At 40.8% G+C, this 144,179-nt stretch overlaps 1 long non-coding RNA gene across 1 annotated transcript; it reads right to left on the minus strand.

Annotated features, from left to right (window-relative positions):
• Positions 1 to 5,416: 5,416 nt before the first annotated feature.
• LOC117808388 lies at positions 5,417 to 68,806 on the minus strand. Its single transcript, XR_004630285.1, has 4 exons — positions 68,572 to 68,806; positions 38,753 to 38,889; positions 5,874 to 5,953; positions 5,417 to 5,496 (listed from the first exon to the last, which is right to left on the minus strand). It is a non-coding gene; the product is annotated as an uncharacterized LOC117808388 (long non-coding RNA).
• Between the last annotated feature and the right edge of the window lie 75,373 nt (positions 68,807 to 144,179).

The raw sequence follows: 144,179 nt of genomic DNA on the forward strand, positions 1-144,179 counted from the left end.
TTAAAAATTTGGAGGAATTTTAACATTTTGTGTTTAAATTTGGGGATTGATCAACACTACTCCTAAATACACATAATTAGTTTTCTGCTAAAAATGTAATAAAAAAAACAATAAATGGTGTGGGTCTTGGTTACTCTTTAAGACCCCCCTCAAAAAAAACAAAAAACAAATATAACAATTTTGCAGGTTTTTTAACATTTTGTTCAAATCTTAAATCAACAATGCTCATAAATACACAAATACATTTCTGCTAAAAATGTAATAAAAAATTAAATAAATGCTATGGGGCTGGGTTACTTTTTAAGAACCCCCTTAAAAAAAAAAAAAAAAAAAAAACACAAATAAAACAATTTTGGAGGAATTTTAAATTTGTGTTCAAATCTTGGGAATTGATCAACACTAGTCGTAAATACCCACATACACATTTTTCTACTAAAATATAATAAAAATTAAATAAATTATTTGAGGTTAGGCTACTCTTTAAGACCCCCCCCCCCCCCCCCCCCCCCCCACACACACACACACACAAAAAATGTATTTATACATTTAAAAAAATAAAATAATAATAATAAATAAATAATATAAAATAAATATATAAAATTAATTAATTAGTTTTAAATTAAATCTACCTTTGTGAGGAACACAGGAGGGAATTCCCCTTATTATAATAATAATAATAATAATAATAATAATAATAATAATAATAATAATAATAAATATGAAATTAAATATATAAAATTTTAAATTAAAAAATAATTAATAAATTCTAAATGAAATCTACCTTTGTGAGGAAAATAGGAGGGAATTTTCCTTATCAAAATATTAATAATAATTCAGCATCATGGTTAAGCCTTGCTTTCATATCACTTAAGGGAAGTAATAAATCCTCCAATTTTTACCCAACTCCTACAATGCATGTATGACTACTAGCATGCCAAAGATGCTTATCAATTTCACATCCAAAGACCACCTCGGACAGCCAGTGCCACTGTGGGGGTCTGAAACGTCAATCCAAATGTGCAGCCTCAGTGCATGCTGAGTCATGTGCTCTTCACTGAGGGAAGAACACAGTAAAAACGTCACGCTGACGTCAAATATCTCTTCAACTTCAGGCTAAAAGAGGCTGCACAGCAATTGCAAGCCCTTGCTTCTCTGCCGACGTCCCACAAACTCCTCAAGGGCAACCTCTGTCGAAACACCTGCGCTGAAGATTACACTCCTGGAATCCCACTCGGGGTGAACGCAACACGAGTAAAAAACAGCAGCTTCCAGCGAAGCCTTCACTTATTATGATGTAAACTTTCATTTAGCTGACATGGAAGCAGGAAACAGGTGCATCATTCGGGGCATTAGGGACTTGGCTGGCGTTCCTACCTAAATTGTGACATCTCCCTATCTGAATCAATGCGGCTGCCAAATGAGGTGCTTTCATACAAACTCATGAATCGTCCTACCTGTTCACCCAAATGAGGCTCTGGAGCCAAGTACGATTTTCCACCTACAGGCATTGAAGGCTCATAAAGAAGGGAAGAAGCTGATGTATTTCCAGCCTTGAGACGGTACACATGAGCATCTTGTGTGCAGTTTGCAGACATGGAGTGGCAGGATTTCTGAGTTTGGGTGAAGCTGACTCTCGTGTTTGCTGCGATGTAAAGCTGTAAGACTGTAAACTGCGTGGCTTTGTTGGTGTTGACTTTGTGCTCTGAGTCAAAGTGTGCTTTTTGAAAGAAGCAAAAAAAAAGGACAAGAACAGTACTTAGACATGCTGCTATAGGCTTAGACTGTTGCTCCGGTTTATTCTCATGGCACGTACGACAGTTTCAGACTTCATATTTCATGATTTGAATAAACTCCAACAGCTTAAAGTCTCTATTTTAGTCTTTGTTGAAGGATGTTGGGAAAGCTATTGCTATTCCAATGGGATTAGCATCACTAGGGGTCCTATGGTCCTTTTTGTTGCTTAGGTTACAACAGCATTGAGGGTGCAAATTCAGCTGGGTCATTTCACTACACAGTATGGAGACCGGTAAATGGTCAGAATTTAAGAAAGAACTAAATACATAAATAAAGCACTGCACTTCTTAAAATTCTATATGAAAATGCAAAGTGATGCACGCCGCGTTATGCAGGAAAAATCGCCTTAATCTAAAACATTCTGTTAGCACTACAAAAGCATTGAACCCATTTGAGATTTTTTTTAAAAAAAAAGCTAGAATTGAGAATTTAAAGTAAATTTAAAAAAAGTGGTAAAAGTGGCAGAATGTTCTTTCCCTTTGTCTAGTACATCCCAAAGTTTTTACTGCTCGTTCTTTGTAATAGTTTACTGCTAGATGATGTCATCTTCTGGAGCCTACGGTTGACTTTGCAAAGTGAAAAAATTACAAAGACATTAACTGCAATTTTCCAATAAAAGTGACTACTATTTCAAATTCGTCCTCCGGGGGTCACCGAAAATCATCAGTGCTGACTGAGCAACTAGGGCTGTATGTGGCCCCTGAACTGAACTGAGTCTGACACCCCTGACTTAGAGTATCATGCTGCCTGTAGAGACAAGGTGGATGTGGTGTAGCTCAGTCAGACATATTGGTAAATTCAATACCCTACATAATTGGCGGCTTTGCATGGTATGGTATGCATGGTTTGCATTATTGATTTTTAAAATGTCTTTAGTTATTTTGAACAATTTTTAAACACATTTTTAATTCATTTGTCTTATGTCTTTTTATTTATTTTATTTATTTATTTATTCATTTATTAAATTAAGTATGTATGTATGTATTTATTTATTTATTTGTTTATTTATTTATTTATTCATTTATTTATTTATTTATGTATTTATGTATTTTTTTATTTTTTTATTTATTCATTTATTTATTTATGTATGTATTTATTTATTTATTTCTGCATTTATTCATTTATTTATTTATTTATTTATTTATTTTTGTATGTATTTATTTATTTATTTATGTATTTATTCATTTATTTATTTATTTATTTATTTATTTATGTATTTATTTATTCATTTATTATTTATTTATTTATTTATTTATTCATTTATTTATTTATTCATTTACTCATTTATTTATTATTTGTTTTATTCATTTAAATTTTATTCACTTTTGTTTACACTTGTTTTATTATTATTTGATATGTCTTGATAAATAATGAAAATAATAAAATAGTCATAATGTATTTTTTATCATCAATATTATTTATTGTCTTATCCTGTGAATATGTTTAAAAAATTAAGAATAAAAAAACAATACAATAAAATTACCATAGCAACCCAGGTCATAGTATCCCCATGCGAGTACTGATTGGACAGTATTTGAGCTTTAAGGGTTTATGCTAATTCAATGCTACATCCTGTGTTATATCAACATATGGTGAAAGGGTTTCCTAACTAACTACCACTTTGTACTGCAACATTAGCACTGTTGCTTTGCTTTTAATCTCTTATTAATACGGCACACACATTGGAAAGATGAACAAGACTGATGGTTGGACACTCTGGGAGCGTCCTCCAGAGGGAGTGTATCGTTGGTTCTACAGATGTTTGGAGAACCTGCCACATGGTGGTATAACCATTCCATGTACAAATCAAATAAACGAGTGTGGTAATGGATGGATAAATGGTTCATTTCCATAACAGAATTACTTTATATCGCGTTTTGTTCCACATATTGCTATTTTGGCTAGCCGGTAGTCATTAGACCTTTTATAAATTGTGTCTCCTGGAATCATATGCAAGCCGTCTCTCCAGAGCCCTGAGTTCAAATAAAGGACTCCCACTAGAAGTGCCAAGTTGCTTCTCATCTGGTTGTGATAGTACATCAGAAACAGCTCGCCACTGTCCTCTGATATCCTATTGAGGGAGGCAGCCAGGAAGCAAATGACATTACAGCACATGTTCATGTGTCAGAGGCCGTGTGAGAAGAGTATTTAGCTCTGAGTGCGTGAGCAGGTACATCGCTTTAAACCCCTTTTTCCCTTTTTGGAAGGGAGACCTGGAGTGACACGAATTCGTAAGTGCCTTCGCTTATGAACACTCACTCGGATGCTGGATGCAGGCAGGATAAATGAGATTGTCGGTGGTTATCTGAGGTTAATCTCCCTCATTTTAAAGAGGTCTTTGAAGTGTGACTTGAAAACAAAACATGCCTGATAGAAGAACAAGGCTGTGTCCTTGTAATTTTACTCTGAGATAAGCACATTGCCTCCGTGGGACTCTCTCGCACAGTCATATATTAAAATAACGAAAAAAAAGCTGCCAGCGGATTGAATTCTCCGCTATTTCTTCCAAATCCACTTGACAATACTGCCAAACTTAAATCATTATCACCGCAAAACTATTCAGCCCTGCAGGATTCTAACCTTATCCTGACCTGGTGAAAAGACTGTATTAAAACCTCACTTTGAAAATTTGGTATGTCAGCATCAAGAGTCGCTCCAGACCGAATCCAGGGGCAGAAAGGTCCAAACGTTCTGCATTCAGCCGTCAGGGTAACCAGCTCCAGTCGGAGACTTCAAGGGGAGAGATAAGGCCAGCAGATAAGAGGACTAGAGGCAATGTAAGGTGAAAGTGAGTGGGTTGCTTTTTCATAGAGACTCAGCAAAAAGTAAAAGGAGTGATAGAGTTACTGAGAGAGAGACACGGAGAGAGGGGCTATTCATCTGATAAACTTGCACAGACGTTGCTGAAATATTAAGAGACTAGAATTACCGCCTTGTGGTTGTATGCCTCCACACACCATTTGAGTTGCATCTAATATCCAGCGGCGTGGAGATGAAGGAAATATCTGAAAGGATGCATGTGTTAGCTTATGTTAAAAGAAGAGGTATAATACTGGAGGAGGAGGACAACTAAGCTACTGTAAGTCAGAGGAGGCAGGGAGAGCATGAGCAAAGATTCTACTGGGTACAGAACAGAGCGAGCATCAGTGAGAATACATATGACACTAGTAAAATCAGACACAGCATAAAAGGAGGAGCTAAAATGGGGTTTGGTTGCAAAGCAGTTTCAAAGGAAGGCAGGGAGAGCATCAGCAAAGATTACAAGGGTGCAGAAGAGAGTAGGCATCAGTGACAAAACATATGATACTGGCACTTGGTCACGTCATAAAAGAAGATGCAGGGATGGATTTGGGTTGCAAAGTGGGTTAGCAGGGGAAGTAGCAAGAGAAGGCAGGGAGAGCAGCAGCAACAAACGCCTCCAGTGATATAGAACAGGGCAGGCATCAGTGACAATACATATGCCACTGGCAAAATCAGACATACCATAAAGAAGATGCAGGGATGGAGTTGGATTGCAAAGCAGGTCCAAAGGAAGGCAGGCAGAGCATCAGCAAAGATCCCCAGTGTACAGAACAGAGTGGGCATCAGTGACAATACAAATGACACTGGTAAATTCAGACATACCTTAAAGAAGACGCAGGGATGGAGTTGGATTGCAAAGCAGTTTCAAAGGAAGGCAGGCAGAGCATCAGCAAAGATTATCTGGGGTAAAAAACAGAGCAGGCATCAGTGACAATACATATGATATGACAAAATCAGTCGCAGCATAAAAGGAGGAGCTGGGGTGCAAAGTGGTTTGCAGGGGAAACAGCAAGAGTAGGCAGGGAGAGCATCAGCAGCAAAAAAAAAACAAAACAATGGATACAGAACAGAGCTAAAACCAGTGACAATACCTATGACACTGGTAAAATCAGACACAGCATAAAAGGAGGAGGTAGGGTGGAGGTGGGTTGCAAAGCAGTTTAAAAGGGAAGCAGCAAGAGAAGGCAGGTAGAGCAGCAGCAACAAACCCCTCCAGTGGTTAAGAACAGAGCAGGCATCATTGACAATACATATGACACTGGTCAAATCAGACATACCATAAAGAAGATGCAGGGATGGAGTTGGGTTGCAAAGTGGTTTGCAAAAGGAGGCAGGGAGAGCAGCAGCAAAGATTACCCTGGGGGACAGAACAGAGTGAGCATCAGTGACAATATGTACAACACTGGTAAAATCAGAAAACATTAAAGGAAGAGCGTCAGTGGAGGTGGGTTGCAAAGTGGTTTGCAGAGGGAGCAGCAAGTGAAGGCAGGTAGAGCATCAGCAGCAAAAAAAACCCCCAATGGGTACAGAACAGAGCTGAAACCAGTGACGATACATATGACACTGGTAAAATCAGACACAGCATAAAAGGAGGAGCTGAGGTGGAGGTGGGTTGCAAAGCAGTTTACAAGGGAAGAAGCAAGAGAAGGCAGGTAGAGTAGCAGCAACAAAACCCTCCAGTGGTAAAGACCAGAGCAGGCATCATTGACAATACATATGACACTGGTCAAATCAGACATACCATAAAGAAGATGCAGGGATGGAGTTGGGTTGCAAAGTGGCTTGCAAAAGGAGGCAGGGAGAGCAGCAGCAAAGATTCCCTGGGGTACAGAACAGAATGAGCATCAGTGACAATATGTACAACACTGGTAAAAATCAGACACAGCATTAAAGGAAGAGCGTCGGTGGAGGTGGGTTGCAAAGTGGTTTGCAAAGGGAGCAGCAAGATGAGGCAGGGAGAGCAGCAGCAACAAAACCCTACAGTGTTACAGAACAGAGCAGGCATCAGTGACGATATATATAACACTGGTAAAAACAGACCCAGCATAAAAGGAGGTTTTCAAAGTGGTTGGCAGGGGAAGCAGAAAGAGAAGGCAGGGAGAGCAGCAGCAAAGATTCCCTGGGGTACAGAACAGAATGAGCATCAGTGATAATATGTACAAAACTGGTAAAATCAGACAGCATTAAAGGAAGAGTGCCAGTGGAGGTGGATTGCAAAGCGGTTTGCAAAGGGAGCAGCAAGATGAGGCTGGGAGAGCAGCAGCAACAAAACCCTCCAGTGTTACAGAACAGAGCAGGCATCAGTGACTGTACTTATAACACTGGTAGAAACAGACCCAGCATAAAAGGAGGTTTTCAAAGTGGTTGGCAGGGGAAGCAGAAAGAGAAGGCAGGGAGAGCAGCAGCAAAGATTTCACTTCATGCATTCTTCTGCATGAAATTTGGCATTTATGCTTATGTCTTGAGATTTTGTATAATTTTGCAAAACTGGGAAAATGCATAACATTGCAGACTGTGCTCTGCCAGGACGTGAGTTTTCTTGTTAGACTGACATTCATCATTCATTTAGAACGGACGATTTCTCATTCAGCCAGCTTGTGATTTACAAATATTAAAGCCTTCAATATTAGTTTTCACAAGTTGAAAAGTTCAACAGAACTGAAACTCACATTTTTCATTCTTATCAGGAACTCCTTTTTGCACTTCCACCCCTTTATTCAAGAGTGGGCCTACATTATTTATAAACGATACACCAACAGTTTTTAAGATCAGCATGCTCCAGTTGAACTCTGGTGAACTCTGACGTGCAGATCAATCGCGAGCCGTCTTGACAGCGCTGACCTTTGAAGGAACACAGAGCCCGAGAATCCAATGCGGAGGAAGCTATCATGGCTTATTATCTCTGTTGCACTATACCCTTATATTTAACCTTCCACTGTCTGAGCTCTACAGCTCCACAAAGGAGGAACGTAAGCAGACATTTATGAGGTCAACTGTACAGAAACATCCTCTGAATTTCGCACAGCACTGCACAGGTTCAAAGGGAACAAGTGGGGATGACTGTCTTTATTTAGCTCTGGGCAGCCAATCATTTTCCAAACAGGCCACTTACTCTGCAACAAAAGTCATTCCTTGTCAGATTTGATTGCAACTCATACTTGATGACTTGTTGGTGTTAATTTGCTTGGCTGTCAGAGTAACAAAAGCTTCTTTTGATCAGATGAGACAAGAGAATGGAGTTCAGATTGTTAAATTAGCTATCACAGTAAATAAGTGTTGATTAAGTCTTCCCAGAAAGTCCTTGGCAGTTGGATATTTTGAAACAGGAGGAAGTCTAGCCCAGAGCCGAAGCTAAATAAATCCCCGATGTGGTCCAGACGCTGCTGGTGGAAGATGAAGCAGTACGAGGAAACGAGCAGGGACACTCGTATCTACAAATCCAGCAGCAGTGTGAGGCTAACAATACAGGTGTGCAGCGGTGCTATTGGATCCATATAACAGGCTGATGAGGAAATCTGATATCTCAATTGACAGAGCCAGAAGATGATGACTCAACGTTGTGAGCGATGTAATCGATTACAGTTTGTATTGTTGGTTTTCATATGGACTTGGGTTCTTACAGGACTGGATTCCCCAAGCGCTTCCATTCAAACACAGCCTGAGTGTCAAAATGACGGTGGATTCCAATGGAGTGAGATGATCCCTATCTTTCACATACATAATACATGAAAAGCCAAGGCAGGGAGAGCAGCAGCAAAGACCCCCAAGGTACAGAACAGAGCGGGCATCAGTGGATGATACATATGACACTGGTTAAATCAGACATGGTCTTAAAGGAGGTGCCAAGATGAAGGTGGGTTGCAAAGCAGTTTGCAGGGGAAGCAGCAAAAGAAGGCAGGGAGAGCATCAGCAGAATCAAAACAATGGGTACAGAACAGAGCAGACATCAGTGATAATACATATTTCACTGGTTAATACAGATTTAATATATTCTACTAAGTCAAGACTCTGAGGAACTCAGTCAACGACTCCATGTGACTACCATTAGCGAACCAACGACTCTTAGAGACCTGTATTTTCCATCTCCCTCCACCATTCTGTTCAGAAGTGTAGAAGCCTTTCTGAGGATTGTTGACACTTTTTAAATATATTCTACTGAGGCTAGACTTTGAGGAACTCAGTCAACGACTCCATGTGACTACCATTAGAACACCAACGACTCTTAGAGACTTATGTTTTCCAGCTCCCTCCACCAGTCTGTTCAGAACTGAAGAAGCCTTTCTGAGGATTTATGACACTTCTTTAATATATTCTACTAAGTCAAGACTCTGAGGAACTCAGTCAACGACTCCATGTGACTACCATTAGCGAACCAACGACTCTTAGAGACCTGTATTTTCCAGCTCCCTCCACAAGTCTGTTCAGAATGTAGAAGCCATTTGTGACAGATGTGAAACATCTTCAAGAATTTTAAGTCTAGAGTCACAAGAACCAGGTCAACGACTCCATGTAACTGGCATAAGCACACCAACGACTCTTAGAGGCTTATGTTTTCCAGCTCCCTCCACCAGTCTGTTCAGAACTGAAGAAGCCCTTCTTAGGATTGTTGACACTTCTTTAATATATTCTACTAAGTCAAGACTCTGAGGAACTCAGTCAACGACTCCATGTGACTACCATTAGCGAACCAACGACTCTTAGAGACTTGTATTTACCAGCTCCCTCCACAAGTCTGTTCAGAATGTAGAAGCCATTTGTGACAGATGTGAAACATCTACGAGAATTTTAAGTCTAGATTCACAAGAACCAGGTTAACGACTCCATGTAACTGGCATAAGCACACCAACGACTCTTAGAGGCTTATGTTTTCCAGCTCCCTCCACCAGTCTGTTCAGAACTGAGGAAGCTTTTCTGAGGATTTATGACACTTCTTTAATATATTCTACCAAGGCTAGACTCTGAGGAACTCAGTCAACGACTCCATGGGACTACCATAAGCAAACTAACGACTCTTAGAGGCTTATATTTTCCAGCTCCCTCCACCATTCTGTTCAGAAGTGAAGAAGCCTTTCTTAGGATTGTTGACACTTCTTTAATATAGTCTACTAAGGCTAGACTCTGAGGAACTCAGTCAACGACTCCATGTGACTACCATTAGAACACCAACGACTCTTAGAGGCTTATGTTTTCCAGCTCCCTCCACCAGTCTGTTCAGAACTGAAGAAGCCTTTCTTAGGATTGTTGACACTTCTTTAATATATTCTACTAAGGCTAGACTCTGAGGAACTCAGTCAACGACTCCATGTGACTACCATTAGAACACCAACGACTCTTGGAGACTTATATTTACCAGCTCCCTCCACCAGTTCGCTCAGAACCAAAGAGTCTGTTCTAATCAGAGATGAAAAGCCTTCAAGAATGTTCTACCAAGCCCAGACTCACAGGAACCAGGTCAACGACTCCACTAACGACTCCATTTGACTACCATTAGCACACCAACAGCTTTTACAGGCTTATATTAACCAAACTTTGAATTTGACATTTGAAAACACTGTGCTACCTACAGGATGAGATCAGGAAAGAAGATATTTTTTAGTTGGGGCCATGCATACAGCAATATGTCCTCACTCTACTTGGACACACTTGTCTGTATCTATACAAGAATGACATTGTGTTTAATAAAGCATGTGATTGAAGCAGAGTACAATCATTGTGCTTTTTAGAAATGAATTGTAGCATCCTCTCGAACACCTGCTCCCTGCAGCTTCAATAAGATTGATTTATGCTTGACCTAGGATGTACCAAAATTGGTCTTCTGGCAGGACTGACAACAAGCTTTCAAACAAACTCTGCAAGTAAAACCAGGGCCCTTTACTGGTAAAGCAATCATGTAAGACTTGCAGCTGCCAATTGTGTTCTTTGTTAAGTAAATTGCGCCTCTGTCCTTGTTTTGAAGCGGCTCTTGAGTGATTCGAGTGGAGCTGTGGGGAATTTGTTTGAGCATGGAGTTGTTTGGAGCAAGGTAGAAGAGGGAACAGACAATTCCGTGTGCTGGAACACTCGCCCACCCCGCTCAGCTCGCCTCACATCCTCTGGTACAGAGGCAGGATTAGTCCAGCTGATTTATGGGAAGTAGGGAAGTTCACGTTGTGTAATGACTTGCATGAAAGTCTCTTGTCAGATCTGCTGGACATCATTCGAAGATTCAAGTTATCACTGGGGATACTAAAGCTCTGTTGGTTGGCATTGGGACCTGATTGGATGGTAACAACATTTATTTTCCAAAGTTTATTTTGGGGCCTTTATTCAGAGACAGGACAGTGGATAGAGTAGGAAAATGGGAAGAGAGTGGTGTTCAAAGATACAGTTAGAATCGCACTTGGGGTTTTATGTAGCGTTTCATTATAGCTTTTATATTGATTTTAATGTTGTTTTATTAATACATTTATTTAAAACTATATGTATTTTATTCACTTATATATTTTTAACATTTTATCTTAATAGTTTTATTTATTTTGGACTTTTTTTTATTCTTATTTAATTAAACAATTTGTTTTTATTATTTCAAATATTTTAAACTTTTTGTCTGTCTGTTATTTTATTTAATTTTAACTGTTTGTCTTCTTGTTATTTTGTTTATTTCCAACTATTTCTTTTTTATTATTGTATTTATTTTAAAAATTTGCTTTCCATTATTTTATTTATTTTACTTTTACTTTTTTTTTTTTTTAACTATTTGGAATTAATATGAAATTTAATTTTAACTACATTTTTTTATTATTAAACTTTTCTAACTGTTTATTATTATTTCAAATATTTTCAACTTTTTGTCTGTCTATTATTTTATTTAATTTTAACTCTTTGTCTTGTTATTTTGTTTATTTCTAACTGTGTTTTTTTATTATTGTATTTATTTTAAAAATTTGCTTCCCATTATTTTATTTTTTAAATTTTTTAATTTATACATTTTAACTAATTGCTTTTATTATTGTATTCATTTCTCACTATTAATTTGTATTATTTGTATTTATTTTAAACTACTTGGAATTAATATAAATTATTTTTTTAACTACTATTTTTTATTATTAAACTTATTTAACTGTTTATTCTTATTTCAAATATTTTAAACTTTTTGTCTGTCTATTATTTTATTTTATTTTAACTGTTTGTCTTCTTGTTATTATGTTTATTTCTAACTGTGTTTTTTATTATTGTATTTATTTTAAAAATTAGCTTTCCATTATTTTATTTTTTTTATTTTTTTATTTATACATTTTAACTAATTGCTTTTATTATTGTATTCATTTCTAACTATTAATTTGTATTATTTGTATTTATTTTTAACTATTTGGAATTAATATGAAATTTAATTTTAACTACAATTTTTTATTCTTAAACTTTTCTAACTGTTTATTATTATTTCAAATATTTTCAACTTTTTGTCTGTCTATTATTTATTTAATTTTAACAGTTTGTCTTTTTGTTATTTTGTATATTTCTTACTTTGTTTTTATTATTGTATTTATTTTCAAATTTGTTTTTCATTCTTTCATTTTTTTGTATTATTATATTTCATTTTTAACAATTTGTTTTTATATTATTTGATTTATTTTTAGCTATTTGTTTTTATTATTTGTCTTTTAAGTTTCATAGATATTTTTAATGCATTTATTGTATCTTCAACTTTAATTTTTACCTTTTTCAATGTACTAATTTCAACTTTTAACATTCTTATTATTATTTTGATGTTTTGAAATTTTTTAATTACATACATTTTATTGATGTAAGGATGCATTAGTGACCTGGCCTTATTTTTTTCAACAACAACGACAGCCACTGATGGACACATCCACTGAACAGGGCATGAGCAGCTCTGCTGACAGTGGACAGCTCCTGGTGCTGAAACAAAGCACCACCGCTGCGTCAGTCATCGCCTGAATCACACTCTTTTTGGCAGTTTGCCAACAAAAACAAAAGCACAAGATGATTCAGCTTTTCAAACCTTGGCTACAACACAGTTTAGCCCACAGGAAAGACTACTTTGAGGATGCCACGTCCTCACATAGAGCTACAAGACTCACCGGCTCCAGAGGGATTTGAATTTGCCGCCTAACTTCTCTGTTTCATTACATTCGTTGGACTTTTTTCTGTCTGCGTGTCTGGATCAGCAGCAGAAAGGTTGCTGAGGCGGGAAAAACACAGGATAGACAGAGATAACCCCATGTGGTTGACTCCTGAGAAACTCTGCGACACTCTCTTAAACACACTTCCTCGTCAGGCAGATTATAGCCTCCCTGCGTAAGCTTGAAACAGTATCCGCTCGCTTGCTTTGCTCACTCCGCACACAGGCACAACGCTGTGAGGAGAACTATTCTCATCACGCCTCTGCAGCATGCTGCAGGTTACCTTGTACAGAGGCATAATTAGACCATATTAGTGTCAGTCCTCTTGTGTGGGTGCGTGCATGCGTGTGCGCACGTGCACATTAGGAGTTTACTCAGGCGCTTGAAAACTGCTTCATCATGGTCAGTAATGGACTTTGACTGTTACAACATCCCTGGTTTGAAATTAAGCACAGTGAATTTATTGGGTAATATATTAAAATAAAAAAGTTAAGGGTCCTTTGTTTCTCATCAGCGTCTATTACTGATGACAAGGACACCTCCTAACTAAGCATAAAAATGTAGTTGAATATATTTTCATATATTGAAAACTCCCTTTGTAAGATTTTGATTTATTCCACCAGCCCCCTAAGTGGCTTAAAGGTGGTCATGTACCATGCAAGAGAACATAAATCAAGTTAAGTGTTTAATAGCTGCTTCTCACAGCTTGAGTCCTCCATTAAATATGTTCCATGAATTACTAAATCATCTTTGTTTTTGCATGTTTGACTATAAAGAGAATACTGAAGTGGCAGGGAGCTCCGGTACAGGCCAGTGAAAGCATTGTGATGTGTGGAGGATGGTGTTCCAAAGGAGAAACAATCCCAGGGAGAAAAGAAAATATATAAAAAGAGGAATGAAACAAGTGCAAGCATTGTGATGTGTGGGGGATGATGTTCCCAAGGAGAAACAATCCCAAGGAGAAATAAATCCAAAACAAAAAAATGAAACAGTGCAAGATCCGTCAGGTGTGGAGGATGGTGTTCCCAAGGAGAAAATTCAAGACAACAGGAATTTAACAAGTGAAAGTTCTATGAGGGGTGAAGGATGGTGTTCCCAAGGAGAAACTCCCAAACAAGAGAAATGAAACAAGTACAAGCCCTGTCAGGTGTGGAGGATGGTGTTCCAAAGGAGAAACAATCCCAGGGAGAAAAGAAAATATATATCAAGAGGATTGAAACAAGTGCAAGCATTGTGATGTGTGGGGGATGAGGTTCCCAAGGAGAAACAATCCCAAGGAGAAATAAATCCAAAACAAAAAAATTAAACAGTGCAATATCCGTCAGGTGTGGAGGATGTTGTTCCCAAGGAGAAAATTCAAGACAACAGGAATTTAACAAGTGAAAGTTCTATGAGGGGTGAAGGATGGTGTTCCAAAGGAGAAACTCCCAAACAAGAGCAATGAAGCAAGTACAAGCCCTGTCAGGTGTGGAGGATGGTGTTCCCAAGGAGAAAATCCCAAACAAGAGGAATGAAACAAGTACAAGCCCTGTCAGGTGTGGAGGATGGTGTTCCCAAGGAGAAAGTCCCAAACAAGAGGAATGAAACAAGTGCAAGCATTATGATGTGTGGAGGATGATGTTCCCAAGGAGAAACAATCCCAAGGAGAAATAAATCCAAAACAAAAAAATGAAACAGTGCAAGATCCGTCAGGTGTGGAGGATGGTGTTCCCAAGGAGAAAATTCAAGACAAAAGGAATGAGACAAGTATAAGCTGTGTGAGGTTTGGAGGATGGAGTTCCTAAGGAGAAAAAATCTCAAAGAAGAGGAATTTAATAAGTGCAAGCCCTGTGAGGTGTGGGGGATGGTGTTCCCAAGTCGAGAATCCCAAACTAGAGGATGGAACAAGTGCAAGCTCTGTGAGGTGTGGAGGATGGTGTTCCCAAGGAGAAAAAAATCAATAACAACAGGAATTTAACAAGTGAAAGTTCTATGAAGGGTGAAGGATGGTGTTCCCAAGGAGAAACTCCCAAACAAGAGAAATGAAACAAGTACAAGCCCTGTCAGGTGTGGAGGATGGTGTTCCCAAGGAGAAAATCCCAAGCAAGAGGAATGATACAAGTTCAAGCCCTGTGAGGTTTGGAGGATAGAGTTCCCAAGGAGAAAATCCCACACAAGAGGAATGATACAAGTACAAGCCCTGTCAGGTGTGGAGGATGGTGTTCCAAAGGAGAAACAATCCCAAGAAGAAATGAAAATATATAAAAAGAGGATTGAAACAAGTGCAAGCATTGTGATGTGTGGGGGATGAGGTTCCCAAGGAGAAACAATCCCAAGGAGAAATAAATCCAAAACAAACAATGAAACAGTGCAAGACCCGTGAGGTGTGGAGGATGGTGTTCCCAAGGAGAAAATTCAAGACAAAAGGAATGAGACAAGTTTAAGCTGTGTGAGGTTTGGAGGATGGAGTTCCTAAGGAGAAAAAATCCCAAAGAAGAGGTATTAAACAAGTGCAAGCCCTGGGAGGTGTGGCCGATGATGTTCCCAAGGAGAAGAAATCCCAAGGAGAAAATCCCAAAGAAGAGGAATGAAACAGTTCGAACCCTGAGGTATGGAGGATGGTGTTCCCAAGTAGAGAATCCCAAACTAGAGGATGGAACAAGTGCAAGCTCTGTGAGGTGTGGAGGATGGTGTTCCCAAGGAGAAGAAATCCCAAGGAGAAAAAAATCAATAACAGGAATTTAACAAGTGAAAGTTCTATGAGGGGTGAAGGATGGTGTTCCCAAGGAGAAACTCCCAAACAAGAGAAATGAAGCAAGTACAAGCCCTGTCAGGTGTGGAGGATGGTGTTCCCAAGGAGAAAGTCCCAAACAAGAGGAATGAAACAAGTGCAATCATTGTGATGTGTGGAGGATGATGTTCCCAAGGAGAAACAATCCCAAGGAGAAATAAATCCAAAACAAAAAAATGAAACAGTGCAAGGTCCGTCAGGTGTGGAGGATGGTGTTCCCAAGGAGAAAATTCAAGACAAAAGGAATGAGACAAGTTTAAGCTGTTTGAGGTTTGGAGGATGGAGTTCCTAAGGAGAAAAAATCCCAAAGAAGAGGACTTAAACAAGTGCAAGCCCTGTGAGGTGTGGCGGATGGTGTTCCCAAGGAGAAGAAATCCCAAGGAGAAAATCCCAAAGAAGAGGAATGAAACAGTGCGAACCCTGAGGTATGGAGGATGGTGTTCCCAAGTAGAGAATCCCAAACTATAGGATGGAACAAGTGCAAGCTCTGTGAGGTGTGGAGGATGGTGTTCCCAAGGAGAAGAAATCCCAAGGAGAAAAAAAAACCCCAATAACAACAGGAATTTAACAAATGAAAGTTCTATGAGGGGTGAAGGATGGTGTTCCCAAGGAGAAAGTCCCAAACAAGAGAAATGAAACAAGTACAAGCCCTGTCAGGTGTGGAGGATGGTGTTCCCAAGGAGAAAGTCCCAAACAAGAGGAATGAAACAAGTACAAGCCCTGTCAGGTGTGGATGATGGTGTTCCCAAGGAGAAACAATCCCAGGGAGAAAAGAAAATATATAACAAGAGGAATGAAACAAGTGCAAGCATTGTGATGTGTGGGGGATGATGTTCCCAAGGAGAAACAATCCCAAGGAGAAATAAATCCAAAACAAAAAAATTAAACAGTGCAAGATCCGACAGGTCGGGAGGATGGTGTTCCCAAGGAGAAAATTCAAGACAAAAGGAATGAGACAAGTTTAAGCTGTGTGAGGTTTGGAGGATGGAGTTCCTAAGGAGAAAAAATCTCAAAGAAGAGGAATTAAACAAGTGCAAGCCCTGTGAGGTGTGGAGGATGGTGTTCCCAAGGAGAAGAAATCCCAAGGAGAAAATCCCAAAGAAGAGGAATGAAACAGTGCAAGCCCTGAGGTATGGAGGATGGTGTTCCCAAGGTGAAGAAATCCCAAGGAGAAAAAAATCAATAACAACAGGAATTTAACAAGTGAAAGTTCTATGAGGGGTGAAGGATGGTGTTCCCAAGGAGAAACTCCCAAACAAGAGAAATAAAACAAATACAAGACCTGTCAGGTGTGGAGGATGGTGTTCCCAAGGAGAAAGTCCCAAACAAAAGGAATGAAACAAGTGCAATCATTGTGATGTGTGGAGGATGATGTTCCCAAGGAGAAACAATCCCAAGGAAAAATAAATCCAAAACAAAAAAATGAAACAGTGCAAGATCCGTCAGGTCGGGAGGATGGTGTTCCCAAGGAGAAAATCGAAGACAAAAGGAATGATACAAGTTTAAGCTGTTTGAGGTTTGGAGGATGGAGTTCCTAAGGAGAAAAAATCCCAAAGAAGAGGACTTAAACAAGTGCAAGCCCTGTGAGGTGTGGCGGATGATGTTCCCAAGGAGAAGAAATCCCAAGGAGAAAATCCCAAAGAAGAGGAATGAAACAGTGCGAACCCTGAGGTATGGAGGATGGTGTTCCCAAGTAGAGAATCCCAAACTAGAGGATGGAACAAGTGCAAGCTCTGTGAGGTGTGGAGGATGGTGTTCCCAAGGAGAAGAAATCCCAAGGAGAAAAAAAACAACAACAGGAATTTAACAAGTGAAAGTTCTATGAGGGGTGAAGGATGGTGTTCCCAAGGAGAAAGTCCCAAACAAGAGGAATTAAACAAGTACAAGCCCTGTCAGGTGTGGATGATGGTGTTCCCAAGGAGAAAATCCCAAACAAGAGGAATGATACAAGTTCAAGCCCTGTGAGGTTTGGAGGATAGAGTTCCCAAGGAGAAAACACCAAACAAGAGAAATGAAACAAGTACAAGCCCTGTCAGGTGTGGAGGATGGTGTTCCCAAGGAGAAAGTCCCAAACAAGAGGAATGAAACAAGTACAAGCCCTGTCAGGTGTGGATGATGGTGTTCCCAAGGAGAAAATCCCAAACAAGAGGAATGATACAAGTTCAAGCCCTGTGAGGTTTGGAGGATAGAGTTCCCAAGGAGAAAACACCAAACAAGAGGAATGAAACAGTGCAAGCCCTGTCAGGTGTGGAGGATGTCGTTCCCAATGAGAAAGTCCCAAACAAGAGGAATGAAACAAGTACAAGCCCTATGAGGTGGGGAGGATGGTGTTCCCAAGGAGAAAATCCCTTACAAGAGGGTGGTACAAGTGCAAACCCTCTGAGGGGTTCCTAAGGAGAAAATCCCAAAGACAATGAAAAAAACAAGAGGTTAAAAATCCTAAACATGTGCGTATCAAATATAAGAAGTAGTTTTTCTGCTGCATTAAGGACTTGTGTCCTGTAAAGTACTTCCAAGGGGTCCATTTTTTTTTTTGAGGGCAGTGTCAACAACCTCCTCGGATCAATTCAGTCTAAGCAAACAGTCCAGAAATAACAAGGCTGTTGGATTCAATAATTCATAGTACCAGGGGAAGTGCTTTGAACGGCGCACATTGTTTGCCTTTGACTCAGACTGATTCCCTCTTCTCCAGCTGCAGGTTTTGTCTTTATCAAATGAGGTGGAAGTATTCTTTCAGCGAGGAAGTGTGCACGCGCCTCCCCCTGATTCACATGCTCAGCGCTGATGAAATACCGTATTTGGATTTGAAATTCATATCTCACCCCCCTCTCCCTTTGCTTCATCTCGTTGCAAAAACCCGTGTGAATTCCGCTCATACATTCCAAGCTGAGTATTCACCGCACACTGGTTGTAGTCATCGCAGGCCATGAGACATGAAGATGTTGTAATGTGTTTTCATTTGGCGTCTGGTTGCCTCACTTGACAGGATATCAGAGCAGAGTGGACTGTTTATGAGAACGCAGGCGCTGCCTCTCAGGACTGTATTATTTTAGGTTGAGGGCCATTCAGAAGGAAATCATAATGTGTTTCTGCTTTGTTCGCCACTGAGATGATACTGTTTCATGGGATTCACTGGTAATAAAAAGAGATAGAGAGAGAGAAATACCTTCTTACATCTTCGTATTTTTAACTTGTTTTTGTGTATCATTTGTTTCATTCCTCCTGTGACATATTACCTATGTCTGTTTCTTCATCTTTCGCCCCGAGGCTCTCCATCTTTCCCCAGGCCAACTGGTAATACATCTTTGAAGTCCTTCCCATCCTCCACCTCTCCACCACTCCACTAAATACTAAACTCTCCCGCCGTTTTCCATCACTTAAACACAAAACCTTTCTCTGCATCATGCTCCCCATTAAGAAGCACCTGTCGTCATCTGGGCTGTGCTGCCTCTCTTTAATATCACCATCATTTGTCTGATTATCTACTGTATGACCTTTGGCCTGGCAGACTCTGTGTGACTGTATAAATGTCACGATGGAATGTCACAAAGTGAATATAATGAATTATACTGCACAACCAAAGCTCACAAAATAGGGGCTATTAATGTTAAATCTGTTTTTTTTATTAATATATGATTTAAAAAAAATTAGCTTTTAAAAACAATCAAGAAAAAACTCAAAAAAAAAGAAAATATTAATTTCTAATATGCTAAATGAGAGGTGTGTGTCTCTGTCCATGGTGCTGAATCCTGAGCTGTGAGCTGCTATCTATAGTTTATCCATAGTTTAGAGTTCCTCTGTGTAACATCAGAGGTGTGTGTTTCTATCTATGGTACCAAACAATGAGTGTGTGTCTCTGTCCATGGTACTGAATCTTGAACTGTGATGTGCTATCAATGGTCAAGCTGTAGTTTAGAGGTCCTGTGTGTAACATAAGAGTATATAACTTTCCCTGGTACCAGAAAAATAAGTGTCTCTGTCCATGGTGCTGAATTCTGAGCTATGAGCTGCTATCTATGATTTTGCCATAGTTTTGAGGTCCTCTATGTAACGTAAGAGGTTTATGTTTCTGTCTATGGTACCATAACATAAGTGTGTCTCTGTCCATGGTGCTGAATCCTGAGCTGTGGGCTGCTATCTATGGTACCAAACAATGAGTGTGTGTCTCTGTCCATGGTACTGAATCTTGAACTGTGATGTGCTATCTATGGTCAAACTGTAGTTTCGAGGTCCTGTGTGTAACATAAGAGTATATAACTTTCCCTGGTACCAGAAAAATAAGTGTCTCTGTCCATGGTGCTGAATCCTGAGCTATGAGCTGCTATCTATGATTTTGCCATAGTTTTGAGGTGCTCTATGTAAAGTAAGAGGTTTATGTTTCTGTCTATGGTACCATAACACAAGTGTGTCTCTGTCCATGGTGCTGAATCCTGAGCTGTGGGCTGCTATCTATGGTACCAAACAATGAGTGTGTGTCTCTGTCCATGGTACTGAATCCTGAACTGTGATGTGCTATCTATGGTCAAACTGTAGTTTAGAGGTCCTGTGTGTAACATAAGAGCATATAACTTTCCCTGGTACCAGAAAAATAAGTGTCTCTGTCCATGGTGCTGAATCCTGAGCTATGAGCTGCTATCTATGATTTTGCCATAGTTTTGAGGTCCTCTATGTAACGTAAGAGGTTTATGTTTCTGTCTATGGTACCATAACATAAGTGTGTCTCTGTCCATGGTGCTGAATCCTGAGCTATGAGCTGCTATCTATGGTTTAACCATAGTTTTGAGGTCCTCTATGTAACGTAAGAGGTTTATGTTTCTGTCTACGGTACCATAACATAAGTGTGTCTCCTGTCCATGGTGCTTAATCCTGAGCTGTGGGCTGCTATCTATGGTTTAACTGTAGTTTTGAGGTCCTGTGTGTAATATAAGAGGTGTATGTTTCTGTCTTTGGTACCACACAATGAGTGTGTGTCTCTGTGTATGGTGCTGAATCCTGAGCTGTCATGTGCTATCAATGGTTAAACTGTTGTTTTGAGGTCCTGTCTGTAACATAAGAGATGTATGTTTGTATCTGTGGTACCAAAATCAAGCGTGTGTCTCTGTCCATGGTGATGAATCCTGAGCTGTTAGCTGCTATCTGTGATTTAACCATACCTTTGAGGTCCTTTGTGTAACATAAGAGGTGTGTGTTTCTATCCAAGGTACCAAAAAAAAAGTGTGTGTCTCTGTCCATGGTGCTTAATCCTGAGCAATGAGCTGCTATCTATGATTTTACCATAGCTTTGAGGTCCTGTGTTACATAACAGTTGTGTGTTTCTATCTATGGAACCACTATGTTAGTGTGTGTCTCTGTCCATGGTGCTAAATCCTGAGCTGTTAGCTGCTATCTGTGACTTTACCATAGCTTTGAGGTCCTCTGTGTAACATAAGAGGTGTGTGTTTCTATCTATGGTACCAAACAATGAGTGTGTGTCTCTGTCCATGGTGCTGAATCCTGAGCTATGAGCTTCTATCTATGGTTTAACTGTAGTTTTGAGGTCCTGTGTCCAACATAAAAGGTGTATGTTTCTATCAATGGAACCACTATATAAGTGTGTGTCTCTGTCCACGGTGCTGAATCCTGAGCTATGAGGTGCAATCTCAGAATTAACCCTAGCTTTTAAGGTTCTCTGTGTAACATAAGAGGTGTATGTTTCTGTCTATTGTACCATAACATAAGTGTGTCTCTGTCCATGGTGCTGAATCTGGAGCTATGATCTGCTATCTATGGTTGAACCCTTGTTTTGAGGTCCTGTGTGTAACATAAGAGGTATATGTAACTATCCATGGTACCAAAAAGTAAGTGTGTGTCTCTGTCCATGGTGCTGAATCTGGAGCTATGAGCTGTTATCTCATATTTAACCACAGTTTTGAGGTCCTGTGTGTAACATAAGAGGCGTCTGTTTCTGAACCCTTGTTTTGAGGTCCTGTGTGTAACATAAGAGGTGTATGTATCTATCCATGGTACCAAACAATGATTGTGTGTCTCTGTCCATGGTGCTGAATCTGAAGCTATGAGCTGTTATCTCATATTTAACCACAGTTTTGAGGTCCTGTGTGTAACATAAGGTGTATGTTTCTGTTTATGTTACCACTATCTAAGTGTGTGTCTCTGTCTATGGTGCTGAATCCGGAGCTATGAGCTGCTGTCCATGGTTTAACCGTGATTTTTCTTGTACATATGTATAGTTTTTTTTAATGAAAAATGGTCTTGGTAGCTTTTGTTGGCTATTCAGAGGCATCCTTGTCATTTTCAGCCAGTTTTTGAACCATTCAAAAACTACTCACAGCAGCTTTAAGTAGGGTCTTAAATAATAATATGAATATTAGGTGGGATATTTACCATTTTCCTCTTAGCTTTAACATTATAGCTGTTTTTATTCCGTACATGTTGGAATCCGAATGGTAACTCCTTCACTACAGTGTTGCATTGTCATGCACATCACTCCCCTTTGTCGCAATCCTGTCCTGTTCTGTCAGCAACAACTTATCTCACTTGCTCTTCACGCACAAGCATCCTGACAATCCATTGTTGACAAGTGCCGTTCTATCAGGTACACATACAAATCAAACAAGGTGACAGGTGCTTCCAAGCTGGAACTGTGCTGGGGCCCGATTTGGTTTGCGAGACACATCCAAATGCAACCAGACCCCGGTGATGGAGTTTCTGACAAACACCAAATACGCTCAAGTCATCACATGGGTGTTAATTTGATGGGTGACATTTGTATCAGTTTTCTGTGCCTCGTCTTGAATACGCTGCATTGTCAAAGCGACAGAGGAGAGTGGTGAGAGCGAGGTTACCCTAGAGGAGCACGATAAGCACTCCGAGAGAGAGTGGCGTCATCTGCAGACTCAGCCAACCTCTGAGGGGTTTTGAATCAGACTGTGATGTCAAGTGTATACTTTAATTTCACTAAAGTTTTCAAAGGGGTTTAACCTTTGGGAGGCTCAGCTCTCTGCAAATGGGACTTGAGATGACTGAGTAATGAGATCAAAGAGGTAATGACAGTGCTATGAATAAGTTATGTTCCCTAACAAGGAGTGTGTCTGTGCATGATTTTATCGGCGTGTTTGCGACATCATGACATCATTTCATAGGTAGGTTAGGGTTAGGCACATGGCCCCTGTGATGATTACAGGCTCGAGTTGTTTTTTGTTTTGACAGATTTCCACAGGAGTTCATTTTCTGTAGATGGAACTCTAGCATCAAGCTGATAAGACAGGTCTTCACAGGGAAAAAAAACACAGCATAGGTTGTCTGTTAGAGCTCTTAAAGTGTGCTGTGTTTACATCATCTTGTCAAGACACTGTATTATAGCTGTGCGCATAATGACTACCATCTCCAGGTCGTAATGACAGCATTGGTGGACTGTGAAAGCTCCAACGTGTTGCTTATGTAACCTCCATGTAAGACGTCATTATATATAAGACTTACAGCTGAAACCAGAGGTTTAAATACACTGTATAAAAAGACACAATCTATTTTTCTCACTGTCTGACATCAAATCAGACTTTCTTTTTGCTAAATGTCAGAATAATGAGAGAGATAATTGATTAGAGATTTTAAATGCCACTTGTTCACAAATGTCTTCCTGACCTGATAGAAGTATCAGGGAATCGTCTGATAACTAGAGGTGCATTTTGACCAAGAGACACAGATGACACCATAGAAGCAGACGGACAGGCAGGTGTCATTATGAGCAACACAACAGTTAGCCTGTTAGCATGGAAGAGACTCAGCTGGTGCTGTTTTAGATGGTGCTATACTTCATCACAGACGTTTTAACACGGCTTTAAAATCCTTTTGGACTCAAAAAGCCGTGGCAGAGATCGGCCGGTGTTTTGGTTTAAATGGCGACCCTGTTAACTGGAGACTCTCAGTAATTCACATAAATTCCCATGGAAAGTCCAACTTGGAACATTTCCAGAATCCCCCAGATTAACTTCCCATGGAAATTTACTGGAAATTTCCCACCCCTTTTCAACCCTACCTATTACCAAACAAATCTCCAGAGCTTCATCATGTAATGACTTACAATATAAGTGTATCACCCTTAGGATTCATGTCACAGAGGAGAGTCTTATTCATATGCTAATTGAGTTTTTAGTCAGCTGGGTTTATGGCCTGCAGGATGACAGACAGTTTGACATCTCTCATGCCTTACAGGAGCCACGCACGCCGAATTTGTATTCTATTAAAGACGCCGCACAAGAAAGGAAGATGTAATGTGGCAGTACCATATGCCAAAATTGCTAACAATGTCTGCTCCACATTGGGCTTTTTTTTTTCTTTTTTTTTTGTCTTTATGAATGTTCAGCGGCATCACTCAAGTGCTTGAAGCACCCCTAAAAATAATCCAACACTCTTTTTTTTTTTTTTTTTTCGCCTTTTGATTAACGGCGCCACACTCTCGTACATTTAAAAAGACACTTAAGACCGAAGGACCCAACCCGCCGCGGGAGACCCAGGCCAGGGGACGAGCCAAGGAACCCAGACCGGAAGCAAGCAGGTACCGCCGGAGCACCCAGGGCGACCCCCTGGTCACCCAGTAGGAGGAAAGGGGGGCGAGGGGGGAGAGATCCCGCAGCCCCTCCAAGGGACACCCCCACAACACCGCCCCCACAGCCCCCCAAGACGGAGCCAAAGGAGCCACCAGGGCCGAGGGGGCCCGGCACCAGGAGCAGACAGCCAGGCAGACGGGCAGGACCAGGACCAGAGCCCACCAACCGGCGCGCCGGAGCGGAGGGAGGGCAGAGGCGGCAGGGCCAATCCCACCTGCCCCCCCCAGACGGCCCGACCACTCCCCCCACCCACGCCCCCCACCCACGCCCTGCGACTGATGGACCAGGCCGCGGGGGCATGGAGGGACACCGCAATGGCTGCCGTAGTAACACCCCCCCCAGCTGCGCACCACCCCACCCCCCCAAGAGGACCGCGAGGGAACCCCGGGAAACCCGGCCCCGAGGGCCGCCGCGGACCAGGCCCCCACAGGGGAGGGGGCAGCAGGGGGGTGGAGGGTGACAGGGACACCAGCCACCCACCCAGCCCCGATGGGCCCCCAACGAGTAGGGCCGAGCCAAACACCAAGGCCCCGCCAAACCTGATCTGTGTGTGTGTGATATGATTTGAATTTTGTTTTGTTTGTTTTTTTTTGTTGTATGTATGTTTGCTAGTGAGGTGGATTAAAATAGGGGGGGCAGGAGGGGAGGCGGGAGAGAGGGGGGAGAGCCGTAGTGCACTACTGCATCACAATCCGCCCCCCCCCCCCCCCCCCCCCCCCCCCCGTGTAAAACCCGCCCCCCCCGACCCTATATCTTTACCTATATCAGTATCTAGTGAGGTGCATTAAAATAGGGGGGGGGGGGGTTGGGGGGGCGGGAGAGAGGGGGGAGAGCCGCAGCGCACTACTGCACCACAATCTGCCCCCCCCCCCCCCCGATATAAAACCGGTCCACCCAACCCACACCCCCCACTTCAAGCGCGGTGTCATTCAATGTCAAAATCACATTCAAAGCAGAGAATGCGAGGGCAAAAAAGGAACGCCACAGAGGCTGGAATAATGGCTTTGTGTGTGACGAGCATTTTGAAAAGGGTAGTTGTACTTCAGTGTGTGCTTGGGAATTGTTCCCAGCTGGTAAATGTGCTGTTTCAAATGATGAATTAGTGCATTCCATTAAGTTTCGTCTGATACGTAGAAGTGCTAAAGGATTACACGGATTAACCGGAGTGACAGAATGTCGCCATGATGTCATCTCGGGACAAACCCTGGAGCCGCTCCATGCACAGTGACACAGCGGAGGGCACAACATGGTGACTCTACATCCAACAGAACCTTATTTGAACTTGAAGCAGAGTGACCTTATGAAGTTGAAAAGCGCCGCTTAAGGGAAGATCTGGAATTTACGGCGAGTTTCCCCCCCCTGTGGAAAACAGATGATGCTTTTTCAGCTGTGTTCCAGCATCTCAACGCGCGATATCAAGATAAATCAGCTGTAAATGCATCCACTCCTTGCTCAAATAAAACCCCTATCTAGTCCACGGAAAGGGGAAGCCTCATCTTCAGCGGTCCTTTGAGGGATTTATCTTGACTACATGTATTCTTTGGAAGCCGCCGCCACCGCCGCCGCCTTGGCTCTCATCTACAGAGTGCTGCGGTACAAGAGGCGAATAAAAATGCAAGTTTGACATGTCTGATCTTCGTGAGGGGGCCTGAGAGCAGCTTTGAATGTTTCTCTCCCTGTCAGCACTAAAGCACTGTATTGCTGTAAGGGCTTTGTAAGCAATTCTGTCTAAACTATTAACATTTGTGGATTAGTTTCAGAGAAATACAAATCTGGAAAGGAAAGGAAAGGAAGCGGTGTGTGACACCAGTCGGTGAGTTTCTGTGTTTTTCCGGTGGCTGCAATCTCTTCCTTTAACACCATTGCAAGGACATTGACTTCCACAGCTGAATACTCCCTGGAGGGATTAATAAGATATGGCTTGAATAGGCCTTGCAGGCAAATTGAGGCCCTTGGATCGACCTGGCTCAGCATTTGAAGGAGAACACGACTAAGCTTTTACACTCTCTTTCTACTCTGTGTTTAAAACCCCTTTTGTCGACTTTATGCTGTGTTTAATACACGAATCAAAGTCATACCGTCTGCATTTTTAAGATAATGTGAAAAATGTTGTCCACGTTTTTCACATGCCGTGTTGCGTCTGGACTCACCCTTGCGTACATTGATATCTTGGTGTTATCAGTAATTCAGCGGCTACTTCAGGGGCATTGATTGGAGTTCCCTTAAGTTTAAGTGTTCATAGAATTCAAAATAGACTCTTTACGGATGAAACAAAACACTTAACCCAAAGTTCAATACATCCCTTATTATTGTGGTTGTAGTTTCCAGATCAGTTCAAGCCTGATGTCCGGGGTCCAATATTTTAAGTCCAGAACATGGGGTTCTTTTTCCCATCATTTCTGCCAACCATGCATTAGCCCACTTTTCACCCAACAGCTATAACCAGTAAGAAAGCCAGTTAATAATATGATAGAAATTGATTAAATAGATGTATGGTATGCATTGACTAATTTAATATCGTGGGTCTGAAATGTCATGGGGCCAGCACCTAACCCTACCTAGGAATGAGGCACCATTCCTGGGTACATTGACCTCCAGCTGAGACCCTAACCCTAACCCTCCAGAGCTCTAGGGCTCAGCACCCGCCAACCTTACCCAGGGATGAGGCACTGTTCCTGGGTACAGTGATCTCCAGCTGAGACCCTAACCCTAACCCTAACCCTCCAGAGCTCCTGGGCCCAGCACATACCAACCTTACCCAGGGATGAGGCACTATTCCTGGGTACATTGACCTCCGGCTGAGACCCTAACCCTAACCTTCCAGAGCTCCAGGGCCCAGCACCTACCAACCTTAACCCAGGGATGAGGCACTATTCCTGGGTACACTGGGCTCCATCTGGACCCCTAACCCTAACCCTAACCCTAACCCTATAGAGCTCAAGTGCCCAGCACCCACCAACCTTACCCAGGAAAGAAGCACTATTCCTGGGGACAGTGACCTCCGGCTGAGACCCTTACCCTAACCCTAACCCTCCAGAGCTCCAGGGCCCATCACCTACCAACCTTACCCAGGGATGAGGCACTATTCCTGGGTACACTGGGCTCCATCTGGACCCCTAACCCTAACCCTAACCATATAGAGCTCCAGGGCCCAGCACTAACCAAACGTACCCAGGAATGAAGCACTATTTCTGGGGACAGTGACCTCCGGCTGAGACCCTAACCCTAACCCTAACCTTCCAGAGCTCCAGGGCTCAGCACCCACCAACCTTACCCAGGGATGAGGCACTATTCCTGTGTACAGTGACCTCCGGCTGAGACCCTAACCCTAACCCTCCAGAGCTCCAGGGCTCATCACCTACCAACCTTACCCAGGGATGAGGCACTATTCCTGGGTACACTGGGCTCCATCTGGACCCCTAACCCAACTTCAGCTGGGGATCTAAACGGCCAACAAATAGGGTTTAGGCACCTGCCCCATGTGCTGAGGATCTAGTAGTCCTTGTCGCAGTTATCCCTGTTTTGTCTCCAGGCCGTGAAGAATAGAAGTAAATATTTACAATAAAATCAAATACAATCTGAAATATCAGAAAAATAAAATAAAAATGAAATATGATATAAGAGGACAGAATAAAATAAATAAAAATGATGCTCAAACAATGCTCATAGTGGTAATAATGCTGTCCTGGGCTACAGGGAAATGACTCAAAGTTAAAAGCCAGATTGGATTAATGAATTCTATCATACATTAGGTGTGACCACAGCAACTCCACCTATCACAAAGCCCTGTACATACCCTCTTTATGTCAGCTCCCCTCAGCTTCAGCACCTTGTGATTGGATATTAACAAGAGAAAGGAGGTTTTTCATCCCAACACCTGGACTAGCAGGCACGCACAAACAGAACCAATTCAGAGACATATAATTCATGGAAGCTACTTTTCGGAAGCAAAGAAAAATTTTAACATGTGTTGAACCATGCTGTGCCGAAATGTTCAATATCTTGTTGACAACTGTGGCATGCCGAGTACACTCAATACGAATCTACGGTCAGAACATCAGGGTTTAGTCGTCGCTCACTGCCAGCTGTAAAATGCATTTCTCATTCAAGCTGCTCTGATCTCTGAAAAAGGAAGGCATATTTTTCAAGCTTGACCTCAAACCATTATGCTTTCTACTATTTCTTAGACATACATTCCAAAGGCTGCAAAAAAAAGTCTGCTTTTGTGCTCGTTCCTCTAAAGAACACAAAGTCAAATATCTCCCAGCGTGTCATAAAAACAGCCGCTTGTGACTTTGAAGCTGCATCCAGTAGTGAGGACTGCTTATAATGGTTGTTTACATGTACAAGCTGTCATTCAATCTTGGCATCAACAAAGTGGAACACATCAGAAAGGAATACAAACTTGTTCACTATAGTGAACAAAAGGACTCCAAATGGGAGGAAAGACCCGGATGAACTCTAGGAGTGTTTATTATCTCGACAAGTCCAAAGTCTTGTGTTGGAGCAAACAAATCCAATCCATTTGGGCTCCAATTTATTGCCACTTATCAGGATCAGGTCTGCAGTGGTTGCCAGTAAAGCAAATCCTTCAAGCTCTTCTTCCCGGCTACTGACTAAAGCTCTGATCCCAGTGGATTCCAAAGTGTCCACAGGCCTGATGCTATAATCCCCCCAGTGTGTTCTAGATAAGCCCCGGGTCTCCTCTAAGTTGGGCATGGCAGGAATACGTTCAAGGGGAGGCAGGCCAATCAAACAAGATGTCTGAAACACCTGAACTGGGGTCTCCTGAGAAGGGAAAGGAGTTGTAGGAGGTTGAAGCAGTCTGATTGTCGAGCCTCTTGGGATCCAAAGATCTCATAGGCTGGATTGGTACTTAAGCCAGACAACTGGGGTTTGTTGGCATACATACATACATAATGTTTGTCCCTTAATAGGTGGATTTATCTAATTGTTGGGCCCATGACTAAACCCTTATATATGTCTTTGACCTCCTCACTGGGGGTGTTGATTGGGCCGAAAGAGTGCTGGTATTCCATTAGCTCTGTTAATCAAACGGTTATCTGAGGCGTTCTTCAACCGGAGGAACTCTACCCCTGAACTACGTGCGTTTCGACCGGTGGACCCAGCCCCTGGGTGCTAAAAGACCCCGGAACTCTTAGTCGAAATGCACCTAAAGTGTAATACCCAAAGGGGATCATGATCTCCTCGGCCCCTTTGTTGGGAAACCGTCTGGAGAACTGCTACCAAAAAGAGGCTTTACATTGCTATAGATAGGGTCTATAGCAGGGTATTTCAACCCAAAGTACCAGGAACTACTTAATGCTTCCAGCACCCCGCTGTTGTATGTTTCCACTACAGCCTGAAACCCTGTGAAGATCATGCAAATTCAAGATTTAGAGATTACTAATCCATGGTAGTTATTTCATAATCTCCCTCTATCTGTCCGCCAAGCTCTCTGTTCAGCTTGTGTTTGTGTCCAGTCTGATCTCTCTTACTCCCTCTTCTATGTGTGTGTGTGTGTGTGTGTGTGTGCACATAGCTTCAAGTATTTAATATGTAAATCTAATGTTTTTCAATGCGAATAAGATCGTCTTCCGGCCCTGCCCTCCAAAGTTCCTGGAACTTTAGAAAGTGGAAAGTACCACCCCATGAGCAAGGACTTTCCAAAGTGTACATCAAGTACCCTGGAACCCAAATTAGACCTGCTCCTGCGACACTAGGGTGGAGTTTGCACGAGTACACAAGCTACAGCTCAGGAATTCATGACATCTCGCCCACATCCATCCATCCCTCCGCCCCCCCCCTCCCCTCCCCTCCTTGCATCATGGGCAGGGTTGCATTGGGATAAGCAAATTAGTCACGCTCCCCAGTGACGTTCTCCAGCTCCTCATCGGGGATCCCCAGGCGTTCCCAGGCCCAGATGGGATGTGTTTTCTCTCCAGCATACTCCAGGACTACCCTTGGGTCTTCTACCAGTTGGACATACTTGGAAAAAAAAAAAAAAAAAAAGACACCCCCCAGGAGGCATCCTGATCAGACGCGGGGGTCTGAGCTGGCTTCTTTGGATGCAGAGGAGCAGTGGCTGTTCTCCAAGGTCCCTCAGGAAACCTTGGCTGCTTACCCTGGCTCTGAGGCTGCGATAGGGGGATAAGATGTTGCCCACATGGCTTGTGCATAAATATGCATCAGTGTGCACAGCTATGATGCAAACACTGCATCTAAAAAACTGAATAAATCACAGCTCTATGGCGCCACAAACGGCCCAATCTCGAGCAATTGCTGTCACACTAGTGGAGGATACAAGTCAACCTACCATTAAGAACTATATAACACCCCTAATCCCCAAAAATCTGTCAGGCACCTACATATTTTCAACATTTTTGCCTTAATCGTGATGGGATTAGTCCAAAATGAATGCATTGTCTTTTTAATCACATGCTTTTTTGTCCCTTCTGGCACACCGTAGCTTAGCTGCCGCATTGTCTTCCTGCTTCCCACTGCTGCCAAGTAGAAAATAACAACACCACTTTGCTTTTGAATGCCACATTTCACTATAACAATGACTTTTGGCCAGTCTGTTGATTTCTACTCCATCGGTTGGGTTGATGGTAGCGCCCAATCAGGGGCCGAAGCTTGAGGGAACCCTATTTAGAAGTGAAAGGGCTATTGGTGGTTTCTACCCAAGGCTCTAGTCAGACAAAATTAAAGCATCTGAAGCTAAGCTAGTGTTGGGGGAATGGTGGGAATTTGGTTTGAGTGCAACTAGCTTGAAACCAATTATAAACGTCAATTATTTCATGTTTTGGTCTCACATCCACTCGTAAAAGGAATTGTAGGTCACTGAAAACTGAAGTTCAGTCAGACCAGCTCCCTGCCCTTCCATGTGCCTACATGGAATGCCAAAGCCTGAGGCAGGGAGAGCACACTTCCCATCTCATTCATCTACATAGACAAGGCAAGTTTATTCATAAAGCACCATTCATACAAAGAGCAATTCAAAGTGCTTTACAGAGTTAAAAACAACCTGAAAGGCTAATGCGGGGAGAGCATCAGTCAAGACTTCTCTGAGCGGGCTAAAGTAGTTTAAATAGAACGCCTGATTTTGCTTTTTGCAAGTGGAAGCTTAACGTAATCAGCTGAGCTGTCAGCTGAGGGGGCTGACGTAAAGATTAGCTGATGTTCTGTCAGCCAAGCTTGCCTGCCTGAACTCACGCCAGTCGCAATTTTTCAAAAATGTCTTCAAAGGTTGGGTGGTATGGCACTGTCCTGGGAGATCCCTGCCCCTCTGTGTGTCCAAGTGGAATGCCAAAGCCTGAGGCAGGGAGAGTACACTCCCCTTCTCTTTCATGTGCAAACATGAAAAGCCAAGGCAGGAAGAGCAGCAGTAAAGACTTCCCTGGGCGGGCTAAAGCAGTTTAAATAGAACACCTGATTTTGCTATTTGCTAGTGGGTGTATGGATTTAATCAGCTGAGACGTCAGCTGATGGAACAAACGTTAAAATTAGCTGATGATCTGTCAGCCGGGTTTAATTTCATGGCCTGCCTTAATTTGCAATATACTCAATTTTGCAGAAAATTTCTTTGAAGGTTGAGATTTCTGAAATCTTGTTGTCGACAAGGCAGGGAGAGCATCAGCAACAGCTTATGTTAAAATTAGCTGATGTTCTGTCAGCCGAGCTTGCCTGCCTGAACTACTGATTGGTTCAAGTTTTCAAAAAATGCCTTTTCAGGTTGAGATTTCTGAATTTTTTTTTTGGGTGTTTTCATGTGAACAGCTTAAAATATCTGACGTACATTGGTACGATAATTTTTATTCATATGTAGTGTCCATACGGCTTTGTTTACGTGTGCTCTGTAAACAAACGCCAAAGTACTACCAGTCCAAAAAGACCACGACCTGCTGTCCCTTTTCTAAATTGGCTATTTTTTAAACTTAAACTTGACAGAAGTCAGGCCGACAGAGTTTTCACTCCACCTGTAAGCTCCCTGTATCAGTTAAATGTTGTTCTCTATCATAAGCCCTCAACCCAAGAGGATTCTGGGAGATCAAGATCAGGGAAAGTCAAACCGAGCTCGGTGATAACGCTGTTTGTTTTTCCTTGGCCGCACGCACCCTCACACACTGTGAGATGAGAGTGTATTAATTGTCACCCGCTGGCAACTTTAGACTGCTACACACACACACACACACACCGGCACACACACACACACTTACACTTGACTGGCTGTTCCAAAGTCACCTGCTGCACCATCTCTCCCCAGGTCTACCCCTCTCTGCTCTGTCTCTCTCTTTCCCTCTTTCACGCTTCCTTCCTCACCTTTGCACCTCTCTCCGCCACCACCACCGCCTCCTACCAAATGATACACACACACACACTCTCACACACACACACACACACACACACACAGATGATGCCAAACACCGCCTCCTTCTCATGTCTGGGCAAGGACACAGTCAAGCTGACTCACCCAGAATTGAGCTGTCATCTGTGTCACCTCGGGCTCGTGTGTGTTTCAATGTGTGCTTTCCGTGCGCTGCGTATGTGTGTGTGTGTGTGTATGTGTGTGTGTGTGTGTGTGAGCAAGCGTCACCTTGGGCTGGGAGTGTACTGTGGGAGGTTACTGTCAACATGCACAAGCTGGGGTGTACGGGCAGAGGCACAGGACTTGATTCGATCATCATCGCCGAGACAGAGGGAACATGACTAATGGATCTGTGTGTGTGTGTGTGTGTGTTTGAGAGAGTCCTCCTGATTTTAGAGAGAACATACCCTCCTCCTACACACACACACAGTGCAAACACACTTTTGGGACACATGAAGAGAGGCAGAGCAGGGTCACAAATATGATTTATTAAAGAGAATAATTATTAAGGAGAGGCGAGTTAAACTCCAGCCTGAGGGGGGGGAATTAAATCAGAAGGGTTGAGAGTTATCCGGCCCCTGAATGCATCACGAAATCCCACCTGGTAAGAGAAGACTAACCGATTCAGCGCTCTGCTTGTGCCTTGTGTTTTTTCCTCACACACACACACACACACACACATACAATCATACACGAAGGCATCTGGGCAACAGACAGGCCTATTAGCCCACAGGGCCCCGCAGTGCCAAAATAACAACTGCAGCATATGCCTGCGTAATAATTGCATTAATGTTGTACATGTCTCTCCGGAGGGGGGGAGGGGAGGGGTGGATGGTGGGGTGGGGGGGCTGCGGTCGGAGACTTGGGGGAAATTAAAGCTTGTTCTCGAAAGCATGAAATTAGAATTTAGTAAATGTTGGAATGGGAGAGGGTTCGGCTAATGATCACTAACTGCACAGTAATGGATGAAGAGCTCGTTTCCAGAGTGCTTGATGTTTTTGCTGGGAATTCGATCATTACCTGGAGCCGGGGAGTTAATGTCTTTATGCCGAGTGCGGAGCCACCGAAATGTTGGTGCGGTGTCGACGTCAGCGCAATAAATCCCACAAATGGTTCCCCGAGTTCATGCAAAATGGGACTGTGATTATTAAATACAGTTTCCTACCCTGCAGGGGGGCCCTGGTTAGAATAAGCATGCAGACCAGTGGAATATCTAGCAGAGCTCATGAGTTCTGCTGATGTGAAGGAGTGTGGTATGAGGGGTTCAACTGACTGACAGGTGGATGAACTGGGCGGGGCCAAGGTCAACAGAAGGTTAGTTGAAGTTGGTATAATAAAGCCCCATTCAGAAACTAGGTCTGCTTGGGGTAGCAAATCAAAGTAATCCATGAGGGAACTCAGATTAAATTAAATTTACAAAGTTTTTCTCTCAGAATTGTAAGATTAATGCTGAGTGCTGAGATTAAAGTCAGAATTATAAGATTAAAGTCAAAATTATGAGATTTAAGGCGGTATAATGAGATTAAAGTCAGAATTTAAAAGCTGCAGTTGTCAGGTTAAAGCCAGGATTCTGAGATTATAGTTAGAAATATGAGATTAAATTAAGAATTACAGATTAAAATAAAAATTGTGAGATTAAAGTCAGAATAAGAAGATAAATGAAAATTATGAGATTTACGTCAGAGTTGTGAGATTATAGTGTGAATTGTGAGATTATAGTCAGAATTTAGAAACCAGAATTGTGAGATTAAAGTCAGATTTATGAGATTATAATCAGAATTATGAGATTAAAGTCAGATTTATGAGATTATAATCAGAATTATGAGATTAAAGTCAGATTTATGAGATTATAATCAGAATTATGAGATTAAAGTCAGATTTATGAGATTATAATCAGAATTGTGAGATTAAAATCAGAATTTAAAAATCAGAATTATGAGATTGAAGTCAGAATTATTAGATTAAAGTTAGAGTTATGAGATTAAGGTGAGAATTCTGAGATTAAAATCAGAATTATGAGATTAAAGTCAAAATTCTGAGATTTAAATGGTTATAATGAGATTAAAGTCAGAATTTAAAAGCTACAGTTGTCAGGTTAAAGCAAGGATTCTGAGATTATAGTTAGAAATATGAGATTAAATTAAGAATTACACAATGAAATATCTAATAAAAATTGTGAGATAAAAGTCAAAATAAGATTGAAGTCAAAATTATGAGTTTAAAGTCAGAGTTATGAGATTATAGTGTGAATTATGAGATTAAAGTCAGAATTATGAGATTTAAGCCAGAATTGTGAGATTAAAGTCAGAATTTAAAAATCTGAATTATGAGATTAAAGTCAGAATTATGAGATTAAAGTCAGAATTATGAGATTAAAGTTAGAGTTATGAGATTAAGGTGAGAATTCTGAGATTAAAGTAAGAATTACGAGATTAAAATCAGAATTACGAGATTAAAATCAGAATTCTGAGATTAAAATCAGAATTACGAGATTAAAATCAGAATTCTGAGATTAAAATCAGAATTCTGAGCAATAAATCAGAATTCTGAGATTAAAGTCAGATTTACGAGATTAAAATCAGAATTACGAGATTAAAATCAGAATTCTGAGATTAAAATCAGAATTCTGAGATTAAAATCAGAATTCTGAGCAATAAATCAGAATTCTGAGATTAAAGTCAGAATTTAAAAATCAGAATAATGAGATTAAAGTTAGAACTAGGGGATTAAAGTGAGAATACTGAGATTAAAGTCAGAAATACGAGATAAAAATAACATTTTGATTCAGAATTTTAAGAAAACAGTCAGAATTCTGACTTTAATCTCAAAAATAAATTAAGAAATGCCAGATGAAAAAAATACATTGGCCTAAGCTAAAAAGAGAGAGGGATGGAGGGAGATACAGAGAGAGAGGATAGAGGTGAGATGGATAGTAGTAGTTGTAGCAGCTGGAGTCTGGAACTTCCATAGCTGCAGGTTGTTTTAGGCAGCGATCCAGAGGAACCTACGGGACAAGGGAGCTCAGGGACTCCAGAGAGGTCTATACAACAAGTACAAGTGGTCTGGTTACAATTTTACTCCAGGGCCAAATCTGGCCTGCAGGTAATCTCAGAGTGGCCCCAATGAGACCTTGAACATATTTGAACAGCATAATCAATGTGCATGAAAGTAGCTTGCAAGTAGCTTGCAAGTTCAGACCATGTTTAGTGGCCTAGCTTTCAAAAATGTTGAAAAAAGCGACAAGGGAAAAAAAGTCCTTTAACAGGCAGAAACCTCCAGCAGGACCAGACTCATGTTAGACCACGTTGGAGAGAGGGAGAGAGGGATAGAGGGAGATGGATAGTAGTTGTAGTAGCTGGAGTCTGGCACGTCCACTGCAGCAGGTCGTCTTCGGCAGAGATACAGAGGAACCTACGGGACAAGGGAGCTCAGGGACTCCATGAAGATCTATACAATAACACAAAGTGATCTGGTTACAGTTTTACTCCAGGGCCGGCCCATCCAATTGGCCAAATCCGGCTCACATGCAACCTCCAAGTGGCCTTGACCCGGATACATGGATGCAATATTCAGGACAGTACTCATAGAAGTAGTCGCATTGAGACAATCAGAACATGTAGGCATCACTTTGAAATGCACCCAAGTTTCCAAATACGACCAAAGTACAGAGTTGCATACCAATATTCAATTCTTGTGTTTTCGTGCATTCAAAAATCAGCATCCATTAGTGTTTCAACACGCAGGAAAAACATCGGTGTGGACTAATTTGAAGCTCAGCGGTCTGGACAATAAGGAAAAGACCATCTTGGTATCTATTCATATTCATCTATCTGTGCCTCCCCAGCATGCCAGAGTCGTTTTCCACAAATCCATACGTCTTCTTCCCCACGTCTGACATTAACGAGTCTCCAGCCTTTTCCAACAATCACCGTCTGCCTCAGCACGCCAGCAGATGCAGCCCTAATATGCATGTGTGTTCTGCGCCTTGGCTGCCAAGATCTGCAGCAGATGTTCGTGATGGTAAACATGTCAGGTTTTAGAAATACATCAAATTGTAACAGCAACATATTATTTGTAGCTCTGGCAGAACGCCCCCCCTCCCCAGACTCCCCTGTGACATGTGGAGAGAGGGGAAACTTCATACAGATTTTGGGATGCTGTCAATTATTCATGCTTTGGAATGACTTCAGCTGTATCTGGGTTTTAATTTTCTCTGGTCAATACATTTAACATTTTGCTTCATGAAGCTTTGTTTGGATTAATTCATGACGAGGTATTTAAATATGATTTATTGAAGTGAGTGAGGTGTACTGAAAGAGTTACATGTGTCTGCCATAGATTATAGATATGTAATCTCAGTGGCATCACCTACTGGTCCTGCTGGAGGTTTCTGCCTGTTAGAGGACGTTTTAACTAGGCCACTAAACATGGTCTGAATGTTTCCAACACAACTTCCTGATCAGTACTGAGCATGTGCAACTCTCTACAAGGTCTTATTGGGGCCACTCTGAGATTACCTGCAGGCCAGATTTGGCCCTGGAGTAAAATTGTAACCAGACCACTTGTACTTGTTGTATAGACCTCTCTGAAGTCCCTGAGCTCCCTTGTCTCGTAGGTTCCTCTGGATTGCTGCCCAAAACAACATGCAGCTATGGAAGTTCCAGACTCCAGCTGCTACAACTACTATCCATCTCACCTCTATCCTCTCTCTCTTTATGTCCCTCCATCCCTCTCTCCAACGTGGTCTAACATGAGTCTGGTCCTGCTGGAGGTTTCTGCCTGTTAAAGGACGTTTTAACTAGGCCACTAAACATGGTCTGAATGTTTCCAACACAACTTCCTGATCAGTACTGAGCATGTGCAACTCTCTACAAGGTCTTATTGGGGCCACTCTGAGATTACCTGCAGGCCAGATTTGGCCCTGGAGTAAAATTGTAACCAGACCACTTGTACTCGTTGTATAGACCTCTCTGGAGTCCCTGAGCTCCCTTGTCCCGTAGGTTCCTCTGTATCGCTCCTGAAGACAACCTGCTGCTATGGACATGCCAGACTCCAGTGGCTACAACTACTACTATCCATCTCACCTCTATCCTCTCTCTCTGTATCTCCCTCTATCCCTCTCTCCAACGTGGTCTAACATGAGTCTGGTCCTGCTGGAGGTTTCTGCCTGTTCAAGGACGTTTTAACTAGGCCACTAAACATGGTCTGAATGTTTCCAACACAACTTCCTGATCAGTACTGAGCATGTGCAACTCTCTACAAAGATTGGAATGAAGTAAGATGTCTCACTCTCAAGCTAATTTCATGCACACTGATTATGCTGTTCAAGTATGTTCAAGGTCTTGTTGGGGGACATCTGCAGGCCAGATTTGGCCTGGGGGGGGCACTAATTGGATAGGCCAGCCTGAGAGTCAAATTGTAACCAGACCACTTGTACCTGTTATATAGACCTCTCTGGAGTCCCTGAGCTCCCTTGTCTCGTAGGTTCCTCTGTATCCCTGCCAAAGACGACCTCCTGCTACAACTACTACTATCCGTCTGGTCCTGCTGGAGGTTTCTGCCTGTTAGGCAGTTTGTCCTTGCCACTGTAACTTGCTAAATGCTGCAAAGTGCTCTGCTCATGGTGGATTAAGATGAGATCAGACTGAGTCCTGTCTGTGAAATGGGACTGGATCTTATCCAGTCTTGATGTTGGGTCAAAATCTGGTTCTGACATAAAATGTAGTCGTCTGCATAAAAAGAGATTCATTCTCAAGGCAAATACGTGTATCTTAAAACTGTCTTTAAGACCCAGAATCTCTGCATCACCTCTGCAAACTCAGTCTATAGTTGCCACAAATCATTATGGAAGAGAGTGCCATAACACACCTCATACTCATTGATTGGTTGAGGCAATAGAAACATTCAATAATTGGTGTCAGGTCTCCACTTTCAAGCCGTCCAGAGCTCCATCATTCATGATAGATCTCGCCTCCGAAGCACTGATGGCGTAAGCTCACTTTTGAACTGACATTAAATGCTTATTTGTATGTAGGCTATGCTTTTGAATCCAATCCCATCCCACCCCCAGAAGCCAAAGTGTAACTCGAATTCAAAATCCATCTAAGACTACCACGAAACCGCCTCTGGAAATATACAGACGTCTGGTTTTCACAGTAGAATATTTCTGCTTAAAGAATTTAGACACAGTTGTGCTGCCAGGAGAAGCTGTGCTGTCTCTGTGTACAGCCACACCCTCTTAATAAGACACAGAAATCATCCTGATTGTTCAATTCTAACAGATTCTTCTTACCTTTTGGATCGGGCCAATCATCTCGCAGCAGTCGGCTCAAGCATCCTTCGACTTCCACCAACCACCCGGCTTCATCTGCATATGTATGATCTGAGTGTCATACATATGCATCATATCGTATACTTGTAAACACAGCTCTGGGAAAAAAAGAAGAAAAAAAAAAGAGCACCACATCAAAAACATGTTTATTCCCCCGCTTCTATTTCAAGGTTCATGTAGAAGTAAAATCAACAACTTTGAGATAGTTGGATGCAGCATCACTCCGGATGTCTCTGCATCCAAGAAAAAATGATGTAGGTGTTTGATTTTGCAGAAAATGTCAACTGGTCAAGGTAGAAAGATGTAGTATTTGTTTAAAACAAAAAGTCACTTCTCCACCACAAGTTCCAGAGAGTACCAGGAACTTTTAGTCACAGGGAGTAACAGGATCTTGAAGTACTAACTATTTAATTACAATAACTTTTCTACAAGTAACTAAATTGTACTGTGGCCGACTGTTACAGTTCCATGAAGTACTTGGAGCTTCTAATACCAGGAAGTACCAGGAACTTTTGGTACCAGGAATTTGTAGTTCCAGGACGTACCAGGAACTCTTCATTACAATAACTTTTCTTCAAGTAACTTAATGGTACTGTGGCCCATTGTTGATCAGTTCCAGGAACCAGGACATTTAAGTTCCAGAAGTACCATGAGCTTGTAGTTCCAGGAAGTACCAGGAAGTTAAAGTTCCAGGAGCTTTTAAATACAACAACCAAGTAGATAAATGGTACTGTGACCCAATGTGGTTAAGGTCCAGAAAGTACCAGGAATTCGTAATTCAGGAAGTACAAGGAATTTTTAGTTCCAGGTATTACCAGGATATTTTAGTTTCAGGAAGTACTTGGGATTTCTAATTCAAAGAAGTACCAGGAACTTTTAGTTTCAGTGATTACCAGGATCTTTCAGTTTCGGGAAGTACTTGGGATAACTGATTCCAGGAAGTACTAGGAACCTTTAATTACAACAAATACCAGTACCAGGAGCTTGCAGTTGCAGGGAGTAGCAGGATCTTTTAGATTCAGGAAGTACTTGGGATTTCTAATTCAAAGAAGTACAAGGAACTTTTAGTTTCAGTGATTACCAGGATATTTTAGTTTCAGGAAGTACTTGGGATTTCTAATTCAAAAAAGTACCAGGAACTTTTAGTTTCAGGAAGTACTTTGAATTTCTAATTCAAAGAATTACCAGGATCTTTTAGTTTCAGTGATTACCAGGATCTTTTAGTTGCAGGAAGTACTTTGGATTTCTAATTCAAAGAAGTACCAGGAACTTTTAGTTCCAGTGATTACCAGTATCTTTTAGATTCAGGAAGTACTTGGGATATCGTATTCAAAGAAGTACCAGGAACTTTTAGTTTCAGAAAGTACTTGGGATATCTAATTCAAAGAAGTACCAGGAACTTTTAGTTTCAGTGATTACCAGGTTCTTTAAGTTTCAGGAAGTACTTGGGATAACTAATTCCAAGAAGTACTAGGAACCTTTAATTACAACAAATACCAGTACCAGGAGCTTGCAGTCGCAGGGAGTAGCAGAAACATTGAGTACCAAATATTTAATAACACAAAAGTAACTAAATTGTACTGTTACAAGTGTTGCTTAGTTCCAGGGAGTACCAGGAACTTTTAGCTCCAGGAAGTACCAGGGGGTAGTGTGGGCAGTGTGGTATAGACCTCTCTGGAGTCCCTGAGATGTTACTTCTATTATTGGTACATCTTTATAACCCCAGAACCAGAACTCCTTGACCCAAGAGTGTTTCTCTGTCTGTCATGCTTTGTCTTGATTGACAAGCGTTTACAGTCCAGGTGACAAAGAAACATGCAACAACAGGGATGAAATTGAAATGTACCATCACAGTGAAAGTGCTGGTAAATGTCAAACCCTCCTAATTATTGGCTCTGTAATAGTTCACTTATCAGCAGCAGCTCAAAAAATGACACAAATATTCCCGCTGTGTAGCTAATGCAGTGCCTCTGACTTCAGACGGAGGAAAAACACACATTGGGGTTTACTTCTGTGTTTATTTTTCTAATCAGAGGATGACAAGCTGACACAAATAACTAGCTGGGAGCTCGTGTAAAATCCTCGCCTTGCTGTATCCAAATGAGCTTGTTTTGACTATACAGAATTATTGCGGCGAGGAAAACTCGCTCCGAGGGCATTTTAATATCCTGTCTTTATGACGAAGCATTTAGCATGGTGAGGTAGACGGTTGCAGGTATGGCAGGCGAGCCTCCCCCCCCCCTTAAAGATTCCATTTAGTGGCAACATCACCTTGTGAAGTTATAAATTGTTTTTATGCCCCGCGGCTAAACATAATGAAGATTCAAAGCGTACCAGGGAACCCAATGGTGTGTGTCCGCATACTCACACATGCAATGGAACCACCAGGCATGCACACACACACTCTTTTACATACCCAGACACTAGCCCTGCTGCACACATCTCTTTGCCTGGTGGACATTCATTAGGATGCAGAGTGGAGGGATAATGTGGTTTAAGCAATCAAGGAGCTGGCAGACCTGTTCCCCTGCTGAATTAAAGATAAGTCCAAACACCTTGAGAGACCAGATTATAGGCCCATATGTGGATTTGACCCAAAACAGCTGAACCCGTCTGTGTGTGTGTGTGTTTGTACAGTATGTGCATGTGTGTCCATGAGCCAATTTGGAGAATTTGACAGCATGCATGTGGATTAGAGGGAGCAATGGGAGAATCCGCTATTAACGTGGCATGAAATCCACTGCACACACATGCTTTATCTTATATGTTACATATTCTTGATACTGTCATGATGAATATAACAGATTTTTTTTAAAAGGGGGAATAGAAAATTGAATTTCTGGCGTTTTCTTTTTTCATTTCATGTCATTTTCATAGGTGAGTGTGCCTGAAATTGCACTTTTCAGAGACCTGATTTACTCACAAACAGTGCTAAATCATAATGTAATTTTAACAGGCAGAAACCTCAAGCAGGACCAAACTCATTGGTGGACAGTCATCTGCCTTTGGGACATCCTTTTGGCTTTAAAGTGCCAAATTACATCAAATTGAAGTTACTAACCATAGACCTTTCTGGAGTCCCTGAGCTCCCTTGTCTCGTAGGTCCCTCTGAGCTGCCGTAGACGTCCTCCTGCTGTGGACGTTCCAGACTCCAGCAGCAACCGACTCTCTCTTATTCTCCTCTATCCCTCTTTCCAGACCCAACTCGGTCTCCTAGATGGCTGTCTAACATGAGTCTGGTCCTGCTCAAGGTTTCTGCCTGTTGTTGTGATTTGGTGCAATACAAATGAAAATTGATCGATGGATTGAGTCTGTTGTGGACTGGCGATAGTACCAAACTATAGGTCTTCAGAATGTGTAGTAATTCTCCCTCTATACCTCTCTCCCTCTCTCCAACGTGGTCTAGCATGAGTCTGGTCCTGCTGGAGGTTTCTGCCTGTTAAAGGACGTTTTTTTCCTTGTCGCTTTTTTCAACATTTTTGAAACTTAGCAACAATTAGTTAGTAATTCAGCCACAGTGGAGCCAAGTGGAGGAAGGTGGGAACTACAGAGACCATCGTCCAATCAACTAGCTCGGCTTCTAACTGGTTTTAACAGGTGACATCACAGCCCTCCTGTCCTCTCTTCCCAACTCTGGCTTCCTCTGCGTTTTAGATTTTAAGATTTTAACTACATTGCAGAAATGCTCACAAATAATGAGCCATTTCATAACTATTTTGTCAAATCAAATTTTATTTGATTATTTATTGTTTTAATGTATTTTTTTCCTGTTTATTATGTTAATGTTCCTAATTTATCCTTTTCACTTTTTCAAATTTTTCCCAATTGTCCTCTCATTCATTTGAACCATGCTTTTGTTTGTCAAAGCACTTTGTAAACATTTGTTTTTAAAGGTGCTATATAAATAAAGTTATTAATATTATCATTATTATCTGTTGTGGTCTGCTTGCTGCCTCAGTTGGACAAAAATGGCGGACACTCGCTCCCCTTGCATCAAGAAAGGAGAAAGAAGAAAAGGCGACTGGCAAAAAATTCAGCAATATGCAGACGATGCAATCCTGTGGTGAATACAAATTACACTATATTACCAAAAGTATTCGCTCACCTGCCTTGACTCACATATGCACTTAAGTGCCATCCCATTCCTAACCCATAGGGTTCAATATGATGTCGGTCCACCTGTTGCAGCTATTACAGCTTCAACTCTTCTGGGAAGGCTGTCCACAAGGTTGAGGAGTGTGTTTATAGGAATTTTTGACCATTCTTCCAAAAGCGCATTGGTGAGGTCACCCAAAGGTGTTCTATCGGGTTCAGGTCAGGACTCTGTGCAGGCCAGTCAAGTTCATCCACACCAGACTCTGTCATCCATGTCTTTATGGACCTTGCTGTGTGCACTGGTGCACAGTCATGTTGGAAGAGGAAGGGGCCCGCTCTAAACTGTTCCCACAAGGTTGGGAGCATGGAATCAGTATCCTGAGGCATTCAAAGTTCCTTTCACTGGAACTAAGGGGCCAAGCCCAGCTCCTGAAAAACAAACCCCACACCATAATTCCTCCTCCACCAAATTTCACACTTGGCACAATGCAGTCCGAAATGTACCGTTCTCCTGGCAACCTCCAAACCCAGACACGTCCATCAGATTGCCAGATGGAAAAGCGTGATTCATCACTCCAGAGAACGCGTCTCCACTGCTCTATGGTCCAGTGGCGGCGTGCTTTGCACCACTGCATCCGATGCTTTGCATTGCACTTGGTGATGCATGGCTTGGATGCAGCTGCTCCTGTACTTGGGCTAATCTGAAAGCCACATGAAGTTTGGAGCTCTGTAGCAATTGACTGTGCAGAAAGTCGGCGACCTCTTTGCACTATGCGCCTCAGCATCCACTGACCCCTCTCCGTCAGTTTACATGGCCTACCACTTTGTTGCTGAGTTGCTGTTGTTCCCAAACTCTTCCATTCTCTTATAATAAAGCTGACAGTTGACTGTGGAATATTTAGGAGCTAGGAAATTTCACGACTGGATTTGTTGCACAGGTGGCATCCTATGACAGTTCCACGCTGGAATTCACTGAGCTCCTGAGAGCGGACCATTCTTTCAGGCCAGGCCAAGTGATTAGGACACCTGATTCTGATCATTTGGATGGGTGAGCGAATACTTTTGGTAATGTAGTGTATATGCAAAGCCATTTGGACAAATCGTCACCGGGATTAAATCCAGACAAGTCAAACGAAAGGAAAGCGGCTACAAAAGGCATTGATGCTACTTGTTTGTTTAAAGTGTTGACACAACTCCAAGTTGAAGAAGTAAGGAGTGAAGGGGAAGGACAGTTGTCCTTATAGTGCCTTGTGTTCTGCAAAAATCAGGACATAAATGCAAGCTGGTAATTGAATTAGAAACCTGAACTTGGAGGCAGGGTTTAGTCCAGTCCAAATAAGGGTGGATACTTCATAACCACTCACATAAAGGCCTTCTTACTTGATTTAATTGCTTGGACACCTGTGCCACTAAAAACTCATTCCCTGCATTTCTGCTGCAGCACTGTGAGCTCCCCTCTTCCCACAATCCCCTCTATTCTTCCACAGAGCACAAAACACACACGCACAGCACAGCCAGTCAAACGTCTACTCACAAAAGCACCCCGTGGAGACACAGTGGGACCCGGCAGCGCGGCAGCAAAAGCACCACTGCAGTGTTATTTAAAGCATTTAACGTGCCATTTGCTCCAATACACTACGAGACTGTCCTTGTTTTATATAAGAATGTTAATTTATGGTAAAAAAAAATCAGAAACTGGCACACAGGTTACCTTGGAAACAAGCCCCAAGTGCTGTGTCTAATCTTCAAAAGGAGTGTCAATCAAAATTTTACACCCCCAAGTTCATTTTAATTATCTAACCTCGCTGTGTTTAAACTGGAGAAAGGGCCTGCTGTGAGCCATCAGGAAAGTGGCCCCTCCTTTCTCGTCGAAACCATCAAGGTCTCACTAACACAATGTGGTGCATTCAAGGAGTCCTTCAGAGGCTTTGATTGGAGGTAAAACAGGAAGAAACAGTAGACGAGCTTGAGCTACAAAGTCGCACGTTCTAAGCTTTTCTCATATCGTCACTAAGATCTAGTGAGTGATGCAACACCTTGGTAAGCTTTTAATTTAGGAGAGTGAAAAAGTGCCGCCGTCAAATTAATTGATACTTTTTGTACGGCCAAGGGTCAAGAGCCAAAGCTTAGAGCGGTGTTTTGACACAAATGGTCCCCATATTTAATGTTCCATTGTCATATGTATTGTTTCTTGCTGCTGCTGCTCTCCCTGCCACCTCTTCCTGCTTCCCCTGCAATCAGCTTTGCCACCCACCTCCATCTCAACATGCCATTAAATGCCCCGTCTAATTTAACCAGTGTCACATGTATTGTCACTGTTGCCCGCTCTATTCTGTAAACCCCTGGGTTTTATTTACTGCTGCTCTCCCTGCCACCTACAAAACTGCCTTGCAACCCAGCTCCACCCTGGCACCTCACTTAATGCCCCTTCTGATATTTACCTTCGTCTTATGTATTGTCACTGATGCCTGCTCTGTTCTGTAGCCCCAAGGGCCTTTGCTGCTGCTCTACCTGCCTTCTTTTGATGCTTTCCCTGGAATCAGCTTTGCAGCCTACCTCCACCCCAGCACCTCCTTCAAAGCTGTCTGGTTTAACCAGTGTCATATGTACTGTCTCTGATGCTCACTCTGATCTGTTCCCCTAGGGGTTTTTTTTGCTGCTGTTGCTCTCCCTTCCACCTCTCACTGCTTCCCCTGCAATCAGCTTTGCAACCCAAGTCCACCACATCACCTCATTAAAAACCCATTCTAATTTCACCAGTGTCATATGTATTGTCACTGATGCTCGCTCTGTTCTGTTCCCTTCTGGTTTTTTGCTGCTGTTGCTCTCCCTGCCACCTCTTACTGCTTCCCCTGCAATCAGCTTTGCAACCCACCACATGCCATTAAATGCCCCGTCTACTTTAACCAGTGTCATATGTATTGTCACTGTTGCCCGCTCTATTCTGTAAACCCCTGGGTTTTATTTACTGCTGCTCTCCCTGCCACCTCTTGCTGCCTCACCTACAAACTGCTTTGCAACCCACCTCCACCTCAGCACCTCCTTCAATGATGTCTGGTTTAACCAGTGACATATGCATTGTCACGTCACTGATGCCCGCTTTGTTCTGTAGCCTTTTGATGCTGCTGCTCTCCCTGCCTCGGCCCATTACTGCTTCCCCTGCAAATCACTTTAAAACCCACCTCCAACCCAGCACCTCTTTTAATGCTGTATCTGATTTTACCATCGTCATATGTATTGTCACTGATGCTAGCTCTGTTCTGTTCCCCTATGTTTTTTTGCTGCTGTTGCTCTCCCTGCCACCTCTCGCTGCTTCCCCTGCAATCAGCTTTGCAATGCACCTCCACCCCAATACGTCCTTTAATGCCCAGTCTAATTTCACCAGTGTCATATGCATTGTCACTGATACATGCCCTATTCTGTAAATCCCTGGGTATTTTTTACTGCTGCTCTCCCTGCCACCTATTGCTGCCTCCCATGCAAACTGCCCTGCAACCCACCTCAATTCCAGCACCTCAACTTAACGCCCCGTCTAATTTCACCAGTGTCATATGTGCGGTCACTGATGCCTGCTCTGTTCTCTACCACTGGAGGGTTTTGTTGCTGCTGCTCTCCCTGCCTTATCTTGCTGCTTCCCCTGCAAACTGCTTTGCAACCCACCTCTACCCTAGCACCTCCTTCAATGCTGTGTCTAATTCCACAAGTGTCATATGTATTGTCACTGATAGACACTCTGTTCTGTAGCCTTGGAGGCCTTTGCTGCTGCTGCTGCTCTCCCTGCCTTGGCCTCTTGACACTTCCCCCTGCAAATCATTTTAAAACTCAAGTCCGTCCCAGCTCCTCCTTTTCTGCTGTTTCTAATTTTACCAGTGTCATATGTATTGTCACCGATGCTTGCTCTGTTCTGTACCCCTGGGTTTTTATGCTGCTGCTCTCCCTGCCACCTCTTGCTGACTCACCTGCAAATCACTTTAAAACCCAACACCTCCCCAGCACCTCCTTTTCTGCTCTATCTGATTTCACCAGTGTCATATGGATTGTCACTGATACCTGCTCTGTACTGTACCTACCGTCTTTGCTGCTGCTGCTGCTCAGCCTGCCTTCGCTTTTCATATATGCAGAGCCATATCGCCTAATATAATCTTAGGCATGCAAATAACTCATGCTGGTCCTATCTGAACTGCAAACCACTGTCAGCCTTATGCAATACATCGAACACAGCTACCACCTCTGTGTGAATTCAGCAAAAACGAAGGAAGTGGATGTTTTGAGGACTTATTTGCATTGTAAAACAGTTGAATTCATGCTCTGTGAAAGCCAGTCTCCTCAGTAATGGTCTGCATAATTATGCAGGATGTAATTACATAACAGCTAAAAATATAAGTTGTGATTCTCAAACATGAGATATTTTAAAGACAGGGACATTTGCTGCATTATATCCTGCCAAAGTTGGATTCACCTTGCATGACTGTGTATGCTGCTGTGGGACACTGTGTCCATATGAGCATGTGTATCCGCATGTTAAAGAGTTAAAGGGTTATCAGTCTCTCTCTAAACTAATTTCTCTAAACTGGGGCAGGCGGAATTATGTAAAGCGTTAAATTATATATCAGATCTGCCTGCATGTCGGTTTGGCCAAAGGGAGAGTGGCGAAAGGGAGACACAAAAACACACTTTCTCTTGCATGCTCACAAATCTGTACACTCCGTATCTCCGCCTGAAAACATACACAGAATCTCTTATTTTTGCACACACACACACAGTTACAACGCTTGCATTGTACATTGCTTTGAGTGTGCACACAGACGTACACATGCTCGACATTATCTCAGACAGGCTCTGTCTGGGGCTGACAGATGGGAGCACCAGATGATGAGCGCCACCAGATTTGTGTATCACGGTGGGAGCCATCGCTGACACCGTTTAAGCTGAGAGAACACGCGGGCTTACATTAGCACCCTAAACGTCTGTGTGTACGTGCATGCATGCCTGCATAGATTCTATAAGGGCATTGGTGTCAGAATGAAGATGAGTGCATATAGGTCATTTGGCTTCTGGTGAAGGCACTTGAAAGGACTGTCTTTTAGCACCTTCGCCTTGTGCTTACATCTTAATTCATGCACAGATAATGCATAGTCAACTATGTTAATCAGCATGTGGGCTCGACATCCTCAGCTGGCTCCGCGAGCTGCTCTCGCTTCTGCAATGAAGAGCAATGACCTATTAGTGAACCTCTCAAGCACATATGGAGCTCCCTCGGCCGGCTTTGCTGGGGCTATTTGCTCGATTTCTGTGTTCCCCTTCTCCTTTTTCTCATTCTCTCTTCCACGCTCTGCCTCTTCACCCTCTCCCTCCCTATAGGCCCCTGCGTCTGAGCAACCTCGCCTCTGAGACAGTCTGAACTTAACCAAACTAATCTTTAGAAAGAAGAAGAGGAACAACCGCCTTCCTCCTCCCTCTTCTCCTCCTCCTCCTCTTGATACACTGCTGACATTTCGCAATGAGAAAGTGTGTCATATTGGAAGAGAGAGGGAGAAAGAGAAAAAGGAGTAAAAGCACTGGAGAGTTGACTCAACTCTGAGTGCAAAGTATTCCCCAGGGAGTGAGCTCCCACATTGCAGCCTGGCAGCTCTCAATGAGCTCTCACTGGCAAATAATGACCTCTCACCCTCTGATAATATCCCATTGTGCACCATGGGGGTTTTCAAGTCACTCGCCATAGCAACAGCTGAGCAGTGACTCCAGACCTCTGAAGTGCTGAGATATACTTCTCTTGACCAATGCAGCAGTGGCTATTTTCCTTTGAAGTGGTAGATAAGTTTGACACAGCGCCGCAGCAGATTCTATTTTCCGTGTTTTTCCACGAATCAAACACCGACGGAAAAGTCTGGATGACCCAGTTTTTCTTCACGCCTTGTGTTTGAACCCTTTTCCACATGTGGCTATATCTTCACAGAGATCATAGCTCCGATTTACTATGAAGAGGTTTCACTGCTTATGAAAGTGTTTCTATGTAATACTGATGACCTACATACAGAAATGAGACCATCTACAAGATAATTGGGGGGCTTCTTTGGACTGTCCAATCTTATTGTTGTCCCCAGAAACTTGGACCAAAGAATCAGGGACATGGGAGCTTTACAAACACGTTCCCTGGCGAAAGCCCCACTTTATATTCTCTGGGTATGGCCGTTCAAGATCCAATCTCCAGCCAAACACTGGGCCCCATTGGTACATTCCCATTTTAACAGTCAAGTAAACATATATCAACCTTCCTTTATTCAAGACGACTGTGTTGGTGAGTTTATATATAACTCACATCTTCAGGACTACACAAAGCTTTACATTTATAAGCTGTTGTTGCTTTGAATGATAGGCTAGACTTCCTGGCGAGACATCAACACAGCCAATTCAATCACTGAACTCAACCTCACTTCAGTTTTTATGCTATTGGTTGGAGTTTTTCATCCAGACATTAGAACATTATGCTTTTATGTGCAATTGAAGGCAGGAAGCAGCCGCCTAAGACAGGGGTTCTCAAGCTTTTCAAGGTTGGACCCCTAAAATAATGGTGCCAGAGACTGGCGACCACCAATGTCTGCATTTTCAGCACTGGTGGGTAAACATTATTTAACATGCGGACAAGCATGTGATGTCTGTTTCAATGACTTTCTAACTGGCATCAAGCTTGGAATACTACATTTAGCTGGTTACAAAAACCAGCTGAGTTTTATTTTGAAAAGAAAGGCTATCCATGACTATTTTTCAAATTAAAAGAATAATTTCAGTCTCTGTATTGTCGGAGCCAGAGTCTGGTTCGCATTGCCGGCAGTAAGTCGAATTCGTTCCCGGTGGGGGTTGGACTCCGCCAGGGCTGCCCTTTGTCACCGGTTCTGTTCATAACTTTTATGGACAGTATTTCTAGGCGCAGCCAAGTGGCGGGGGGTTTCCGGTTCGGTGGCCTTGGGATTCCGTCTCTGCTCTTTGCAGATGATGTCGTCCTATCGGCTCCATCGAGCGGTGACCTCCGGCTCGCGCTGGGACGGTTTGCAGCTGAGTGTGAAGCAGCGGGGATGGGGATCAGCACCTCCAGGTCTGAGGCCATGGTGCTCAGTCGGAGAAGGGTGGCCTGCCCTCTCCGGGTCGGAGGGGAGTCTTTGCCCCAGGCGGAGGAGTTCAAGTATCTCGGGGTCTTGTTCACGAGTGAGGGGAAAAGGGAGCGGGAGATTGACAGACGGATTGGGGCGCCGTCTGCAGTGAGGCGGGCGCTGTACCGGTCTGTCTTTGTGAAGAGGGAGCTGAGCCAGAAGGCAAAGCTCTCAATTTACCGGTCAATCTACGTTCCAACCCTCACCTATGATCACGAGCTGTGGGTAGTGACCGAAAGAACGAGATCGCGAATACAAGCAGCGGAAATGAGCTTTCTCTGCAGGGTGTCTGGGCTCAGCCTTAGAGATAGGGTCAGGAGCTCAGACATCCGGGAGAGGCTCAAAGTAGAGCCGCTGCTCCTCCGGATCGAGAGGAGCCAGGTGAGGTGGTTCGGGCATCTGGTTAGGATGCCTCCCGGGCGTCTCCCTGGGGAGGTGTTTCGGGCATGTCCGACTGGGAGGAGGCCACGGGGAAGGCCCAGGACACGCTGGCGAGACTATGTCTCTCAGCTGGCCTGGGAGCGCCTCGGTATCCTCCCAGAAGAGCTGGTGGAAGTGTCCGGGGAGAGGAGTGTCTGGGCTTCCCTGCTGAGACTGCTGACCCGGACCCGGATAAGCAGAAGAAGATGGATGGATGGATGAAAAAATTATTTAATTCTTCTTTGGAAGCTAAGAAAACTGGGCTCATATTGTCATTTTGTCAAACCTTGCTTTTTTTTAAATTGCGAGTGACAGTTACGCCCAACAGTATGTATATTTCAAGCTAGGTGCTAAGTGTCATTGACCCGAGTCAAGTCTATTTCATCCCACAAGCTCTCAAAACTTTGATCATCAGTTTAATAACATCTATGATTAGACAAAGCATCCCCACCAAGACAGGACTTTCACTCTATGGGAACATGACATGGGTATGTCATCCACCAGCTAACGAATTTAACTTCTAAAACTCATGCTAGCCAACCCTTTGCACCTCTCCAGCATCTCCCGTCCCTTTAAATATCATTTCACAGCCATACAATACTCTGCTTGTATCCTCTGCTTTGAAGATCTATGTATTCTCTCAACCTTCACAACTTCTCAGATTATAACATTATTTCATCATCAGCAAATAAGCGAACAAACAAGTAAGCCAGCAAGTTACAGCCATTTATTATAGCATTAACAGGTGTGTTCTTATGTTTCATTTACTGACCCTGTAGAAGTGTGTAAAGAAGGTCTGAGAGTAAGTAGAGGTGTTATTATATCATAAATTAGGACACAAGCAAAAGTGACTTTTCAGATAAATACATGCTGATTATAAACACATGCAAACATGGTAACAAATAGTGGAAACTGTCTTCATTAATGAATTGAAATATACAAATTGGAAATGATTTTCACTGACTATGAACATAGAGTGAGAGAAGTACATTATTTGAGTATACAACAGGGGTGAGTATTACCAAGAACCTCACGATACAATACGCATCATGATACTTGGGTCACGATACGATAGTATCATGATATATCACAATATTGTGATGTGTTGTAATATTCTACACAGTTAACTAAGAAAAAATAGATATGGTGTATATGTAAATCACACAATATTATTCAAAAATGAAGTTGTATTTTAGTTCCAACTCCACTAAAATGTGAATTTTTATTATTACTAAAATATCTAGTATATAAGGAGACAAATGTGGTATCAATGGAAAGCTGAGAATGTTTCCTGTAACTGAGTTTTTAAAGCTTGTTGATAGGATTAGAGGTTCAAAAGTTATCAAACATTTAAGAACAAGAACTTTTTTTAGCCGCCGCCGGCTGTCTTGCTTTTTAAGGTTTAATAGTATTATCATGAATAGTTGTAATAGGACAGTATTCACATATTTCTAAGTTCCCTGGGCTTTTATTTTGAAATGTTTAATTTTACTTTGGTGTCATGTGTCCATCCATTGTCTTTATTTAACCCCTTAATTCCTTATTGTAAAATACGAGTAAAAAAAAAAAAAAAAATCACTGATTTCTTGAAGATAACTTTCTTGATGAATTTTTGACCTAAAACAAAAATTGCAAAACAAACTCCATAGTTGTGTTTTCCTTCTTTTGGTTTAAAGTGAAAAAAAAAACAAGACTACGATTCTTATGTGGTTTCTAGATGCATCAAAAAAAAAACAGAAGGTCAAAATGGTTGCAGATTGGAAGTACTTGGCAGTGAACCATTTCCTCTTTTGTCCATCCAAATGGTAGTTTAACATTTTGCATTCAAAAAATTCAAACTGATGTGACCATTTAAATATCTCCAAATATGCATGCTTTGCTAGTTATGCTGCATGATTTGTGCATTACTGCCCCAGTTCAAAGAACACCTTAACATTTGAGAGTTGCAGTGAGTGATATTCTCATCAATCCCTGCAGAGTCATGAAAACCAAAGCATTGGGCTCCCTTGGGGTACTGCAATTGCACTGCTTCAGAACCGCTCACATCAAACCTTTATGTCCTTTTGTGGATCGTTCTTGCACTTTGGGGTGTAACAAAGTGCGAAGGTTAACAGTCTCTGGTTCACATTGAAATAATATCACCAGCTAAACGCCATTAACTGTATCATAATATTGGACGCTTTGCCGCCCTCGTCTGCACGTCTGAACGGGGAAGTGGGAGTTTGTTAGGCATGTCGAACAGTTTAGGGGCCTTTTTCTATTCCATTTGTCCACACCTCTCTCTCTGTGTCTAACTTCCACGCCTTCAAGCTCGCCTGCGTCTGAAATGGCCCTCTCTCCGAAGGGGCCTCGGCAACAGTTGTGATTTATGCCCCAGTGGAGGCCGTCTCTCTATGGACTGTAGCGAACTATGAATGTCAGTTCCAAGCTGTGCCAGCTCCCATCCATCACAGGAAAAACAATCTGACAACAGGCCCGAGTTCAACCACAGGTTTCCTTCTCTCTCTGCTCCAACTCTCCTCCGCCATGCACAGAGGAATGTCAAGCATAACTTCATCTGGAGCGCCGGCTTGAAGATGAGGAATCGGTATTTGCTTGCCGTGGTTTGGGACCAAAAAGACACCTTGAATTGTAGACCAACTGTCCCCCATTCAATCTGAAACTACTTGCCTTTTAATCCAGTGTCTTCAATCCTACCTCAGATTCTAACCTGCCTAGTTTGAGTTCCTAGTCTGTCTACAAAGGTGAGCGCAAACATCTCAGGGGTTTCTCTTCCACTTCCTTGGCGTGAGATGAAGGAAAACTCCAATTTAGTGTGTGCTTGTTTGTAGCTGTCGAACTTTTGCTGCCAAATTTAGCATTAAGGGCAAGCGTGCCCTGTTTAATCAATGATGTATGAAGCACATCTTTCAGCAGAACTGGCAGTATTTGCTGTGTTTTCTCACTAGACGAACACAGCTATTAGATATTAGTGTGTCAAGATGAATTATGGAATGGCTGGGTGTTTTACACTGACGCCATACTTGTCAAACTTGGTAAGCCTCCATGTTTATCCTGTCTGATGTAAGATAGCAGCATCAGTTCATGTCGGGGGAAGAAATGAAGCCTCTTACGTTCGCCTTCTTTTTGGGGATACATTAAAAAGCGCGTATGATGTCATCATGTGGACTGTAAAACTGCACTTTGGTATTTCCTGTTTATGTTTGTAAACAGTGTACAATCTCAGGATGTACCAATGAAGGGTTCATTTTTATGATGTGATAGTTTAGTCTAAAGAAAGGTTCTAACATTTTAGGACATCCCATAGAGGTCCCAAAAAATATAAGTATTTTTTGGGACCTCACAGGGAAATGGTCCATGAAGACTTCCACTGCGTGTGTAGCTCTTTCTTCTCCCATCTGATATCACCACCCTGACAGTTACCCATACAGAAGTCAAGCTCAGTCTATGTTTGTGTTGAGAGATGTGAGTTAGGGCACTGCTGGCCTAGCGGGTTAGGCATGCGCCCCATGCACAGAGGCTGAAGTCCTTGTCGCAGCATTCACTGGTTTGACTCCCAGCCATGCCCATTTGCTTTATGTCTTCCCCTACTCTCTACTCCCCACATTTCCTGTCTCTCTTTCGCCCACCAATCAAATGAAGTCAAAAATGCCCCCCCAAAAAACCTACTATGTATCCAGCATGCTTTGAGCTTTGAAGCAGGCCCTTTGGTTGCTTGAGCGCCATCTTCTGGGTAAGATGCTTTAACTCACTAGACTACCCCTCTACATTTTAAACTAGTATATATGTGGCATAAGAGCGTAGGAAACAGCTCAACTTTAAGGTATTAAAAGTGTATCCTATCAGTTGGCTTTGTGGTTTAGGCAGGCGCCCCATGTACAGAGGCTATAGTCCTTGTCGCAGCGGTCTCTGGTTCAACTCCCTACCATGGCCATTTGCTTTAAGTCTTCCCCCACTCTCTACTCCCCACATTTCCTGTCTCTCTTTAGCCCACCAATCAAATGAAGTCAAAAATGCCCCCTTAAAAATAACTTACTCAGATAGAAGTTTCAGACAGACTGACGCCCCCGACCAAATCGCCAAGACTCCCCAAACCCCCTCTCCTGGTCACTTCTTGTCTTACATTCAAGTATTTTCCACCAAACCAATACTACGCGATATTTATCCCCTTTAATACTATACCAGCGATTTAATGCGTTCTTATAATCCAATATGTGAGACAAACAGGAAGAGTGGCGCTTCTAGACTGGTCCACCTCACTATGTATCCCCAATGCTTTGAGCTTTGATGGTTGTTTGAGCGCCATCTTCTGGGTAAGCTGCCTAAACACACTAGAATACCCCTCCCTGCATTTTATACTTGTATATTGGTGGCATAAGTGTGTAGGACACAGGTCAACTTTAAGGTATTAAAAGGGTGTCCTAGGGGGCGCAGTTGGCCTTGTGGTTTAGGAATGCGCCCCATGTACAGAGGCTAAAATCCTTGTTGTAGCGTTAGCTGGTTCAACTACCAACCATGGCCATTTCCTGCATGTCTTCCCCCACTCTCTACTCCCCACATTTCCTGTCTCTCTTCAGCTGTCCTGTCCGGTAAAGGCAAAGCAATGGCTTAGTACATTGTACAGACCCATGCACCCAAGTCTTCACAACCACAAAGAAAAATCCACTAAGTCTAGAACCATTGTGCAAACTCCGTACACATCAAAACTGAAGCACATTATTCAGACAGAGCAATTACACAGAGTGCTGTACCTGACTGAAGGAGATGAAGAGACAAAGCATGAAAGGTTATTATTAAGAACTACAATATATTATCAACTCCAAGAACCCATGGTAGAACATTTGATGTCCATTTATATGAATGTGAAATAAATTAAAAGGTCATAACGCTAAAGATTCGGACAGGCGCTATTGTGAATGTATCATATATGTGTATGCATGTGTGGGTGAGTACTTATGGGTACATTTGGAATTATGTTCATGTTCTAAGAAATGCCCAGTGAGTTTAAACAGTATAAAAAATCTGGACTACTTGGTGCACTGACAGCAGTCACGTCCACCAATCAGGAAGTTGCACACCAGTCAGGGTGCCCATGCTGACCCCTGTGCATCACTGAAAACGCCCACTGTGGTCACAAGGATCAGAGCTAGACCATAAAGCAATGGAAGAAAGTGGCCTGGGGGAACACAACGAATTCCTTAGATCTCAATCCAAGGATCTGGCCTTCCTGGCAGTCATGCTAGCAAAGCTGTTAGCATTAGCTGCATTGTTAAACCGACCATCAGGTTGACGTCCTCATCACTTACTTTAACTCTACCCGTCCCACTAAAGCTACTAACCATAGACCTTACTGGAGTCCCTGAGCTCCCTTGTCTCGTAGGTTCCTCCTGCTGTGGACTCCAGCGGCAACAGCTACTACTACTCATCTCATCACTATCACCGCTCCCTCTCTCTGTTATGCTCCTCTATCCCTCTTTCCAGACCCAACTCCGTCGAGGCAGATGGCTGTCTAACATGAGTCTGGTTCTGCCTGAGGTTTCTGCCTGTTAAAAGGAAGTTCAGATAGATAGATAGATAGATAGATAGATAGATAGATAGATAGATAGATAGATAGATAGATAGATAGATAGATAGATAGATAGATAGATAGATAGATAGAGGGACAACAAATGGGACATTTCCTGAAGCGCATTTCCCAAGGGGGACCCCAAAGTTGCCAATAAAACCTCTGTTAAGCAAGAAATGTGCAACAAACTGGTACCCAGTTACTGTGTATTGGTATTGGTACCAAAAACCATTGGTTCTCAAACCCTTGAGAAACATGCATTACCTGCTTTTAATTAATTGCTGAAGAGGTATTAGGTGTAAAGTGGACTTACAGGAGAGCTACTGTTGCTTTCAAGTATGACTTTAAAGTTCCACGTGAGTGAAAGTGCATGCAATTCGAAAAGGTGTACAACCTCTCTGTAGTTATATATTTATTAGAGCTGCCCATATCTCTCTCTCTCCTTCCCTCTCTGTCTCATAGCGCATTAAGGTTCCCCTCGAGGCTGAGAGTACAAATATGCTCTGTCAAGTGAGTAAGCGCCGTGTCAGTCATATCCAGCTTCTGTCCGTCTTCGTCTCTCTTATCCCCCCCTCCCTCTCTCTCTCTCTCTCTCTCCATCTCTTTGACATCCTCAGACAACTTGCATCTTGTGCATCTCATCACACCATTAGTCAAGCAGATGTCTGTAAAAGTAGTATCCAAAAAATTCACCCACCAAAAAAAAAAATAGAAGATTATGCTACTTTCCTGGAAAAAAGCGCCAAAAGTGGAACTGTGTCAACTGGCGGAGTTGTGTGAGAGAAGAAATGTTGTTGGTTTGTTTAATTGGATGAAATGAGACGGCTGTTTTTCCACAACTTACTGGGAAGTTTTGTTTTTGGCACCATGTTCCTCATGTCGGACCGTCACTTCACTTTATTATTATTATCCATACATTCCAATTCTCATCCCAGCTATAACTGGAAGTGTTGAGCTTAGAAGCTTAGGCAGGAGTTCAATAATTACATCACCGGCTTTTCTTGTGGGAAACATCCAACAGATCAGCACTAGTCAAAAGCATCAAATATATAAGTTCACCAGAAGTTAAAAATGTGAACTTTCCACCACCTCCACATGGAGCTTCACTTCACCCTTTAAGAGTAATCTTCCATAACAATTACATTTTTCATCCCAGTGTAGGAAAATGGATTCGACCTCGTACCTTCCAACCAACACACGGCGAGTTCGTTGAAGAGGGTGTTCCATTCTTTTCAGCATTGGCTCTATTTTGACATGTTTTGATTTGTAAACCACCAGTGGGTTAAAACCAGTTTTTGGAATGACTCCAGGAGAACGCCTAAGCAATCAGCCATGACATGGCTATATCCACTGCAACATAATCCTCCCAGGCAAGTGTGCCGGATCAAAGTAAATCCACTAAATGTGCTTTTTTTTAACATTTTACTCCACTCAAAGCAGTAATTTAAACTTGCTTAACATAATGGAAGTAGCTAGTCTTCCACTTGTTATGTCAGTTATGTTGTATGATTGTGTGAATAAGGCTCTGGAGGAATGCTTTAGCTTATCAGTTGTGATACAACAACAAAAATGTTAAAAAGTTGGAAAATGAAAGGCAGAGATTGATGATTGACATTTCTTCCCTTAAATATCTCACTTCCTGTCCACATGTCATCATAAGTCTTCACAAGTCTATCACTTTTTGAAGCTTTTATTTTGGTATTTCCGCTGGGCAGCAGTGTGAATTTGCATTTTAGCTAAACATTTAGGATCATGGAGCCACATTTAACATTTTGAATGATACGTAACATCTATATTTTTACTTAACATTTATATTAAAGTTTACCATTTTGATTTAAAATGTAACATTTAAATTTATATTCAACATTTATATTCAACATTTATATTCAACATTTATATTCAACATTTACATTTATATTCAAAATTTATATTCAACATTTACATTTATATTTAACATTTTGATTAAAAATGTAACATTTGAGTTTATATTTAACTTTTATATTTAACATTTGGATTTATGTTTAACATTTAAATTTAATATTTCACATTTATATCTATATCTAACAATAACATTTATATTTAACATTTGAATTTAAAATGAAACATTTGAATTCATATTTAACATTTATATTAAACATCTAATTTATATTTAGCATTTGTATTTATGTTAAAGATTTAAATTTAATATTTCACATTTATATTTATATTTAACGATTACATTTATATTCAACATTTGGATTAAAATGAAACATTTGAATTTATATTTAACATTTATATTTAAAGATTACATTTATTTTACACATTTTGATTTAATATGAAACATTTGAATTTATGTTTAACAGTTATATTTAACGATTTAATTTATATTTAACATTTGGATTTATGTTTAACTTTTATAATTAGTATTTAACATTTAGATTTATATTGAACATGTACATTTATATTTAACATTTGGATTTATGTTTAACTTTTATAATTAGTATTTAACATTTAGATTTATATTGAACATGTACATTTATATTTAACATTTGGATTTATATTTAACATTTGGATTTATATTTAATATTGAACGTTTATATTCATATTTAACATTTATATTTAGCATTAAGATGATTTTGACTTAAATACATTTAGCAAAACAAAATTAAATATTCCACGAAATGTGATAAAAAAGTGACTTAAAATTTCATACTACATTTTTATGAAAATTTAAGAGCTACATGTGTGCAACTTTACAAACGGCGCCCCATAGATACAAAGTTTCTCTATAAATAGATGAATAAATGTCTCATGTTTCAGAGTTTGATTGGCCAAAATGAGAATTTTTCAGACATGTATTTAATCATCTATGTTAGATATTGTAAGGTTTGCTATGCCACCTTATAGACTTATTATTGAAGCACAACTTAAGTAGGGAGTCACAGATCTTGCTCTAACACTATGTCTCTACAAATAGTGACTTCCTGTTCTCAAACCTCACTCCTGTATGAGCCCCAGTTCAGCTGTAAACATCCACTTCTGTGATACTCCACTTGCCCTCGCTGCGTCTGTGTAAACAGCTTAAATCCTGTATTTTTCTAAATCCTGGCATTACTTTTGGGGGATGCACCAACAGACTCACCCAGGGAGGGATTTAATGACGGGTAAATATAATCTCAATATAAATCTGAACTCTGCGTCCCACTGCGACGCCATGACAGGGAACAACATAACAGCAGAGTCCAGTGGATTAAGTAATCAGCTTTGGACGACATGGCGAGAGGATCTGCATTTTTTTTTTTCTTTATACAGAGCAGCATTAGTCAGTGGTGTCCTTGACTTTCTCAACCGAGTCTGGAAATGTTCTTGGACATCAGACTCGGATAAAAAAACACTTGAAAAGAGGATGTCCTTTCCAATTAGGCTGGCAGCCACTTAGAGGGGCACTAATGGGGATGTGAATGAAGAATAATACATGTAAGTGGATGCAATGTGTTAACAGTGTACTCATGGAATTATGATGTGTGGCCCTTTAACTGTCACCATTGTTTGATTCAGTGATTAGACCGTTTGGTGTCACCACAACAGAGAATTCAAAGCTTATTAAGTCACGACAAACACTGATGACCTCATTAGTACGATTACTTTCCGCCGTTTCAATAATAAAGTTTGAATCGTTCCAAACACAGTGTGCTCTAAGCTCAAAGTAAAGAAAAGGCAAACTTCGCCTCCAGTTGCGACACCTTCAAGTTCAGAGGAGTCCGCGGAGTGTTTGGCTCAAGTGACCTCTTTCTCCTCGTCGCCTCTTCACTGTGTGTTTGTGTGTGAGAGACATGGCGTCACTGGGAGTGACACACACACACACACACACACCTCCAGGCTGTTCCACTCCCACCTCAACTGTCCAAGCACAAACAGCAAGGTTGAAAAGCTCGAAATAGTCAGGCACCTCTAAAACACTACGCTCCCAGCATGCAGGTCTGCAATTAATGTCTCTAAAAGTAGTATGGGAGGTAGAACCTTCAGTTATCAGGCCCCTCTCCTTTGGAATAATCTACCAGTCAGGGTCCGGGAGGCAGACACCCTCTCTACTTTTAAGAGTAGGCTTCAAACTTTCCTTTTTGGCTCAGGCTTGGACCAGACCTTAGTTATGCTGCTATAGGCTTAGATTGCCAGGGGAACTTACACACTGGGATCCTGTCTTTCCCTCATTGTCCTCTGCCTCTTCACTATGTGTATGAGTGTGAGAGACATGGCGTCACACCTCCAGGCTTTTCCATTCCCACCTCAACTGTCCAAGCTTCAACTCAAAAGTCTGTAAAAGTAGTATGGGAGGTAGAGCCTTCAGTTCTCAGGCCCTTCTCCTTTGGAGTCATCTACCAGTCAAGGTCCGGGAGGCAGACACCCTCTCTACTTTTAAGAGTAGGCTTCAAACTTTCCTTTTTGGCTCAGGCTTGGACCAGACCTTAGTTATGCTGCTATAGGCTTAGACTGCCGGGGGAACTGACACACTGGGATCCTGTCTTCCCTCATTGTCCTCTGCCTCTTCACTATGTGTATGAGTGTGCGAGACATGGCGTCACACCTCCAGACTTTTCCATTCCCACCTCAACTGTCCAAGCTTCAACTCAAAAGTCTCTAAAAGTAGTATGGGAGGTAGAGCCTTCAGTTATCAGGCCCTTCTCCTTTGGAGTCATCTACCAGTCAAGGTCCGGGAGGCAGACACCCTCTCTACTTTTAAGAGTAGGCTTCAAACCTTCCTTTTTGGCTCAGGCTTGGACCAGACCTTAGTTATGCTGCTATAGGCTTAGACTGCCGGGGGAACTGACAAACTGACACACTGGGATCCTGTCTTTCCCTCATTGTCCTCTGCCTCTTCACTGTGTGTTTGAGTGTGAGAGACATGGCGTCACACCTCCAGGCTTTTCCATTCCCACCTCAACTGTCCAAGCTTCAACTCAAAAGTCTCTAAAAGTAGTATGGGAGGTAGAACCTTCAGTTCTCAGGCCCCTCTCCTTTGGAGTCATCTACGAGTCAAGGTCCAGGAGGCAGACGCCCTCTCTACTTTTAAGAGTAGGCTTCAAACTTTCCTTTTTGATAAAGCTTATAGTTAGAGCTGGATCAGGCTTGGACCGGCTCTTAGTTATGCTGCTATAGGCCTAGACTGCCGGGGGAACTGACACACTGGGATCCTGTCTTTCCCTCTTTGTCCTCTGCCTCTTCACTATGTGTATGAATGTGAGAGACATGGCTTCACACCTCCAGGCTTTTCCATTCCCACCTCAACTGTCCAAGCTTAAACTGCCAGGGCAAAAGATGGATGCTAACTAGAATAGAATCTAAGATCCTTCTTCTGACCTACAAAGCTCTTCATGGTCAGGCACTCACGCTCCAAGCATGCAGGTCTGTACCTTAAGTCTCTAAAAGTAATATGGGAGGTAGAGCCTTCAGTTATTAGTAGATCCCTTATGCTCCCAGCAAGCATGCATTTACCTAAACGGCTAAAAGTAATATGGGAGGTAGAGCCCTCAGTTATTAGTAGATCCATCATGCTCCAAGCATGCATGCTTTTTCCTAAAGTCTCTAAAAGTAGTATGGGAGGTAGAGCCTTCAGTTATCAGGCCCTTCTCCCTTGGAGTCATCTACCAGTCAAGGTCCGGGAGGCAGACACCCTCTCTACTTTTAAGAGTAGGCTTCAAACTTTCCTTTTTGATAAAGCTTATAGTTAGAGCTGGATCAGGCTTGAACCAGCTCTTAGTTATGCTGCTATAGGCTTAGACTGCCGGGGGAACTGACAAACTGACACACTGGGATCCTGTCTTTCCCTCTTCCTCCTCTGTCTGTCTCTCACTTTAACTCTTCCTGTCCCATTAAAGTTACTAACCATAGACCTTTCTGGAGTCCCTGTGCTCCCTTGTCTCGTAGGTTCCTCTGGTTTGCCGCCGTAGACGACCAGGTTAAGTTAATCCGCCTATTACGTATACTAAAGCACTTTAAAGCACCACATGACCATGGTTACCTTAGCGACATAGCAATGGCTGCAGAGTGGCACACTTGGCCCCATCTGCAGACAACTGTAGCCTCGCTTGCACGCCACTTCTCCTGGTGGTTTCTCATTAAAGGGGCGGAGCTGACCGGCATCCATTATGGCTTGTGCACTTACTTGTGATGTGTAACTCACACAACACCACTTTGGAAAAAAAAATGACTCTCCCTTTAATGCTATGTTTAAGGTACTATGAGTTGCTGAAATTTGCTATTTAAAGGAATATGCCCTCCCTTACCTGTGTGCCAGACATTAGCATGCAGTTGTGGGCAAGGTGTCACACAGCTTTTAAAGCTGTAAACAGGCATGAGTAATCCTCCATCATCTTTGATTCGATGGTACACAGGGATTTTGTAAACAGCTGGAACATACAAAGCATGACTCACTGACTCCCAGAGGTAGAATTGAAGCCAAACGCTGGGAGAAGTGCATCTTTATGTGTGGCTCTATCACACCAAACAAACAGAATGGCTGCCATTCCTTTCAGGAAACATGAAATCTGCCCCCCCTTCTTTTTTGAGCAGGGGAGTGACAAAGCAGAGATCAAACAAAGAGATTAGCGGTGGCAGAGAGCAGACGCCAAGGTCTCCTGTTCACCTTTCGGAAATCTGTTTGCATCAGGGAGTGTGTTTACGGCGTGTACCTCTCAGGCGGAGGGTGGATTTTCTTGAGAAAGAAGGTCAGCGGTCAAGGACACTTTGAGAGCGAGCATGAATGCGAGCTAAACACACTTCTGCACAGATAAACACACACGCACATAAGAAGAAGAAGAGACACACTCCTAAAGATGTGCATGAATGTCTTCTGGATATAGTGGCGTGTTCACAGAAAAGACATCTAACTCGTGTACTTCTCAACCTTCCCTTTTCTCTTATTTCACAATGCCTTGGATTCATGCCTGCACAAATGCACTCCCACAGTCTCCCACGTGAAATGATCACAATGGACCTGATTTACCAACAAGATGAAGGCCTCCGGGAACTTGGCCTGAACTCGTAAAGATACCAAAGCAGAGTCTCATTGACGATGTTGAATGGGAGTGAAAACAAACAATCTGTCCTACGAGAAAAAAACCTTGATCAAAAAATAAGTTGGCATCGGCACAGCTCTGCTCGGAATAAGTTCAACATCAGGTCTCATGATGTAATGGCACTCTAGATTTATGCCAAGCGTACAGTAGGGGCAGTAGTGGGTCTTTAAGCTGGTATCTACCCACAGTAAAACAGAGGAAATACATGGAAAAAGCAGAAGCCGCAACAGAAGAAGACTCAGAAACCAGCTAGCTAGCCTGCCTTTACTCAAGTGTTGCTTTTACTGCAATGCAACTAATGTCACACCCATAGACTGTGAAAAAAAATGGACGTAGTATCTGTGACGTCACCCATCTGTTCCGTCAGTTGGCGCCATATTGGAAGTGCTAAACACAACCAAACTTCCTCTGAGGTTAAGAGGCGGACCTTAAGCCTTTTCGCTTACATCTATAGGGTGCATGTCTGTCAATCAAGTCAGCCATGCCCTTATTTGGGCAAAGCTTGTGAATTTAACACCAGGCTGTAAACATGTTTATTTCTGCTGTAAAGATCGTCTTTTTTGAATGGGTGTGTATGTGGTTTCCGGTGTTTCTGCAGCCAGCTTCAAGTGGACAATTGAGGAACTGCAGTTTTTAGCACTTCTGCATGGGCTTCATATTTTAAGACTGGAGGTTGCCACTTGGTCCACAGTCAGGGGTATTAGTGGTTCTTTACGCTGGTTGCCACCCACTATAAAACAGAGAAAAGAGATGGAAAAAGCAGCAACCGCAACAGAAGAAGACCCAGAAACCAGCTAGCTAGCTAAAGAAAAGACATAAGAAAACGCATTAGTTGCAACAGAAGAAGAAGACTGAGACACCAGATAACTAGCTGACCATTACTTTAGTGTGTACAGGAAACACATGGAAAAGGCAGCAGCCGCAACAGAAGAAGACTCAGAAACTAGCTAGCTAGCTGGCCTTTACTTTAGTGTGTAGGGGAAAGACATAGAAAAGGCACCAGTTGCAGCAGAAGAAGAAGACTGTGACACCAGCTAGCTAGCTGGCCTTTACTCCAGTATATAGAGGGAAGACAGAAAAAGCATCAGTCGCAACAGAAGAAGAAGACTGTGACACCAGCTAGCTAGCTGGCCTTTACTCCAGTGTGTAGAGGAAAGACATAGAAAAGCATCAGTTGGAACAGAAGAAGAAGACTGTGACACCAGCTAGCTAGCTGGCCTTTACTCCAGTGTGTAAAGGAAAGACATGGAAAAGCATCAGTTGGAACAGAAGAAGAAGACTGTGACACCAGCTAGCTAGCTGGCCTTTACTCCAGTGTGTAAAGGAAAGACATGGAAAAGCATCAGTTGCAACAGAAGAAGAAGACTGCGACACCAGCTAGCTAGCTTGCCTTACTCCAGTGTGTAGATGAAAGACATAGAAAAGCATCAGTTGCAACAGAAGAAGAAGACTCAGAAACTAGCTAGCTAGCTGGCCTTTACTTTAGTGTGTAGAGGAAATACATAGAAAAGCATCAGTTGCAACAGAAGAAGACTCAGAAACCAGCTAGCTAGCTGGCCTTTACTCCAGTGTGTAGAGGAAAGACATGGAAAAGCATCAGTTGCAACAGAAGAAGAAGACTGCAACACCAGCTAGCTAGCTTGCCTTTATTCCAGTGTGTAGGGGAAAGACAGAAAAGGCACCAGTTGCAGCAGAAGAAGAAGACTGTGACACCAGCTAGCTAGCTGGCCTTTACACCTGTATATAGAGGGAAGACAGAAAAAGCATCAGTTGCAACAGAAGAAGATGACTGTGACACCAGCTAGCTAGCTGGCCTTTACTCCAGTGTGTAGAGGAAAGACATAGAAAAGCATCAGTTGCAACAGAAGAAGACTCAGAAACCAGCTAGCTATCTAGACAACGCAGGTTTTATTCTTCTTCTACCACTAAACAGTAGATTACATGAATTAAGATTTGCAAAAGGCATGTTTAGATTCAAAGAATAATGTTAAATTTGAAAGCTGATTAGCTCATTAAGAGTCATTACGTAATGTGAAGCTCATTATCAGATTAGCCGTTAAATGCAAAAAGTAGAAAGTAAGGACTACTGTTTTTCTAAAGAGTCGTCTGGAACAAAATGCCAACATCCAGAAAAGAAGCAAAGCTGTCTAGTCTCATGAAAGTCAGAGGTATGTTTTGAAAGCCTTGCATTGCAAAGGCAGATATTTTTAATTGATTTCCTCACAGTCCATAACGTTTATAAAACAGGCCTCCTATAGATTCTTTAGCATTTCTTTGAGAGAGAAAATAAACGGACTTCACTGTGATGGATCTTAAAACACTGTACACGACATTGCAAGAAACACATTCATACACTGATGGAGCGACTTGGAGTTCAGCAGCTTGTCCAAGGACATCACGGCGTGCAGACTGGAGGCACCAGGATTAAAAACGCTAATGAATTCCCCTCATTTTTTCCCCCACTCACAGTTCAGAGAAAATCCGAAGCCAGAAAAGCAAGCAACATGTTGGCCCCTCTCAAGAAATTATCTCTTCACCTCTGTGGAAGGTTGAAGCACAATTTCAACATCAGTGCAGCACAATTGAAGCACAGCAGGGTGCGTATTTACAGCAACCACAGAGCTTAACTCCAGGTGAACATTTCAGATGTTGGTAACCACACTGCTCTGGGATGTAACCTTGCTTGTTTGCGAGATGGAGAGTTGAAAAGGTAAAAAAAAGAGATCAGATTGAAGGTGACTGCTGTTTCTGATTCATTGATTCATAGCTCGCATGTCTCCTCTTTTGATCCCTCCGTGCGTGCTCTTTGGCTGCCTGCCCTCTGGGGCAGACATATGAAATGTGAGTCTGCATAAAGATAAAAAAAAAACTTTCTCAAACTGCAGAAAGAGTGGAATCTCATTTATGATGCCCAAAATGTTCCAACTTCCACTTTTGTTGCTCTCAGATGAAATCTTTTGATTATACTTGTAGAGCCATAGCTGCACTCTGGTGACAATGACAGCTCTGCAAAGTAGCACAGGGGTCACTTTGCTACATTTGAGGTCTGGGATAATGACCAGCTAATGAGCCGTTTCCATGAATCACCTCTCTGAACTGGGCCCTCATACAGAGTCCAATATTCTCTCACAGCTAGCATACTTTAGACATTTTGCAGATATTGCAGTTGTGCCTCAGCTGTTACTCAAAGAGTCGGATTTCTTAGTTTGGTGAGTTCTCAGATGTGTTCTGTATATCTGTTCTCAAAGCTATGACCCCAGCTAGCAGGGAATGTTCTCATTGGCTAATATTCCCTAAAAGTTCTGATTATGTTTCAAGACAAGGTTCTGAGTGTAATTTTCAAAGAACATCTGAAGGATGTAATAGATTTAAAAATGTTCCTTTATTGTGAAGTATTAATGAAAGAACATTTTGTCTTTAACACCCAGATGATGTTTTGATCATATTCTTTAGGTCAAAGACAAGGTTCTGAGTTTAATATTCAAAGAACATCTTAAGGATGTTAATCAATCTATATAATGTTCCTTTTTTGTTAACTGTCAATGAAAGAAGAACATTTTGTCTTTAACATTCAGATGCTGTTTTGATAATATTATTTAAGTAACAGATAAGGTTTGGAGTTTAATATGCAAAGAACATCTTAAGGATGTTTATCAATCTAAATAATGTTCCTTTATTGTCAAAGAACATTTTGTCTTTAACATTCAGATGATGTTTTGATCATATTCTTTAAGTAACAGATAAGGTTTGGAGTTTAATATGCAAAGAACATCTTAAGGATGTTTATCAATCTATATAATGTTCCTTTTTTGTTAACTGTCAATGAAAGAAGAACATTTTGTCTTTAACATTCAGATGATGTTTTGATAATATTCTTAAAATAACAGATAAGGTTTGGAGTTTAATATGCAAAGAACATCTTAAGGATGTTTATCAATCTGTACAATGTTCCTTTATTGTCAAAGAACATTTTGTCTTTAAGATTCAGATGATGTTTTGATCATACTCTTTAGGTCACTGACAAGATTTAGAGTTTAATATTCAAAGAACATCTTAAGGATGTTTATCAATCTAAATAATGTTCTTTTATTGTCAAAGAACATTTTGTCTTTAACATTCAGATGATGTTTTGATAATATTATTAAGGTCACAGACAAGGTTTTGAGTTTAATATTCAAAGAACATCTTAATGATGTTTATGGAATTAAATAATGTTCCTTTTTTGTTAACTATCAATGAAAGAAGAACATTTTGTCTTTAACATTACTTCTATAAAATGTTCCAAAAATGTTCCTTAATAACAGCAATAAAGCAACATATAAAAATGTTTCAAGGATGTTTCTGATGCCTCAAATCACAAAATGTTTTATTTAAGAACATTCTGGTGATATTTAATTAGAATAAAGATAGAATGTTTTATCTTTAACATTTAAAGGATGTTTTGATAACATTTGATAACAAAACATTGCTAGTTGGGCTGTGACCCAAAGAATGTTATCAAAGCATCATTTGAATGTTAAAGATAAAACATTCTATCTTTGTTCTAATTAAATATCACCAGAATATTCTTAAATAAAACATTTTGTGATTTGATGAGGCATCAGAAACATCCTTTAAACATTTTTATATGTTGCTTTATTGCTGTTATTAAGGAACATTATTGGAACATTTTATAGAAGTAATGTTAAAGACAAAATGTTCTTCTTTTATTTATTGCTACCAAAAAAGGAAAATCTTTTAAATTGAAAAACATCCTTAAGATGTTCTTTGCACATTAAACTACAAACCTTATCTGTTACTTTAAGAATATTATCAAAACATGATCTGAATGTTAAAGACAAAATGTTCTTCCTTTCATTGATAGTTAACAAAAAAGAAACATTATTAAAATTGATAAACATCCTTAAGATGTTCTTTGAATACTTAACTCAAAACCTTCTCTGTGACCTAAAGAATATTATCAAAACATCATCTGAATGTTAAAGACAAAATGTTCTTTGACAATAAAGAAACATTATTTAAATAGGATCAACATCCTTAAGATGTTCTTTGAATGTTAAACTCAAAACCTTGTCTGTTACTTAAATAATATTATCACAACATCATCTGAATGTTAAAGACAAAGTGTTCTTCTTTCATTTATATTTAAAAAAAAAGAACATTATTTAAATCAATAAACATCCTGAAGATGTTCTTTGAATATTACACTCAAAACCTTGTCTTGTCATGAGACTAGAAATAATGATCACATTGGATTAGCCGACACTCAAAGTGGATGTTAAAAGCTGAATCACTGCCGTGTTAAAGAGGTGCCTTTTTAACATTTTTCAAGCAAAGTACATGCAATTTTAAGCGTTGGATGTAAATGCTAAATGTGGGCAAAGTTTAAAATTGTGAGGTGAACATGTGCTGGATGAGACTCTTGCTTGCTCAGAGAGCTGTGCAACATTTCTTCAATATGTTACCAATGAATGGCTAATCTAACATTTCACTCACCAAAAAGCCGCTCTGTTCTTTGTTGCTGGGGACTCTTCCCAAACTTTCCAGGTCAGATTTGGGATCCAAAGATACCTTGCTTGTCATGTTGTGTTGAAAAAAAAAAGATGGCTGCCCCTAGATGCATACTTCTCAAGATGAAGAAAGAAATTCCCAAAACAGGGATGAAAGACCAGGTGAGGTGCAAGTGACTGAGTGAACTGGCAAACAGATGGAAGAGGGGCAGTGAAGCTAAATACACATGGTAATCAACACAGGTGTGACACAACAGGTGATTGGGAGGAATCAAACAGGAAGGAGGCACACAGGGACAGGAAGTCAAGTTAAAACACCACCTTCTCTGCATTGGACACCATGACAAGCCCAGCATGAGGCGACATAATAAAGAAAGATGAATACTAACAACCAGCACGAGCGTCTTGCATGATAATGGCCTTAAAAGGAGCGGTAATACCTGGTGATTTATTGCATCTGATCAAAATAAAAGTCTCTTAGATTTTCCAGCCACTTGCCCACTCTGGCATGAAATAACACCTCCATCAAAAAGTCAGTCTCTAGCATTTATTATGAGTTTAATATGTTGCTGCATAATAAGTAGCTTCTTTCATAGGAGTCTCCAGTGTGATGCAATATCTATTGGTGCCTTTTTCTCCCCCCCTCTCCCTCAGGCAAGCTGTGCAGACTTTGTGCATAGCAAAGCTCCTTTGCTTTAATGTGACAGGACAATATAAATGATGCCCTCTGTGTTTGAAAAGAGGCGGTGATAAGACTGAACTTTCATGTGCACTGTTCCTCCACTGGCTGTAAGGAAGCAACAACTTTGTTATCTGCCACTGTTGGACTTTTTATTGCTTGTACTTCTAACCATGAGGAATGAAATAACGTGAGGTCTTTATTTCCCAGGGGAGGACAGTGAGTGTGACACTGTCGCTCTATTTCCATTATCATTTGTTGCAATGTTCAAATAAGTGAAGAAGAGGGTTGGGAATTCTTCACTTCTCATGTTGCACTAACAAACAGAGGCTGTGTCAATGTGGATGTCAGACTATATGGAGGTCGATGATGCATCCCACATCACAGAAAGACATGATATGAATCCATCGTGTCAACACAGGGAAGAGTAAGAAACAGCTATGTCATCCATATGACAAGGTGTCTGTCGTTTTGATGTCCACATAGACCTTGTGGTGTCATGCATGAACGTGAACCATCATGGTCAAGGACACGTTCAGAACATCAAGGTATTCTCAATGTGACATATTTGTACATTTGATCATTGTTAATGTTCATTATAAGCAATTAGGTCTGTCAAACATGTTTTAATAATGATTAATCGATTGATTTCCTTATTTAATCGCGATTAATCGATGGATTTTGTTGGTTAATCATGATTAATTGATGGATTTTGATGGTTAATTGTGATTAATCGATGGATTTTGATGGTTAATTGTGATTAATCGATGGATTTTGATAGTTAATTGTGATTAATGCATATATTTTGATAGTTAATCTTGATTAATCGATGGATTTTGATGGTTAATCATGATTAATTGATGGATTTTGATGGTTAATTGTGATTAATCGATGGATTTTGATGGTTAATTGTGATTAATCGATGGATTTTGATAGTTAATTGTGATTAATGCATATATTTTGATAGTTAGTCGTGATTAATCAGTGGATTTTGATGGTTGATTGTGATTAATCGATAGATTTTGATGGTTAATCATGATTAATCGATGGATTTTGATGGTTAATTGTGATTAATCGATGGATTTTGATAGTTGATAGTGATTAATCGATGGATTTTGATGGTTAATTGTGATTAATCGATGGATTTTGGTAGTTGATCATGATTATTGGATGGATTTTCATATTTGATTGTGATTAATCGATGGATTTTGATAGTTTATTGCAATGACTCATTGGATACCAACAGTTAACAGTAATTAATCAATGGATTTTGATGGTTAATTGTGATTAATCGATGGATTTTGATAGTTGATTGTGATTAATCAATGGATTTTGATTGTTAATCATGATTAATCGATGGATTTTGATGGTTAATTGTGATTAATCGATGGAATTTGATGGTTAATTGTCATTAATCGATGGATTTTGATAGTTGATTGTGATTAATCGATGGATTTTGATGGTTACTTGTGATTAATCGATGGATTTTGATAGTTGATTGTGATTAATCGGTGGATTTTGATGGTTGATTGTGATTAATCAATGGATTTTGATTGTTAATCATGATTAATCGATGGATTTTGATGGTTAATTGTGATTAATCGATGGAATTTGATGGTTAATTGTCATTAATCGATGGATTTTGATAGTTGATTGTGATTAATCGATGGATTTTGATGGTTACTTGTGATTAATCGATGGATTTTGATAGTTGATTGTGATTAATGGATGGATTTTGATGGTTGATTGTGATTAATCGATGGATTTTGATGGTTAATTGTGATTAATCGATGGATTTTGATGGTTAATTATGATTAATCGATGGAATTTGATGGTTAATCGTGATTAATCGATGGATTTTGATGGTTAATTATGATTAATCGATGGAATTTGATGGTTAATCGTGATTAATCGATGGATTTTGATGGTTAATTGTGATTAATCGATGGATTTTGATGGTTAATTGTGATTAATCGATGGATTTTGATAGTTAATTGTGATTAATCGATGGATTTTGATGGTTAATTGTGATTAATCGATGGATTTTGATGGTTAATTGTGATTAATCGGTGGATTTTGATAGTTGATTGTGATTAATCGATGGATTTTGATGGTTAATTGTGATTAATCGGTTGATTTTGATGGTTAATTGTAATTAAACGATGGATTTTGATAGTTAATCGTGATTAATTGAAGGATTTCGGTAGTTAATCGCGATTAATCGATGGATTTTGGTAGATAATAATGATTAATTGATGAATAACAATAGTTTATCATGATTAATCGATGAATCACAATAGTGTATTGTGATTAATCGATGGATTTTGATAGTTGATTGTGATTAATCGATGGATTTTGATGGTTAATGGTGATTAATCGATGGATTTTGGTTGTTAATTGTGATTAATGCATATATTTTGATAGTTAGTCGTGATTAATCAGTGGATTTTGATGGTTAATCATGATTAATCGATGGATTTTGATGGTTAATTGTGATTAATCGATGGATTTTGATGGTTAATTGTGATTAATCGATAGATTTTGATGGTTAATTGTGATTAATCGATGGATTTTGATGGTTAATCATGATTAATCGATGGATTTTGATAGTTGATCATGATTAATTGATGGATTTTTGTAGTTGATTGTGATTAATCGATGGATTTTGATGGTTAATTGTGATTAATCGATGGATTTTGGTTGTTAATTGTGATTAATCGATGGATTTTGATGGTTAATTGTGATTAATCGATGGATTTTGGTTGTTAATTGTGATTAATCGATGGATTTTGATGGTTAATTGTGATAAATCGATATATTTTGATAGTTAATCGTGGATTTTGATGGTTAATCGTGATTAATCGATGGATTTTGATGGTTAATCGTGATTAATCGATGGATTTTGATAGTTAGTCGTGATTAATCAGTGGATTTTGATGGTTAATCATGATTAATCGATGGATTTTGATAGTTGATCATGATTAATTGATGGATTTTTGTAGTTGATCATGATTAATCGATGGATTTTGATAGTTAATCATGATTAATCGATGGATTTTGGTAGTTGATCATGATTAATCGATGGATTTTGATAGTTGATCGTGATTAATCGATGGATTTTGGTAGATAATAATGATTAATTGATGAACAACAATAGTTTATCGTGATTAATCGATGGATTTTGGTAGATAATAATGATTAATTGATGAACAACAATAGTTTATCGTGATTAATCGATGAATAACGGTAGTTTATCATGATTAATGGATGGATTTTGGTACCTAATCACTATTAATCGATGGATTTAGTAAATAATCGGTGGATATCGGTTGTTAATCGTGATTAATCGATGAATAACGATAGTTTATCTTGATAAACCCCAATTAATGGTTGGATTTTGGTAGTTACTCATGACTATATGATGGATAACATGGATTATATTGCCACATCTGTTAATAACAGTTCATTGTCATTATTGAATCTGTGAAATGTAGAAAACAGGGACAGTGGAGTCCTGTAAAGTTTGGTGTAGAAAAGGGAAACCAGCCTGATTTTTTATTTTAAGTATTATAAATAACTAAGCTAATCTAATCTAAAGTTTTCTGTGTTAACTATCAAAAATACCAAAGTAGTTAAAAAGCTTGTGAACAGACTGGGAGGAACAATGAGGAATATTAATCTCCATAGCCAGGACAATGGGACTTCCATTGTTTGTACACTCCAGGCTCTGTAAGCCAAAAAGAAGTTGCTTTAAATAGAACCCCACTATGTCGGAAGCCTTCTGCTAATGGCCCTGAAATGGACACAATAAATCAACCATGATGTAAACAGCCTCACCTGAGCAAACCAAGCCGGGCCTCCTGGTGACATCAATCGCTGGATGATTAGGTTGCGGTAAACTCCACCTAATCTTCCAACAGCTCGCGCTAACAAGTCGATAATAAGACCTAATAGTGGTGAATAAACTTCAAAGAGCGAAGGCCCCCCCCTTGAGAACTCCTCTGCCCGTGTGTTAAGACTTACTTTGGCGTTGCTCATCAGTCAAACAGGACATCCCCCCCTTTGCTAGAGCGCTAATCTGCCTGATAGCGGGTAACCTACGAGGAAGTTCAGGCCACACAGGAGCCCAAAGAAAAGCTAACTGGAGAGCTGCAGCAGCATAAGTAATGGTGGGAGATTGGACCTGAGCGATAAAGGTTCTTATCACATGACCTGGCGAGGAACTATGGGGAGCGAGTTCACCTCCCTCGTATGAACTCCTCTAATGATTCCCTCCTTGCAGCCATAATTAAACCCGTCGCCCATTGTCTTGATTCATTAGCTCCCCAACTCTGTTTGCCAACCTTGATCAATTACGTGACCGCCTATCTCAGCCAGGCTCTTTAGTTACCTCTCTCACGTAGCTCTGTCGTTGTGTATGTGACAGCTCAGGAGCCGGGCTGTGTGTGTGTGTGTGTGTGTGTGAGAGGCAAGCAAGTATAGGCTGCATTATCATTCCACATTGTGATTAGGGGGAACCTTAATGGACGCCTCAGCAGCGACAACACCGAGATGAGACAGGCGTTTAGCACATGTCTAGACTGAGGCGGGGTGTGTGTGTGTGTGTGTTTGCGAGTGATGTCGGCGACGCTCAAGGCACTTCAACGCTCTCCTGAGGGGGAACATTTTTGCAACTCTGACACTAATGAATGCAGTGTTTTTTAATTATTACTCTTTATTTTATGTCCAAAGGGGGAGGTAGAGAGAGGAGAGGGGGATAAGGTGCTGGGGCCCAAAAAGCAGGAAGTAGATCACAAAGTTACATGACAATCAGTGTCTCATCTTTTCTTTGACTTTAACTTAAACTTCTTAAAACCACTTCATCTCTTTCTAAAACCTTAATTACAGAGAAGTTAGGATGTTTTTTTAAATTGGGTGGCAATTTGGGACAGCAAGCATCCAATTTGGCATGTGGACTCTTCTACTACAGAGCCACAGTGTTGTACTATCCTGTCTATTAAACTGTGCGCTCATAACAACCCAGCTAGCATTTTTTTGTTCTAAAAACATTCTGTCAGTCACACAGAGTGTTACTGTAATGTTTTCTTTGTGTTCACAGAATGTTCTAGGATAGCATCCTCTAAAAACCTTCATAAAATATTAAGTGAAATTACAATCCCCTAATGTTCTTGAAATGTTCACAACATGTTCTCAGATAACGTACTCTAAAAACATTCAATAATCTGTGACCCAAAGAATGTTTAAAAACATCCTTTGAATGTTAAAGATAAAACAGTCTGTCTTTGTTTGATTTAAATATCACCAGAATATTTTGAAATAAAACATTTTGTGATTTGAGGCATCAGAAACATCCTGAAAACATTCTTTACATGTTTTGAGAATGTTCCTTCTTTAGTATTAAGTAACATTATGGGAAGATTTTATAGGAAACATTCAATAATCTGTTACCTTAAGAATATTATCAAAACAGCATCTGAATGTTAAAGACAAAATGTTCTTCTTTCATTCAAAGAACATCTTAAGGATGTTCTTTTGAAGAATTATATCAAAACATCTACATTTTAAAGACAAAATGTTCTTCTTTCCTTATAGTTAACAAAATTGATAAACATCCTAAAGATGTTCTTTGAATTTAACAATAGAAACCCTCTGTTACCTAAAGAATATAATCAAAACATCATTTTAATGTTAAAAACCGAATGTTCTTCTGTTATTAATATTTAAAAAAGAAACATCATTTAGATTGATAAACATCCTTAAGATGTCCTTTGAATATTACACTCAAAACTGTGTCTGTTACTTCAAGAATATGATCAAACATCATTAAAATGTTAAATATAAAATGTTCTTCTTCCATTAATAGTTAACAAAAAAGGAACATTTTTAAACCTATAAACATCCTTAAGATGTTCTTTAAATATTGCACTCTTAATCTTGTCTGTTACCTTAAGAACATCATCAAAACATCATCTGAATGTTAAAGACAAAATGTTCTTCTTCCATTAATAGTCAACAAGAAAAGGAACATTTTTAAAAGGATCAACATCCTCAAGATGTTCTTTAAATATTACACTCATAATCTTGTCTGCTACCTTAAGAACATCATCAAAACATCATTAAAATGTTAAAGACAAAATGTTCTTCTTTCACTAATAGTTAAAAAGGAACATTTTTAAATGGATAAACATCCTTTAGATGTTCTTTGAGTATTACCCTTAAAATGTTGTCTGTTACTTTAAGAATACTATCAAAACATCATCTGAATGTTCTTCTTTCATTAATAAAAAGAACATTATTTAAATAAAAAAACATCCTTAAGATGATTACACTTGTTATGCTCAGAATGCACTTCAATGTGTATTGACGACTACTATGCACAGTGCAGTAGCAGAGGTCAGGATATGAAAATACTCATTTTTCATTTCAAGGATTTGACTTGAACATGTTCCTCTACATGTCCCAGCTTATCTGAATCCATGCATGCCAGAGGATGGATGCTTCCAGCGGTTAACCCAGAGAATTATGCTGTGAACAAACACTCCATATTGACAGTAGTCTGGGATTAACATAAAGACCCAGACCGACATGACAAAGGGGCAACGGAAGCACAGAAACACAAACAGCAGATAAGGCCAAAGAGAGATAATGTGCCAACAAATGATAGCAGGAACAAGCAGCTGGGCGAAGTGGACACATATTACATATTAAAGGGGAAACAAACAGGAAGAGACGAGCGTGCTGCCATTCACATGAATAATGCGTTCAATTCCAGCGACTGTAAAGCCGTTTTAAAACTGATTTCATATAATTCAAGCATTCCCTCTCCCCACTTGGCGACAGCTACATCAACATTTCTGCAGGAATTGTTCCCTAACCTACGCATTTGGCCTGAGAAAACTGGCTCCCGGCCAGTCATCTGCCTGCATGCGCACAGGGGCAAACCAAGGGTGCTGACTCACTCCTCCAATTTCTGGTTAATGTTGATTGGCAAAGCTCCCAACAACAAGCAGGGGAAGTGGTCACGTGGTCCGAAATCCTTTAAAATCTTTCCTGGCAACAAGTTGTTTCCCGTGGGATTAAAGCAAAAGCACTAAAGGCAACCCCCTGGGCGATATTGCAGCTGTCGTGCAGAATGCCTCCCTCAAGCCAAAACTCCTCCTGTGTTGAATGTAAAAATCATCTGTTATGTGCTGCACAGCCCTGTACTCTGTTGGCTATCACAAAGATGGATTTTGAATTGTCCTACCAACAATAAAAACACCATATCTTTGGGAGCAATAATAACATCCAAGTGCAAATATGCATGTAAGCATTTGCATTTTTGTGCAGTTTGCTCTTGTTTTGCGTCTGTTTTTGGGGCCAAGCTGTCAGCATCTCCAATTTTTTTTTCATTGAGAGTATAAAAGACAAATGATAGAATTACAAAAATGACTATTGCTGGTGTTAGTTGATAACAATGAGGAAATGTTAAAACAAAAGCCTTGATGTGACGTGTTGAAACAGTTTTGGGGGAAAAGACTGAGAAAAAGAATGAATTGTGGCTGCAAATAGCAGCAATAAGTTTGCTACTATCTGCTATCTTCACTGTCAATAGGTAGAATTTATAAAGCATATTGAACCTTTAACATTCAAGTGCAGATATGTGCTTCCAAAAAAAATCACATTCTGTGAAGTTTGCTCTTGTTTTGCGTCTGTTTCTCGAGGATGAGCTGTCGGCATCTAGTTGTTATTGTGGCTGCAGATAGCAGAAATGTGCTACTATCCACTATCTTATCTTTTTTTGTTTGTTTGTTTGTTTCTAGGTCCTACAACAATTAAGTGCAAATATGACTGCAGCAATTGCATTTTTGTGCAGTTTGCTCTTGTTTTGCGTCTTTTTCTGGGGCCAAGCTGTCGGCATCTCCAATTTTTGTTCCATTGAGAGGATAAAAGACAGACAATAGAATTACAAAAACGTCTATTGTTGGTGCAGAATAGGATATTTTCCCTTATACAAAACACTTTTTAACTAGTTATAAAGATGAGTAAAAATTAAAAAAAAAGCCTTGATGTGACATGTTGAAACATAGTTTAGGGAAATTCGCTAGGAATGAATTGTGGCTACTGATAACACCAATAAACGTGCTACTATCCACTATCTTCTAACAGCATATTGCACCTATACCATTCAAGTGCAAATGTGCATGTAAAAATTAGCATTTTGTGCAGTTTGCTCTTGTTTTGCGTCAGTTTTTGGGGCCAAGCTGTCTGCATCTCCAATTTTTGTTACATTGAGAGGATAAAAGACAAACAATAGAATCCAAAAATAACTATTGTGTGTGTTATAAACAGAATAGGATATTATCCCTTATATGAAAAACTTTCCAACTAGTTATAAAGATGAGTACAAAATAAAACATAAGCCTTGATGTGACGTGTTGAAACACGGTTTTGGGGAAAAAGACTGAGAAAATTCGCTAAGAATGAATTGTGGCTGCAGATAGCACCAATAAACATTCTACTATCCACTATCTTCTCTGTCTCTAGGTCCAATTCATAATACACATTGCAATAATAACACTTAAGTGCAAATGTGCATGTCAAAATTTGCATTTTTGTGCAGTTTGCTCTTGTTTTGCGTCTGTTTTTGGGGCCAAGCTGTCAGCATCTCCAATTTTTGTTACATTAAGAGGATAAAAGACAAACAATAGAATCCAAAAATAACTATTGTTGGTGTTATAAACAGAATAGGATATTATCCCTTATAGGAAACACTTAAGTAACAATAAAACAGGAGACTTGATGTGACTTGTTGAAACATCATTTTTGGGAAAGTACTGAGAATTCAGTATGAATGAATTGTGGCTGCAGATAGCACCAATACGTTTGCTACGATCCACTATCTTCTCTGTCTCTAGTTCCAATTTATAAAGTACATTGCAACTATAACGTTCAATTGCAAAAGTGCATGTCAAAATTTGCATTTTTGTGCAGTTTGCTCTTGTTTTGCGTCTGAATCGGGGGTTGAGCTGTCGGCATCTCCAATTTTTGTTTCATTGAGAGGATAAAAGCAAAGATGAGTAAAAATAAAACAGAAGCCTTGATGTGACATGTTAAAACATAGTCTTTGCACTTGCAACATTTGCAGCAATGTGCAGTTTGCTCTTGTTTTGTGTCTGAATTCGGAGCCTGAGCTGTCGGCATCTCCAATATTTGCTGAGCAGAGCTAAATTTTATCATTATATAGATCAGGGGTTCCCAAACTCTTCAGCCCGTGACCCCCAAAATATTGGAGCCACAGACTCGTGACCCCCACTGTCCTCAAAGTGATTAAAAGTTGCTTCAAATTCTATTTAGCTGGTGTGCAGAAAATGACCTAACTTAACCCTAACCTCAGGAGGTCTGTCTACAAGGAACAAAGAAAAACCTAATTTCAAATTTAACTACTACTTCTGTCTGTGTTTTACAATAATGGTTTAAATATGACATTTGAGACAATTAAAAAAAATATAAAAAAAATTCTGGAAGACATCTCACCCAACACACTTTTTGGTAGCCCCTGATTTAGCTGATGAACCCAATGGGGCAGCAAAAATAACAAAAAGGCTCCTTGTGTTGCTTATGTTTGAGGGTTGAGACACAGACAATAGTAATAGAAATAATCATATAATTTTTATGTCATCCACAGTTGAAATTTTTGCATAAACGCTCAGCAGATGGTCAAAATGCATTATATCTGTGAGGTTGTTATCGCTAGTGTTTTGGAATTAGACCATTTTTGTAATGAAGCTCATTTACATTGAAAGGAGTCTATATACTTCCCCATATGAATATATTTATAAAAATACAATGCCTCATTTACATACATGCAATTACCACTGATGCACAATGGCGGATGTTTTTTTGACTTAGGGTTAGCAAGGGCAAAAGCTATACATTCCTTCAGTGACTCAGGCCCCTGACTATTTCTATATATATATGAATATTCATACCTGACCTCACTTCTACTGAGTTGGTGCTTCTTACACTGTGTCCTAACCGCCTACAATAAGCAATGTGAGGTATCACCAGTGACAGAATCTTCATAACTCACCAAAAAAATGAAATTCTAGTAAAGCAACATTTTCAAAAAATCACAACATTCCCTTGTGTCATCGTCTTAAACGTGGAAACCTTGCATGAATAGAGTTCTTTCATATCCAGTCTGATCTGGAGCATGCTGCTGGTGGCATTTGGTTTTATTTTTACATGTGAAGACACAAAAAAGAGAAAAAAAAGAAGTGTTGACAGAGCGGCTGGTAATATGTGATGTAACACATTAGTCAGACACTTGCAAACTGTGAGGATCGCTGCTGAATGGGAACCACAGTGCAGGGGATGTCTTCACACTTGTCTTAAAGGTGCAGCGAGGAGCGATTAGCGGCGTTTAGCGGGACAGGCTCGGTTGAAATGGGATATAATTTGCATGTGTGTCGAAATGCGTGTTGTTCTTGTGAAGCTAGAATGAGCCATCTGGTGTCATGGTGTTTCTTTTTTTTGTATGGAGTGAGTGGATTGGAAGGCAAGGTTGTTGTGCACCGAAGAGTTTGTACAGATTGACAAATGGGGGTCATACTAATCATGTGTCCACTGGAGCTTCTTGTCCTTGAAGGCCACTGTAGCTTCACAAACAGGAGGGTGAGCATGGGAGCGGTTGTTTGTAGTGTGTCGCTAACGAATGTAGCCACCTATGCCTGTGTTAGCAGCAAGGGGTGTGCTTGTCCAACAACAAGGTGATCAGGCGTATAGTTGATGGAGAAAAGGAGCAACTACAATCCTTGATGCAGCTGCATTAGCATGCCATGCCCCCTTGGTGAGTACCTAACAAATGCAACTACCTATGCCTACCAGGGATTTGGAGAAATATCACATTGGGCCCCATTACGAAAGGCCACAAGAACCCTGTGCAACCGCTGTAACCACATCTCCAGGATCCAATTGACCCAGTCAAAGCTTTACATAACTCTACCTTTGCAGCTGTCTTGCCTCTTGGAGTCAGATATTTACTGTATGACTTGCAAAAATGAAGGATTCCCTGCATACAAGGTGCCCCTTCTTTTATTATGTTATGCTCACCTTCTTGTTCATTGGGTTGGGGGGGAAGTTGTGGGGAGACAGTGCACCTGCTGACATATCAGCTGCCGAGTCTGGTAGGGAGAGCGGGGAAACCCATTTAGTAGAATTAGCTACAACAGTTAGAATTTGCCTTTAAAAATACTTATGCTCTGGGCAGCCCTCAGATCCTCAGGCAGGGTGTTTTGTACAATTAAAAGTCCACTACCTGAAGACACGAGGGCTCTCACTGTCTCATATGATAAAAGCAAAATCTGACAAATAATTAAGAGATTTAAAAACCAATAAAATAATCTTAAAATCTATTCTAAAAGACACTGGAAGCCAATGCAGAGACTTTAACATTGGTGTAATATGGGCTCTCTTTCTGGTCTTTGTCAGCAGAAATGACGTTTTGTTGCGTTCCATTGGCTTTTGGACAACAAACATCCACTGCAATGATGATTATCCTGCATTATCATCATCATTTATTTAATATCTTTGGTAATGAACGCCACACAAAGACTGACTACAACTCTGACGTGTGAGTTTCACCTGAGATACTCGGTCTCTAACTCAATTTCCCACGATCTTTACTGTCAAATCCCAAACTGCCACATTAATAACCTCCAAACATCAGATATCAATACTGCGTTTGCTTCTTCCTATCTCCAAATGGCGAAGATTAGACCCGCGGAAACGGCCCGGATCCAGCTGAATCCGACAGAACATAATAATCCCCTCTGTTTGCTCCCACCTCTGGAGCTGTCTCATCAGATTTGATAATCAGAAAATGACAGCAGTGCTCACACTCCTATCTTTTTGGCAAATATGTTTTTATTCAGGCCGTGTGGAGATTGTGATTGCGGAAAAGCTTTAAAAATCTGCTCGGGGTTTCGGGGTGATGTGACAAAAGGGTTTGTGGGTGTTTATCGAGCTGTCCAAAAAGCCACAGCATGGACTGAGAGCCAGAGTCTTTCTTTTTGTTTGGCTCGAGTGGATCCAACATGGCAGCTGTCTGGCTGCAGGGATTTCCATTATGGTGTACCCGCCCCGGCAATAGTCTGTTCACCCTGCTGCTGCCTGGCAAAGGATACAGAAGTATTCAGTGCTGAACCGCCACACAACATAGGCGGCCTCTTTCTTTCAGCTGACACTCCTAAATCCATCCTCTGTACTTCACAAGTGACGGTGTTTTTGTCCTCTTTGCTTGTATCATAAAGAGCACTTCCATTTCCTTGAGCAACCCTGCGCTGCAGAAGATGAATAAATGAGCCTTGAGCCTTGCAATGCATTGCGAGGGGCAAAGCTGTTAAACCAAGCAAACAAGATATTTTTGCAAACTGACGCATATTGGTTATCCTCACTTGGCTGTCTTGCATAATATTTGCATTTTTTTCAAAGGTCTGATTCCTTCATTTAAATCCATGCATCCTCTTATATCACAGATGTCCTCCTGCCTCCTGCTTTGACAGATGATGCTGTTTTTATTTCAACACAGTTAAGCTTCTTAATCAGGAAGCACTGTTTCTTCTCATTTTTGAGTTTGAAAATTAATGAATGAGGTAATTATTAAGCTTTGTTACACAAGGCAAGGCAATCAAGTAATTGTCTACACAAAAACATTGTGAAATAAATTTCAAAATACCCACTCATGAATCATCATTTACTTTAGACTCTTATTTGTTCTTTTCAATTTCCTGGAAAAGCACAATATCTGTATTTTTTAAGTTTCTCTTAAAGGTACAGTGTGTAGAAATGGGAAAATGTTGCAATATTTAGTGGCCTCTGAAACGCACCAATGCTAGACGGTGGCCTTCAAGGACAAGAACCTCCGTTCACGCATGATCAGTATACTGTATGACCCCCATTTGTCAAGTTCACACCTTATTTTCAGACCACCATGCCCCTTGCTGCTAAGACCGGGACTTGTAGCTACATTTGTTAGCTACTCACTGCTGGATTCTTGTGTGCAAATTGCAGCTGCATCAGGGATGATAGTTGCTCTTTTTCATCATCAGCAATGCACCTGTTCGCCACTTATTTACAGAACAACACACCCCTTGCTGCTGAGATAGGCATAGGTAGCTACATTTGTTAGCTACCATCTATGAAGGCATGGCATGCACATGTCAAATGCATCAAGGGATTTTATCTTGTCTTTTTCTGCAGGTTTAACTAAAGGTGATACGCCTGATCACATCATATTTGAAGAAGAACACACCCTTGCCCTTCCATGTCCTTGGCTGCTTTGGAAGCAGTATAAAACACAAGGATGCAAGGCAACTGGACAAACTAGTGAGAAGAGCTGGCACTGTGATTGGAACCAGGTTGGACTCACTGGAGGCTGGGATGGAGGGATGCACACAGAAAAAAAATGATAGAGGGCATTCTAAATGACACAGATCATCCACTTCACAACTTCTTTGTGGTTTGCAAGAGGAACAGCAGCAGTGGACAGCTCATCTCTCTGCGCTGCAGGACTGAGAGATACAGAACATCATTCATCCCTGCAGCCATTAGGTGTCAGAACTCTCTCTAGCCAATGGGAGATGAGCTGCCAGACACCTGAATTTCCACCATGGGGGATGAATAAAGTACATCCTATTCTATTCTATTCTACACAGTGCGTAATTTCCTTCAGCTTCAAGTTAGCAATGCATCAGCAATGCATCAGCAATGCACCTGTTACTTGAAGAAAACCACGCCCCTTGCTTCTAAAATTGGCTACATTCGTTAGGCATACACTGTGGGGGCTTGGTGTGAAAAATGACAAGTGCATTGTGGGTTGAATCAGCTCCCCAGTTTGTAGCTTTAACGTAGCAATACACCTGATCACACCTTATTTGCAGACCAACACGCCCATGGCTGCTCGTTAGCCACACATTGTGGGCGCTTGGTGTGAAAATGTCATCTGCATGAGGGGGGGATAGGAATGACACTCTGTTACGCCATTGGCTATTTTACCCCTGGTGTATATATATTCTACACACTTAATAAGCTACACTGAATTTATAATCGGAACATTCAATGAGCCGAATATGTACGAAAATGTTGAAAAGGCTAATGGTCATTTTGTTCAAACTGGACATACTGTACAGCTTTAAGTCTTCTCTGTGATTGGCAGGTGGTGACAGCTCCTCTGACTCACGCTGCAAACCTGCGAGTGGAGGCAGGAGGACGTGTGAAATCAAACGCTGCAAACCTGGCAAAATCTAAAGGATTTACACGGCTGCTTAAGGGGAAGTGTCAATCATGATCATGTCAGCGTGTGATGCTAACGCTAAAAATATATGTGTGGATGCTTGGTGGTGGATGTATGCCGTCTTGAAGATGCAGTTAAGTGGACGCGTTAGCAGATTTTGAGTACATGGTGTATCTGTAAGGAAGTCCAGTTTATGAGTGTGCTGGATTTAATTAGGCAAGGTCAGCGAATGCCCTATAGTAACCCTAAGGATCTGTCTTTCTTTCTTTCTTTCTACCTAGTAAAGTAAGTTCCCTTTTTGGAACCTTCAACATGCTCCAATACTCCCCAAACTTCACACACTCATCAGGCCTGGCGAAAATTGCAATATTTTGGAGGTCCCGTGCAAAAAGTCCAAAAAATGGCTCAATAGCGCCCCCTTCCTTCCAACATGGCACCTCCCTATCTTTTTTCTTTCTTTCAGTTTTTCACCTGATTCGCAAGGGTACGTATTTAAGATCAAGTCCAAACCATGCACATTCTGTAGTAAACACATTGACCATTCAAAGTTGTAAACAGAAAATCAGGATGTCAATGGATGTGGGCGTGACAGGGGGTTCTGGTTCTGTTTGCTTGAGTTGGATTCTGGTTCTGCTTGCATTAATTTGGTTCTTGTTCTGTTTGCCGGAATTTGGTTCTGGTTCTGTTTGGTTCTGGTTCTGTTTGCTTGAGTTTGGTTCTGGTTCTGTTTGGTTCTTGTTCTGTTTGCTTGAGTTGGATTCTGCTTCTGTTTGCTTGAGTTTGGTTCTGGTTCATGTTCTGTTTGCTTGAGTTGGATTCTAGTTCTGTTTGCTTGAGTTAACACTAAACAAAAGTAAGAATGGTTTTGTAACAGAATAAATGCACAAAATTAAGCAATTATAAGGCTTCTCATTAAAACACTGTATGTAAAGGGTTTTCAACACAAACCATTAGTTTTTGCAAAGTTCAGGTAAAATATACGGCTACAAAAGATCCTAAATTAAGAGCCGTTGAACTTCCCATCACTACCATACTCATCTACGTGCAAATATTCAGCTATGTATTATAGCGCCCCCTACTGGCAACAGGAAATCACGTCATACGGTTTTTGTCCGATCAATTCCAAACGATGCTCATTCTGTAGTGGACACATTGAAAATTAAAAATGATCAAAGGGAATGTTCTACGTCACAAATTGTGGGCGTGGCAGAAGGTCAAAAAGGCCCCAAATACATACATAGACACATTGAATGCTGTGTCAATGCAATACTGTTATTACAATCATATCTCCCCAAGGCAGTGCAGCCTGACGTGCTTTACATGACGACTTTGTGTGCATTATGAGTTTCATTGATGTCTCCTCCTTTATTTATATGGCTGCAGTGCAACATGATGAATTAATAAGGCCTTTTTTTTGTGTTTTTGTGCTGCCTCTGAAGCAACCGCCAGGCGCTATTGGCTGTCGAAGCTTATTTCCATATCGCAGCTTTAAAACGGTCTCAGTGGTGAAGAGCTTTTCCTATTTTTATATCCAGGGATTTTATAGCCCCATGAGGCTGTTTAATCAGAGTTAACTCTGTCTGGAACTGAATTACAGGGCAGTCCTTCTCCCCAAGCATCCACACACACACACATACACACACATACTGTATATGTGCACAAACGCTGACAATCCCCCGGCCCATAAACGCACACACACACACATGCACACACACATACTCACATGCAGGGTCGTAAAGCGCTCTCGCTCTCCGCCGCGCTCTCACTCCGGACAGAGTGATAGAGGGTGGTGCAGAGAGTGATCAATATGTTTGTGCTATAAATAGCCGGTAGCGCAGTGTGGTGCTAAGGAGGAGGGATGCAGGGGTAATATATTTGATGAGGGGGGAACCCAGCGGTGCTCAGTATGGAAATGTTGCTGTGCATTCACAAAAAGCTGATCCAGGGATGGCAGCATTACAGCTATTTGCTACCCGGGCCAAGGCTTTCCAATGCATTTGAAATATAGCAACACAGAGAAGCATAAAGTAGAATGCCACTGATGTTGTGAAGGTATGGGGATGATGTTTTTTGTGGTTGGCTTAATATAAAGGCAAAGTTCCTTGAAATCTAAAACACAATGAATAACAATGAGAGTATTCTTGCTCTGAAATGCAACAAAATATCACACAGGTTGTCCTACTGTTGCTTATATAGAGAGTTCTGGGTCCAGCAAAGGCCTTGAGTCAGTATTCCAACATGCTCATTGAAAACAGTTTGAATAAAGCTACAATGGAGATGGAACTGGGTTTAGATGTCATGACTACCTCAGTTAAACTCTATTTTTGGTCTTTAAATATTATTTTAAATACCATATGTGTCCGGTGTGTTTATATGTGTCCAGTATGTTTATATGTGTCCTGTGTGCACATATGTGTCCGGTGTGTTTATGTGTCCGGTGTGTTTATATGTGTCCTACGTGTTCATATGTGTCCTACGTGTTTATATGTGTCCAGTGTGTTTATATGTGTCCGGTGTGCACATATGTGTCCGGTGTGTTTATATGTGTCCGGTGTGTTTATATGTGTCCGGTGCGTTTATATGTGTCCGGTGTGTTTATATGTGTCCGATGTGCACATATGTGTCTGGTGTGTTTATATGTGTCCGATGTGTTTATATGTGTCCGGTGTGTATATATGTGTCCTACGTGTTCATATGTGTCCGGTGTGTTTATATGTGTCCGGTGTGTTTATATGTGTCCAGTGTGTATATATGTGTCCTACGTGTTCATATGTGTCCTACGTGTTCATATGTGTCCGGTGTGTTTATATGTGTGTGTCCGGTGTGTTTATATGTGTCCGGTGTGTTTATATGTGTGTGTCCGGTGTGTTTATATGTGTCCGGTGTGTTTATATGTGTGTGTCCGGTGTGTTTATATGTGTCCGGTGTGTTTATATGTGTGTGTCCGGTGTGTTTATATGTGTCCTGTGTGTTTATATGTGTACGGTGTGTTTATATGTGTCCGGTGTGTTTATATGTGTCCGGTGTGTTTATATGTGTCTGGTGTGTTTATATGTGTCCGGTGTGTTCATATGTGTCCGATGTGTTTATATGTGTCCGGTGTGTTTATATGTGTCCGGTGTGCACATATGTGTCCTATGTGTTCATATGTGTCTGGTGTGTTTATATGTGTCCGGTGTGCACATATGTGTCTGGTGTGTTCATATGTGTCCGGTGTGTATATGTGTGCACCATTGTTGTGAGGGTGGCTGGATGTTTATTGTTGATTTGTGTTTACACATGTATTCTTGTACAGACGGTGACAACAAATCTCCTTATTCAGGACAAATAAAGATCTATCTGTACGGTTTCAACAAGAGGTGTTGTTGTTTTGACTCCCTGATGGCATTTCCAATATGGTGACCATGGCTGTTTGTCTTCAATCATGCCTTTTCAGTGACCAATGGGCAACACATTGGCAATCTACTTCAAGCTAAAACAGTAGACCTTCCAAAATAAGTGAATTTGTATATATATCTGCTGTTTGGTAGGACACCAGTCGTCAACATGTTTCCATACCCCTGATGTGGAACATGTACCTATATTTCTCACTCACACCTCATTTGCCAATGGGGACGGTGTGAAATTACACTGACCTCTTGATATTTAGAAAACCCCAGGGGACAAGGCCGGGTTGTTCCCTCTATATAATTTTTCTGTAGCACATCAACACGCCAGTATTCACAAGTGCGCCTGGAAGCTGCCATCAAACGGTGATAATCAAACACATGGCGTCAATAATCCGATGAGGAGTCACCTCATCTGAGTGCATATCACAGCACTGACTGTCAATACAAACATAAAGCAGAAAAGTCCAGAAAAAACTGCCGTTCAGTTAACTTGTTATGCAAATAGGCATCATCTAAGCTGTAATCACAACAGACAAGGCCCCTTGGGGAGTGATGACAGATGTCAGCCTTTGATTATAAATGTCAGCTCGGAGAGGAGTGCTGTCCCGGCTGCCCAGTCACTCTCAGGCCTTGATTTTTCATCCCAGCACAGGCCAGCATTTATTTTCTCATTAGTGGGGTGTAATCACCCCGTTAAGCTGCGCTGTCGCTGTGTGATATTTCAGAATGATTTCTGATTGATAATGTGCGTAATGAAGGTGTTCGAGTAATTCTTCAGATGGAGATGTTTTGGGGAAAAGAATAAGCGGGACGCAGGAGGCTTCTGATTAAAAGGCATCTCAACTGATCAAACTCAGAATCAGAATCAGAATCAGCTTTATTCGCCAAGTATGCTTGAACACACAAGGAATTTGACTTTGGTAGACTGTGCTCTCTTTGTACAAGGCATTAGAATAGGAATAAGAATAAGAACTACAATAAAAAATAAAATGAAAATATAATAACAATAACCTTAGCTATAAATACAAAGAAACAACAAATAGCTTGACTAATATGTACAGGCTAAAATAATATGATAAAGTGCAGTGGTGAGTGAAACTGATGTTGTTAGATCTGAAAGGAACAACTCTGACAATGTTGTCAGATTTTTGGGGGCTTTAAAATGCACAAAATCTCACCAAATTGGCCACACTCATCAGCCACGCTTCCCAAATATATATTTTGGGGGTCTTGTCCAAAAAATCCCAAATCTGCTCGATAGCGCCCCCTAAAGGGTTTAAAAAAAGGGTAAAATAACCTTCCCTATAGGTTTTTTTTTTTTGAGCTACGTGCACGATTTCAGACATGCATATTCAGGGCATCAGGATACACAAAAAAGCCTCTTGCACCCATATCCAAAATCCAACAGGAAGAGCGCCACCTGGCTTTGAATGTGAAAAATGGCGCCCAATTCTATAGTAGACATATTGACAATTCAAAGATATCAGAAAAAAATGTTGCAAAATCTAAAAATTGTGGGCGTGGCAGACTTTCAGGCGGTGCATCAAATGCACATGTCTCGCCATAAACAGGAAATAGATTTTTGGGGGCTTTAAAATGCCTGAAATCTCACCACACGCAACACTTGGTGCACATCAGGCGGTGGCGCACTTCAGGCAGTGGTTGCAGGTGTCCAAATGAATCACACATGAATAATAACTTTGTATCAGGGATTCACAGCTTATGAAACTTTATGTCCTTTGTTCTGAGGACCCAGACTTCACGTATGAAAGTGGCCTACGTGAGAGTACACTGTCCTTTGATTCTTAAAAAACATCTATGTTCCTGTAAGTAATAACCATGCCCTTGTAGGGAGGACAGTAATGATCAGTGTGCCACATGGGATGTTGACAAAAAAAAGAAGCCTGTGAATGAGGCTGACAAAATCCTGCCTAAGCTGAGCCATATCCCATTCAGCAACTTTAAGCTCCTCCTGCTGCCTCGTCGCTGGCTCGTTCATAAAAAACCTGCTGCAGGCAATCCTTTCCCACCCAGGCTGCGTGGAGATAAGTACTGGGTGATCACACTAATCCTTGCCCTTTGGAAACGGTGTTCTGCATTCATACTAATACAGCACATTCAACTAACAAACGTATTACAGCGTGTGGCTGATTGGGCACGACATTTGCATAATTATTCACCTTTTGCACCTTTTGTATGTTGTGAATGGCGACGGGGACGTTGTGGTTCGTGCACGCGCTCTAAGCTTTTAGACTTCCCAGTCGTTCCACCAGTAATTCAGTTTGTGCTACTTCACGTATGTGTCCACATCAAGCTTTTCAAAATAAAAGCCTCTGTAATTTTTTTTTTGCAGCTTTTTTTTTTTTTTTTTTCTCTTGTCTGCATATATATTTCTGGTTTGTGTCATGTTTGTCACAAACTGTCAAATATTAATGCAATTTATTCTTGCAGCAAAAGAAAAGAAAGAAAACCTTTTTCTTCTGTGCTTGTGACTGTGTGCATGCAACCATCACCATCCCTCTTAGAACTCTGGCCTATCTTTTATTGGCAGCTAATATCATGTTCTGTAAAAGAGGGCGTGCACACCTAGGTGGGCCAAAAAAAAATAAGAGAAAGTGAAAGAAAGATTACATAAGGATATACAAAGGGACAGGGAAAGAGAAGGAGAGAGACCTAAGACACTTAGATGGAGAGGGACCATCTCACCATGACTCCAAAAACTCTGTGGGGTGATCCTAATGATTAAGCAACCCTTAGTGTCCACAATCATTACTGAAGCTTGGGTCGCACAGGGTTGCCGCCGTGCTGTGTTCTATTTGTGTAACAAGACCACCACTGGTGCAGATGAAACCACTTGGGTCAGATCAGCCGAGCGGTTCGGCCCAGCACCCGGGCCGCGAGAGCAGTCAGACCGAAGGACTCGACCTGCTGCGGGAGACCCAGGCCAGGGGACAAGCCAAGGACCAAGACCGGAAGCAAACAGTTACCGCCGGAGCACCCAGGGCGACCCCAAGGTCACCCAGCAGGAGGAAAGGGGGGCGAGGGGGGAGAGATCCCGCAGCCCCCCCAAGGAACACCTCCACAACACAGCCCCCCAAGATAGAGCCAAAGGAGCCACCAGTGCCGAGGGGGGCCAAGCACCAGGAGCAGACAGTCAGGCAGCCGTGCAGGACCAGGACCAGAGCCCGCCAACCGGCGCGCCGGAGCGGGGGGAGGGCGGAGGCGGCAGGGCCAATCCCCCCCGCCCCCCCCAGCCGGCCCGACCACTCCCCCCCAGCCACGCCCTCCACCCACGCCCCGCGACTGATGGACCAGGCCGCGGTTGCATGGAGGGACACCCCAATGGCTGCCGTAGTAACACCCCCCAAGCTGCGCGCCACCCCACCCCCCCAAAGAGGACCGCGAGGGAACCCCCGGGAAACCCGGCCCCGAGGGCAGCCGCGGACCAGGCCCCCGCAGGGGAGGGGGCAGCAGGGGGACGGAGGGTGACAGGGACACCAGCCACCCACCCAGCCCCGATGGACCCCCAACGAGTAGGGCCGAGCCAAACACTAAGGGCAGCTTTCATTTTCTAAGCTTGAATCATTTTTAATGAAATGTGGTTTTTTTCAGTTTCCTCTGATAAGAATAGCATCAGTACAGTATGCTCACCAAGTATTTGTGATGTACTGCACATGTCCCAGATTTAGCATCTTATCATGCGACGTTACAGCGCATTAAAAACATAAAATACAAGCACAGATGTCTTATTTTTGGATACACACAGAGTGCATTGGTGTCTCTTCCTGTATCCAAAGCTCACACGATGAGTTTTTAGCACTTGTGTCTGGGGTGGATTACATTCCTGGGTCTTAATCCCTCCTCGTCTGCCCATGACGGAGGCCATATTTAAGATTTTACACGGGAAATCCAGGAATGTTTTATTGAGCAGTCGCCGGCAGCTCTACTCCAATCACGCGACACAATCACTTCACACTGATGTTTGTGTTTTCAAAATTAAAAAAAAAGCTTAAGCAGGAATCCTGCTGGTTTATTTCTCCCCCGGGTTGTTTATTCGGCAAAAGGGGAAACAAAGGCAGTTTTATGGGGCTCACAGTGTGAGGGTTAGGAAGAGTGTGTGATTAGTGTGGTGCACATCCATTATACACACTTGTGTATTCATATGTATGGAGAGGAACACAGTAAATAAGATGCTGTCACCTCAGTCCCAAAAGAGAACTGTTATTATGCTCTGAATATAGCAACACCCCAGTTGTTGCCCTACTTTTCACACTGTATTAAGTTTATTCTCAGATGTATTGCATAGGTTTAAAAACAATGTGGAGATATATGAAGGAAGGAACTTTGCAAGTATTATTGTCACAATGCTACGGAAGAGGATAAGGGCCAATAATAAAGTCAGATTTCTGAGAAAAAAAATTGTTTCAAAATTCGGACTTTTTTCTTCAAGTTCAGGAATTAAACTCATGATTCAGACAGTTTTCTCAAAATTCTGACTTTCTCAGAATTTTGACCTTTTCTTATAAGTCAAAGAAAAAAGTTGAAATTATGAGAAGAAGTCAGAATTCTTACTCTAACCTCAGAATCAAAAAAATAGTATTGTACCATAAAAAACAAAAAAAAATTCTGACCGACCTTATCTTCTGTACAATGAACTGACTAGCTCAAAGATTTGTGATTATAGTGTAATCCACATTTTTGTTTCAAAGGGATAATTCAGTTTTTTTTTCCAATAGTAAGTATATACACCACATGGGATGCTAACTAGCTTGACACCTAATTGAGAACCCATCCCAGAAGCTATGGTATACTTGTTGCAAAATTACAAAAATATAGTTCTCATGAATTTGCTCAGAAATGCTAGCATGGCTATCTAAATTCAAATAGAGCTAAGCTACTGTTTGGAGTACCCCAGGGTTCCATCCTTGGACCTCTTTTTTTTTTAAATCATAAATGATCTACCCAAGGCCTTTGAAAAATGATACCTTTTTTAATTTGGTGATGACATGTCTTGTTGCTTCACATGAAAATTTTAGTACATTGATTCAGGAAGCAAATGACATTACATTATGCACTGTAAGACTGTTGGGGTGGCTACTTGTCCCACTTATCTAAATAAGATACCATTACTGTATATTAGTCTTTTTTATGATGTGCAAATAAAGTAAATACAAGCTAGGCTATCTGCTGCTACCTAGAGAGGTAGGTTTACCATGTAATTGAGCTAATTTTAAAAAACTTAAACCAAATAACTATTCATGGGTAAGTGCATATTATATGTAGGAATTATTAATTTGAATGTTTCTACTCAGTTTGACAATTTTGAGCACCAAATACCTAAAATGAATGGGTTTTTTTTGCACTTAAAATTTCAGAGCGCCTGTCAACAGCGTTCAATGTTGCTAGGTTGTGAAAGTAGTCTTGTGGAAATTCTGTTTCCCTAAGTCCTGACCATTGGGTCTGCTCTAAGCTTGGAAATCGTACCTTGAAAAAACAAAGTTACAAAGTTGATATCAGAAGTCCCGCCCCTTTTTGGGACTGATCAAGAAGTGGCATTAATGAGCGCGGTGGTGTCCCAAAGTTGAATTGTTTCAACTAATAAAAATTAGAAGACGCTGAGGGTGCTAATGCTGTTTTTTGCCTATTTCATGCACTTCTATTCTTGTGTACTTATTTTCTGATTTAACTCCTGACTATTGCACAAAATGTTAAAACAGTGGCGTTCTATGAGGCAGGGAGCACTGGATGTTGATTGATGCAGACCCACTTTCGAGGGGTACGCTAGTAATGCTAAGAGCGACTCATCTTCCTTGAATTTCTGAACTTTCAGACGTGGCAATCATTATAAAGACTTCCTTTTCCAAGGCGATGACTCAAACTCTTCTTCTCTGATTAAATCTGAACAGTGCAAAACTGTTAGGTCGACAAGGCTGCGAAGGGATGACAAAGTTCCCTCCATGCATCACATGGCCTTCATTTGAAGCCTCTCAAAACACTTAGGTGGCATGTTTTATTTCTAAAACATGAACCATACGAGTGATTTCACCCCCAAGAAAGAAGCCTAATATACCTAGAGGCCGGTATGATAAAACATTCATAATGATTTTTTTTTAAATTCAGATTCCTTATAATGAACATATTCCCTTGCACCACAGACTGAATGCTGATAGAGCACAGTCTTATGACTGAGTGCTGATAATGTTTCCATGTGTAGTTCATTTGTCATGGTTCGTGCACAATGCTTCCATTCTCTGCCATTCTGATAAGGGAGCTTGTCACGGGAAGGTAGCTGCTTTGAATACACACGTCAGTTTGGGAAATCTGTATCGAGGATTGAGGAAATCATTTAAATACATCACTCTGTCCTACAATGGCATGACAAATGTCCTTGAGCTTCACCACCACCACTCGCCCATTGTCCCAGCAGAGCGACTTATTGGACAGCAGTGCACGCCTGTGCCGCTCTAATGAATCACACCCCAGAAATAACTACTCCCGGTTATTGCTGCTGTAAAAAAAATAAAAAATCAGAGAGAGGAAGAATCGGATGATTGAATGTGGAATTTGATAAACAGCATTCCAGCATACATTCATCAGAGTTTTTCACCTCTAGTCCACAAGGTCAAATGCTGGATCACAATGAAATACTTCAACACCAATGTCAGAGACACCTTGAAGTTCAGTTGTTGGAAATACAACCAATGTGACTCAGCGGATTTGTACAAGCATTTGACATTTCAAGTTAGGAATGAGCTGATTGATACGATTATTGATTCTGCAACACCTTTTTGAAGATGGATTACAAGCTTAATAGGATTGCTGTCCCTTCTAAATTTCTCTGTGTGGTGTTAAAACACTGCTGGGTTATCTTGAGGACAGCCAAGTGTATAAATTACCTCATTCTGATTGGTCAAAACCCCTTGAAAGTGGTGATTAGCTCTGCATAACAAGAACAATGTTAGGACATGCCTCAAGGTTCTGTATTAGGACCTCTCTTATTTTCCATTTATGTCAATGATCTATGTGATAACTTGTCAAATGCCTGGTATCACCTGTATGCTGATGACACCATTATTTACTGTTGTTGATCATCAGTTACTCAGGCTGTAGAGTTTTTACAGGCAGCCTTTAATGCTGTTCAGTCTAGCATCATGCTAACAGAGCTAACACCGGACACGAACAAATGCCACATTGGAAGGATTTCACCTGCTGTGGGCGGACAGGATACAGGGGAGCAAGACTGAACTAACTGGTGAAGAAGGCCAGCTCAGTCCTGGACCCTGTGGAGGTGGTGGCTCACAGGAGGATTATGGCCAAGCTGTCGTCTCTGATGAACATTTCTTTTCTATAAATATTCTTGTTAAATTCTTGTTCTGGACATCTTTTTGTTTGCTGCTGTAACTCCATGAATTTCCCCGTTGTGGGACGAATAAAGGAGTATCTTATTTTATCTTAAATTCAAAATTTTGAGCAAAAAGTTGGAATTCTGACTAATAAGTTAGAATTTTGAGAAGAATGTCAGATTTCTGACTTTCTTAAAATTCATAGTTTTACTGGTGTCTGAACTTGTTGGTGGTGGAGCCAATTTTGGTGTGTATTGATAGTTTAGCTGGAATTGCTTTGGATGGATTTTTGCAGTATTCTGAACTCAAAGAAGCAAAAGCAAGTGGTAAAAAAAAAATTGAATTCTGGGATTGAAGTCAGAATTCTAACTTTTTTCTTGGATTTCTGGGATTAAAGTCATCGTTCTGAGAAACAGTTGGTATTCTGTGAAAAAAGTTGGTTTTCCTTAAATCAAAATTCTGACTTTTTTCTCAGTTTTGAACTGTTTTTTCCTTACATTCAAAAAGTCAAAATTCTTACCTTTGCTCAGAATTCTGGGATTAAAGTCCAAATCCAGAGAAAAGGTCAGAATTTTGTGCAAAAAGTCGTACTTCTGAGAGAAAAGTCAGAATCTTGAGGAAACAGGAAATTCTACGAAAAATGTCAGATTTCTGACTTTTCTCAAAAACAATAGTTCTACTGGTGTCTGAACTCTGAGGGAACAACTCAAGATAATTTATCCACCAATTTTTGTTGGTGGAGCCAATTTTGGAGTGAATTGATAGTTTAGCTGGAATTGCTTTGCATGGATTTTTGCAGTATCCTGAAAACAAAGGAACCAAAGCAAGTGGTTAAGTTTTTTTTAATTATGGGATTAAAGTCAGAGCTCTGAGAAAAAAGTTGGAATTTTAAGAAAAAAGTCTGAATTCTGTGAAAAAAGTTGGTTTTCTTAAAGTCTTAATTCTGACTTTTTTCTCAGAGTTTTGAACAGTTTTTTCCTTACATTCAAAAAGTCAAAATTCTTACCTTTGCTCAGATTTCTGGGATTAAAGTCCAAATCCAGAGAAAAGGTCCGAATTTTGTGCAAAAAGTCGTACTTCTGAGAGAAAAGTTGGAATCTTGATGAAACAGAGGAAATTCTACGAAAATTGTCAGATTTCGGACTTTTCTTAAAATTCATATTTCTACTGGTGTCTGAACTCTGAGGGAACAACTCAAGATAATTTGTCCACCAAATTTTTGTTGTTGGTGAAGCCAATTTTGGAGTGTATTGATAGTTTAGCTGGCATTGCTTTGGGTGGATTTTTGCAGTATTCTGAACTCAAAGAAACAAAAGCAAGTGGTAAAGTTTTTTTTCTAATTCTGGGATTAAAGTCAGAGTTTTGAGGAAAAAGTTGGAATTTTAAGAAAAAAAGTTGGAATTCTGTGAAAAAAGTTGGTTTTCCTTCATTCAAAATTCTGACTTTTTTCTCAGTTTTGAACTGTTTTTTCCTTACATTCAAAAAGTCAAAATTCTTACCTTTGCTCAGATTTCTGGGATTAAAGTCCAAATCCAGAGAAAAGGTCCAAATTTTGTGCAAAAAGTCGGAATCTTGAGGAAACAGTAGGAATTCTACGAAAAATGTCAGATTTCTGACTTTTCTCAAAATTCATTGTTCTACTGGTGTCTGAACAACTCAAGAAAATGTATCCACCAAATTTGTTGTTGGTGGAGCCAATTATGGCATGTATTGATAGTTTAGCTGGCATTGCTTTGGGTGGATTTTTGCAGTATTCAGAACACAAAAAAACCAAAGCTAGAAAATGGAAAATTTTCAAAATCACAAAAACAAAGGAAACAACAAAACCCAACAATCTCAACCATGCTGGCAAAAAGAACTGACACAGGGGAAAAGAAAGTGTGCCAGAGTGACAGTCTCTGCACTACCTGCCCTCTTAATCACCTCCTCTTACCTGAGCGCTAATAGCACTCAGGTGTGCAGCATGCTGGGGGAGGACTACACAAACACAAGTCAACACAAACACTTAGGATATGTATGAGCTTCCTGTCAGGGCGGATTTCTAATCCAGTTAGACACTGACATCCGTCGGGCTGTAATTTACGTTTGATCCAAGCACGGTTCTCAGCTTCACAAAACTGACTGCCCTTATGTATTTCACCAAGCAACTCCCTGAATTGGCTTATTTGCTCACCCACCCTTACTCTTTTTTTTCCTCCCCCCTTCTTCTGAAAATGAAACTCAACAAATGTCTGAACTGAAGAGAAAGCTTCTTAGATGGGATGACATTTGTAATCACAGTCATCTTTCCCAACATTGTGTCTAATTGTAGATAAAAGACGTCGGGCATCAAAAAGCACTCGAGGACGGACCGTCGACAGCTTAAAAGCTTCAGATGGGCCAGTGTGTTGCTTTGCACCACGGCTCTTTCTTTGAAGTGTTGCACCACAAAGAAGCAGCAGTGAAATAAAGGGCTGGGCATTGTAGCTCTTACACTTAGATGAAAGGCACTGCGCACATTCGATTAGCACAAACCTTCAGAAATATCGTGTTATTCCATTGAACGTAACTGGTCACAAGTCCAGAATTCACAGAAGTAGCGTTAAATTATTGAATGTTAATGCTCCCTTTTTAAAACCACTAAGGGAGCAGGTTTCATCCCCCCCCTTTTGTAGCACTTCAACATCTGGCCCACTTCTGGCAGTCCTTTCCCTCTCCTCTCGCCAAGGGTCACCGTGGCAGCAGGTCCTAAGACCAAACCGAACGTCCCCTTTCCCCCTGCTCCTCCTCGGGGGAGTTCCACCTGTCCTCAGGCCAGCGGAGAGACATTGTAATCCATGAAAAGTCCAAGGTTAGCCCCGGGATCTGCACCCAGTGGGATATGTCAACCACTTGCTGCAAATTCCCCTGCGGGGCATGAAGGCATAACACATCAGCTGCCTGGCCCTGATGTGAAGCAGCACAGGCTGCCATCAAAAGAACACCCTTGGACTCTTAAGTACTTCATATAACAGGCTGGAGTGTTTTTTATTCAGACATCAGAGAATAGCAGCTCTGGAATGAAACAGTTTTTACTTGTTGAGATAAACGTCACCCTGTTTTCTTATTCCTCTTATTCCTATTCTTCAACACTTGAACCCACATCTTGCTCACTCCTGGACAAACATTTAGGGGCATTTCGGTTCATGAAAAAGAGCTTGTATTTGGTCTCTTAATCAAATCATTGGTGTGTTTGGTTCTGAACCTGGAATAACAAGCCCAGAGTTCCCACTGCCACCATTCAGAGTGTGGATTTTGAAGTTAACCCAGTGGTACCATACAATTTCTGTTGTTGAAATGTCCCTTAAAACCTTGGTTTTCTGAACACCCGTTGAATTTCAATGGTGTCCTATGAGTGGCAATCTGTTCTAAGCTGCACCACTAAAGGTTGGTTATTAAATCTTTATAATTCTGGACATGAATCCTCATTTGCCTTGCTTCTACCCACTGTGACTCAAATTATTACTTGTCACCAGTGACCTTTTTTTCATGACAGTGGTCTTTCCCATTTATAATATAATTTGAGCATCAGTCAAATAATTTTGATGAAAATAAATATGAAAATAATAATAATGATGGGGCGCTGGTGGCCTAGCGGTCTAAGCGCCCCACATACAGAGGCTACTTTTGCCTTTATTTGTTAGGACAGCTGAAGAGAGACAGGAAGTGTGGGGAGTAGAGAGTGGGGGAAGACATACAGGAAATCTAGAACCGGCTAGGAATCGAACTGGCGACCCTTGCGATGAGGACTGTAGCTTCTGTATGTGGGGCGCTTAGACCGCTAGGCCACCAGCACCCCATGTTCATAAATTTGAGCATCATCTGCGTACAAGTTCAGTCAGTTCACTTCAGCTACAGTCCTCGTCGCAAGGGTCGCCAGTTCGATTCCCGGCCGGTTGTAGATTTCCTGTATGTCTTCCCCCACTCTCTACTCCCCACACTTCCTGTCTCTCTTCAGCTGTCCTAACAAATAAAGGCAAAAGTAGCCTCTGTATGTGGGGCGCTTAGACCGCTAGGCCACCAGCGCCCCATGTTCATAAATTTGAGCATCATCTGCGTACAAGTTCAGTCAGAATTCACGTCCGCAATTCGTCGTTCCCACATTCATCAAAGTGGTAGTCTATTTAGATCCCGGTAGGCCGGGAATCGAACTGGCGACCCTTGCGACGAGGACTGTAGCTTCTGCATGTGGGGCGCTTAGACCGCTAGGCCACCAGCGCCCCATGTTCAGAAATTTGAGCATCATCTGCGTACAAGTTCAGTCAGTTCACTTCAGCTACAGTCCTCGTCGCAAGGGTCACCAGTTCGATTCCCGGCCGGTTGTACATTTCCTGTATGTCTTCCCCCACTCTCTACTCCCCACACTTCCTGTCTCTCTTCAGCTGTCCTAACAAATAAAGATAAAAGTAGCCTCTGTATGTGGGGCGCTTAGACCGCTAGGCCACCAGCGCCCCATGTTCATAAATTTGAGCATCATCTGCGTACAAGTTCAGTCAGTTCACTTCAGCTACAATCCTCGTCGCAAGGGTCGCCAGTTCGATTCCTGGCCGGTTGTACATTTCCTGTATGTCTTCCCCCACTCTCTACTTCCCACACTTCCTGTCTCTCTTCAGCTGTCCTAACAAATAAAGGCAAAAGTAGCCTCTGTATGTGGGGCGCTTAGACCGCTAGGCCACCAGCGCCCCATGTTCAGAAATTTGAGCATCATCTGCGTACATGTTCAGTCAGAATTCACGTCTGCAATTCGTCCCACATTCATCAAAGTGGTCGTCTATTTAAGATGACATATTCTGGTGTCTGCCTCTGCTGGCCCTACGACCTATCACAATTCACCTCTAAACCCTGACTATACTGGGTCCAAGTCATCATCTCATCACTCCTCAATTTCTGCATGTCAAGTGAATCTGCAAGGAGTAATGAGGATTGGTGCCTAGACTTCAAAGACGAGCTATATTCAGCTGCTGCAATGAAGTTCTCCCCAATACAATGTGATTTGACTGACTGAATTAGAATGATTACTGGGACTTAGACAAGGACTCAGGTAATAGTGGAATTATCTCAGACTTATGTAATGGGGACCCAAATTTGGTCTCAACTCAGATTCTTCTTCAGTCAGACCCAGATTCAGTTTTTGGGGACTCAAGACTCAACTTGTGACTTAACTACAGCAGTAATGGCACAACAGGAAAACCCAAATATAGCACTTCAAAATAAAGCAGGAAATCAAAGACCCAATATAGATAAATATAGGATAAATGTAGCTGATGCAACTCAAGGGTTTGACCTAACATAAGGGGCTTTATATTCGTAAGTAGCATGCATGGCTTTCAGGTATACATGTGCAAGATTCAAGGCCTTCCCTATAGCTCTGACTCATTCATATTGTGTCTCTTATTGTGTTTCTTCCAACCTATTTAAAGGCAGATAATGAAACCCTTATTTCCCCAACCCTTGTGCTCCGGCGGCGCATGACTCTCTCTGTCTCTGCATTGTGGTGATGAACAACAAAGTGATGAACACAAAAGAACAGCTGACAAATCGCCAAGGCTGTTTCATTCTAAATGCCAATACTTATATTAGAGCGAGGAACAACACGAATGGATGGAGGGGCGATACGGCAAACCGGGGACCCATGATCCTTTCATGCATCATTTTAAGTGACACATTGCTCAATACAGATATTCCCTATCGGGGAATCAATACACGCAATGAAAAAATAAAAGTGTTAACTCTGAAGTAAAAGGACAAATTCATCCGCAATAATGTCTCCGTGAACAGAAACACCTGGGGTTCTCGGACTCCGCTTTTTGGATTGCGCTCCACTTTTTCTCTTAACTTCACTCTTTCCCTGCCTTTGTCTATTTTCTTTGTAATATGCTCGATGGCTGTAGGCTAGCTTCATGAGGGTGTATTAATGAAAAAAGCACCTGCACCAAAAACCATTTATCAGATCACACCGTGGCTAGCGGACACGGGGAATGGAGTGTGTGTTTCCCCCCGCGAGTGTTTATGCGCCTGTTTGTGTGTGTAAACGTGTGTTTCGGCTTAAGTGTTGCCGGTGTGACACATTCATCACAGGGGACATAAATGAGCTGAACTCAACGCTGTGGAAGGGCACGAGGGGGGAAAGAGTGGGTGTTAACTGAGGAAAGGGAAGAGGAGGAAAAAGGTGGGAAAAGAAAAAGGAAAGGTAATGCTCGAGCAGACGTGTGAAGTGATATGAGCGTGTGCATGTAGTGCTTATGAGTGTGTGAAAGTGTTAAGAGTGCTTAATGGGGCTTAGTTAAAGAGCCAGTGGAGAAATGTCTCTCATATCAGCTTCAAGGAGCTGCCATCACCTTCTATATCACTTCCCTGGAAGGTCACAGTTTCCCAGAGTGCACTGCTGCTCTCGCTCAGGTGTTCCAAAGTCTAACCAGTACTACTATAAGATTAAAGGGACACTGTGACTCTGTAGTGGAAGTCTTTGCATTAAAAACAGTAGGCAAAGTCACTGCTTTAAAAACAACAGTGGAGGTCACTGCATTGAAAACAGACATGACTCGGTAGTGGAAGCCACTGCATTAAAAACAGTAGTAGAAGTCACTGCATAAAATAAAGTAGTGGAAGTCACTGCATTAAAAACAGTAGTAGAAGTCACTGTATAAAATAAGTAGTGGATGTCACTGCATTAAAAACAGTAGTAGAAGTCACTGCATAAAATAAAGTAGTGGAAGTCACTGCATTAAAAACAGTAGTAGAAGTCACTGCATTAAAAACAGTAGTAGAAGTCACTGTATAAAATAAGTAGTGGAAGTCACTGCATTAAATACAGTAGTAGAAGTCACTGCATTAAAAACAGTAGTAGAAGTCACTGTATAAAATAAAGTAGTGGAAGTCACTGCATTAAAAACAGTAGTAGAAGTCACTGCATAAAATATAGTAGTGAAAGTCACTGCATTAAAAACAGTTGTAGACCTCAATACATTAAAAACACTAGTAGAAGTCGCTGCATTAAAAACAGTGGTAGAAGTCACTGCATTAAAAACAGTAGTAGAAGTCACTGCATTAAAACAGTAGTAGAAGTCCCTGCATGAAAAACAGTAGTCTAAGTCACTGCAGTAAAAACAGTAGGAGTCAAAGCATTAAAAACAGTAGTAGAAGTCACTGCATTAAAAACAGTAGTGAAAGTCACAGCATACAAGCAGACATGACTCTGTAGTGGAAGTCACTGCATTAAAAACAGTAGTGGAAGTCACTGCATTAAAAGCAGACATGAAACAGTAGTAGAAGTCACTGCATTGAAAACAGTAGGAGAAGTCACTGCATAAAATATAGTAGTGGAAGTCACTGCATTAAAAACAGACATGACTGTAGTGAAAGTCACTGCTTTAAAAACAGCAGAAGTCAATACATAAAAAACAGTAGTGGAAGTCACTGCATTAGCAACAGTAGAAGAAGTCACTGCATTAAACACGGTAGTAGAAGTCACTGAATTAAAACAGTAGCAGAAGTCACTGCATTAAAAACTGCAGTAGAAGTCACCTGATTAAAAACAGTAGTAGAAGTCACTGCATAAAAAAACATTTGCAGAAGTCATTGCATTGGAAACAGTAGAAGAAGTCACTGCATTCAAAACATTAGTAGAAGTCACTGCAATAAAGACAGTATTAGAAGTCACTGCATTCAAAACAGTCATGACTGTAGTATAAGTCACTGCATTAAAAACAATAGTGGAGGTCACTGCATTAAAAACAGTAGTGGAAGTCACTGTATTAAAAACAGTAGTAGAAGTAACTGCTTTAGAAACACTGCATTAAAAACAGACATGACTCTGTAGTGGAAGTCACTGTATTAAAAACAGACATGACTCTGTAGTGGAAGTCACTGCATTAAAAACAGGCATGACTGTAGTGGAAGTCACTGCATTAAAAACAGACATGACTCTGTAGTGGAAGTCACTGCATTAAAAACAGACATGACTCTGTAGTGGAAGTCACTGCATTATAAACAGGCATGACTCTGTAGTGGAAGTCACTGCATTAAACACAGACATGACTCTGTAGTGGAAGTCACTGCATTAAAAACAGACATGACTCTGTAGTGGAAGTCACTGCATTAAAAACAGACATGACTCTGTAGTGGAAATCACTGCATTAAAAACAGACTGAAAAATTGTAGTAAGATCCTGCCCTACAATCCAGGCCATGGCAGCAGAAGTGATGAGCACATGCTGTCATAAATACATTTAAATTATGAATAGCAGTGATTATAGCAATACCAACAAAATGCTAAAGCTGTTGATGTGAAGGCTTCTCTTCATGTCATCTTAAGCTGTAATCGACCAGCGTTTCAGAAAGCAATGCTTAGCTTGAACTCAAATCAACCGTGTGGCCTGGGGTGGCATTCGTCACATAATTGGCCTTCCTCTCAGAGACTGGCAAAGTGTCTGAACACGTGGGATGGTGAGGAAGATGGAAATGACATTAACCAGAGGCTTCTATTACCTATTCCAAAACCTCAACATCTGCTGTTGACTATTAGAGAAGTGTTACAGTGGATGAACTTTGCATAGCGTGATTAGAGGGGAGGAGTGAATTACTCACAGGGAGCCAGAGGGCAGCATGATTATGTGGAGCTTGAGTCAGAGTGTTGCTTTTCAGGTTCAGGAATGGAAAGGGAATAAGGCCCCTGTTTAAAGCACTAATTAAGGATTAAACAATCTTCCCAATTCATCTGCACTATTTTCAGAGCAGGGATGTTCCTTTTGAAGACATAGGCAGATAGTAGGGAATGTTCCCTACACATTAACCAACATTCCCTATAAGTTCTGATTGTGCTTCAAGACAGGGATTTGAGTGTAAATTTCAAAGAACATCTTTAAGGATGTTTATGGATTTAAAAAATGTTCCTTTTTAAACTAGTAATAAAAGAAGAACATTTTGTTTTTAACATTCAGATGATGTTTTGATAATATTCTTAAGGTAACAGACAAGGTTTTGAGTGTAATATTCAAATAACATCTTAAAGATGTTTATCCATTTCAATAATGTTCCTTTTTTGTTGACTACTACTGGAAGAAGAACATTTTGTCTTTAACATTCAGATGTTTACATAATATTCTTTAGGTATCAGACAAGGTTCTGAGTGTAATATTCAAAGAACATCTTAAGGATGTTTATCCATTTCAATAATGTTTCTTTTTTGTTGACTATTACTGGAAGAAGAACATTTTTTTCTTTAACATTCAGATGTTTACATAATATTCTTTAGGTATCAGACAAGGTTCTGAGTGTAATATTCAAAGAACATCTTAAGGATGTTTATAATTGAAATAATGTTCCTTTTTGTTAAATATTAATGGGAGAAGAACATTCTGTTTTCAACATTCAGATGAGGTTTTGATAACATTCTTTAGTGAACAGACAATGTTTTGAGTATTATATTCAAAGAACATCTTAAGGATGTTTATTGATTTAAATAATGTTCCTTTTTGTTAACTATTACTGAAAGAAGAACAGTTTCACATGATGTTTTGATGATATTGTTTAGGTAACAGACAAGGTTTTGAGTGTTACATTCAAAGAACATCTAAAGGATGTTTATGGTTTTCAATAATGTTCCTTTTTGTTAACTATTACTGAAAGAAAAACAGTTTCAGATGATGTTTTGATGATATTGTTTAGGTAACAGACAAGGTTTTGAGTGTAACATTCAAAGAACATCTTAAGGATGTTTATGGATTTAAATAATGTTCCTTTTTTGTTGTCTATTAATAAAAGATAATTTTGTCTTTAACATTTAGATGAGGTATTGATACAATTCCTTATGTTACAGATTATTGAATGTTTTCTATAAGATGTTTCCAAAATGTTTTTAGGATGTTTCTGATGCCTCAAATCACTAAATATTTTATCTTTAACATTCAAAGATCACATTCTTAAGTCACAAATTATTGAATGTTTTTAGAGTACGTTACCTGAGAACAAATAGTGAGCATAAAGAAAACTTCTCACTGAGAATGTTTCAAGAACATTAGTGTACAGTTGTCACTTAACATTTTTTGAAGGTTTTCAGAGAATGTTACTTAAGAACATTCTTTGAACACAAAGAAAACTTATATTACAGTAACATTCTCTGTAACAGTAATTTTTAGGACAAAAATTGCTAGCTGTGTTCGGCTTGTCCACTCAGATCCTGACAGTCTGTTTCAGTCTCCTTCTTTTGATGCAAATTTTGTGCTCACAAGTCAAGCATTTAGTCCAAGCAGAAAGAATTGCTAAAGCACCGCACAAATTGAAAATGCATCTATCTGCTTTTTGGAGCCCCTCTTTTTATCTGCTACTTTTTTTAACACGACGTATGGATCCTTTCAGAATAATAAGGATCAGAAGAGTGTGAACGCCGGTGCACGCAAGGCCAAATTTGGAATTAATTTGCTGCCACATTAACCACCACCAACACACACTCACGCACACTCCGTCGACACATATCAGTAATTACAGAATACATTAGAAAGATCAGAAGACTCTCCATGATCCGCGGTGAGACCGGGCCAGCTGTTTGCGCTCCGAGCGTTCTTTGGTCTCTGCATAATCATCAGTGCGCTTTTTGCATAGGCGGCTGCTGAGGCTGCACTTCCTGTGATGAGCGGCGCGGGGAGGTGAGGGTTTTTTTCTTCCCTCCCCTTCCTTTATGATTGTTTTTTCATTCCTCTTTCAAGCTCGCCTGCCCCCCAGCACCCTGAGGTGAAGTGGTTATTAGTTGGAATGTGCCAGGAGTTAAAAACTGCTGCCAGCCAGAGTCTTTAGAATAAGAGCTCTGGAGTTCTTTTTTTATTTTTGTCTCCCCGGCTCCACAAAAGAATCATCTGACACTTCATCTTAAAGTAGATAAGGCTACAGCAATGCTGTCGGGGATAGATTGCATCTCTGGCACCGCTGAGATGTAAGATAGGAATGAAATAGCACTTAATTACCCCTAACTTAAAGAGGATCAGCAGATATTCCACTTTAGTTTTAGACAGGCTGGAACTCGCCAGGACGATTGTGCTATCAAAAAACACAAGGGCAATCCATTACAAAGTGGTAGGGAGATATACAGTCATGGCCAAAAGTTTTGAGAATGACACAAATATTACATTTTCACAAAGTCTGCTGCTTCAGGGTTTTTAGGTGTTTTTGTCAGATGTTTCTATGGTATAATGAAATACAATTAGAAGCATTTCATAAGTATCAAAAGCTTTTATTGAGAATTACACAGAATTCATGCAATAAGTCAATATTTGCAGTGTTCACCCTTCTTTTTCAAGACCTCTGCAATTCTCCCTGGCATGCTGTCAATCAACTTCTGGACCAAATCCTGACTGATGGCAGTCCATTCTTGCATAATCAATGCTTGGAGTTTGTCAGAATTTGTGGGTTTTTGATTATCCACCCGCCTCTTGAGGATTGACCACAAGTTCTCAATGGGATTAAGATCTGGGGAGTTTCCTGGCCAAGGGCCCAAAATCTTAATGTTTTGTTCCCTGTGCCATTTTGTTATGACTTTTGCTTTATGGCAAGGTGCTCCATCATGCTGGAAAAGGCATTCTTCATCACCAAACTGCCCTTGGATGGTTGGGAGAAGTTGCTCTTGGAGGACGTTCTGGTACCATTCTTTATTCATGGCTGTGTTTTTAGGCAAGATTGTGAGAGAGCCCACTCCCTTGACCGAAAAGCAACCCCACACATGAATGGTCTCAGGATGCTTCACTGTTGGCAAGAGACAGGACTGATGGTAGCGCTCACCTCGTCTTCTCCGAACACGCCTTCCTCCAGATGCCCCAAACAATCGGAAAGGGGATTCATCAGAGAACATGACTTTACCCCAGTCCTCAGCAGTCCAGTCCCTGTACCTTCTGCAGAATATCAGTCTGTCCCTGATGTTTTTACTGGAGAGAAGTGGCTTCTTTGCTGCCCTCCTTGACACCAGGCCTTCCTCCAAAAGTCTTCGCCTCACTGTGCGTGCAGATGCACTCACACCTGCCTGCTGCCATTCCTGAGCAAGCTCTGCACTGGTGGTGGCCCGATCCCGCAGCTGTAACACCTTCAGGAGACGGTCCTGGCACTTACTGGACTTTCTTGGGCGCCCTGGAGCCTGTTTGGCAACAATTGAACCTCTCTCCTTGAAGTTCTTGATAATTCAATAGACGGTTGACTGAGGTGCAATCTTACTCGCTGCTATAAACTTCCCTGTTAGGCCCTTTTTGTGCAATGCAATGATGGCTGCACGTGTTTCCTTGCAGGTAACCATGGCTAACAGATGAGGAACAATGGTGTCATGCACCATCTTCCTTTTAAAGTGTCCAGTCACTCAATCATGACAGATTGATCGCCAGCCTTGTCCTCATCAACACCCACACCTGTGTTAATGTGTGTGACACCTGTGTGTCATTGAAATGATGTTAGCTGGTCCTTTTGTGGCAGGGCTGAAATGCAGTGGAAATGTGTTTTTGGTGATAAAGTTCATTTTCAAGGCAAAGAGGGACTTTGCAATTAATTGCAGTTGAGCTGATCACTCCTCATAACATTCTGGAGTATATGCAAATTGCCATTATAAAAACTGAAACAGCAGACTTTGTGAAAATGAATAGTTGTGTCATTCTCAAAACTTTTGGCCATGACTGTACTGTATGTAGTCGTTTATTTTTGTAGCTGTAGCAAATGGAAAAATCCTCATCTAATAAAAGGATGAAAAGCCCAGTTGACTTTGAACAAAACCTCCCCCGTCAGATCATCCCCTTTGTCAACTAAATGCAAATGAGATCATAGAATTGTCTGTTTTGGGGGAGAGTATAATTGAGTGATAGCGCTGTTTGGCCTCCGATTGAAGCAGGGCAATTGAAACACTGTGGCATGAACAGCTTGGATAGAGGGCTGGATGGTTGAATTATCGGCGCTATTATGGAGCTCACGGTCAGTAATGGCTATTCTGACTGTAATGGCTCAGATGGTTGATAGGCGGGAAGTGGAAATGGTCACCATTTGATATTGACCATCACAGACTGTCATCATCATTGAGTTTTCAAAGTAACTGCACATCACATTCACTGTGTGATTGGTGTTTTATCTTTACATGGACATAGACATCAACTTTTCTACTAAAATATCTGCTTGAAATATCTCCTCTAGGACCAATGAATAAGTATGTCATAAATAATAACTATGACAAAATGCAAGGTAATGGAGATAAACTGACCTCAAATTTAAATTGAAGTTGGGCTACATCGAAGCTCACTCAATCAAAAATTATAGAAGTTTGACTGAAAGGTCAAATCCATTTTTTCTCAAACTACAAAAAGTCTAGAAATGTGTGGAAGTGTTCTAGGGCAAGGATGAGGATAAAAAAGGGGAAGTACATTTTTCTTAATATGCAGTTTGATAAGGTAAACAATATGAGATTGAACTTAAATTCTTCTTTTTTTTTTCTTTAGAAATAATTCAAAACTTTGAGAAACAATGTCACAATTTGTGAAAAAAGTTGAAATTATTATTATTTTTTTTAAATAAAAAGGTTAAAAATCAAGTCAAAATACAATTTGGAGAAAAAAATATAAAGATGTATTTATTGAATAAAAAAACAATCTAAATGTGAGATTTAAGTCAAAATAAGAATATCAATTTGAAATTCAAGTTCAAGAAAAATATCCGAAAAATGAAAGTTATCAGAATAAAAGGCAAAATACAATTATGAGTTAAATGTCAAAGTATATTTTAAGTCAGAGGTCAAAATACAATTTTGAAAAAAGGCCAAATTTCCTTTTTGAGAATGAAGTCAAAATACAATTTTGAGAATTCATTTAAAAATTCATTATTTGAGAAAAAAGTCGAAATGTGCGTATAAAGTTCAGATTTGAAATTATATTTTTGACATTTTTGAGACAAAAGTCATACTTTGAAGACAAATGTTAATTTCAAGCTCAGGAACAATGTCAAAATACATTTTTGAGAATAGATTAACTTGTTTTTTTGGGGAAAAAAGTGAACATTTTCAGAAAAAAGGCAAAATACATATGAGAAAAAGGTCTTAGATAAAAGTTAAATTTCATTTTGTGAGAAAAAAAGTTAGAGAAAAATTACAACATGAACTATTTTGAAAATTGTCTTAAATGACTGGATCAAATATCCCATACAGTAGGTTCCAGGTTTGATTCCAGGTAACTCAAGTGGGATAAAGAATTAACACCTTGAAATACTGCTGTAGCAAACACTCAAACTCAGGGGTCAAGTTGAGTCACATCCAAGGGCTGTAGTGGCTCAGTCTGTTGGTTACCAGTGCAAGCCAGAGCAAGGACAAAGTTTGGAATTCGGCTGTTAGCTTGAGAGGTGCTGATTCACCGGTCAAGGGGCAAGCTTCTGGAGCAGATTGAAATGCAGGTTGTCTGTATTTTCTCACTGATTTCATACGGATGAGCCTCAGCTGGAAAAACATGCTACATTCTGAACATGAGAAAAAAAACACACCCACACAGCCCTGATGATAAGCTGAGTTTTGGAGTTTTCAAATGTTCATAAATATTAATAATGAAGGATTTAGTCCCCCCACACTTTTGATATTCACATCTAAGTATGCAAGAATCAATAATAAAGTTATGCATGATTATTAATTGTGTTTTCAGGGCTCTTCGTGTTCGTTTAGGGGCCAAAATGTGAACTTTAAACCTCTCGTGTAAAATGTTAAATGACTCAAGGAAAAGATGCCGAATGTGTGAAGCAGAGTGCTCTCTCATTTAAACAGCCACCTGGGAAGAGACATCCATTGTATGTGAACTAGCTGCAGGCTTTTTAAAAACACACTAACAAGGGTATGAAAACTTTGACATCAGATGCTGCCTTGTGTATAACAAACAGCAAATGTATCCAGGCGATTTTCACACCTGAGCATTAAACGCCGCTCTGCATGCACCTGGAGGCACAAAGAGGGATCATTTATTCCACCTGAATCCTTACCATGCGCATCCTTCGAGGTCTGTGAGCAATTACGCCGCTTGTGCGTGGAAACACATTGTGTGGTGAGCTTTGATGGCCGCTGTCTCCTTAGATAAATGCAACTGGCCTTGTGTTTATTGAACTGAAATTCACACTCTACCCTTTGGCACATCACTGTGAAGCTAATGGAGTTGTTCCCTAGACAGGAAACTGTCAGAATCTTCTGTTTTTCCACTTTCCAGGAACCATGGAACCATAACAGTTTTACCTTTACGTGCGGAAATGGAGGCGTGATGATGAGAATCTTCAACCCCCCCCAGTCGCAGCCTGCTGGTGGATGCCGGGGTATTAGTGGGGCTGAGAATTCCAATAGCAGAGCACAGTCAGAGTGGAAATAGACTAGCTTAAATAGACCGCCAAATTGGGAGGATGTGCTTTTCATGGGATTGTGGGAATTGCTTGAACTCGCTTTCAGGAGGACTACAAATCCAACAAGGAGGCGGCCAAATGCTGCATTCAAGGCTTCATATATGAAGGCCAAGGAAAGACCAAAGGAAGATGTCACTGCAGCTACATCCATTACTAATCCAGTATATGGTTGAAGCCATCCATCCATCCATTCATTTACATCCGATTATCTGAGATCAGGTAGCAGGGGCAGCAGTCTAAGCAAGTAGTAGGGGCGTTCTTAGGCCAGATTGGGTAGAATACCTTCAGACCTTCAGCAAGCTCTAGGTCTACTCCAAGGCCTCCTTCCAGACCTCCAAAAGGAGGCATCCTTATCGAATGCCTGAACCACCTCAACTGACTCCTTCAAGCTTCCTCCGGATGACCAAACTCCAGACCCAATTCCTAAGGCTGAGCCCAGCAACCCTTTGGAGGAAACTCACTTGAGGCGCTTGTATCCACAAACTACCCGTACCTCGTGACCCTTGGTGAGGGTAGGAACAAGGATGGTCTGGAACAAGCCCACATTATTGCTGACACAGCATGAATCGGCTTGTCAAGCACTTTACCCCCACTTGTGAACAAGACCCTGAGATACGTGAACTCCCTAATGTAGACTCACTCCCCACCAAGAGAGAGAAATCCACCACTATACGGCAATGAACCATTGCCTTGGACTTAGGCTGACTCACATCCAAACTGCTCCAATGCCTGTTGGAGGAATGGAACCACATCATCTGCATAAAGTACTGATGGAACTCTGAGGCCCCAAAACTAGAGACCCTCCTTCCCCTGGCTATGCTTTGAGAAATCACAAACAGAGACAGTGACAAGGGGCAACCTTGGCCTCAGACTTTGAGGTGCTGACTCTCATCCAAACCGCTCCATTGCCTGTTGGAGGAACAGAACCGCAACTAAAGGACTAATGGAACTCTGAGGTCCACAAACTGGACACCGTCCTTCCACTGGAGGCACTCTGAGAAACCATGAACAGAGTCAGTAACAAGGGGACAGCTTGGCCTTGGACTTTGAGGTCCTGACTCTCATCCTAGCTGCTTCGCACTCAGCTGCAAACCACCTCAAACCTGCCTTTTGGAGGACCAGAACCACATCATCTGCATAATGGTTTAATGGAGCTCTAAGCCCCCCAGAATTGGAGACCCTCTCCACCCTGGCTATGCACCCTGGCTATGCTTTGAGAAACCACAGAGTCAGTAACTAGGGGGCAACCTTGGACTTAGAGGTCCCGACTCTCATCCAAACTGCTCCATTGCCTGTTGGAGGAACAGAACTGCATCTGAAGGACTAATGGAACTCTGAGACGCCCCAAACTGGACATCGTCCTACCACTGGCTATGCTTTGAGAAATCACCAACTGGATCTTTGACAAGGGGCAACCATGGCCTTCAACTTTGAGGTCCTGACTCTCATTCCAACCACCAGAACTGAGCTGCAAATGGCCCCAATGCCTTTTGGGGGAACAGAATCACATTATCTGCATAAAGGACTAATGGAACCTCAAGGCCTCCCAAATTGGAGGCCTAATGGAGCTCTAAGCCCCCCAGAATTGGAGACCCTCTCCGCCCTGGCTATGCTTTGAGAAACAACAGTGTTAGTAACTAGGGGGCAACCTTGGACTAAGAGGTCCACCTTGGACTTAGAGGTCCTGACTCTCATCCAAACTGCTCCATTGCCTGTTGGAGAAACAGAACTGCATCTAAAGTACTAATGGAACTCTGAGGTCCCCCAAACTGGACATCGTCATCCTCATGGATCTTTGACAAGGGGCAACCATGGCCTTCAACTTTGAGGACCTGACTCTCATCCCAGCTGCCAGAACTGAGCTGCAAATGGCCCCAATGCCTTTTGGGGGAACAGAACCACATCATCTGCATAAAGGACTAATGGAACCTCAAGGCCCCCCAAATTGGAGGCCCCGGGTGTACTTTGAGATTCTGTCCTTGGTGACAAGGGGCAACTCTTGAGGTCAACACGCACCAAGGACATGTCGGAATGGGTAGACCTTCATTCCTACGTTATTTCGTCTTATTTAAAGCCATTCAAATTTCAACCAAAGCTTTCAATTTCATCTTTTATTTTTTGACCTTTTCAAGAATATGTAAGGTTTTTGGCAGAGAGACACATCAGGACAGGGACTCTGCATTCATAGGTGACTTTGATGTGAAACCCTGGTGTCTGCTACCCCTCGGTTATAATTTGCCCTTCATTCAATGTCATCAATCAAACGGCAGAAATGATTCCCATCAAGCTCATAAATAGGCCGCGGCTGAGGGACGGGGAACTGGATGAGCTTGTGCAGGGGAAGGAGATTGAAAGAAATGACAGCTTTCTTATTGATCCCAAACAATCAAGCGCACAAAAATGAAAGGCAACAACAGAGAAGAGAGACTCCAGCCCGACAGGCAGGCAGGCAGAGAAAATTTAATTATTCGAGTTATATTTACCCACGTGTAGATCATCAGAGATAACTTGTTGCCAATTTGCTGCCTCTTTTTTACTGGCTAATGTGTGCTTTTATTGGACTCCTTTAAAGTGTCTCATTGCCTTTTTTGCTTTGTAATCCTGTTTTATAGAGAGAAAATAGCTGCCGGATACTTTTATGACCTGTTACTTCAAGATAAAGATGAGGAAATTAAAAAAAAGAAGGGAAAAAAAACAAACAAGTGTGCTAAACTATTTTCTCCATCCTTATCATTGTAAATTACACAGCCATAGAAACAACCACCAGGTCTGAATTTTTATATCCCTCGTGTGCTGCTATCCACATACATATTTTATCAGCCTAACTTCCACTGCTTAAAATGCATCACTCAGACAGCCGCTTGAAGATTTTGTAAGCATTTGCAACATGCCTAAAAAACCTGCATACAAGAGAAAGTTCTTCTATTCAAAATTGCGCTCAAAATTCAAGATTGCTTCTTCCTTAAACTCATATTCACAAGGGGATTGTTTTGAGACGTTTTGTTCTGTGCTTGGGTTTATGAAGGATCCCTCGTGGCAAATTTGGGTACCACTTTTGGGCCGACGAGTACAAGCTGCATCAATCTGGGAACATTAATTTTAAAATTTGAATTCAGCTATTTCACTCTTTGGTGTGTCTTTATTGCTTTATTCGGTGCAACCACTATACCAGTAGTAAATAAAATGCAGATATAGGTATTCTGTCTCCCTATTGGCTGATCGCCATGGCTGTCAGGCTATGGGGTGGGCTTACCTAGTCAGCATGGCTGGAAATTAGGAAATAAAGAGTTGATTATGGAACTCAGAACAGGTGAGAGACACCAGGGGAATCGAAGAGTGTCGCACGGGCATCCCAGCCTCGGAAGCCCTAGACGTACAGTAAATCCCAGGGGGGGTGGGTGCCGTGACAGTATCCCTTCAATGCACAATCCATTCTGGACACAGCGAGGTACACTGGTCTAGTGGCGCCACCTTCGTACGGTGTCTGTTAAGGGTAGACAATCTGCAACAGCCATAACAAATTGTACGTAAATATACAAATGACCTATAATGCCAAGCGCATCATATTTGATACATCCGTTTTTGAGACCTCTACATCATCAATGTGATTTTTTCAGAAATTACTCTTCTAGCCAGATGCTCAATATTGCATACATGAAAAATCCACCCTTCACCTTCTTCCCTTATGTTGTGGATAAAGGTAACTTTCCACTTTGTGAAGCTGGAGAGAATCAGACACTTAGTGAGAGGCCCCCTGAGGGGATTTCACAGGATGTGGGGCCACTTCTTTGAGTATCTAGAGGATGGGGACTTCTCTGAGTTTCCTGATTGGGTGATTAGCTATTTTGGCATTTTTTTCAAGTGATGTTGAGGACGGCAGACTGACCAATAACTGTTTTCTATTTTATTTAATTATTATTATTTATTTATTATTTTGTTTATTTATATTATTTAATTTTGTTTATTTATTTTATTTCGTTTATATATTTCTTTTATTTCGTTTATTCATTTTGTTTTGTTTATTTTATTTCGTTTATATATTTATTTTTATGTTGTTTATTCATTTTGTTTTGTTTATTTTATTTCTTTTATATATTTCTTTTATTTTGTTTATCCATTTTGTTTTGTTTATTTCTTTTATTTCTTTTATATATTTAATTATGATTATTTATTTATTATTTTGTTTATTTATATTATTTAATTTTGCTTATTTCTTTTATTTCGTTTATATATTTATTTGATTTTGTTTATTCATTTTGTTTTATTTATTTTATTTCTTTTATATATTTATTTTATGTTGTTTATTCATTTTGTTTTATTTTATTTCTTTTATATATTTATTTTATTTTATTTATCCATTTTGTTTTGTTTATTTATTTTATTTCTTTTATATATTTAATTATTATTATGTATTTATTATTTAGTTTATTTATATTATTTAATTTTGTTTCTTTTGTTTCGTTTATATATTTATTTTATGTTGTTTATTAATTTTGTTTTGTTTATTTTATTTCTTTTATATATTTCTTTTATTTTGTTTATCCATGTTGTTTTGTTTTTTTATTTTATTTATTTTATATATTTAATTATCATTATTTATTTATTATTTAGTTTATTTATATTATTTTATTTAGTTTATTTTATTTCGTTTATATATTTATTTTATGTTGTTTATTCATTTTGTTTTGTTTATTTTATTTATTTTATATATTCATTTTATTTTGTTTATACATTTTGTTTTGTTTATTTTATTTTATTTATCTATTTTATTTAGTTTATTTATTAATTTATTCTATTTTGTGTACTTATTTTTTTTGTTTATTTATTTTAGTTTATTTAGTTTATGTATTTATTTAATTTAGCTTATTTAATTTATTTAGTTTATTTATTTATTTAATTATTTTTTGTTTTTTCTTATTCATTTGTATTTATCTATTTACCTATTTATTCATTTACTACTATTCTTTACTATTTATTTATCCATATATTGATTTGTATACACTTCTTATTTAAATTCAAATTTTAATATATTCTGTACTATTATTGTTGTTATTGTTGTTATTGGGTATCACTCTGTCTGTGTACTGTCTTGGTTTTGGGTTGTTTACATTTAACAAAATGTCAATAAACAGATCTGTGAAGAAAAAAAAAAAAAAGTATGAGAATGTTCTTAGAGGAACATTTTTCCTTATCAGATCCTGAGATGCATTCCAGTTATGCATTAACATAAGTATAAACTCAGGACTCAGAGAGGAAAATCTGAAGTCCTCGGCTGCTTTTCTGACTGATGTCCGACCCGGCCCGCAGTAGAAACATCAGTCGTAAAATAAGTTCCAGTCATTGCCCCCGCTGTTATCTTTCTTCTCTTTTTATGGGTCCGAGTGCAGTTTTGCTTTGGTCAGGTGATAACAGACCAGCGCTGGGGAGAGGATACATCTGTCTGGTGTTTGGCAAAGTGGGCCCTGACTGTGAAACATTGAGTCAGCTAAAAGGTTTAAGCTCCGTCAGCACCCTGTGGTGCCTTTACAGTTTAATACAGAGAGGCCAGACAGGCTGACAGAGAGGTTGCAGGCTGCAGAGGCAACTTTATACAACACACATACACACATGCACGAAGTCACACACAGATACGTGTGAGCCTCAATTAACCCCAGCCGTGGATCCGATGCATGACTTTGATTTTCATTCAAATCTTTTGTTTTGCACTTGCAGGCTTCTGGAAACTGTCCTTGTTGTTGGTGTTTTCAAAGGCTTGCCTGCATCTGAGATTTCGCCTTGAGCCGCCTGGGGAACAAAGATGTTCCATTCATTGTCTCAACCATATTACAGCGCCCACATGCTGATGAGCATAATCAAATAGATAGATGCAAGTTCAATAAGTTGGAAAAAGCTGCTTCGACATATTAGTTCTCGGTGGTGTTGCTATTGCAGGTGTTCTAAGGCACTGAGGCGGATATTTTGAGTGAGGAAAACAAAGATATTCAAGAACATAAGGAGAAAAAGAACAGCGTGAAACATCCTGGTGTTGGGTTTTTAATGCAGTGTTATCATTTTTTGCATCAAACCACAAGTCTGTCTCAACACCTCACTTGGAATCTCAATGATAGGATCAACCGGGGCAATGTGCCTAACCCTAACCTCCCCAAGCACGTGTACTTACAGCCACACACAAGGCCATACCCCACATTCTGACAACCATATGTCATCTTGAATCTGCAAGGAGCTTTCCGCCAGTGGCACACTTTCAATAGTAAGCCAAAGGCGGCTCTGCGTGTGACGTATCCCCCTCTCATGCGTCGAGTTGTATGCCTACTCATGCCTAGTGTCTTCAGCCGAGCTTGTGTTTTGTGTTCAGTTGGAGAAATGAGGAGGGAGTCAAATGACTCAGGCAGCTGGTGCAGTTATTGTCATGGAGCCACAATGGCGTGAGCTAAATCTCAGTTCATTTGGTTAATTTGATGCCGACTCATATTGTCTGTCGCTGCTGTAATGTGTACTCACATTTGGGCAAACGGGGTGAGGAGAGATGGCCTGCTTGAGGGCGCCGCTTTATCAGCTTTCTTGGTCTGTGATTGTGATTGCTAATGGATTCTCCACAGGTCTGGTAACTATCAAACAGGCCTGGATGGGAATCGCACGACGAGTATTAATGAAGTGTGGCGAATGAGCTCATCCTTCCACTTCAGCTCGGAGCTGCACACGACCGCTGATTAGCTTTGAAGAATACCAGCACATGGGTGGAAACACTGTCAAACTCTACAAATTGAATCAACATTTCCCCAAACTAAGAGCACCGTCAAAACATCAGATGCGCTCCGTGTTTGCGGATTCATGCAAGACGCTGAAAGTGACAGGAACATGAGAAGTTACTTGGGGACTAAAAACTGAATGCATTAGTGTTATGCAATGTTGGTGGGGGGGGGGGGGGAATGCAGAGCCAAGACTTACTCTGGAGTAAGTCTTACAAAAGACTACACTAATGGCTACAATTAAGATAAAAATATATGTTGAAAAAAAAACACAATTATCCTCAGCGGTAATAACTATCTTTACATGTGGCTATTCAGTGACACATCTGTCACATGTACTCATTGTAAGCCTGCTGCCTTGAGCATCGATGTGCTGTCAAATCATAACAATTATGAAAAGAACTGAAGGTAAGGTCAGCATTTCTCTTCTGTCTCCTCAGAATAGAGATCAAACTGCTCTAATCCACTATCATCCAATACATCTGTTTCTAGTGTTTCTTTTATATCCACCAATGGTGCTGTAAAAGTAATAAATCAGCTGTTTGGGTTTCACTTCCAGCAGCACTGCCTCTGTTCTAGAATTTATTCTTCCTCTTAAAGTATAATGTGCAATCGGTTTGGATTTTAATTTGTTGAGTTCTAATGATTCATTACTTCTCTTTTTAATCCTGGGTGATGTTCTGTTTGTGCACACTGCCGTAAAGTACTGTGTGCTCATATTGGCATTGGAAGGGTGTTTTTCTATGCTAATGAGGGAAACTGGCACGAGGATCAAACTTATGATGTTCATGAGTTTAAGAACACGGGTGCACAAAAGTGTGTAGTTTAAGCTCAGGTTCATGAATGTGTATTAGACAATGCTCAGGTACTTCCACAAGACTTAAGACAAATCTTGTGGAACCATATAAACAACCAATCAAACAAACAACCAACTGAACAAACAACCAACCAATCAACCAATTAAAGAAACAACCAACCAAACGACCTACTGATCAACCAACTAGCAACCAAACAACCTACTTACCAACCAACCAGCCAACCACCAACCAACAAACCAGCAACCAATCAAACAACCTACTTACCAACCAACCAACCAACTGAATAAACAATCAACCAATCAACCAACTAAACAAACAACCAACCAAACGACCTACTGATCAACCAACCAGCAACCAAACAGCCTACTTACCAACCAACCAACAACCAACCAACCAACCAGCAACCAACTAATTAAACAACCAACCAACCAACCAACCAGCAACCAATCAAACAACCTACTTACCAACCAACCAACCAACCAACTAACCAACCAACTGAATAAACAACCAACCAACCAGCAACCAACTAAATAAACAACCAACCAACTTAACAAACAACCAACCAACCGACCTACTTACCAACCAACCAACCAACTGAATAAACAAGCAACCAACCAGCAACCAACTAAATAAACAACCAACCAACCAACCAGCAACCAATCAAACAACCTACCAACCAACCAAACAAACAATCAATCAACCAACTAAACAAACAACCAAACCACCTACTGATCAACCAACCAACCAACCAACAAACCAAACAAACAACCAAACCAATCAATCAATCAACCAACTAAAAAAACAACCAACCAAACAACCTACTTACCAACCAACCAACCAACTGAAGAACCAACCAACCAACCAACCAACCAACCAACTGAACAACCAACCAACTGAACAAATCAACCAACCAACCAACCAACCAACCAACCAACCAGCAACCAACTAAATAAACAACCAACCAAACGACCTACTAATCAACCAACCAGCAACCAATCAAACAACCTGCCATCCAACCAACCAACCAATCAATCAATCAATCAACCAACTAAACAAACAAACAAACAACCAAACAACCTACTTACCAACCAACCGACCAACTGAATAAACAACCAACCAACCAGCAACCAACTACATAAACAACCAACCAACCAACCAACCAACCAACCAACCAACCAACCAACCAGCAACCAACTACATAAACAACCAACCAACCAACCAACCAACTTACTAATCAACCAACCAGCAACCAATCAAACAACCTACCAACCAACCAAACAAACAAACAAACAATCAATCAACCAACTAAACAAACAACCAAACCACCTACTGATCAACCAACGAACCAAACAACCAAAACAGTCAATCAATCAACCAACTAAACAACCAACCAACCAAACAACCTACTGATCAATCAACCAGCAACCAATCAAACCAACTGAATAAACAACCAACCATCAAACCATACAACCAACCAACCAAACAAACAACAACTAAAAAAACAACCTATTTCCCAAACAACCAAACAACCTACTTACAAATCAAACATTCAACCAATCAAACAACTAGCCTGTGATTCTCTCTATACAGCCACAATGAGAGCCCAGAAATCCAGCCTTGAATATATACATTATATTCTTCTAAATGAAAGAAAGTGAAAACCAGCTCAAAACTCTTCTTGTAATGTGAGCGGTAAGAGCCTGTTTCATAAACACACATGCCCAGGTAAAACCACTTGAAAAGACTTATCTTTAGAAAAGCTCCCATCCTGCAGGGACATGAATGAGATATATAGATTTCTATTGTGACAGACTTTAAGTGGTCTCCCCATCTGAACCCCTGTCTCACAGTTGCATATCGTCATTCTGTACTTAGTGATCTATTCCCATTGAAGCCCAGCTTTTTGTGGCTCTGACGGGGGTATTACAGTCTTTAAAGTGGCCTTTTAAAAGGTTACTAAATGCGCGTCAGTCCCCACAGGTCTGTGTGAAAGCAGCTACAACAGGCCAAGGGCACCGGTTTATTTTGGCTGTCAAGATGTTTAAGTAGGTCTCAGTGAAAGGTTAAAGCCAGCAGGTCAAGACACACAGGCTGATGGATGTCGGCTGCCTGCGAAAAGGAAGATGCCAAACAAGCAAGAGGAAACACATGGATGGATTCAATGTATCTGGAGGTCACGGTCGTAAATCTTATCGTTTTAGGAACAAGGACTGGCATACAGGGAGCTGGTCAGAAGTGGATCAAAAAGCAAGGTCAATGCTACTCTTGAGTGAGGAATTGAGGGTACATACAGTAGATGTGGAGAACAGGGTTGGGCGTCTATGACTTGATGCTATGTAATACATAAATAAATACACAGTGCTCTGGCAGGAAGTCAGGCAGGATTAGAGGACCCCTATGTTTCCTAAGTCCTATGCCGGTGAATCCCCAGTAGTTTGACCCAATTTGAAGCATCAACCAAGTTACTGGTTTGCAATTTGGTGATGTTGGATTCTGCCCAGGCTAGGCTAAATATCTCCAAAATGCTCTCTTCCTGAATAAGCAACAAGCTGGGAATCTGCCCAATCTGGCTCTAATGCCTTCCAAATTGGAAAAACCTGCAGGGGACGGTTAAAACCCGGGATTAAATGTGGTCAGGAGAGTAAGTCTGGTTTATCTGCAGGATAAGAGGAAGGCCATGTTTCCTGATTTTCCATGTTTTCAGAGAGCATCAAGACCTGGTAATGCATTTTCAGAGACTTATCTGTCATATGTCAGATATAAAGTGTTCCTGGATTAAAATTGGGGATGTATTAAACATCTGAGGATGCCAGTGTAGTTTGGAACCACAACAAATGTCTTCATAATGGTGCCAATTCAACTGAAAATACACTCAAACAGGCATAGTGTGCAGACCAAAGCTGGTGCAAAAAGTAAAATCAATGCTAATCTCATATCTGGATTTATAGGACAGTAGATGAATTCCCTATATAACTCCATTTACAAAAGTCTGGCTCCGCCCCTGGACCCAAAAACAACAGGTATGACCAAAAACAGCAGGAGTTAGCTTGTATTTTGTTCACCTTTATTCATAACAGGACATTTAATTTTAACATTTTTCATAGACTGATTCCCCCTTATGCACTTGTATTATGACATACATGTGTTAAAGGTACAGTGTGTAGTAAAGGCTCAGATTCTAATTTGAAATGCTCCCTTGCTCACCCCTCCCGTTGGTGAAATTCAAGAATTGATGGTGGCCTTAAAGGACACAAAGCTCCAGTGATGTCAAGCTTTTAGAATCAAAAATTACAAATGTTTCCACTCAACAACAACCACTCTTCTTCGTCTTTCCACTATTAATGAAAAGGAACATTTTGTCTTTAACATTTAGATGATGTTTTGATAATATTCTTAAAAGGTACCAAACAAGGTTTTGAGTGTAATATTCACAGAACATCTTAAGGATGTTTTTCGATTTATATAATGTTCCTTTTTTCATGACTATTAATGAAAGAACATTTTGTCTTTAACATTCAGATGATGTTTTGATAATATTCTTAAGGTACCAAACAAGGTTTTGAGTGTAATATTCAAAGAACATCTTAAGGATGTTTTTCGATTTATATAATGTTCCTTTTTTCATAACTATTAATGAAAGAACATTTTGTCTTTAACATTCAGATGATGTTTTGATAATATTCTTAAGGTACCAAACAAGGTTTTGAGTTTAATATTCAAAGAACATCTTAAGGATGTTTATCAAGTCAAATAATGTTCCTTTATTGTTAACTTTTAATAAAAGAAGAAAATTTTGTCTTTAACATTCAGATGATGTTTTGATAATGTTCTTTAGGTAACAGACACGATTTGGAGTGTAATATTCAAATAACATTAAGGATGTTATAGATTTAAATAATGTTCCTTTTTTGTTAACTATTAATGAAAGAAGAACATTTTGTCTTTAACATTCAGAGGATGTTTTGATAATATTCTTAAAAGGTACCAAACAAGGTTTTGAGTGTAATATTCAAAGAACATCAGAAGGATGTTTATCAAGTCAAATAATGTTCTTTTATTGTCAACTTTTAATGAAAGAAGAACATTGTGAACTATTAATTAAAAAAGAACATTTTGTCTTTAACATTTAGATGATGTTTTGATAATGTTCTTAAGGTAACAGACACGGTTTGGGGTGTAATATTCAAAGAACATCTTAAGGATGTTTATCGATTTATATAATGTTCCTTTTTTCATAACTATTAATTAAAGAAGAACATTTTGTCTTTAACATTCAAAGGATGTATTGATAATATTATTTAGGTAACAGACAAGGTTTGGAGTGTAATATTAAAAGAGCATCTTAAGGATGTTTATCCATTTATATAATGTTCCTTTTTTCATAACTATTAATTAAAGAAGAACATTTTGTCTTTAACATTCAGATGATGTTTTGATATTATTCTATACGTACAAGAATGTTTTCTATAAAATGTTCCCATAATGTTACTTCATAACAAGAATGAACATTAATGATATTGATATTAGTGATATTTAATTAGAACAAAGACAGAAAATTTTATCTTTAACATTTAAAGGATGTTTTGATAACATTCTTTGGGTCACAGATTATTGAATGTTTTTAGAGTATGTTATCCGAGAACAAATTGTGAACATAAAGAAAACTTCCCGCTTAGAATGTTTAAAGAACATTAGGACATAAATTAAAAATTCATTTTTTATGAATGCTTTTAGAGAATGTTACTCCTGCTGAAAACATTCCAGTCACATTAACAGAATGTTTAAATGAATGTTAGAACAAACATTGCTATCTGGGTTTGCATTATCCCGAAGAAGCTTGGTACTTGTAGTTTTTATGCAGTGCCAATGCAGCCTGTAGATTTGGAATAAACGCTCTGGAATGGAGCCATCCTAGAAGCTTTATTACAGTATGTCCATGTAAAGTAGTCCTGAATAGACTTGTGCGTTCATATTTCATTCAGTTTGATTTCATGGGAGAAAAATGAGCGTGGCAATCGGCTGAATAAACCTTTTTCACATCCTGTGTTAGGAGCGTTGTACAATTGTACTTGTGACAGGCACACAGCATCGCAGCTTTACTTCCCCCCCCCTTGCCCTCTTTTCCTTGTTGGTAATATCAGCCTGAATTGAATGTTCTGCCTTGCCAGTTCACACTCACACACTCCGAAATATGATTTGCATTCTCATTTCACAGATGGAACTACAGCTCATGAAGAGAATAGACACAGACGGTGGAAAGGTTTGAAGGTTCCCTGAGACTGGAGAGTCGTCACGGTGGATTTCCTGTACTGTAAGTCCTCAACACTACCTCGCCAGCCAGGCTTATTTGAGCCTATCGCTTGCATACACAGAAATCCCACAAGTTGGGATGAAGCTACTTTTGCAATCCAGGTGCAGAGGTAAATCACTTTACCCTGACAACAAAAGGAATGTTCTCCGGCTGTGATCGGCTCAGCCCGAGGGCAATGTGCTTGAAAGGGAAAAACAACTTCCTCGTCAGGAAAGAGATATGTGACACTTGTGTTGCCAGACATGTTGAGGACATCACGATCGTGTCTAAATCCATAGCAGCGTGAGAGTGTGGGATCACGTTGGGACTTGAAAGTGCTGATTGGATAAGTCACACCAGGCTGTGAGTGGCGAGGTAATAAAAAAAAACACTCTGACAAAGACAGAGAGATTTCCCAATTGATAGCAGCTCATGTTATCGTCTAAGGAAAGCCACGAGGATTACTTGAACATGCGAGGCGAATCACAAAGAAAGGTCAACCAGTATTCTCAATGATCTTAAAAATTCACATTACTCTTCACTGTCAACAATATCACCGCTCACACCTGGCAGCTTGGTTCAGTAGCACACAACATCATAGGTTAATTAATACAAATACATCTCAAGTGGCCGTATAATGAACAGTGGTGCAATGTTAAAACAGGAAAACCTGAGATTTAACATTTCTCCAAATCTGGAGTTGTTATGTTGATTTTGCTTCACTTCTAATAATAAACAACATTAAATAATGTTCCAATTATCATAATGTTAGTGTCATGGATTAATCAGGCCACCTTGTAGATTAAAAAAAAAATTACATTTTGAGATCAAAGTTGAACATTTATGATATTAAAGTCAAAATGTATTCCATGCTTAACCTACATTTTATTTTGAAAGGGCCGGATCATAAGAGCAGCCGCCAACTCAAACAGGGAATGTGAAGCAATTTATTTTCACATTATTTTAATTAAATCTCTTAAATGTGTGACTTTTTTCTTGTAATTGCTGTAATACAGCCTTACCCTAGGAGTCCAGGGAGTGCAGGGAGTGCAGCGTGTTTGTTCCACCCGAGGGCTTGCACCCTGGTCCACAGGACGCGTGTTGGGAGCGTAGCACCAGCTCAGAGCAGGCAGGATCAGCTGGGCCTAGCATAGAGAGAATCACATACAAACAGGTTACAGAGCCTTTCTGTGGTTGAATTACTCCATTACTTTTGTGCTTTAATCATCACTGAGTATGCTGCATAGATGTTAAGTTTCATTTTTGCAGGTTTAGAAGAGTTTAGTGGTCTTTGCAGTGTTTTTCTAATGTGTTGTGTTGTGGTCTTTGCAGTGTGTTTCTAATGTGTTGTGGTCTTTGCAGTGTGCATTTCTAATGTGTTGTGTTGTGGTCTTTGCAGTGAGTTTTTCTAACGTGTTGTGTTGTGGTCTTTGCAGTGTGTTTCTAATGTGGTGTGGTCTTTGCAGTGTGTTTCTAATGTGTTGTGGTCTTTGCAGTGTGTTTCTAATGTGTTGTGGTCTTTGCAGTGTACATTTCTAATGTGTTGTGTTGTGGTCTTTGCAGTGTGTTTTTCTAATGTGTTGTGTTGTGGTCTTTGCAGTGAGTTTTTCTAATGTGTTGTGGTCTTTGCAATGTGTTTCTAATGAGTTGTGGTCTTTGTTGCATGTTTTTCTAATGTGTTGTGGTCTTTGTAGTGTGTTTTTCTAATGTGTTGTGGTCTTTGTAGTGTGCATTTTTAATGTGTTGTGGTCTTTGCAGTGTGTTTTTCTAATGTGTTGTGTTGTGGTCTTTGCAGTGTGTTTCTCTAATGTGTTGTTGTCTTTGCAGTGTGTTTCTAATGTGTTGTGTTGTGGTCTTTGCAGTGTGTTTCTCTAATGTGTTGTGTTGTGGTCTTTGCAGTGAGTTTTTCTAATGTGTTGTGGTCTTTGCAATGTGTTTCTAATGAGTTGTGGTCTTTGTAGTGTGCATTTTTAATGTGTTGTGGTCTTTGTTGCATGTTTTTCTAATGTGTTGTGTTGTGGTCTTTGCAGTGTGTTTCTAATGTGTTGTGTTGTGGTCTTTGCAGCATGTTTTTCTAATGTCTAATTTGCAATTTTATTCACATAAATCTGCAACTTTAATTTTGTAGATTTACAACATTGTTCTCTTAATTTAAATTTATAGCTGTACTGTCATAAATGTTTGAAAATAAACTAACAAATGTAAGATTATTTTGTCTAACAAATTCTTTAAATTTGTTCTAGAAAATCTGCAAATGTATTCTTATAAAGTATGACATTTATCTCCTACTTTCATTATTACTACTTTAATCTTGTAAATGTAGAGCTGTATGAGTGTGACTGTGCGTCACCGTCACTGACTGCAGCCAGTGTGCGCAGGGACACACTTGCACACATGCAAACACACACACACACACACCAAACTTTCCCCTTTCTCACCAACTCCAGTATTCCACTGTCCCTCTCTGTTACATAGCGTCGCCAGATATGTGCACACCTGAAGGTCTATTGTTTTCTCACGCATACACTCAACACACAAACACTACAGCACACGTGGCATCACTCACCGCCTGGGTGCGTGGAATCCGCGGAAACGGAGCGTCCCATTTCCGCATATGAAGTAGAGTGTATGGCGGGTGAAAAGTGCCACATGGGTGTGGAAATAAAATGTTTGTTTGTTGGAGTATTTTACCCCCTAAAAACATGTTTGAAACGTCATGAATGTTTGAGAATAAACAAACAATTTATATTATATATAGACTAACAAAAAAAAAAAAAAAAGTTTGTCTAACAAAATATTTACTATTATTTTCTATTCCAGTAAATAAGCGATTTTAATCTTGTACATTTTTATAACAACTTTAACCTTGTTGATTCATGGCTGAATTGTCGTACATTTATGAGAATAAACTCAAAAATGTACAACTTATTTCTCTTACAAGTCACTTATGCTTTAACTGTCTGTCTGTAAATTAGCTACTTCATTTTTGTAAATTTTCGTCTTTAATTTGGTAAATTATCCCCTTTCTTTTAATTTTGAATTACTAATTCAATCCGGTGAATTTATAAGATAAGATAAGATATTACTTTATTGATCCCCCTGGGGGGAATTCAGTTGTTACAGCAACCCAGACATTAGTACAATCAAGAAAGTAGTTTCAGTAAGTAAAAATTAAAATAAAATAAAATAAGTTAAAAAAAAAAAAGATAAATAAAGCTAGCTAGACTGTATTGTCACAAATTTACGATTTATTCCTATTTCAATTTACTCATACTTTTTTTGACGTACATTTACGACTATTAGCGTAAATTTGCGACTTTAATCTCATAAATTAACGCCTTTCTTATATTTCTTAATTACAAATGTAATCTTGTTGATATATGACGATATTGAGAGACATTTACGAGAATAGACCCAATTAAAAAAAAAAAATTCTCTTACAAATTACGAATTACTTTATTGTCGTAAATTTGCGACTTTTATTGTAAATTTAAAACCTCATTCTCATAAATTAACGCCTTTCTTATAATTTTCTATTACTAATTCAATCTGGTGAATTTATGCCTGTATTGTCACAAATTTACAATTTACTCCTATTTCAATTTACTCATACTTTATTGACGTACGACTATTAGCGTAAATTTGCGACTTTAATATCGTAAATTAACACCTTTCTTATAATTTGTTTAAATTACGAATGTAATCTTGTTGATGAATGACGATATTTTCATACATTAACGAGAATAAACCCAATTTAAAAAAAACAAATTTTCTCTTACAAATTACGATCAACTCTATTGTCGTAAATTTGCGATTTTTTTTTTATTGTATATTTACAACCTCATTCTCATAAATGAGCGCCTTTCTTATATTTTTTTAAATTACAAATGTAATCTTGTTGATGTATGACGATATTGTCATACATTTAAGAGAATAAACCCATTTTTTTTTAAACTTTTTTCTCTTACAAATTACGAACTACTTTATTGTTGTAAATTCGCGACTTTTTTATTGTAAATTTAAAACCTCATTCTCATAAATTAACTCCTTTCTTATATTTGTTTATATTACGAATGTAATCTTGTTGATGAATGACGATATTTTCATACATTAACGAGAATAAACCCAATTGAAAAAAAAAAATTCTCTTACAAATTCCGAACTACTTTATCATCGTAAATTTGCGACTTTTTTTATTGAAAATTTACAACCTCATTCTCATAAATTAACACCTTTCTTATAATTTTTTAAATTACGAATGTAATCTTGTTGATGTATGACGATATTGACAGACATTAACGGGAATTAACCCAATTTTTTTTTTAACTTTTTTCTCTCACAAATTCCGAACTACTTTATCGGCGTAAATTTGCGACTTTTTTATTGAAAATTTACAACCCCATTCCCAATGTGGTCCAAATTTTCCATCCTTTTTTTTTGGCCTTTTTGCCTTTATTTGACAGGACAGCTGAAGAGAGACAGGAAATGTTGGGAGTAGAGAGTGGGGGAAGACATGCAGGAAATGTTCAACCAGCCGGGAATTGAACCGGCGACCCCTGTGACAAGGACTGTAGCCTCTTTAAGTGGGGCGCTTAGACCCCTAGGCCACCAGCGCCCCACCATTTGTGCACCCTAGCATTAGGATACAAGTAGTTCATTTGTTGTTTCATTGCAGAGCTGATTGCTGATTGGTCAACACTCCTTAGCAACAGTTTGTTATCTCTCAATAGCAGACTACTGTTATGAGGAATTCCACTCTGTAAGTGTAATCATACCAATCCATAGGAAGAAGTTACAAAGGTTAGCTTAATTTGACTTCAGTTTCATACCTTTGAATCTTGATTTACTCTATCTAAATTTTGCAGTGATGTTGAAATCAGTTTTTAATATTCATCCATATCCACTCCAATTGTCTTGGCATAATTTGCATGCCGGTGACGCCGATTGCTGAAGGGACTGTTAGGAAGAGAAAGAAAACAAGCAGGGAACAGAGAGAAAGAGGGTACAAGGAGGGAAGGAGGAAGGGAGGGTGTAAAAAAACCCCAGCTAAGAACAGCATGTGTTGTATCTCCCCCAGCTGATCTGTGGTGAGAGCTACACAGAAGCCACTGCTAAGCTCCCTGAGAATGCCGCCATCACCCACCGGGGATGCAGAGTAATTACAGAGAGCTTTGGTCCCTATTTGCCGACAGTAATAAGCCTGAAAGCCCGGCAGCTTAGGCATTAGATAATGAAGATTCACTCAGTGTGGTTACAGCTAGTTATCTTTTATCGTTTACATGGGGTGCTTGTGGCGTTGAATGCACTTTTTTTTCCCAAGGTCTGGTCGCCTTTTGCTGACCTATGGAGCGACATTTAGATTCAGTTAGTCTCTTTATTCTGAATGTGCCTGTAGCTGAGTCCTGGTCCATCTGGCGGTGTCAGCAGTACACCTGGAAGTTATATAAAGTGCTCCAGACGTAGAGCATTTCCTGCTTGGTATGCAAACAACAGCGTCTTATCTGTACATATATTCTTTCCCCCCTCGCGTCCTTGCCGGGGAACATCGTGAGCTTAACACTTTTCGTGAGGACAACTTGCTCGTCCTCACTCCTACAAGATGCGTGATGCTAATTATGAATTAGCAGTAATTACGTCCCATCTGTACAGCATGAAACACAGGCTGGGTGTACTGTGTGACAATGTTGATTAAATGTTGCTTCGATCTTCAAATACCTTGTCAGGCAGAGGGGGACTTTAGCCCCGCTGTACATGTGTGTTCAGGGAAACCACTTCCACACACGCCTGCTTTCATCAAGTGTGTGGAAATAGCAGAATCTGTGCGCCGTGACTTTAAGATGACATTTTCTACCATCCCTGTTGTATAAAAACATGGCAAGACAATGTGTGAATGTAGTTCTGAAGTATTCCTCACCACACATGTGGGCTTTTGGTTTTCTTGCACTTTTCAATTCAATCCAGGGGCGGGCCCAAAGGGTGGCCAGTGCCCCCTTGATGGTTGGCCACCCCATTTGACGTTGCAAAATACTACACTATGATTTTTTATCTGGCTTGTTAGAGGTGGGACTTGTGTAAAAATGTACTTGTATTGAAGACAGGGGTGGACCTAAGTGGTGGCCAGTGCCCCCTTGACAGATGGCGACCCCATTTGCCATCACAAAATACTAAACTGTTATTGGCTTTTTGGCTTGTGAGAGGCGGGACTTGTGTAAAAATAGATTTGTATTGAATCCAGGGGCGGACCTAAGTGGTGTCCACTGCCCCCATGATGATTGGCCACCCCAATCGGATTGCAAAATACTACACTGTGATTGGCCTTTTGGCTTTTTGGCTTGTTAGAGGCGGGACTTGTGTAAAAATTTTATTTATATTAAGGACAGGGGTGGACCTAAGTGGTGGCCAGTTCCCCATTGATGGTTGGCCACCTCATTTTCTATCGCAAAATACTAAACTGTGATTGGCTTTTTGGCTTGTGAGAGGCGGGACTTATGTAAAAATAGATTTGTATGGAATCCAGGGGCGGACCCAAGGGGTGCCCAGTGCCCCCATGATGATTGGCCACCCCAATCGGATTGCAAAATACTAAACTGTGACTGGCCTTTTGGCTTTTTGGCTTGTTAGAGGCGGGACTTGTGTAAAATTGTATTTGTATTAAGGACAGGGGTGGACCTAAGTGGTGGCCAGTTCCCCATTGATGGTTGGCCACCCCATTTTCCATCGCAAAATACTAAACTGTGATTGGCTTTTTGGCTTGTTAGAGGCGGGACTTGGGTCAAAATTGATTTGTATGAATGACAGGGTTGGACCTAAGTGGTGGCAAGTGACCCCTTGATGAATGGCCACCCCAAGTGCGATCGCAAAATACTAAACTCAGATTATTTCCTGGCTTGTTAGGGGCCAAACTTGTGTAAAAATAAGCTATTTGGGCAACAGGCTACTTTTAGCTAGCTTAGCTTTTTTCAATGTGGCCCATTTCCTTTAATACAGTTCAGAATTCCCCAAACTATTAAGTCCACAACCCCCAAAATAACATTGCCACAGACTGGAGACTAGAGGTCAATCTAAAAACATAAATATTTCTTTTTAATTTAAAAAGGCTACAAGCAGCAGAATTTCCTCATTAGGTCTTTGTTAATATATTTTCACACTAATGGGTTAAAATATGCAATTTAAGATCATTCAAAATTTGCATTTGCTTTTTAGAAGGCATCTAGCGACACCCGCAATTGGTCCCTACCCCCGCTTTGGGAACCACTGTTGTAGCTGAGCCCCAAAACCTTGCATTTGGAATCTTAGTGAGCACTTTTAACTCCAATCTATTCATTATTTGAACTTCAACTGACCTCAAAAGGAAATCGAAGGGCACCACAGAGAGCACATGAACACTGGAGAGACTGCCTTGAAGTGACGCGCGCGGGAGGAAACACAGAGACTTTGTACACACCGGGTAACGAGCAACAGGTGTGATTAGAGGTGACACAGGTGAAACTCATTAGGTGCAATCAAAGTGGAGGGAAACACACAAAGGAAGGGAGAAAAACAAGGTATCAGTGGAAATTCAACACAATGAATACAAGAGCACAAGAACTGAAACACAGTAGAGTGAAAAATTAAACAGGATGTCACACAGAAAGCAAAAGGAACTCGTGAAAAAAGAGGAATTTTAACTAACCATACATCTTGGACCTTGTGGTCGAGTCACACTTTAAGGGGCCTGATAACTGAAGGTTCAACCTCCCATACTACTTTTAGAGACTTTAGGTACGACCAGCAGGCTTGCACTTTGGGAGAGTAGTGTTCTAGAGGGGTAATAGGGCACTATGAGGTCTTTAAGATATGATGGTACATGACAGTTAAGACCAGTCTAAGCCTATAGCGGCATAACTAAGACCTGGTCCAAGCCTCATCCAGATCTAACTATAAGCTTTATCAAAAAGGAAAGTTTGACGCCTACTCTTAAAAGTAGAGAGGGTGTCTGCCTCCTGGACCCTGACTGGTAGATGATTCCAGAGGAGAGGGGCCTGATAACTGAAGGTTCTACCTCCCATACTACTTTTAGAGACTTTAGGTACGACCAGCAGGCCTGCATGTTGGGAGAGCAGCATTCTAGAGGGGTAATAGGGCAGTATGAGCTCTTTAAGATATGATGGTACATGACAGTTAAGACCAGTCTAAGCCTATAGCGGCATAACTACGAGCTGGTCCAAGCCTGATCCAGTTCTAACTATAAGCTTTATCAAAAAGGAAAGTTTGACGCCTACTCTTAAAAGTAGAGAGGGTGTCTGCCTCCTGGACCCTGACTGGTAGATGATTCCAAAGGAGAGGGGCCTGATAACTGAAGGCTCTACCTCCCATACTACTTTTAGAGACTTTAGGTAGGATAAGCAAGCCTACATGCTGGGATCAGATTATTCCCAAGGGGTGATTTGACAGTTTGAGCTCTTTAACGTATGATGGGGCATGACGGTTAGGACCAGTCTAAGCTTATAGCAGCATAACTAGTTTCAAGCCTTCTCTTAAAAGTAGAGAGGGTGTCTGCCTCCTGGACCCTGACTGGTAGATGATTCCAAAGGAGAGGGGCCTGATAACTGAAGCCTCTACCTCCCATACTACTTTCAGAGACTTTAGGTATGATGAGCAGGCCTGCATGTTTTATTATAAAGAGCTCAGAAGAAGGTTTTTAAATATATTCTGGATTTCATGGGGAGAAAGTTCTAAAGAAGCTAACATGGGAGAAATATAATATCAATGTATTATTTATTACAAAGACAGTTGGTACTTTTTGACAGCCCTAGCTGCTGTTTTGTGTTGTAGTTAATGGAGATGTTTGGGAATATACACTTATTTTAGACATTTCAATGTTAGGCCACCCAAGGTATGAAAGTCCAGACCCTGCTGTCATTATGTTAACACAGAAAATGTGAAACCTGCTTTCAAGACAGAGAATGAATTTGTTTGTGAGGACATAAAAGGTTTACAAACTGTTGCTATCACCCACGTTTCCCCTTTCCTCTCTCATTAATCCGTGTCAACCCAATCTCCCAAAAACATAATAGATTCAAAGCCTCGGCGAAAACCTGCGTGAAAAATCAATACCAGAATATTTGCGAAAGGCCATAACATTTATCGACCAGAGCATCCGAAACACTTCCCAAGGTGAGACAAAATCCCCGCCTCAAATGTTTCTTGTGAAAAATAACGACTCAGAGGTGAAGATCTTTGAAGTACTCATCCACTCTATACCCTGTGTTGATTAAGAGAGCTTTCTTGTGAAGCTGACCTTCTCAACAAGCACACAGATCAAATGTTTGCACTTGTTTTCCTAAGGTGAAAAAGAATCCTGCGGGGCATTCTGCAAGAAAATGCTATGTGTATGGATTAGTCCCCGGAGGCATTCACAGGTAAAAGCTCCAGCATTAACACATGTCAAACAACACCGCCTTAGGAATGCAGTGGATTGCTAATTGAATAGAGTGAAAAGGTGCTTTCTGTATTCCTGCGATGCTCTCTGTGAAAAGGAAAGTCCTGTACTTGTGTAATGCAACCTGACCTTCGACTCACACTTAGCATTGTTAGCTTTAAACGCTCAGAAAGGTGTTAAGGTCAGCGGGGGGGGGATCTGTAAACAGTTCAAGGGATCTGTCTTCAAAAGATGTTCCTCCCGGTTGCACACTCATTATTTCTCTGAAAGCGCGCCGTCAACAGTGAACTCCGTGCTCCCGGTGAGTCACCGCTGGGCACGGGGGGGGTTTTTTGGAAGACGTATGGACGCAATGACACAGTGATAATGAATCAGTATGAGAGCTGGGTACATTAGTGCATTGAATTTGTTGAGCGGCTACAGCCCTTGAGCTAGATTAAGAAGAGATTGTGATTGAGTGGGGGAGTTTTACCATGTTTGATTGTTCTGGGATGGGTGCGTTCGCAGGGACTGGGAAGAACAATTGGTTGCAACCAATTTGATGGAGGTCAAACTGAAGGTGGACAGTGAGGTTTGTTACTAGCATTGCAACTAGCAATCAAGGCTGCTGTAGAGTGATTGGAAGCCAGTGGAAGGGCCTTGTGACAAATTCAGCCAAGGGCCCCAATTGGTGTGGGAGGGCCCTCAAAGAAATGGAATGCAAAAACAATGTTCTATAAATGTTCTGTTAATGTTTCAGAGAAGGTTGCTGGAAGTTGTCTTTGTGTTCGCAGAATGTTCTTAAAGCTGCTGTGAGGAATTTTTGGATTCATGTCAATTTTGGCGCCCCCTTGTGGACAGAGTGATACCTCTTATCACTTCAACAAAAAACTCACCCTGCTGTCTTTTAACAGCCACAATTATCACAATTATTATTGTTTCTCAGCTGCTGAAAATCTCCTCATAGTGCCTTTTAAGTAACATTCTCTAAAAACATTCAGAAAATGCTAAGTGACAATGTTACGCCCCTAATGTTCTTGAAACATTCTCAGCCGCAAGTTTTCTTTATGTTCACAATTTGTTCTCAGATAACGTACTCTAAAAACACTCAATAATCTGTGACCTAAAGAATGTTATCAAAACATCCTTTGAATGTTAAAGACAAAATGTTCTTCTGACATTAATAGTTAACAAAAAGGAACATTATTCAAACTGATAAACATCCTTAAGATGTTCTTTCATTATTACACTCATAACTTTGTTACCGAACTACTATTATCAAAACATCATCTGAAAAAATGTTCTTCTTTAATAAATAATCAACAAAAAAGGAACATTATTTAAATCCTTCCACATCCTTAGGATGTTCTTTAAATGTCACACTCAGAACCTTGTCTGTTACCTAAAGAATGTTATCAAAACATCATCTGAATGTTAAAGACAAAATGTTCATACTTCATTGATAGTTAGCAAAAAAGGAACATTATTTAAATTGATAAACATCCTTAAGATGTTCTTTAAATGTCACACTCAGAACACTGTCTGTTACCTAAAGAACATTATCAAAACATCTTCTGAATGTTAAAGTTAAAATGTTCTTCTTTCATTAAAAGTTAACAAAAAGGAACATTATTTCAATTGATAAACATCCTTTGAATAGTACACTTAAAACCTTGTCTGTTACCTCAAGAATATTGTCAAAACATCATCTTAAATTTGAAGACAAAATGTTCTTCTTTCATCAATAGTTACTCATTATCTTCACTGATGTTTCCTATTTGGAATTGTAGGGGGGAGCTTATCCCAGCTGTCATTGGACAAGAGGCTTGAGGGATCCAAACCAGGAAGCTTTGCAGCCAACAGATGACTTCATTCAGATTCATCAAGAATCTGTCACCACAAGAGAGAGAAGGAACACTCTGCACAGGCTTACACCAAACTTTCACCTCAGGAATCAAATAACAGAAATCCTGTCTGTACGATTTCAACAGAGGCACAGTCGTTTTAATTTAAGGGGTCCTTAATGTTAATTTATATCCAAAGGAAAACTAATTAAAGGTTTCAAAAGTTCATTTAATTAATTAAGGGATGCTAGTTGCTACAAATATTTAATGAGCCAGGATAGATATATAAAGTTCTTTGTTACAACTAATCAGGTTACCAAGATAAGACTGCTCCTCTTTCCCCAAAAAACAAGCATTTTTCTGTTACTTTGCTCAATTCATCCTCCGTTTTCATCAAGAATGGCTGACCCAGAGGTTTTGTTTGGGAGCCTTTACAAGCTTTTACCCCCGGCCCATTCTCATTCCCAAGGCATCAAACACCAGCTATTTGACATGGCCCTTGGTGCCTCCATGCCTTCACCAGTTCACTGTAACATAAACCCTGAGTCAGCGATATTAGCCGCTCAAAGAAAGTTTCCCTCTCATCCATCAAGTCGCTTTTGTTGCTCTAACTTGAGAGAGACTTTTGATGTTACGCATGTTTAGACGGGAGGGGAACAGAAAGTATGGAGTGGGTGTGAATGAGAATGAGGCATCAAAACTGGGCGGCGAAGCGTTGATGTATGAGAACAGGCTTTGAGCACATGGTTTGTGCTCAGTCACTGGGTTAGCATAACCCCCATAGTGCTACTTGAATTAGCATTTGGTCTATTGCAATCTTAACCTTGGTAGCTTAACGTCATAGCGGCGTGACTCATGGTTCAGTCGCAAATGTGACGTCACGGTGAAGAGACACAGTAAAGGAGATGGTGGTGAGGGGTTGACCTTCCTATTGACAGATTGACACTGGCAACCAGAAACACCCCATAAGAACTCCCATTGGGGGAATGGCTTGACCCAGTGGTCCACACGAGCGGTCAGAATGAAAAAAGGCCCAAACATGGGGAAAGCCTGAGGAACATTCACTGACTTCTCTGAGCTGTCGACCAGACTAAATCTCCCCGGCCCACACTTCTTCCGATTCCTTCAAATCAGACACTTTATTAAAACAAAGTATCCTCATTTTCCCAACCACCCACCTGGGTCCCCAATTGACTCTTTCCTCACCTTTGACCCCACTCAAAAACGCTCCATTTCTTTATTATACAGCGCCATTGACTCCCTTAACCCCGACCCCACAACCAAACTGAAACTGACATGGGAGCAGGAACTTGGCATTACTGTACCTGATGACCAATGGGAGCAAAGCCTTGCTCTTGTCCATTCAGCTTCACTGTGTGCCAGACACGGTCTCTTGCAGTGTAAGGTTATACTCAGAGCACACTACACAAATGCTCGACTGGCTAAAATCTACCCGGACACTGATGACACTTGTAACAGATGCAAGAATTCACCTGCTAACCACTCCCATATGTTCTGGTCCTGCCCACAACTACAAGGATTTTGGAGTCAAATTTTTGGTACACAGTGTTTCACACAGTCTTTCTCCCTGACCCACTCACTGTCCTATTTGGTGTCCCACCTTCTGGAGTGCCCAACCTCTCAGCGGCCCAACGGCATGTCTTAGCCTTTACAACCCTACTAGCTAGACGCCTCATCCTGTTCAGGTGGAAGCACACGCTCCCTCCTTCCCATAACAGCTGGCTCAGGGAGCTCCTCAGTCATATCCAACTTGAGAAGATCCGATTCTCACTTGCAGGATCAAGGAATTCTTTTGACAAGACCTGGAAGCCCTTCACCGAATACCTAGACAAAACAACTGTTCATCCAGATGAAGCTTAGTTGCCCCCCCTCCCCCCCCCCCCCTCTCTCTCTCTTCCCTTCTCTCCCCTTTTCTCTCCTTTTTTGTTTTTGCTGTCTTATGTAAGTATTGTGAGGTTTTGGGTGGGTGGGACTGGGGTTATGGTCTTGAATAGGCCAGTAAAATTGTTGTAATATGTTGCATTGAAATGCGGTCATTGTGCACACTCTTTGTACCTATTTTTTTTTTTATATACTGTCAAGCTTATATGCACTGTACTACCAAAATCAATAAAAAGAATTGTGAAAGAAAGAAAGAAAGCCTGAGGAACGCCCCCTAAGGTATGTTTCACACCCTTTGTCTGCTGCAAGTATCGACACTGGGACAGGGTTGTGTGTCCAGGCGGGAGGTTTTAAGAGGTCTAGACATCACAGTTTAAAACACAGAAGGACCTGGTATCCTGGTGAGAAAGCAGGAGATGGTACACTACACACAAAGGAACCAAAATTACCATTACACCGGCTAGCCTTTACACTGTGTTGGCTCTTATTGCAAGGCAAATCATGCTGGAGGAGTTGACAATGGAAGCCAGGTATTCTACCTGAGTATGACCTGAGTTTGGCCACCCAAGTCAAAAAAAAAAAAAGTCTGGTTCCACCCCTGCTTCTTAAGGATGCAACTGTACAAAGATATCCAATGATATTTGCTTCACCAGTCAGTGGTCATAAGGTTGTGGCTGATTGGTCTGTCCAGTTTTCATTAAGCCAAATTCATTAAGGGATACTTTCGGGGCATTTCAGTGGAGTTGAAGTTTATTAAAAAGCAATACTAAGCTCCCTCACATGTATTATTTAGCATAATTTAGCCCCCTGTAATGATTGATTGCACCCCCGCTCAGCACTTTCTCTCATGCAGGGGATGGCACCAATACTTTTATCCCTAAATTGGATTTGTTTCAAAGTAAAACCTGTGCTGGATGTGTGCAGGCGACATTGGCAGAATACCTCCGCGCTCGCTGCCAATCCCTCCCCTCTCCCGAAGTCTGCAGTGGCATTTAGTCATCACCAAGAGTGCCTGCTTGTTGTTAGCACTTACACTAAGCACATTTTACCTGCTTATCTTATTACCCAGGTGTCAGCTGGAAAGCATGTTGTAATTGAGGGGAGTCACCTGCCAGTTGAGGTGTTCGCATTCAGTCGCTTAATTGCATTGTTCTCATTGGACTGGGGAGTTCCAATGAAGAAGAGAACATGACAGGACTGTAATCAGAACATGTAGCTCTGATAAAAGAGAGAGGTGTGATTACAAATGAGACAAGGTGTCATATTAACAAATTAATTACAACACAGAATGAGACTCGTTCCCTTTCATACACAAATCACCTTTTCCTTTCATGCTTCTCGGAGCGTTTTACCGTCCTCATCAATCAAAGTGTCCCAGAAACACAAAAAAGATGGAGCTCGATGTCTAAAATGGGAAGTATGTGAGCTGTGATGAAGAGGTGCTGGGGCAGGTGTGAGTAGCACACTTGGGAGTGGGTGGAGAAAGGATGCAGAGAAGTGACCTAAACTTGTGGTCCAAGATGAGCATCAACATCCTGTGAAACGTTGCCTTGGATTTTGGACCTAAGTGTGTGTCTCTGTCCATGGTGCTGAATCCTGAGCAGTGCCATCTATGGTTTAACTGTTGTTTTGAGATCCTGTGTGTAACATAAGAGGTGCATGTTTCTATCTTTTGTACCAAAAATGAAGTGTGTCTCTGTCCAGGGTGCTGAATCCTGAGCTGTGTTATGCTATCTATGGTTTAACTGTTCATTTGAGATACTGTGTGTAACATGAGAGGTGCATGTTTCTATCTTTTGTACCAAAAATAAAGTGTGTCTCTGTCCATGGTGCTGAATCCTGAGCTGTGTTATGCTATCTATGGTTTAACTGTTGATTTGAGATCCTGTGTGTAACATAAGAAGTGAATGTTTCTATCTGTGGTACCAAAAATAAAGTGTGTCTCTGTCCAGGGTGCTGAATCCTGAGCTGTGTTATGCTATCTATGGTTTAACTGTTCATTTGAGATACTGTGTGTAACATGAGAGGTGCATGTTTCTATCTTTTGTACCAAAAATGAAGTGTGTCTCTGTCCAGGGTGCTGAATCCTGAGCTGTGTTATGCTATCTATGGTTTAACCGTTGTTTTGAGATCCTGTGTGTAACATAAGAAGTGAATGTTTCTATCTGTGGTACCAAAAATAAAGTGTGTCTCTGTCCAGGGTGCTGAATCCTGAGTTGTGATGTGCTATCTATGGTTTAACCATTGTTTTAAGGTCCTGTGTGTAACATAAGAGGTGCATGTTTCTATCTTTTGTACCAAAAATGAAGTGTGTCTCTGTCCAGGGTGCTGAATCCTGAGCTGTGTTATGCTATCTATGGTTTAACCGTTGTTTTGAGATCCTGTGTGTAACATAAGAAGTGAATGTTTCTATCTGTGGTACCAAAAATGAAGTGTGTCTCTGTCCATGGTGCTGAATCCTGAGTTGTGATGTGCCATCTATGGTTCAACCATAGCTTTGAGGTTCTGTGTGTAACATAGGAGGTGTATCTAACTATGCATAATGCAAAAATGAAGTGTGTGTCTCTGTCCATGGTGCTGAATCCTGTGCCATCTATGGTTTAACAGTTATTTTGGAGGTCCTATGTGTAACATAAGAGGTGCATGTTTCTATCTTTTGTACCAAAAATGAAGTGTGTCTCTGTCCAGGGTGCTGAATCCTGAGCTGTGTTATGCTATCTATGGTTTAACTGTTGATTTGAGATCCTGTGTGTAACATAAGAGGTGCATGTTTCTATCTTTTGTACCAAAAATGAAGTGTGTCTCTGTCCAGGGTGCTGAATCCTGAGTTGTGATGTGCTATCTATGGTTTAACCATTGTTTTGAGGTCCTGTGTGTAACATAAGAGGTGCATGTTTCTATCTTTTGTACCAAAATTAAAGTGTGTCTCTGTCCATGGTGCTGAATCCTGAGTTGTGATGTGCTATCTATGGTTGTTTTGAGGTCCTGTGTGTAACATAAGAGGTGCATGTTTCTATCTTTTGTACCAAAAATAAAGTGTGTCTCTGTCCATGGTGCTGAATCCTGAGCTGTGTTATGCTATCTATGGTTTAACCGTTGTTTTGAGATCCTGTGTGTAACATAAGAAGTGAATGTTTCTATCTGTGGTACCAAAAATGAAGTGTGTCTCTGTCCATGGTGCTGAATCCTGAGTTGTGATGTGCTATCTATGGTTCAACCATAGCTTTGAGGTTCTGTGTGTAACATAAGAGGTGTATGTAACTATGCATAATGCAAAAATGAAGTGTGTGTCTCTGTCCATGGTGCTGAATCCTGATCTATGAGCTGCTATCTATGATTTAACCTTTGTTCTGAGGTCCTGTGTGTACCATATGAGGTGTATGTTTCTATGTATGGTGCCAAATATTAGGTGTGTGTCTCTGTCCATGGTGCTGAATCCTGAGCTGGGATATGCTATCTATGGTTTAACTGTTATTTTGAGGTCCTGTGTGTAACACAAGACGTTTTTGTAACTATGCATGATGCCAAAATAAAAGTGTGTGTCTCTGTCCATGGTGCTGAATCCTGAGCTGGGATATGCTAGCTATGGTTGAACTGTTGTTTTGAGGTCCTGTGTGTAACATAAGAGGTGCATGTTTCTATGTATGATGCCAAATATTAAGTGTGTGTCACTGTCCATGGTGCTGAATCCTGAGCTGGTATATGCTGTCTATGGTTTATATGTTGTTTTAAGGTCCTATGCGTAACATAAGAGGTGTATGTTTCTATCTATGGTACCAAAATGAAAGTGTGTGTCTCTGTCCATGGTGCTGAATCTTGAACTGTGAGATGCCATCTAAGGTTTTCTGTTGTTTTAAGGTCCTGTGTGTAACATAAGAGGTGTATATTGTTATTAATGTTACCAACAAAAAAAAGTGTGTGTCTCTGTCCATGGTGCTGAATCCTGAGCTGGGATATGCTATCTATGGTTTGACTGTTGTTTTGAGGTCCTGTTTGTAACATAAGATGTTTTTGAAACTATCTGTGATGCCAAAATAAAAGTGTGTGTCTCTGTCCATGGTGCTGAATCCTGAGCTGGTATATGCTGTCTATGGTTTATATGTTGTTTTGAGGTCCTGTTTGTAACATAAGATGTTTTTGAAACTATCTTTGATGCCAAAATTAAAGTGTGTGTCTCTGTCCATGGTGCTGAATCCTGAGCTGGGATATGCTATCTATGGTTTGACTGTTGTTTTGAGGTCCTGTTTGTAACATAAGATGTTTTTGAAACTATCTGTGATGCCAAAATAAAAGTGTGTGTCTCTGTCCATGGTGCTGAATCCTGAGCTGGGATATGCTGTCTATGGTTTATATGTTGATTTGAGGTCCTCCATGTAACATAAGACATATTTGTAACTATCCATGTTACCAAAATAAGTGTGTGTCAATGTCATTGTAACACCCTCACAGTTTGGGAATTGGTACTCCCTATAGTCTCTATACAACCTGGATGTACCCCTTCTAAGCTTCCAAAGTAATCGCCATAATGAGAATTGTGACCCAATCATGAAGTTCTGCTTCATCCCACTCTTTAATTACCATGTCTAAGGACTGGGCAGGGTTCTTCACAAGAACACGTGTTTTATGTGTCTGTATATGATGAGCTGTGGGAGTGTAAGAGGCATTATGTGTGTTACCTTGACTCAGATTGCGTGAGGTGGACTAAGTAGGACACGTGAAAGGAGTCTTATGATGCAAAGGGTTACTCATGTGGACGTTGTGTTTCTATACTGTAACCATGTGAGATCCTCCTCAATCATTCATATCTTCTCTAAGTGTTAGTCCAATTACAGATCTGTTTCTTTCCTCACGTGGTCTCTCATCACCTGGATGTAATCGCTGTCTGGTCCATCAAGCAATGCCAAAGCCTCCCAAATCTCCATGTTTTTTATCAATATTTTGTTCCCCTCCTTGTTGCTAAGCATCCATGCTGTGGCATTTGAACATCCCGGCCCCCTCCCCTCACTGTGTCAGAGGAAATATTCATCAAAAGCACACTTCCATTCCAGGGCAGCCTGGGCGATGTTTTTAGAAACCTGATTTGAATTATTTAATATTTATTTGGGATGAGTTTTGTACAGTGGAATGTGCCCCCCGAGGAGGAAATGCGATATTCTTTACTTTAACTTTTAGAAATTCAATCTGGCGGGAGAACAGAGCATCTCTTTAAAAATTACTCCCATCTTTTATTTATTCCCTGCAAGACAATAATGCTTTATTATCTTAAAGCACTCTTATGTATTCTTACTTATACTCTCTGCAGGCTTTCTTGTCCTACCTAAAGTCTCTAAAGTAGTATGGGAGGTAGAGCCTACAGCCATAAGGCCCCTCTCCTTTGGAATCATCTGCCAGTCAGGCTTCATGAGACAGATTCCCTCTAAGGGTAGGATTAAAATGTTCCCTTTTTGATTAAGCTTACAGTTAGAGCTGTATCAGGCTTGAGCTAGAACGTAGTTATGCCGCTATAGGCTTGGACTGGTCTTAAGGGTCATGCACCATTATATCTTAAAGAGCTCATAGTGCCCTAATTCCCCCTGTAGAGCTCTTCACCCCCAACATGCAGTCCTGCACCACCTACCAAAATTGTCTAAAAGTAGTATGGGAGGTAGAGCCTTCAGTTATTGGAATCATCTACCAGTCAGGGTCCGGGAGGCAGACACCCTCTCTACTTTTAAAAGTAGGCTTGAAACTAGTTATGCTGCTATAAGCTTAGGCTGGTCGTAATCGTCATGCCCCATCATACGTTAAAGAGCTCTAACTGTCAAATTACCCCTTGGGAATACTCCGATCCCAGCATGTAGGCTTGCTTATCCTACCTAAAGTCTCTAAAAGTAGTATGGGAGGTAGAGCCTTCAGTTATCAGGCCCTTCTCGTTTTGAATCATCTCACAGTCAGGGTTAAGGAGCTTCAAACTTTCCTTTCTGATAAAAGCTTATAGTTTGAGATATGATGGCACACAACAATTAAGACCAGTCCAAGCCTATAGCGGCATAACTACATAATGGCCCAAGCGAGTTCCAAGAGTTCAGTGTCCTTTTTCCCCTGTAGAGCACTACACTCCAAACATGCAGGCCTGCACCTCTCCTTTGGAATCATCTGTAGGTCAAGGCTCAGGAGGCAGACACCTTCCAGCATGCAGGCCTGCTCGTCGTACCTAAAGTCTCTAAAGTAGTATGGGAGGTAGAGCCTTTAGTTATCAGGCCCCTTTCCTTTGGAATCATCTACCAGTCAGGGTCCGGGAGGCAGACACCCTCTCTACTTTTAAGAGTAGGCTTCAAACTTTCCTTTTTGATAAAGCTTATAGTTAGAGCTGGATCAGGCTTGGACCAGCTCTTAGTTATGCTGCTATAGGCTTGGACTGGACTGAAGAGCTCATGTTGTCAAATTACCCCTTGAGAACACTCCACTACTAGCATGCAGGTTTGCTCATCGTACCTAAAATCTCAAACGTAGTATGGGAGGTAGAGCCTTCAGTTATCAGGCCCCTCTGCTTTGGAATCATCTACCAGTCAGGGTCCGGGAGGCAGACACCCTCTGTACTTTTAAGAGTAGGCTTCAAACTTTCCCTTTCGATTAAGCTTACAGTTAGAGCTGGATCAGGCTTGAGCCAGAATGTAGTTATGCCGCTATAGGCTTGGACTGGTCTTAAGGGTCATGCACCATTATATCTTAAAGAGCTCATGTTGTCAAATTACCCCTTGAGAACACTCCACTACTAGCATGCAGGTTTGCTCATCGTACCTATAATCTCAAACGTAGTATGGGAGGTAGAGCCTTCAGTTATCAGGCCCCTCTACTTTGGAATCTTCTACCAGTCAAGGTCCGGGAGGCAGACACCCTCTCTACTTTTAAGAGTAGGCTTCAAACTTTCCTTTTTGATAAAGCTTATAGTTAGAGCTGGATCAGGCTTGGACCAGGTCTTAATTATGCTGCGACTGGCTTAGACTGACAGGGGAACTGACACACCAAGCTCAGTTTTTGGTTAGTAGACAGACTGGGGTCAGTGGTTTAAAAGACTGAACATAGCAGGAGTCTAACATTTCCCTTCTTAATCTTGCACCACAAAACACTGACTCTATATTGTACAAGTTGACACCCACATGGCTTGAGCTGCACAGAACAAGTTCTCCTCTGTTCTTGTCGACAGCCCCAAACTTTTCTCACTGTGCTGTTTCAAGGTTTCCAAAAATGTCCATGTACACACAAGCCTGCCTGACATATAGCGAGCGATATCCACTTCCTGAACTGAAGAGAAAGCAAACAAAACTTCTCACACAGGATCATTTCTAGAAATACCCATCATACACTGCTTTATGTAAGCCGTTACAGCCACAAGGTCAGCGCCAGGCGAGTTTAAAAAAAAGCAGCTCCGTGCTTGTAGGTGTGCAGACTGAGACCTCCCAGGACGGTGCTTTCATTTATCCACCTTCAAAAGACAGGCCACCGTTGAGACGCTGCTGATTGCTGTGCAGGTTTGTATGTGCAGAGGGTGCACATGGGAACCGCGGCGCACACAGTGGGTAGCTCGCAATGATTTCACAGTGAGGCCATTACTTTGGTGCCTGTGATGTATCAACCAGGAATTCATTCTCTCTCTCCCTCACACACACACGAACGAGAACTCACGCAAAAGCAAGCGTCCCCGTCGTCCATCTCAACCTGACACCCCGGAACACTGATGTTTTCCTTTGGTGCCGACGGCATGGGGTGTATTTCCCTGACTGATAGCGTTCACTCGTCTCTCATCGTTCTCTCCCTCTTCCTTCACTTCATCAACTTCCCTCCCCCTGTCTCTCTTTATCCATCTCTGTCAAGCTTGATCACTCTATCCCCCTCTCTCCCCGTCGGTGTTTAATTCTTCGTTGTTGCTGCTGTAGGAGACTTGTGTTCACCGTGAAGGCGATGTAGAAACACAGAAAATGACTGATAAGCTATCGCTAAGTGTCGGGGTCTTTTCTTCAAGAGCTAAGTGAAAGCTTCCTCTCCTTTGTAGACCTTCAGCAGAGAGAAACACTGCAGCAGCTGCATAGAAATGCAGTTCTCTACCTTAAAAAACCCTGTATGGGAGGAGGGTCACCACTTTGTAATAGACTGCGTAAGCACATAGTTATGTGATCTCTACATGGGCTCAACGGCGCTTCCAGAAACCGTTGTGTTGCTACAGTCCAAGTTGAGTCATGGGTCCAGGACTCAAACTCAGGAACCTGATTTTTGGGGACCATTTAAGATGGACTGAGGTGAAACTACCTCGTGGTCTTACGAATTCAAATGTGACATTCTTTTTGGAAATCATGGACGCCATGTCATCCGCTCTAAATGTCTAAGTCCTGATGCAGACAGTGCTGGAGTCTGAATCGAGTCACAGGTCGAGGACTCAGGCTCGAGCCCTGATTTTTGGGGGACCAGTTTAAGATAGCCTGAGGTGAAACTACCTTGTGGTGTTACGAATTAAAATTTGACACTCTTTTTGG

The sequence above is a fragment of the Notolabrus celidotus genome, chromosome 24 (genome assembly GCF_009762535.1).
Source record: "Notolabrus celidotus isolate fNotCel1 chromosome 24, fNotCel1.pri, whole genome shotgun sequence".
Taxonomy (NCBI): domain Eukaryota; kingdom Metazoa; phylum Chordata; class Actinopteri; order Labriformes; family Labridae; genus Notolabrus; species Notolabrus celidotus.